This window comes from Hakea prostrata, chromosome 2 (assembly GCF_041222555.1).
Source record: "Hakea prostrata isolate BN-2017 chromosome 2, UWA_Hpros_2, whole genome shotgun sequence".
In the NCBI taxonomy this organism is placed as follows: Eukaryota; Viridiplantae; Streptophyta; class Magnoliopsida; order Proteales; family Proteaceae; genus Hakea; species Hakea prostrata.
This window is the reverse complement of record NC_142601.1, coordinates 5116942-5248906: the sequence shown is the minus strand read 5'-3', so window position 1 is coordinate 5248906 and position 131965 is coordinate 5116942. Positions and strand designations below refer to the sequence as shown.

Here is a 131965-nt window from a genome sequence, read left to right as displayed (position 1 = left end):
AATATCTAGGTTATTGATTTCTATAGAATGTGTGGGTTTTTTTAATGGAAATTGATTAAAAGCAACTTTGTTTTTCATATAATTTTCGCTTTTGTTGTAGGATGTTCAATTGTTTATTCTTGTTTTTTTTCTTACACATCATAAATTTGTTAACCCGAATCTAAACTGTCAGTTAGCCCGAACCCCAAACCGCACCAAACCAAAATCAGTCCTGAAATTGTTATTTTGCTAATGGACCGTGTTTGAACTAGGTGTTTTTCAGCTTGAAATTGTTACACTTAGCCCGAAACAGCTCAAAACCGCACCATTGACACCCCTACTCTCTCCGTACCAGCAGGCCGAATTCGCAAGGTGGTGTGCAAAACTGTCATTTCCGTAAAATTTTTAACCACGTGCGACTTGAGAGAGTCAACTAAGCCCACTGGGGCCGGCTGACGTGGCAGAAACTGAGGAAGCAAACGTTTAAAACTCTTGTAAGATAAAAGTGTCGTTACATCGAAAAGGTCTAAAACTCGAACGAGCGACTAAGGAGCAAAACGCCGGCGACACAGAAAAAAAGGAGAGAAAGAAATACAGATCAGACGATCGGAAGCCCTTCTGGCGGCGCTCCATCGTTGTATCTTCCTTGTCAGAAAGTTAATTAAGCTTCAAAAGCTTCGTCAGTCAAGAAAAGCTTCTCGTGAATCACTAAAACCCGCGCTAAACCCCTTTATCCCTTCGTTTTTTTTCCCCCATATCAACGCGCGTCCTCCGGGTTCTCTCTCCCTCCACTATTTCATCGTAACCGTATTCCTGGATCGAACTCAATCTGTTAATTCTGGAACATTGTAATCGTAAATCCATCGGTTTTCGACCTCATTTTCCATATTTCCGGTGAGTTTTCGTGCTGACCACTGGCGAGGTTCCATTGAGTCTTTTTTTCCTTCCCCCCTACCAGTTTGACTTTTTTTTTGCTAGACATTTATGTTTTTCATTGAGTTCTTGAGCAGTGCTTGTTTGGATGGTCATGGCCGAACCTCCATTACCTGTCGAGAACGAGAATAAGTTGTGGAAGGGTGTCTTTGCTGTCACTGGGATCCTGATAACCCTTGTTATCTATGGTGTCTTACAGGCAAGATTCTTCTCGTATTTCCTCATTATCGTTTTTATCACCATTTATATTATAGTGGATAATCAGGAAAAAGTTCAATGTTAATTCCCTAGATTACAGATTTTGTTTTATAAAATTTATATTCATATGCTTACGAATTCGAGGCCACTTTGTTTGAAGATCTTGAAACTGTGGTACTATAAGGGCAAATTGGATTTATTGTATCAAACGTGAGATTTTGTGACCCCGAGTATGGAACCTTCTGGCACTGCTTCATTCTTTCCTGATTATCCGTTTATCTGTTAAGTTGTTAGGTGACGGAACTAAAGTGAGTTTCAGCTTAATCTAATTTGGTGGGTGACAAAGTCCATCAGAATTTAAGCTTTGAGAAGCACTATGGCTTTATGGAGGGAATGAAACATGTACATTTGGAAGATCTTGCTTTTATGTACTTATTTATTTACCGGATAATCAATAGAACCTTATTTACATAGAGTTGATGATCCCAAAAAATTGGGGGAAGGTTTGGGGCGTTCAGAGCTGTTCACTTTATGCTTTTGGCTGAAAAACGAGTTATATTTCTGCAGGAAAAGATCATGAGAGTTCCTTATGGGGAAAACAAAGAATATTTTAAATACTCGTTGTTTCTTGTCTTCTGCAACCGCATTACGACATCTGCGGTGTCTGCAGGAGCTTTACTAGTAAGTAACTAATATCATTTAAATATTTCCAGGACTCAGAAAGTATGACATAAATTTCTGATTAGCTCGTTCTTCTACAGACAAGCAAAAAGGCTTTGAACCCTGTTGCTCCTGTTTATAAGTATTGCCTTATATCAGTATCAAACATACTAACAACAACATGCCAGTATGAGGTAATATAATCATTTTTATATCATTTAATATTTTCCCTGCCATATTATACGAACATTGCAACTAATGATAAAATAACAAGCTTCTCTATTTGCTTTAAACTTTTATTACATAATTAGCTATAGTTGGGAGTTGAGCAACAAGGGAAAGCTTCTTCAGTAATATAGTAACAGTAATTTCTTGGTTCAGGCCCTGAAGTATGTCAGCTTTCCAGTTCAGACACTTGCAAAATGTGCCAAAATGATACCTGTTATGGTAGGTTTATTCTATTTGGTTTATCTTTCTACCCCCCCCCCCCCCCCCGGAAATTTTCCATGCAAATTTATTTGGATGGTGCTATTTGAGATATGGATGCAGCATATGTCAGACTCCCTTGATATCTAAAATTTGATCAGTCAATTCTAGTTCTCCTGTATGTTAGGAGTTCATGCAAATTATTATAAGATGTGGTTAGATAAGCTGATGCACTTTATTCTTTTACAGGTTTGGGGCACGATCATTATGCAAAAAAGATACAAGGGGCAGGATTATTTTTTTGCAGTCCTAGTAACACTGGGTTGCTCCGTATTTATTCTATATCCGGTAATAATCATGAACACCTCCTTTGACCAATCTTGTTTCATAACTAATGCATGCTAGTTAGTTGATATTTAAAAGGGCTAACAATGAGTCTGATTTCTGAACATGAATCTTATTCTGTTGCTTTATAATTCTTATATGCTTGCACTGCATGAATAAACAGAAAGGACAGACTGGGTCCTGGATTTCTAAGGCCAAATTAAAAGATCAGAGGGTGGAGAAGTGGTTTAAAACTTATTAGGGTTTATTTCAGTGAGGAGTGAGGACAATAAGGAAAAATATGAAGTGGAAAAATGGATGCTGGACTTTAGACTTATAAACCAAGATTGGCAATATAAATTCTAATGACATATAGAAGCCAAATGCAGACTAGTTGGATTCTCGTGGAATACATAGCATGTACTTTGTCAGCAAATCAAAATTATTCTTGATATGCACAACGAACATTGACCCATTAAGGCACAAGTCTTGATTGAGTTGGGTTGAGAAAGCAGAAAGAAATACTATTCTGGTCTTGTCTGAGGCTCTTAAGTTTTATAACAAGCACCATACCAAAAAAAGTTTTATATCAAGCATATGGAGATACTGCATGCTGAAGATTCTACCTCTTGGTTGCCAGTGGCCAACTCTGGTAGGATTGAGCGCTGAATGTAATCAGAGCCTGGACTTCCTATATTTGAAGCTAGGGGTTCCAAGCACACAAACTTCTTGATTACTGCCAGGAAACATCATTTCACTCCTTTATGTTGCTTTGCCTTCTATTTCCTCGATGTAGATTCTTCTCTATAGAAACTTTTTTCTGGTTTACTCGGATAATTTTTCACCAATCTGAAACCTTCAAGTAAATTTTGCAATTTGAATAGGTTGGTTTTTCTCCTTTGATATTTTGGTTGGTGAAACTGATATACTAGGCCGGCAATTTCTGGTACATCCTTTTGTTTTACTAAGTGGGCCAGTATATTTTGGTCTGCGGAAATAGTCCTCCACTAGTGGTGTATGTGGATGTCAATAATGCAATGCATGCCAAATGCATGTGGGTTATCTATCAGGGCATTCTAAACAAAATAATTTCCTATATTTATTCTCTCAAGATGCTCTTCATTGGTTATAACCGTGTCACAGATAATCGGTGGTGTTTCAACTGTTTGAAATGTTTCTATATTGAAATTTATGCTTTACTATTCTGCATGCTAATATTTGTGGTGAGTGGAGGAATTAGTAAAGGTCTAAGGTGTTTTAGTCAAGTAACTAGGGCTTTTTAACTATTATCTTATGTACACATTAACAATTGATTCGTCTAACCTTGAGTGATTGATTGTCTGAGGTTTCAAACTTTCAACAGCAGCTAATGAACAGTGTCACCCCCCCCCCCCCCCCCCCGGTTTTTCTTTTCCCCACGCTTTTGAACATAGACAGCAGGTGACATTAATCCATACAACAGAGGAAGGGAGAGCACAGTTTGGGGAGTTTCCTTGATGGCTGGCTATCTCGGGTATCAATTCAAATACATTCTCCTTGAATTTGGCAGATAAAATTTTATGATTGGTCTCTGGCATGCTTTATGGTAGCAGAAGTAATTTGTTGAGGAATGAGGGGGGTTTTGGTTCTTTTGGTTGGAAGGTAGAATGAGTACTTCATGTCATCACAAGGACAATATTGTCTTCAAGGAAAACTTAATCTGCTGACACTGCTGCTTAACAGTTCTTGACTAGCAGCAGATGTCTGTATGTGTGGAATTGTTTTTCTTGATCAGGGGAACCACTGATAAGTCCCATACTTACTGTGGGTCAGGGGGTACTGAACTTGTTCACCATCGGTGCTTATGACTTTGACATTTCCATTTTTTTTGGCGCTTTCCTGAGTTTGACTTCAATAATTGAATATTACCCTGTCATAATTTACAAATAAAAATGACAAATAATTTAAATTTGTAGATGCGGTAAATCCTCCAGCCCCTCAAAACCCCCCCCCCCCCCAAAAAAAAAAAAAAAAAAAAAAAGAAGAAAAAAGAAAGAAAGAAGAAATTGCTGATTGCTGGATTTAATGAGGCCCCTTAGAGTAAGAAAAATCAAAACAAAATGAACCCTATTATAGTCAAATGAGTCAAACTAGTCCCAGATTCCATTTGTAGAAAAATAATTTGGAACCCGAGAATTTGTAAATTGCAGATGCATCCTAGAGAAAACCTTTCTGGGCATTGTCTTGTAGAATCTCACTAGGATTTCTTGGAGACCCAACAATGAATTGAGTTGACTGTTTTGTAGCCTGCAAGTCTAGACTCAAGGTTTGGGTCTTCTGCATTTCCTTATAAAGTTGCTTTTATACCACAATATTTCTTGTTTCTATATGGTCAAGATTTTGAATTTTTTTTTTGGTTTCATGATGTTGCTTCCAGTGTGTGACAATTGTGCAATGTTGCCAGCTTAATGTGAAAATCAAATGCACACACACACCCCCAAAAAAGGGGAAAAAAAGAGAAGAAAAGAAAAAAAATAACCTAAACAATTGAAGTATCTCATTTGGTTTCTTTCAACAACAACAACAACAACAACAACAACAACAACAAGCCTTGTCCCAACTAAATGGGGTTGGCTACATGGATTTTTGCTTTCCAATCAGTTCTATTTGAGGCCATGTTAGATTCAAGGCTTAAGCTATGCATGTCCTTTTTCACCACTTCTCTTAAGGTTATCTTAGGTCTATCCCTAGCTCTTCTAGTTCCTTCATTTTGGATTATATCACTTCTTTGTACATGAGCATTTATAGGTCTTCGTTGAACGTGGCAGTGCCACCTTAAACGACTTTCTCAAAGCTTATCATTTTTGGGAGCAACTCTTAGACCAACTCTAATGTGATCATTCCTTATTTTATCCTTCATAGTTTTGCCACTCATCCATCTTAGCATCCTCATTTCTGCTACACTAATTTTTTGAATATGATACTTTTTAACAGCCCAACACTCTGCACCGTATATCATAGCTGGTCGAACGATGGTCCTATAGAATTTTCCTTTAAGTTTTAATGGAATATGTCGATCATATAAGACTGCGGACGCACCTCTCCACTTCACCACCCTATTTTGATTATTTGAAAAACATCATCCTCTATATCACCTCTTTTATTTATGATTGAAGTCATTGAACCTAGATACCTAAAACAATCACTCTGAGGAATCACCTTATTGTTAAGTTTCATCACCTCATTGTCTGCCCGATCATGACTAAAGTTACAAACTAGATATTTTGTCTTCGTTCTACTTAGTTTAAAGCCTTTTGATTCCAAAGCTGCTCTCTATGATTCTAACTTGGTATTAATCCTTACTTGAGTCTCATCTATCAATATAATATTATCAACAAAAAACATACATCAGGGGATCTTGTCTTGAATGTCTTTGATTAATTCATCAATTACAAATGCAAATAAATATGGGCTTAAAGTTGATCCTTGATGTAATCCAACTGAAATTGGGAATTCATTACTTTGTCCCCCCACTGTTCTTACACTTGTCACTGAACCATCATACATATCCTTAACTATGTCACAATTTACTTACAACACTTCTTTTCTCTAGTATTTGCCAAATTAACTCTTTAGGAACTCTATCATAAGCTTTTTCTAGGTTAATAAATACCATGTGAAGGTCTTTCCTACACTCTCTATACCTTTGTATAACTCTCCTAATTAGTTAAATAGTCTCCGTTGTAGATCTTCCCGGCATAAACCCAAATTGATTATCCATAATTGTGGTTAAGTATCTTAAATAGGTTTCAATTACTCTCTCCTATAATTTTATAGTATGGCTCATCAGTTTAATGCCCCCTATAGTTACTACAACTTTGAATATCTCATTTATTTTTTTAAATTGGAACCACAATGCTTCTCCTCCATTCATTTGGCATTTTTCTTGTGCTCATAATCTTATTCGACAATTTAGTCAACCAAACTAGCCCATGGGTTTTTAAGCTCTTTCATACTTCTATTGAGATTTCATTAAGACATTGTGTCTTGCTTAATTTCATTCTCCGTAGTGCTTCTTTTATTTTGGACATTGAAATTCTCTATACATATGTTTGAAAATTGGTGCCTTGGTGAATGGTGTAATCGTCCGAATCACATGTATCGAAATTTATTTCAAAAAAAAAAAAAAAAAAAAAAAAAAAGAAGAAGATGAAGAAGAGTTTCATTTATAACTCTCTGGTTTATGACTGTTGATTTCAACATGCAGAGATTTGGAAGTGCGTTTCTCTTTTATTTATGTAGATTCATGTACTCATTTGCATGCTTAACAGGTTTGATGGTTTCACAAGCACGTTTCAGGACAAACTATTTAAGGGCTATAATATGGAAATACACAACCAAATATTCTATACAACACTATGCTCCTGTATTCTCAGTTTAAGTGGTAAGTTTTTCTAGTTACATCTCAATTTTTTTCTCTATTCCAGCATGGAAAACTATTTAAGGGCTATAATATGGAAATACACAACCAAATATTCTATACAACACTATGCTCCTGTATTCTCAGTTTAAGTGGGAAGTTTTTCTAGTTACATCTCAATTTCGTTTCTCTATTCCAGCATGGAGTAATACAGCCTACAATTCCTCCTGCATTTTGTTACCTTTTAAATCAATAGACTAATCTATTGAAATAAGAAAGGGAGTGGGAACCATGAGAGAATGACATGCACATATTAACTTCCTTCTTTACAAGGTCAAAAGTATAAGGTTAATTAGCAGATGCCAACAAGAACTCTGGACTGAATGATGCCACTTGATTAGCTTATGTTTTATAGGAGCTTCTCTGTGCAATATTAAAGAAAGTAAAAACTTTCAAGGTTCTACTTTGACATCTGGCTGTACGCGGGGCCTTCTGTGCTTTTATTGAACACTTCTGTTGCATGCTACTATCAATCTTGGTAGTAATTTCTAAGTTGGTGATTAATTGCACTTTGAGTTCCTTTTAAAAGGCTATTAAACTTCTTATAATGAAATGAAGAACCTTCAATGGTTTGCTTCCTTGGATAGGCCTTGAATAACTGTAATAAGTTATGTTGGTGGAACCTTGGATTCACGATGGCTAAGTACCTATGGTTCTCGATTGATATCTGCAATTCTCTACCAGTAGCTAAATCATCAATCAAGCAATACACAGAATAATGAAAATAACAGAAGATAATGGAATTGAAACTTTTCTTGTATTATGAAATGGAAAATTATGGATTACACTGGACACAACTCATTAACAGCAACTCCCCTACAAAGCTTGAACTCCTACATTAACACCCACCTAGAGTCAACCTCTCCCCAGCGAGCACAGCTCGTCCTTTCCCTTCTCAATTCTTCCTCCCTCTCTTGTTCCCTGTCTTTTTCCCTAATATACCCAAAACAAATCTTAACTAACTACTTTCCACGTAGGCCATTCCCTCTGCAAACATCCCAGCATGAATATGGCTGCCTTCCGCCACTTGTCCCTGCTTCCTTTAGCTCACTTTATCTCTCACATATCCTGCTGTTTTGGATCCCTCGTGTCCTTCCCTTATATGCTGCGGTATAAACCCTGGACATCAGTGTCTTATCATGTATTTCTTCAAAAATAATGATCCATCAAATTTTGAAGATAGAGGTGCCCTGTTGGAGTAGAAGTCTCAAAAGGCAAATTTAGGGGGGTTGTTTGCAATCAAGCTATAGGTTGGACAGATTGCCCCCGGGCAGGTTGTCAGTTCCATGGACGTCCTGTTGGAGCACAAAAATCTGCTTCTCTCTTCGCAGCTATTATAATTGTTTTCTGTTACAGCTACTAGTTGAGCCTCAACTGATTCCGAGGAGCGACATAGCTGTATACCAGGTATCCATCACGTCAGTATATGCAATTGAACTGGAGTGCTGTAAAGCAGCAAAGGTTGATGAATTTAAAGCCTATGCAAGAGGAATGGTTAACTAGTGATGAAGTTAGTTCTATGCCATGATCAAGAGTTTCTCATTCCAGATAAAAGCATAATTGCAGGTTGCTGGTGAAGAACGAATTGACTAAACAGTTTTCAATGGGAAAAACTGTCCTCCACTCTTATGTCTACTCACTTTTGTTTTTTAATGTAAAATGAAAGGCAGAGTTGTGAGAGTGATTTTTTCCTCCCCCACCCCCCCTTTTCCGTGAGAGGGTGTACAGGTGTTTTTTGTCTCCTATTGTGTTCTATCATGAGAGTAAGTGGATGAAAAGGAGAAGGTGCTTGTATTCCTCGTACTATGTTATGATGTAGCATTCTATCAATGAAGGAAAATTGTGTATGTGATGTATCCAGTGATGGCCCCCTACAATTGGGCCCAAAAGGTGCACATAAGGCTGGCCGAATACCCCAGGGGCATTCTGGTCATTTTCCAAGCACTTCTTTTGGGGCCCAATATGGGTCTTATTTTGCTCCCCACGATCCCAGGGTCAGGGATATAATTTTTTATTTTATTTTATTTTATTTATGATGAGGTAGTTAAGAGTTAGAGTCCATTAAAGTTTGTGTTGAGTTGTTAGGATAGCGTTCCTTAATTTTAGGGAACCTTATCTTAAAGTGGTTCTATTTTAGTTTAGTGTTTGTTGACTCACAAGTAAGTTTTTGTAAGAGATTCCAGTCTAAGGGCTGGAATCCCGTAGTAATTTGATTCCCTTTTAAGTGTTGTTAAGAGTCCTAGAGTTGTTCTAAAATTAGAAAGAGTTATTTCCCTTTTCAGAGTATTAATATGAGTTGTTTTAGTTGAGTCCTAATTTGGCAAGTATTGTTTACTTAGAGGCCAAGTTGCCAATTTGGATTTAGTTGGGTTTGCAAGGCTATAAATAGCCTAAGTCTTAATGTAATTGTCAATCTTGATTAAGGAATTGATTTGAGTTTGAGAATTTGGCTTTGGGAAAGTTGTGGGATTCCCTTTGGAACCCTGGGCTGGGATAGAGTGCTCTTGTTTCCAGTTTTGAGATTCCTTCATCATCTTCAAGCTCATCTGCAGAATTCCAGCTAGCTTACCTCAATTTAAGTAAGTTAAGACACCACAACCCATCTCCTACAGCTCTAGCCATTCCCCACCCAACCCCTAGCCACCGTAGCCTCTTCCCCCTCTCCTGCTTTCCAGCGATACCAGGTCCTAGCCACAACAGGACTCCCCAATTCCCTGTCCTAAAACCTCCATTCTGCCCTCCCTAGAATCGTCTAATCCTGTAGAACCAAGTCCTAACTCTAGAATCTTCAAAGCGCTGCCCTAAATTCTGGTTTTCAGAATTTCTTCACTTCATCTTCTTCCTTGGAAGTTGCAGAATTTCCAGAAATTCAGAATCTGAAATTTCTTGAGTCCTAACCATTAGATCTGGTTCTGGTTTAAGAAACATCAATAGGAAACGGTTGTGAATATTAGAACCAGCAACCCTATCCCTTTCCCGCTCCCAACCAAAACCCTTAATTTGCCCTAGAATTCAATTTCAGATTTGAATTTTGGAATTCAGCAAAATTCAGACCTGTTTCACCAAACCCTTAGCCAAAGCCTCTAGAAGCCCTAATTGAGTGCTGGTTCCATTCTAGAAGACCCTGATTATCTAACCCAAAACCTGGGGTAACATCAATAAGCTTAATATTTATGCCATATTGGGTGATCTTCTGGATCTATCTGTTTAGTGAATTATTTTGCAATCCAAGAGGTTACTGTTCTTGTTGTTCTGTGAGCATTGGCTTTCAAGAATTATAATCTCATTATTGATGACGGTGGAATTTTTCATTGGATTAGATCCTGTGGGTTTTCCCCTTTCACCTCTGAAGGGTTTTCTACGTCAAAATTGGTGTATTCTTTTGTGGTTGGTTTGATTTGATTTATTTGTTTTTATGTTCCACATATTTGGCCATTGTGTTTTTCCATTAAGTTGCTTACCAGTTCATTATTCCTAGCTCAATCATCATATAATTATGCAGTAGGCTCGTGGGATTGGAAATCTAGACCAGTGAAATTGTGGAATATATCTTTTGTTTCTTGTTGGCCTTTTCCATGTATATGAATCTTCCACTGCCTTCTCTTGATTAAGGAGCACATGAAAAGATAGGCATGCTTACCTGTGGTTTTTGCCACGTGTGCAAAGATTGGTGATATTCTTCCTTTGATGGCTGCCAATATGCCTAACCACCTTAAGGGAATTTGGAAGAAGTAGAAAATGTATTCTTGTTATATGCAGAACTTCAGAATTAGAAGTAGCCTTGTACTAATTTTGTACCTCACTTTCCATCCACTCTATATGTTCTTTACCACCCCTCACACTTCAAACCCCAAAAAAATAAAAATTTATTACTTATCTATGTTATTTATATGGAAGCAAAGAGAATTTATGCATAGTGTTTATCTCTATTTATTGAACCAAGGAAGATAATTTGCACTATTTATTGCAACTACACAGTCTTTCTTGGGTACACTAGTAGTACATTGTTAGTGTTGATTCTAGTCATTGACTAAATTCTTTTCGATGACTAGCTGGCCCTTTCTTTTATTGGCTATGGAGTTGGCTTAAAAAAATTTATTGGCTATGGAACTGGTTAAACTGAAAAACGACTTTCTTTCCCCTTTAGTTGCCTAATGGTAAGGTAGTTGGTTCTGCTTCATTGTTTTTCAATTTATTTTTGATCTAGTGGGGGAAAAGGCTTAGTGTGTGTGAGTGATTTGCACTCAATGACATTTTCAAGTGCCCTACTGCTATATTCTCATTTTTTATGTCATACTTTTAAACTTTTTGCCGGAATTGTATTTATTTCTATCTTGTTACGTAACTCAAAGTATTAGGTTTACTTTTATTCCATTCTAAAACCTGTCCCATTTGAAGGGTTCTAATGTTTGTTCACTGATTATGTTGGCAATGTTTATTCTGAACTAGGACTTATATTACAGGGGAATCTTCTTTTAGCAGTAGATTTTGTATACCGCCATAGGGATTGCTTGTTTGATGTCATCCTGCTTTCAACTGTAAGTGATCTTTGCTCAGCTTTTCTTGTTTCACCCTGCACAGATATGTTAGATTGTTTACTACAGTTCAAGCTCAGGACTTGCTTCTGAATTTCAGGTTGCAACAGCTAGTCAATTCTTTATTTCCTACACCATCCGCACGTTTGGTGCTCTCACATTTGCCACCATAATGACCACAAGACAGGTAATGAGAACTTAAAATATGTACATTCTGCTTCATGTACTCTGCCAGTCCTGTTTGCTTACTTGATCAAACATGATGCATGTTTCTGATTCATGGTGTCGTATTGCAATTCTTTTGAAGTTGGTGAGCATCATGCTGTCTTGCGTGTGGTTTACACATCCTCTAAGCTGGGTGCAGTGGATTGGAGCTGTAAGCCTGAACCTCAGAACTCCTTCCAATATTTATTTGGTTACTGTGAATTCATCTCTTATAAAGAATTTTAATGCATGAGCAGGCAATTGTTTTTGGCTCTCTCTATGCAAAAGGCTTTCTAAGAAGTACACCTCAAAAGCCCACACTGCCAGGAAACGTAGCGGGTTCCAGTGCTAGTTCGTTGGATGACAAGCTCTGAGACTGGACTTCCATGTTCATGTTAAACTAGGCAAGTCTCATTCTTCTCTGCAGATGTACTACCGCCATTTGAAAGAGGATATATTGATCAGTACAAGGGTCTGGCCCCAAAATCTTAAATCTCTTTCACATCTCCGGAAGGCACAGCAGGTTGAAGACGATAAACCTATGGTGCCCTGATCTTTGTCACTAGTCATTTAACATCTTACCCCTGGGACCAAATGATTTTTCCTCGACCCCACCCCTTTATACTAGCCCCATAGTTCTGAAAGGATTAACAGATGGTGCCTAATCTCAAAATGGAGAGGCATCCCTCAGTAATACTACCATGATAGTCAAAAGGAAACTTTGACGGGTGGGGTATTGGTTTCCAGGATCTTGTTTCATATGATAAAAGGATAGTGTTATTATTATATGAATCCTCCATTAAGATTTTGCAGGTTGCCCACTTTCTGATTCTTCTACCTCTGTTGCAGGTTGCCCACTTTTTGTCCGTTTTTCCTGTTATCATCTCAATTTTTTGTTTGTTTGTTTTGCATTTTTAGTTTAGCAATGGAGACTCCTTACCCTAAAGCCATTACTCCCAATCAGACCCGTGGGCTTGATTGGCACTGGAGTCATGGGTGCTGCCATGGCTTCTCGTGTCATGTCTGGTGGTTATGGCCTTACCATCAACGCCTGAACCCCAAAGAAGCTCATGGGTTGCAAAAGCGAGGTGCTAGGGAGCTCATTGACTCTCCCGCTCACCATAAAAATTGAAAAACTACTTTTGTAGAAAAATCAAAAACAAGTGGAGGATTTTGTATTTTTTCAATCCTTCTTAAATAAAAATAGGCTGTACGAATTGTATCAAACACTATCATTTATATTTATTTGCGTAAAAATCAAAAAGAAAATTGTACCAACCTCTGCCTCTGCCTTAGATGTGCTCTTCACTAAATAGTGGCATTGCAACCCAGCAAAATTGATGCTAAAAAATATAAAAATTAACTAGCAAAAATGATGTTCGAAAATGAGCCTCAACTTTGTGATTCCATTGACGAATGCAACCTTCAGTTTGAAATCTCAAATCCAATCAAAATGTACATGCAAACCCTTGAATTTTCTTTCTCTATTTTATATAACACTTTTATATTCTCACCCATGTCTAAAGACTCCTTTTGGTATTCATTTTCATTTTCACTCAATGTTAAGGAATCTCCACGAGTTCCACAAGAATTCTACTACAGTAATTCGCTGAAGCTAGATTTGAAGAGTTTCAACCCAAATGAATCACCTCAAGACAATTCAGTTATGAAGAGTTTCAACTCAAGTGAATCACCTCAAGGTATTTCGGTCATGTGTGGAGATAAACATGCAAATCAATTCAAATTTGAAACTCAAGCTAAAAGTTCGAACACATGTGAAACAACCCAGCAATTGGATTCTCTCACCATCACTCATTCTTAATAGTCTATTAAAAGAAATCTCAAGAATGAATTATGAAATGAAAAGTCATTTGGTTGGTGAATAGCTGTAAATAGTTTTATAATATTTTTTAAATGGGTGCAAACTAGTTTAGGAATATAAGAGAAAAAGGTCCCGAAGAATAAACTTTTTAGTATCTTAAAGTAAATGGTATTCTTACCCCTTGCATTTCAAGTCTATGAACTCATTGCTCAATAAAGCTACTCAAAATATAAAAAGAGTGGAAATTTTCGAATACCCATAATAAGAAAGAAAAAAAAGAAGTTTGTCATGGATTAGGAGATTTTTCCCCTTCTATTCCATTAAATAAAGTAAGTTCCATAATAAATACCAAACATATGTAAAAATGAAAAATTATAAAAAAAATGAGAATGAAAATATATACCCAAAGGGTCTAAGAAGTCAATGGATACAAAAATCCATTTTATAAGACATATACGGGTGGTTTTATCAATCATTTTTTTTCTTCTAATAATAAATAGATAAATAGGCTCATGGTTATACTTTCACCGTATGTGCAACGAAGACAATTTTCTCCAATAATTATAAGGAATTTATGAGAAAAGAAAATTTCATTCATAAAATAAACAAATTACAATTGTTCATCTCATTGATTGGAAGATAAAAATTAATATTATTCATACAATAAGACCTGTACATTGAGTTTGGCTCTGTCACACTATGGGAATGATGCTTTTATCTTTCCCATAAATCATATGTGAGGAAACACTTCACAAAATCTATTTGTCTCAACAACCCACTTACAACGTGGAGAACAAAAATTATTATTTTTATCAGATTTATTATCCCATGACCAGTCTCCATTTCTCTGAGTTCCCAAGTGTCCATCGTTTCTGCAGTTAATGTGTGGGCAAGGAGATGGTTTGCTGTGTAGAATTGTATTTAGAAACATGTGTTTGAGGACATTCTTCACTCTTTGTCTGCACAAATCAATGTTTTCCAATTTGTTCAGAAACTCTATGCCTTGGACTTCTGTTGAGTTCTCATTGAATTGAATGAGTCCAAATACATATGTTGCATCTGGGTGACCCTCTTCCATGGCTTTCTTCAGTAACTCATGACCCAATTTCACATTGCTGGTGTTAAAATACTGAACCTATAAACAATTAAATGGTACAAAGTTAATAACCCAGAAAGAAAAAAAGAAAAATATTCTAAATTTAGAAAGAAGAAATTAAAGAGGTGGACATGAGTTACGTACCAAGCCTCCAAGATAATAGGCATGGAGATTTTGAGCTCTCAAGCAAGTTTGGAGAAAATCTGAATATTCAAGAGGGAACCACCAATTACATGCTTGACTGAGGTAGATATGACGAAGGACCCACTCATCATCTGCAGCCGACCTCAACCTCTTGTTCCTGAGACATGAAACATCAATGGAGAATTCATTAAGAAAGCAGAAATCTATCATATCAGAATCATTAAGAGGAGAACGAGGAAGAAAAAACAGAAGGGTGTTTTAATTTCCTTACGTTAATTTGAACGTTGCAAGATCTTGCAAAGAGCTGGGAGATTTAGAAACCATTCGAACCAGAATTTGTAATATTAAATCATCCGAAAGATCATTGAACTTGAATCCACTACAGCTGCTACCTTCGCCGGAAACAACCCATTCACCTGTGTGGTTCGTCCGAAGACGCCTGCTAGTAGACATGATGATGATGATGATGATGTTCTTATTTGTATGAAAATTTTCAAGGTTGAGACAAAAGAAGAAAAGAGGAAACTCAAATTCTTAAAACACAAAACTCTTTAAAGTGTATGTTGTTGCGTGTATTTATAACAATGGAGAGACGAGAACCAACGAATTTATAGGCTCTAGAGAACGGACACGTACAAAATCCAACCATGACTTGGAAATCAAATTGAGTTTCCGTAAACGAGTTTCTTTCTATTTTTTAATTTTAGTTTGCTTTTTCCTATTTCTATAAGGATTCTATTCTAACTTACGACTTATCTTTCTATTTTTAATTTCAGTTTTTGCTTTTCCCTAATTAACGAATAACGACTTATGTTTATATCTTAACATGATTTTCTTTATTGAGATATTTTTGATGAATTTTAGACCATTCCATGAACGTGACCCTTAGATTGCCTTAATTGTGTTTCTGCACCTGAAAGCGAAAATACACCAAAATTTATGTCACATTTGTTTCATGTGTTCAGAGGGACATCAACTATAGATGAGACCTGTAAACATGTTTGCTTGATTTACACGGCACTCAGAACATGAACATGTTTCAAGGCTATGAAATTCTTATAGTCCTATTACATCTTTCAATTATTTAACAACCTTATTTTATGGATCCTCAGCTAAATTTATAAAACACCTGAAACATGACCACTTTCTAAGGTTATGGCTATTCAAATCCACCAAAGTTAATATGATATAACACAAGTAAAATATCTATTTGTTTAGACTAATGCTCCTTGGGTCACAGTTAATAATATGAAAATAAGTGAAAAGCCATCCTTGTACAACTCTCTGTACAAGGACCACGGCGTAATTGGGCATTAGTTGCTGTACACAGCTAGCAGAAAATGATAAATCTAAGTCCCAACAAATCTATTCCACAGGAAATCCTTCTGAAAAAAATGTTATTTCGGCAATGTGTACATTTCAGGAGAAGATTTCCTGAGTCAGAAAACACTGATTACATGTTGGCTTATCTTTGTTAATGAAGATTTTGTCATATGCTGTACATCCAGTTGAGCCACCAGAAACTAATTTGATGGAGCCCTGCAAACAGAAAGTAGAGTAGCAACCTCATAAATATCTTTTATAAACAAAAATGAAGACGAAAGGAAAATATTCCAAACAGTGAGCACATGAGGTTACTTGCAGAAACACCTAAATTCGATTTGTCAAGAATACCTAGGGTTGAACTTGTGTGGGAAGGAACATATTCTGGGCACCAAAGTCACCAAGGCTGCGTTTGTTTGCAAAGGTGGGGTGGGAAAAAAGGGGGGAAAAAAACAGGGCCCACAGGGGGGGAGGAGGAAAAGAAAGGAAGGGGAAGGCGGGGGCCCACCCCAACCCCGGGGAAGCAGGGGGGGAAGGCGCGGCCAGGCCCCCCCCCGCACCCCCTCCGGTTAAAGGAAAAGTAAGAAACACCCCCTCACCACCTTTATTCCAGCAAAAAAGCGGCCAAGAGGGGAGGGGGGGAAAAACGAACTACTTCGGTATTGGGCCTTTTTGGGTTAGTTCCATAACAAGACATTGACAATTTTAGCAAGGTTCCAGGGAAAGCAAAAGCCAAACGATTGCGTAGGAAAAAACCAGGTGGAGGACTTAAAACTTCCAGTTGGATGAATTGGAGAAACAGCAGTTCAGGCAAAATATATTTTTTATCTATGGTGAACTTCTGAACGGCCACCCGGATTCTACATACCAGGAACCAAACTATTTGCTATTTTATAACTGACAAATTAACTTGTAGGTTAGGAAGAACCTGTCAAATTTTGAGGCACAAAGCTGTCACAAGAATGGCAAACAAGATTTCAGTGCATAATATGCAAACTGAAGAAATGATCTGATCCAGTTGTTGCAGGCTTTTCCATTTGTCCTAGCAATTACTGCAAACATTTCAACAACTCAAGGAATTCGTCTGGCTCCAGTTCTTCTTTTACTACCTGTAATTTAGAATGTCCAACACCCAAAATTACACACACCAACAGAAACTACAATAATAAAATAAAGAACTAGTAGACAAACTAAATCAGGCAACAGGGGAAACTATGCATTTTCTTTTATAGATGAAAAATCCAGAAAATATGATTTCACTCTATCAATATGATGATAGTTATCAACAGTCAAGAAAGAGAAAATATAATAGAAATGGCAAGTTCTAGTCTTATAAGCCCGAAAATTCCATCCAGTGAATAAAAAGTTTTCAGAATATAATTTACTTCCAAGGAAATAAGGTGAACATAAGGAGTTGATACCACCATTCACAAAACATAAAATTAAACTGATGCAGTCAAGAATGTCAAAATGGGTCAATTTGGGTTTTGGCTACTCTATTTTGGGCTGCGAGTGGGTTCTATAGACATTAGGGTAATTATTTTTGAGTTTATTAATCTAATGAGTCTAATTTATAAGCCCATAAAGTGGGGGTAATGCTAGTACATGGAACTAGTAGTTAAGTTCAGTATTTGAGCTGCGTTTAAGTTGTATTTATCTTATTGTATCTTTTAGAGTTATTGGGATTTGGGAGTCCTTTTATAAGTCAAATTCAGGAACTTTAGAAGGTCTACAGAAATGCAACGCATCCCAGATCAGTTAGATATGAGTTGATATGACTTTTTCATATGATGAGCAATGCATATGGGATGCTATCCTAATTCTGATTTCTCCTCAATTTTTCTCTACTTTTCCAGCAATAGTATCTTCTATAATCCAAGCTGCTGTCCAAAAATATCTTCGACAACAGTAAGTTGCATTATTCGCAATGCCAATTATATCCCCAACTCCTCCATGTTCTCATGTACCCAAATCAACTACCCCAGGATTCTAAAACCTTAAACCCTAACTTTTTGAATTGAGATCCTGGACTGGTGCCTAGTTGATAATCTGTCAACCTAGGGCTACATCATAAAAGCATACTAAATGCCTCAAAACATGATGTCCAGATCACAAATGTACTGTCAAGTTGTCAACAACCACCAGCCACTAGTTTCTTTGTAAAACACAAAATAATTAAGACACTTCTTCTGCATATGCAAAAATGTACCTACTGCAGCTATATTTTCACGGTCTAATATGCTTCAGTGAGTACATAGTGTGTTAATGGTGATACAAATCTGAACTTTGTCAACTGTGATATTGTAGAATGGCTAAAAAAGCAACCTACCTCTTTCATTTTTGAGCCTATTAAGAATGCACATGCTAATCATGATGTAGTATCAACTATCCTCTTTTGCTAAAGCAATTTAAAATCTGTAGCAGTACCAATGTAGATTGGCTGTAACATTAACATACAAAGTTCAAACCCAGTCCATTTGGTCAAGAGACCAGGTTCTCTAGACTGTTAAACCTGCATCATCCAAGGAAACAAACACATTGCTACCTGTCTGCCCATCTGTTGTTGCAAGCTTCTCTGAACTCAGCAACTACCCACTACCATTTTTCTCTCTAAGGAAAAGGTTAGCCTACTAAAATAGTACATCTAAAGCATCTAGGAGATGGCACATTGGGAAACCAATAGGAGAACGAATGAAACCAGGATCAATACAATAACACAGACAAAATCTAACAACTAGAACCCCTTTTTTTCTTTTTAAATTTTATTACATATAAAAGAAGAAAAACATAAGCATAAGGAGGAGTATAGAAAGAATAAGGATAGATAGAAGAAAGGGGGTAAGGGATGGACTACCTCGGCCTTGGGTCTCTCACCCACAGCTTTCTCAATTGTTGAACATGGGTATTACTCAATAATAAAGGCCACTAGGCCACAAATACAATTTCTCCAAGTCTAATCTTCTACTGCAATGAAAGGACCTATTTACAGCTTGGCTAAAGCTTTACAAGAAATATAAACTTTCATATACTAAAAATAGAAACCATGAATGTAGTAACTAAGATCAATAGAATCTTGGGGGAAACAGAAACTAAATAAAATAGAAAATACTAGGCTCTGTAATCCTGTTACATGCATAAATAGCTAAAATAGAAACAACCAAAATAAAAACCAAACTAAGCTTCTTAGTCTTCCAAAAATAAAATCTTCACGTAACCTCATCTTCGGCCCCATAGATCTTCTAGAAGACATCTCTTGACAAGGTAAATATTGGCTTTAACACTGTTCACATATATACAAACAGCATTTTTTTGGGGGTCATTTTTTCTTCTTTAGTCATTCTCCATCGTACCCAAAAAAAACTCACTACATCATCAAACCAGGCTGGCTCTTACAGCAATGACATCCACAACTTTGCTGCGCTGATCATGGCTTGTTCCTACAGGAACATATGGGCTTTTGATCTAAATCACGTGGTGCATGTCCAGTTTCACATGGGCTTTCAAAATATGGTCTCAAAAGGGTTCTGGTTGGGTGATCTCTGTGGTTAATGATGAAAGACAAGAAAATTATATTAGATATTAGTTGCAGTTACATAGGTTGTTAACATTCATCACCTTCTTTCTACCTACGGAGGATATGCTAACAACATTTGGGCCTATCTGGTTCCTGCTTGGAGGAATTAGGTATAATTGAAAGTTTCGTCTCATTGAGATACCGAAATATTGGCAAAACATGGTACACCATTGTAACATGTCCTAACTGAATAATCCAGTGGGTTTTAGATGATTTTGCATATGATTTTTTGTGCATAACCTAATTTGAGGCCAATAAACACAATGGCAACGTTATTTTTCATTTTTTGTTTTTACTAAAACCTAACACAAACTGGTCTTTTTGATTCACACATGCCCCACTCTATGCGGATGAAATTGGGATCGTGTATTTTCACAAATCTAAACATAGATACACAAGAAAACATCGAAACTTTCATTAAAATGCAAGAACATAGAGAAGTGGTCAAATAAAATTTTACAACTTACAATTACAACCCTTTGAAATTCTTGAGATTTCACCAAAATACAGACAAAATTTCATTGAAATTCAATTGATTGACTAAATTTTGTCTCGATAGGCTTGGACAACAAAGTTTTCATGAACTCCAGTACCATGGAATTAGGATCAAGGTTAAGAGTACCGTGGGTTTCTTGAATTAAAAGAAATAGAGAAAACTTTTAGTAATGTGTTTAGCTGAAATAGGGGATTCAGAACAGGGTGAAACCTGAACCGAATGGAGGTCGTATGGTGTGGAAGATGCTCTTGAAGTTTGAGAGTATTTTGGATTGTTGATTATCAAGCAACCGTATTTCTTGGTTTCCAGTTTAGGAATCAAGATTTCAATCAAGAACAATGGAACTTAGGGTTAAGTGTCAGAACAGGCTGAAACTTGGAGGAATGTAGGCAACAAACAATATACGAATATGATTCTCCAAGTTTGGTTGGATTTGAATGGCTAAATTGGAAGATATGGAATTTATTGTTATTGGGTGAAAATTTTCAAGAAAATTATATATAAGAAAAAAGGAGATAGGTGACAGGGATTGGGTGTAAGCCTCAAGTTTGCCTGATTTTTGTTCCTTCCTTTTCTTTTTTTTTTGGGTTTGGGGAGGGGGGCGGGGGAGGTAGCATTTTGTGGAGAAGGAATGAGATTCAAAAACTGAATCTTCAGCCACAGCAGGATCAAGGCTTGACTTCAACCAGCCCCCTAATAATCTCCCCTCTTGGAGGTTTCTTACCAAGACTAAAACTAATTGGTACCTGAATTAGTAAAATATTCATAATAGCAACAGAAAAAGCTGAGAAACAATCCAAATATTCACTCTATTCATCCCAATTTATTCCTCTCTTTTTTTCTTTTTTTTGGGTGGGGGTGGGGGAGCAGTTGGGTTATATACTACATTTGAAGTCCTACTGTTTAGGACATAAATCCCCACTGCAACTGACTTCTAGTTTGGACAGGACTAAGACACCTTAATGAAACACTGATCAGCTTGCTATCAACCTTCCCTGATTGCTTACCCAACCACAGGATTGCTGTGATCTTTGGAGAGTTAAGTACTATTTCAATTGCTGATGACCAGATTGGGTCTAATCTAAGCCTTAATGTTGAGGTCGTCAAGTCCTTTATACTGCTCTACAACTGTGAGCAACAGTCCTACGCTACTGTTTAGTAAGCACAAGACCTACCATCTCCCTTATCCAGAATTCCAGATCAGAAGCTTATAATCTTTAATGCCACCAATCATTGAGAATTAAAGCCCATTTTGTTAATTTGTCGATATATCCCACGAAGTTAAAACGCTAATGTCCCTGATCCTTAGTTTTCAAAAACCAACAGTTCATTATATTTCAGTTTACTTATGTGTGAGTACCATGGCTGTCCTACATCATCAATGACAAAAACAAAGTAAACCAAAAGAAGTATAACCTCATTGAAGCAAGTTTGCTTGAGGATTTTCAATCATAGAATGTAAGTCGACATATGGATCAACAAGCCAGGCAATCAATTTTGATGTAACATTCTCAATGCTACCCTTGTTTCTCTACTATACTACCTTTTTCACCATCCACCCCCCCCCATGTTTCATGCAAAGCATGCAATAGTTAGAGAGGCAACGCGGGAAGCACTAACAAGGCCCAAAATCAACTGAGAACTAATGATGTATCATACAAGTTTTCAGGCAATGACAGATAATCTCAGATAAATCATGCATGGACCCCTACATATACTTCATGAGCTTTTACTGTTAAAAACCTCTACAATAAAGGGCCTTTGTCTAGTTACCATGAGTCCAGATTTACTCATTCCACTCAACTCAGATAACTGTTCACCCTTATGCACAACCACCCAAGTCATCATATGATGGAGAAAACCTCTTCAAGATATCAACTGGGTTCAACAGGACTAGACTGAATCTAATAAGATTCCATACTAGTTGTTACCACCAATTCCAAGAGAACAAGAAATAGAAAGAAAGAGACAGATATAAAAGAAGAAACCCCCAGTGACAAGAGTGCTGGAGATGTAGGGTTTTCTTCTTCGGGATGCTCCAACTCATGGTAATGATGATAAACACACCCCAAAGGTAGCAGTCTTTAACAGAAATAACAGAAATAATTCAAACAGAGTAGTAATTCAACTTTTCCATACCTCAATAAGGATGTCCTTTGGTAGACTCATTCTAGAAAGAAAATCACAAATGACTTGATTCCAGTCAACTGCTTCTACATCACTAACATTGCTACTGACATGAGATTGAAACTGACAATTATCATGTTTGAATGATTTTCCAATCCAGAAATATATCATCCCATCTTTGTGCTTGCTTACACAAGTACTTGGAACTAAGACAAGAAAAGCAGCTCTTGAATCCAAATTGGTAGTGCTAAATGATCCAACTCTTTCTAAAGTAGGCCAGTGGTAAACTATGGGGTCAACTGGGAAACAGAACTCAGAAACATTGGTCATAGATCCAGCAAAAACAGACACATCCAGGTCCTCTTGCAAAGGATATTTCTTGACAGAAGTACCTTCAACAGCAGCTGCTTGGTTATTTAGTGGTGGCCCCATAAACATCGGCAGCTGACATTCTTGAGTTAACTCTCTGTTTTCAATTTCATTGGCCCCAACAGAATCTGATCCTTTTTCTTTACTAAAAAGTAGTAACGAAGAGCAGGTACCATTGTCTCTCTCCACGTTGTTCTCTGGACTTGCCGAAGTCGAAGAAGTGACTGTATCCTTACTGTACGACAAAGAGATATCATCAGGCACAGTTTGCAGATTCAACAAAGGTGACAAGCTACCTCTCCGTTGGGCAAGAGAGAGAACCAATCTTTTAGATGGTGATAAGACCACTTCAGAACGAGGCTTTGAAGCATGACCAACCTTAGAAGATTCTGAAATGTGAGGGATGGGGTGAAGAGATGCCTTGGATGATAAGGATGGTGAATCAGGCACAGAAGAGGAAGCAGGAGACGCTGTAGAAGAAGACGTAGATGGGGACAGCGAAGGAGATTCCGAACTAGATTTAGAGCTATTACTTGAATCAGAAGAAAAAGAACTAGGAGAAAAATGAGGCGATGATGATGAATCTGATGACGGATGTAGCAGTTTGTTTACCCGGTTATCAGGGTTGAAAATCAACATTGAATCAGAATAGACTCTACAAAATACCTTAGGGACTGAGACGACATGTTTCACATCATCCAAGGCAAACTTGCGCCTTAGAATGCTCCAATTGCTTTCCCTTGCAGGTAGGTGCGTTTCTTGTTCAGCCCCTGACGTTGAGGAGGCAGGCACCACACCTCCAGTGATTGCTTTCTGGAAGAGTTCAAAATCTGCATCATAAAAGTCCACCTTCCTCTCACCAGGAACAACTTTTGCTGCCAATTCAATCTGGACAGTATTCCCAGACTTATCCGCTGAATCCGGAACATTTGAAAAGGCATCCCAAAACACTGATGGCTCTTTCCCTTCCTCGACTGTAATTATTGGGGCCTGCACTCTCTCGTAACGAACAACCTGAAAAGCAGCTCCTTTTGCTTCCTTCTCCATGATGGACTGACAGCCTCGACCAACCCAGATGTAGATAGCAGCAGGCACATGTACTATAAACGCTCCTCTAGAATCCAGGCAAGAGGGAGAAGGATCATTCAACATTTTGGGAACTAAATGGAGAGGATCATAAGGAGAATGTGGTGCCATACGATACATCCTCAGCACCGAACTCGGGCTCAGTGGTATGGCATGTACTCTCTTCTGACACTGCAACAACTGGCAGGCAAAGCCCATGTTGGGATCCGCAATTCCTCTAGCTTGCTTCACAAATTGAAAGGCATCATCAAAGCTCTGGCCCTCTCTCCACATTAGATAAGCAATCACCAAAGATGTCGAACGGGAAACCCCTTGACAGCAGTGGACAAGAACCCTACCGCCCTGCTCCCTAACATCTTCAAAATAGTCAAAAACATCATAAAGAATACTAGTAATATCCTCCGTAGGACTATCTTGCAACCACAAGGTCTTGTAGACTAAGTCGGATTTAAAGTATTCAGGGCAAACGAAACCCACACAGTTCAGAACATGGGTGATACCATTCTGCTTGAGAATGTCCCTGTCCTTGGCAACAGCATCTCCACCAAGATATATATGATCAGCAACCTTCGAGCATTCTTTATCAAAGAAGGCGATCCTGTCTTTCTTACCAAGAGTACCTGTAGGATCTGGGTTTTTCTGAAACGATGACAAGTCGAGCTTCAAACCTTCTCTATGCTTGTTGGGATCACTTCGACCACTTGGGGTGGGAGGCTGGGGCCATTCTCCAACATCATCTGAGCCAGCTTTGGGCCACTCCTCCAATCCGCGACGAGTGATAGACAACGGCTGCAAGGGAGGCAAACAAGAGCGCGCCTTACTCTGCTGGGACCTAGGAGTGAGAGGAAGAGGAGGAAACTTTCGGAACTGTGCTCCGCTGTTGCTCTTGTCAGTGGTGCTATTGTGAGGATCTGAGAGGTCAGTGACATGATCAAAAGGGGCAGAACTTTGAGAAGCAGACCTGGAAGACCAAGATGCCGACCTCCAAAATGCTTTGCGACCACCACCGGCGGCAGCACCAGAGATCTGACACTGTCCTCGAGAACCGGCGGCGTTCTCCTCCTCTCCTACCATATGTCCAGGCAGAAATCCTCTTCAATGTAGAACCACCAACACCACAGTCGAACCCAAAAACCTAATTTCTTCGGACATCAATCATTCCTCACATGAGGATCCGAGACGAAAAATCAAACAGATATAAGCTGAGTCACTGATACCACAAAAGCAAGCGAGAAACCAAAATCACATACTAAATAGATGCAGAGAAGAAACAATGGTAAACTCTCCGAAATGCTCACCATAACCAATTCAAGAAAATAGACCAGCAAAAATAAATAAAACCCACAGATCAATGAATAAGACAAAATTCTAATCGATGAAATCTGAAGCAACCCACAGTAGAACACAGGATGAAGAAATAAAAACAACCCTAGAAGGAAGATCAAGAGGAAGAAAAGAAAAAGAAGAGTAATTCTTGAACTGAACACAGTATGTGAGTTGGGGTACTTACCGAAGAGGACAGAGAGAGACCGAGAAGCGAAGGAGACGTGGGCTTGACGAGACGAGCCGTAAGGGATTTTTTTTTCAGTCTTGACTGGAAGACTAAGAGGCTTGACTGTGAGCATGACCAGTTTCAACTTTCACCAGATATAAACCCTCGCCAACAGATCCTCACTTTCTCCGGCTTCGTTGTTCGTAGACAGTTTATTAGTGGTTGGATTATGGATTGAACATTGAAAAAATGAACAGGGGCGTTATAGACTTTTACCAAGACTTTTTACTTGGTCCTTGCTATGGGTTTTCTTTTACATTCAACCCCTTAAAAAATCTCGATAGTCTCATGCACTCCTCGACAAATCATACCTTACATTTAGGTCCTTGAAAGTTCACACTATTAATTATCACCCCACCTTCGTCTAGAGCTTCCCATCTTGTTAAAACAATCTTTTGAGTTTCAAGATGCTTTTTTTTTTTTTGCTGTTGATGGTGGTAATAGTCTATAAAAGATCTTCTTGCTATAAATATTGCATCTTCTTTAGATTTGAGCTGTGGATTTGGGTTCATTTTTCATTATTTGGATTATAAGTATAGACCTCGTCTTTTGTTTGACTTGAAAATATATTTTCCATCACTTATTATTCAAAATTGAGGATGATCGATGGTTTGAAAAAAAAAAAAAGGAAAGAGAAAAATCTATTTGAATAGAATTTCATTTAATCTCCAACCATTGCTATTGTCACCATCTCCTTTTTCATATGGGAGAAACCATATACACTTGTGGTAGGTCCCCCTCTGTTTTTCCATCTATTGGTGAAACCCTATACAATGTGACTAATGACCGTCCCCTTTTCCATCTCTTGGTGAAACATTGGACAATCGTGGTTGCTAATTGTTGTAAATATGTTTAAAACTTTATATAAATATTTATTTTTGTATCTTTTATCCATGGTTTTATTTAGTTCCACATCAGGTTGAGAGGATCTGATTATATGGTTTATATATAGTAAGGGCCCATGTGTTATTAATTTGCCTGAACCCTATAGTGACCCTACCATGATTATATATATATTAATAGTAATATTAATATATCTATATGACTTGGGACTTGGGTCGTGGGCTTTGATCCAGAAGGCCCATTTTGTCATGGGCCCTATTCGGAAAGCCCACTCACTGGGTGAATACGTGGAGATGCCAATTGAGTGGCACTCTCTTGTAGGGAGGTTAGCTGGAGGTACCTTGCTGAAGAGAGTTGAGCTGAAAGGTACCCTCACAGCCTTATCCTTTCACCCACAGCCTTTGGGGCTCTATATAAACTCAATTTCGTGCTCTGTCTTGACGCACAGAATTCCTCCTCCTCTCTCTCTCTCTCTCTCTCTCTCTCTCTCTCTCTCTCTCTCTCTCTCTCTCTCTCTCTCTCTCTCTCTCTCTCTCTCTCTCTCTCTCTCTCTCTCTCTCTCTCTCTCTCTCTCTCTCTCTCTCTCTCTCTCTCTCTCTCTCTCTCTCTCTCTCTCTCTCTCCCTGTTATTCTGTTAAGCAGTGAACATAACCTAATTATACCTTGAGTAAACCTTTCTGGGGTGCAACCTTAAAGGTTTGGACTGACTGATCTTGGGGTGAAGACACTTTTAGAATTGGGATTGCATAAATCGGGGTGTCTAAATACCTTAAAGAAAGTACTTCATGTACGTTTCAGCTATAAAGGAGTATTGTGATTACAACAACAGTTCTAGTGTGTGTGCAGATTCCTCAATCGTTTACAACACTAATGACTAAAGAAATAAAAGAAGAAAAGTAAGATATGAAAACCCATTTAGACAGAATCACACCAAAGCTCTATCCCCTCTCCATATCCCGGTAAAACCTTGTCCAATGGGGGCTGTTGGTGATCAAAGTAAGAGAAGAAAGGAGACAAGAAGAAAAAGTGGAAAATTAGGGTTTTTTCCAAAAATTTTGAAAGACAAAATCATAAATTTGAGGACCTCAATGTAATGTATGATTTTCTAAGGGGGTGCCTTGGGTTTAGCGTGCTTTTTTGAGAAGCTGCATGTAAAAATTTGAACTCCTAACTTTAATTATATTCATAACAATAAAGGGTATATAGGTCAGAATTGAAACTTCAACTATATGAGTTTTTGAGAATCTAAATGTAAGATACAATTTTTTGAAGGGTTGTCTTGTGTTTAGCATGTTATCCAAGGGGGTGCATATAAAAAGCATAATTGAATGACGAACCATCGCATGACAGTAAGGCCACTCTACATCAGACGAAAAAAAGATCACTCTACTATGACTTGGTGGTTGTTAGTTCAAGTTCGAAAATACTCTCACAACATGTTTGACATAATAATTAATAGTTGATCCTTTTTTCTTTGGGGGTCAAGGTTAATAATTGATCTACAAGACTACAACGACTTAGTGGTTAGTTTTAGGTTTAGAAATATCCTCTTCGCAAACTTGGACTTAGTCACTTAGTAGTTGCAAGTTCAAAGTTAAGAAACAACCTTTCCACAAAGCAAGGGATAAGGAATTTTCATTTATGGCCGCAACTGAAGCTATCGCATGGCTCCAGGGTTTGAGCCACGTTTGCGAATGGATAAAGGATTATAATCATGGTTTGAAATCTTTCGGAATCTATAAGATTTTTTTTTTTGGGGGGGGGGTCAAATACAACTTTCTGAATGGGTGCCTTAATGTTTAGTGTGTTTTCAAGCAGGGTGCACCTAAAAAACTCTTATAAAAAACATAATTGAAGGATAAACCATGGCATCACTGTAAAGTCACTCTACTATGACTTAGTAATTGTTAGTTCAAGCTCAGAAACAACCTCACAACAAGTTTGACGTAATAGTTAATAGTTGATCTTTTATCCTTTGGGGGTCAAAGTTAATAGTTGATCTACTACGACTCAGTGGTTAGTTTAGGTTTAAAAACATTCTCTTTGCAAATTTGGACTTAAGAGTTGCAAGTTCTAAGTTAAGAAACAACCTCTCCACCAAACAAAAAATTGGGGACTTTTATTTATGGCCGCAACATAAGTTGTCACACGGCTCCAAGGTTTGCGCCACGTTTGTGAATAGATAGTCTTGTGGAATTTTCGAGATTTTAGTAGACTTTGTCAATTTCGACTCCAACAAAACAAAATTGGGGGGGGGGGGGGTCAAATATAATTTTTAAAATGGGTTCTCAAAAAAACATAATTGAAGGACGAACCATGTCATGACAGTAAGATAACTTTAAACAAAAAAGGATCACTCCACTATGACTTAGTGACTGTCAGTTTAAGTTCGGAAACAGTCTCACAACAAGTTTGACATAATAGTTAATAGTTGATCTTCTTCTTTTTTTGGTAAAACTTAATAGTTGATCTACTATAACTTAGTGGTTAGTTTAGGTTTAGAAACATCCTACTTCGCAAACTTGGACTTAGTAGATGCAAGTTCAAAGTTAAGAATTAACATCTCCATAAAGTAAGGGATAGACAATTTTTATTTATGGCTTCACCATAAGCTCCAGCACGGCCCCAAGATTCGTACAATGTATGTGAATGGATAGAGTCATAGAGGATTATCATCATGGTTTGAAATCTTGCGGAATCTTTGAGTTTAATAGATTTTGACAATTTTGACCCCATCAAAACAACATTGGGGTCAAAATGTTTTTGTATCAAATTTCGATGGAGATATTTTTGTCCCTCTTTAAGATACCAATAAAAAAAGAGCTTAAGTTTATTGATTAACAAAAAAAAATACAAATTCTCACCAAAGCCTTCATATCCTATAGTTTCGATAAGGTACTTTGTGTGTGTGTGTGTGTGGGGGGGGGGGGTTTGAGTACGTTAAACACACTCTAGCTCAAATCAAAGAGATTTCTCGACAAACATACATGTGGAAACAATATATAAAGCTCATGCCCCCCCCCCCGGCTACAGAATGTTTTGACTTTTGAAATTGACCCATTCAAGCATTAGCCCTATGAACTAACCCCGCCAGCGTAGCCCCACCCGGATGCCTAGTATAGTTTACATAAGCCGGTAGCATTCCTATGCCCAGGACAAAGAGCACAAAACTGCTCAATATGAGAAATAGAGGAGCAGAGTGGATTGTACATGAAAATTACCAAACTGCATGAAAGTGAGCTTAAGACCATTGGACCACCACTCGATGGTAATTTGAAGTAACTTACTTTTTTGAAACTGGTTTGATTAATACTTGTTTAATTGTTTTGGAATTAATATTTGTTGAATAAGCTAAACTGAGCAACAAACTAATAGGGTCAAAACTTTTCTCCTGATGTTTATTATTGTTTTTTTAAATTTGCCTAACTAAATCTGAAACTTGTATGATTAATTGTTTAATTGTTTTGGAATTAATATCTGTTGAATAAGGTAAAGTGATCAACAAACTAACAGAGTCAAAAGTTTTCTCCTGATGTCTATTATTTCTTAAAAAAAAATTCTAATTAAAAAAACTACATTTTCTTACATGAAAAATGTATAAGAAGTGTATGATGTAGGTAATGAAATAAATTACATTGAACCCAATGTGCCAATGTACAACCTCGTGGTATCAAAATATTTATCCACTTTCATAATTCTTCATTTCAAGTTTAACATAGAAATATAGAAATAACTTTCTAAATGCTTTTCAAGTACTTCCCATATTATTTCATAGTCAGATTCATTAACGTTTAGGGTTTATAAGGTAAATGTTTTGTTTAATAATCAATTGAAGTTTCTTATCATTTATATGAATTCACACTTCAAAAATGTTTAGATTTGTCAAAATATTCAGATTTAATCACAAACATGCAAGTTGAATATGAACAAAATACAACCGGTCTTCATTATTTTCTAATCAAACTATTGTTATGTTTATAGGCATTAAATTAGATTATACAAGAAAAATCAGACCTAAAAAATGCCTCAAACCCATGGATGCTACTGAAATTTGGCAACTTTTATATTAAACTTCGACTTTTTGATACAAGAAGATGGTGAACCTTGATTATTACAGTAAGGGAATGTACCCAAAGTACCTTAGCAACAAAATACTTGATTAAGGAATATATGGTTATAGGCATTAAAATCGTTTTTCTTTTTGCAGTAAAGAACATCTACAGTTTTAAAGATACATGAGTTTTTTTTTTGTTGGTAAGATTAAAGATACATAGCTAAATAAGAACAAATAGATGAAGTACATGCAAAAGTATAGAAACCAAATCAAACAGGGGAAACACTTTATTTTTTTCAATACAAATAATTAAATAAGAGGCTCAGGTCTACAGGTACCAAGCTAACTCTGGGTTTTCTGACTTCTGAGACACAAACTCAGCAGTTATTCAAAAACAAAACACAACACAATTAATATGCAGTTGTCGTAAATGCAGAAATGAATATAAAGCGCAGAACATTTTTCACAATTTATAGACTTGTAATTTCTATATGTATAAGCTCCAAAGGGCACAGGGTTTGCTGAAGAAATCTTCTGAAAACTGAAATACCAGCCATTGAACTTTCTGTTTTGCAGCCCAGTTGGCTGGGTAGACCTTTAGAAGTCTAGTGCCACAACTTTGGTGTAAGAGATATGACATTTGGGTAGGAGATTTAAAGAACTCTTTCATGACTAGTTGAAGAGAATGAAGTTAGCCCTCCGTCTCATTCGATTCTTCAGCAACAATGGTTGCAGTACTTGTATCCTTTTTGGAGGTGTAACGTTCTGGTGGGCCAATCTCTGCTTCAAGCTCCCTGACAATGGAGGTTAAGGATTTGGCATCCCGAGCTTGCAAAAGCCGATCACAATATGATGACTGTAACAAAAATAAAGTACTTATGTTGTACATTACAAATGAAATCATAATACATATAAAATTCAACACTCAATAGATAAGGATCATATTGTTGTTACTTGTTAGTGGTTACCAGCATTATTATCCCCAACTTTTAGTCTTTCCACATTATTTACTTTCCCTCTGGTGAAAATCATTTATGTACGTCCTAGGCTCTCGCAAATCTTTATTTATAATGAAAGATGAAAACCACAAAGCAACATAACTCTAAAATCCTTGCAGCCAAAATATACACAGCTGAGATTACAATATATATAGTCAAGGATCATTAGTTTGCTCAAACATTTGAACAATTAGAAAATTTCTAACATTTCCACTACAGGATTCTGAAATTGGAGAGGGGGTGCAACTCTTCCCCTCTTCCCACCCCAAAAAAAAAATCCCTTCTCTCTCTTTGCTTCGCAATTTCCCTCTTCTCTTCTTCGCTCTCTCGCTTTCTCTTTTCTTCACCGGGTTGAACAGTCAATCAAAGTTTCAGGAGGGAAAAAGGGAGCGGTGGGGTCCTGGATTTACCAGGAGTTGAACATAGGTGAACTTTTTGTTTTTTCTTATCTGTTTTCTGATTCTGGGTGTGGCAGGAAAAAAAAAAAGTAAAGGAGTGTGGGTTGAAGTTGCAGAGGTGGGTGCCATCTCTGGGGGTCAATGGTATTTTTTTGGCTTCTAGTGGAACCAAGAAGGAAGGATTGATGGCTGCAAAGGGAACCAAAAGGAGTTTGGCCCTTTATTATAGTTCGCTACTACAGCCAAAAAGAAAAGTAAAGAAGGGAAAAGGTAAGGTGGGCTGGGTTGCTGGGGGCAGGGATTTTGACGTAGCCTCAATTGGTATGAGGGCCAGCAACCATCTTCTTCAAAATATACTACTTGAATTTATTTATTTATTTTTGGGGGAAGGGGGGGGGGTTGAATAGACGATTCTTAAAATTTTGGTTAGGGTATGTAGGGCTGAAAATTGCATATCCCAAATTACGGTCGTCAAAGGTTGGTTTGATTAAGGATTTCAGGGTAACATCAGGGAAGGGTTAAGGAGATGGTGATACAAATTTGGAACCAATAAGTTCCTCGAAACACAAAGGGTTTCAAGGTTTAGAGGTGTGTTTGTCCAAATATTAGGTGTTCAATTTTCAGAGAGCAATGGTTGAACTCTCTTGAAACTGGAAACACAACTAGGATAGGGATATAGGAATGATGTCTATGGTTGGGAAGGGATTCAATGGACGGGATGTAGATATGAATTCTTGATTTAGGGTGTCTTGAAAAGTCGACCTCACAAATGCTTGTTGGTTTGGGGTTTTTTATTTGGAATGGACTGTAACTGGAGTGGGGGCTTATGTGAGACGGCTATGAGTGAAATTTGAACAGAGACTAAGGGTTTAATTCAAAAAAACTGAAGTTGCAGGCCTTGGATATATGGTGATATGCAGTTTGGCAGCCTAAAAATGGCCTTAAGTGTAGAGAATGCTCCCTATACCAGGACAAATAGCCAAAGCTTAGGTGTAGGGAAACTCCCACCAGGACAATAAAATTATAGGCACTAATCTTACTTTGGAGTTCTGATTCCAATAGAAATTCTACTAAGTTTATTGTTCACGTGAAAAGTAATCCTAGTTCCAATTTGAGTCCTAGGATCATTCTAATTCTTATGTCAGCCAACATGGCTTTATAGATTGATGTAATTCCTCGGTTGAGCAGCTTGAGAACAAAATTTGATTAGTGAAAGGTTTATTCTGAGGATTACTACTTTGTGAGTAAACATTACTAATTCCCAATCCCCCTCCATCAATTTCTTCAAGTCCTTTAAGCTGCATAATTCTATCTCCTTTGAAATAATCACCTCAAATGTGCAGAAAAATCCTGCAAATTCAAGGATCAGGTCAAGCATTCTATGGGCTGTTCTGCAACAAAAGTACACTCTAATCTGATTTCCACATTCAATTCTTTTAATTCTACTTTCCAAACCCTATTTCCCCCTTTTTCTGATTTTTCATTTTCCCTAAACCCTATCCATTAAAACATCTCGCAGTTCAAAACTAACCACTACAATCCATCTGATAACCCATCCACCACCTTATACATCATCCCCTTTAACAAGAGTACACATCAAATTTACCATCCAAGATCCAGGGTTTTATCTCTTTTCTTGAACCTCTGGATTCCCCAAGAAAACCTGATTCCTAACCCAAATTCTGTCAATCTAAGCCCCCCCCCCCCCAAAGAATAAAAACAAGATTGGCATCACCCATGCCCTACACCTACCCCCCTTACTCAATTGAAGTTACATACCCCATCCAACCACTACAAGCTATGTTCTTGGCTTGCCCAACAAACTACCAAGAACCCAAACTGATGTGGAAACAACATAGGGTCTAGGGTACTTTCCCCAAGCCCTACGGCCCCTAGTCATACCAGGGGTATTTTGGTCATTTTGACCTTTTTTGTGGAGTCCAAGGTTCAGGTGCTATTGGGTCCAGCTTGTTATTAGGACCCTACATCTACTTTTGTTTTCTGATTTGAGTCATTAATTTGTATTATTGAAGAGTCCTTGTCTAGGTATGATTCATAAGAAGGAATCCCCTACTTTTAGTCTATGTCTTGTTAGAATTCCATAGCTACTCTTAGAATCCAAATTGGATCCTTCTAGAGTGAGATATGATAGAATCCTTGTTTGAGTTTAAAGTCTTCAGTCAAGTAAGAGTCTTACATAGGATTGGTTTGCAAACTAGAGTCCAAGTTTGTTTCATTTTAGAAGTTGAGTCCTTTTATGTTTTCCTTCATGTAGGCTATAAATAACCACTCAGGGTTGTAACAAATCAGATTTGGATTATTGAATAAAGCTAAGAATTGAAGGAAAAACACTTGAGTCTGGCTTCCTTGGTGGGTAGCCTGCGGAGGGTTTGTGAGACTAAGTTTGTTGAAGATCTTCTACTTCCCTTCCTCGACAAGTACGTATTACATCCCCAACCCATTCCTAGCCTTCCCTCTTCTTCCCCCATCCATCGCACCCTTCTTTTTTAGTTTCTTGAATTTTCAAACTTCTCAAGGGACCCAGACTTCAAGGTCAGATCTACACGAATCTAACCGTTAAATTTGTCCCAAACTTTAGGAACCTCATCCCCCAACCCTAGTGACCTTAGATCCCAATTTGACCCCATTCTGACCATCCGATTTCAAGATATAATTATTTTCTTGAATTTTCATACTTCCCAAGACCCTAAAAACAAGAACATTAATATCTTTTACTTTAGCCCAAACCCCACAAAACCTGAGGTACATATCCCTACATGATTAACTACGTTACCTCCAAGTTTTAGCCCATACCTATAGACCCAAGCCTCTATCTCTAGGAATTTATCCCATATCACCCATAGGATGAGTTTCGTATCTTTGAGATACATAAAACATATTTAACTATACGAAACATTAACCTAACCTTTCTGATGTGAACAAAGGTCACCCTCCCTGGCCAAACCCTGGTTTAGGCCCAAGGCCCCACTAAAGTGGTGCACCTAGAGCTAGCCGAACCCTCCAAGAGTGGTATTTTCAGCAATTTCAGCCCTAATTATCTGCTGGAATAAATTTTTCGGAATTTATTTCTTAATTTTCAGATTCTTTGTTTTGTTTAGAAGTCTTGGTTTGATTTGTGAGTTGAGTCCTTAGTAGTCTTTCTTTAAAGGAATCTTATGAGTCTTTTATTTCAACAAGTCTTTCCTTCCTATATGTTTGAGTTTTAGTGTCTTAGGGAACCTATTTTCAAGAACATTCCATTAGTTGTTTAGTTTAAGTCTTTTAATTCTGTGGCTGAGATTAAATGTAAGAGATCCTAAAAATATAAAGGATTCCCAAGTAGATCATAAGTCTTTTAGTATAGGCTATAAGTAGCGTAGTCTTTTCATTAATCTTCAAGTTTGGATTAATAAAATTATTGAAGAATTTCAGGCAAGAAAGTGCGGTGGGTCCTTTTGAGGTGGACTTGCGGTTATCAAGAGTTCTCTTATCTTCATCAATTCTGTCCTGCGATTCCAGCAAGAAATTCAGCAACCAATCTCTTCAAGATTTTGCAAACAAGTAATTTGAACCCCTCCCCAACCCCAGCCCTAATCTCTCCCCTTTCGCTTCTTCTCCCCATGCCCTGCGGCTCCTACTGCTTGCTGTTTCAGACCAAGAAATATCAACAAACACCAAGAAACCCTCCCCCCACCCCTGCAGCAACACCTAGACCCCTCCCCTACCCCAATGACAGCATATACACTCCCCCTTGACCCTGCAACAACATCTTTCCCCCTTCTATTTGTTTTTTTATTTTCTGGTTCTTGCGGCAGAATTACAAGAAAAGAAAAGAAAGAAGACAGCAAGACCCCCTCCCTCCCCTAACCACAAGCTTCCCTTCCCTTTTCTACCCTACTGCAGGCTTCCTACCCCTACCCAGATAATTTTATGTTACACACTTAACACCATAACACCCCCCCAATCTCTTCCCTCTAACTCCAAATTGTTTATCCCTTATTCCAAACCCTTCGCATACCCAATTGCAGGCTTCGCTTCCTTTCCCAATTAATTTTTGGTATAGACTGATCACCCAACCACTTCCGAAATAACTTTATTAAAACCTGAACTTTCCCCTATCAACCTATAGGACCCCAATTTTATCTCCTTGTCCTCCCTACAATTCCCATCTAGATCAGAACAGCCCATATCACTCCTAAAAGCTTCGGACAACTTTCTTAAAAATCCATAGACATTCCATAATATTTTTGACTTATTTGCTGGAAGATTCTAGGAAAAACCATAGTTATATGGAAAACAACCTAGCAACCCTAACCCTAAAATTGGGTTTCCATCATTTTCCCCTTGGAAATTATCCCTTTACAACCCATATCAAAAACAAACCCCGTATCCCCTGAATTCCCAAAATCCTGGAAACCTTAATTCCTGTCAAACCCTAAAATTTCAAACCATAAATGATAAAATTTACCCATAACCAACCCATTCCCTTCAACCGTAGAATATTCTAAGCCCTAATTGTCTGCTGGTTCTATCGAAGAGGATCCTGGAGTGAGCCTAAAATCTAGGGCATTACCTCAATCAATCAAACCTTAGGTCCTGGTTCACATCACTAACTTTTTTCAAGAAACATACTTCTTCTCACAAGAATGAACAATCCCATGTACAAGCTCCAACTCTTGACCAAAACAGACCATTCACAACCCTAATTGAGACAGTCCATCTCATCACCCTAAACGTCTGAGCTGACCAACTTCATGAAGATCATCAGTCCTAGCAATACACATCCTAATCATTCCATCCCAAAACTTTTAACCTTTCATTCTTACTGTTTAACATGGAAACCAAATCTAACTGTAAGCATCTGAATTCGTTATTGTGAGATCCTGTTATTGGCCCTCAGTTGAACCTCTTCAATTGAAGGCTACATCTCAGTGGCTTCTTGTAAGGAAAACAAAAAAGAAAAGGGGGAAAATGGTAGGGATGACTGTTGATCTGATCTTCAATGTAGGAGTTCTAGGGTGAATAGAGACTGATTCTGATAGGACCCCAGTCTCGCGGGTGTACACGCTTGAAAGCGTAGGAAGAGATACGGGTAATCCCAAGCACAAGCACATGAGGATACTAACAGCAAAAGGACAACAGCGGGGACTTGGTCATTGGGGCGCAACTTCACCCATGCATAATAGGTCAGCTCTGATTTGGACAAAGAATGTAGGGACAGGTGAAAAAAAGGTACTGGGGGGAAAAAGCTGCTGCTAGCCTACACTCTATTCACCTTCTCATATCACCCTCTTCTATTTTTCTTGAACTTTTTTTTGACATTCCAGACTTTTCAAGAGACCAAAATTCAATCTCAAATCTACACCAGTCCAACCGTTAGATCAGTCCCACGCTTTAGGCACATCTTCCTTCCAATACTAATGACCTTAGATTGCAATTCGACCATCCAATCTTAGAAGATAGATATTTTCTTGAATTGTGATACTCCCTAAACCACCACCCCCACCCCCCCCCCCCCCCCCCCCCCCCCCCCAAAAAAAAAAAAAAAAAAAAACATGAACCCTTATATTTCCCAATTTAGCCATCCAAACCCAATCATATCCTTATATCACTATCCACACCCCACTCCCATAACTTTTAATCCCAAATCTCAAGAACCAGCCCTATCCCACAATACATCCCACCTTTCTAAATCTTTCCAAAATTAATACCCCTTAATTACCGTAAACAAGGAATCTGAAGTCCACTAGTCCAACCCCAGCTGACGTCATTCCCTTAAATCCAGCCTATAGCCCATAAACAAAATTTCAAGAAACCCTTTCTTGGTCCATATGAGTTGTTTTGTTAAATACCTCGGAAGAAGTAGCCCTCATTCAATTCGTACTACATCAGATGGGCCTAAAATATGGATGAAAAATATGAAAACGGGATTTATTTCAGTAGTTTAGTTAGACTCCTATTTTGAGTCTATTTCCTTTATTACTTCACCTTCCTAGTCAGTCCAGGTTACTCAACAGGTTAAGGATTGGATAAAGCTTTCATATTTTAGAGCAAATTGCACTAGCACCCCAAAATGAAGGCCTTAAAGCACTGACACCCCCACTTCATGTTTAAAAAGCACAAAGACCCCAAAATTGGATTTTTATTGGATATATTTGTCAAATTTATCACTGAAAACAGTTCAATCACTATTTATTTTCAAAAATATCCCTATAATAAACAATGTCTAAAAGGTTTTCAGTGACAAATTGGACAAATATATCCAATGAGAATCCAATTTTGGGATCTTTGTGCTTTTTAAACATAAAGTGGGGTGTCAGTGCTTTAAGGCCTCCATTTTGGGCTGCCAGTGCAATTTGCTCTTTTTAGTATAAGAGTCTATATTCAAGTTAGATTCTAATTTTGTGTCCTAATTTGAGTTCGAAACCATGTCAGCCAATGTGGCTACAAATATAGATGTAATTGCTCCAACGAGCCATGAATTGATGAATCGAATTTTGAGTTTTGTTCCTTCTTCTTCCTCCCTATCTCTCGGATTTTTGTTCGTGCCTGTGCAAGCTCAAGGTTTTGACACGTGTCATACTTTCTATACAATGACTAAAAATGAAGGGTAGTTCTGTAATTAACTCATCTAGGTAACATAACTCTTCAAACTTAAAAAATCATCCCTTTTAACAATTAAATTCACTTAAAGAGGTCCTAATAACCCTACGAGCCAGAAACATGATTTTGTGAATCCAAACCGTAGCCCAAAATACACCCATCATGGTACCACCTACTTGATTTTGGGCTAGAAGTAGAAAAAATAGCAGTTGCAGAAGGATACTACAGTGAGCAGACAATTTGAAACAAGAAGGAATCTCCAATGCTAAACTGACCCCTCCAAAAGCTTTGCAGAACAGAATGAATAATAAAACAACACCGATTTGAAAATGATGGAACCTACATACCCGACTGAAGAAATCAAACAAAATAGGAAAAGAAAGAGGGCTTAGATATCGATTCTCCCACCATTTCTCTCTCCTCAGAAAGAGGGAGTGTAGCAGATAAGAGAAGTGAGAGAGACAAATAGGAGAGGCGAGCGAAAGAGGGATCTTCAAAAAGCTGAAACAATGAAAAAAATCCAAGAGTGGAAATGAAAATGACAAATCAGGAGATGCGTTAAAAGCAGGTCGAAACCCTAAAAATTATTCATCAATTCTTTTGTTTAATATATATATTTTTTTAACAACTTTGCCCTGTTTATCTTAGGATGCAGATGACATGATACAGGGACTGATTTGGAGTCCAATCTGCCCTACTATGGCATATGTTCAGTAGAACTGCATTTCACCAAGCATTGTACTCTCCTCTTCCCTCTTCTGTATATTTTAGTCCCCTCTTCTTCTGATTGCTCTCTACAGTGAACTCAAAAAAATGAATTGTCTAAATCTGCTCTCATCTTTGTGTGTTCATTTTTAGATTTTGTCTTAGCCACCAATGGATTGTTTTCCTTTCACAGGTAATAATACTCAAAAGAAGATTCAGAGATCTCTAGCAGATTCTAGGGTTTTTCTTATGCTCCAGTTGTGATGGTGGTCTATTTTGGGTTAGGGTTTAGATTTCTCGTTTTTGGCTCTGTTAGGTTATTTGGGCTTCATTAGAAGAATTTGAAATAGAAAGTGTAACACGTGTCAAAACCCTGAGTCTCTCTCTCTCAGTTTTTACTTGAATTTCTGACAAGATCAAATCTTCTTATTAGCAATTTAACTTGCTGTTCTCTTCTAAAACTATAAGTTGAATCATCCCCATCTCTAATTGTCCTTTCGGCCTTCTAACTCCCCAACCCTAAGTTCCTTTTTTGTTCTCCCCCTTATTTCTGTGCTCCCCTAGAAAACCCAGAATTTCAGGTTAGATATACACCAATCTAACCATTCGAATGGTCCAAACTTTCGGGATCGTCCCTGAATTTCATTAGCTAACTTCTTTCCAAGTTTCATCTCCCTATAGCCTCCGCTCTTGTGTACCCCAATCAACTAACCAAAATCCTAAGACCCTAAATTCTGAAAATACTAACTTTTGAATAGAGATACTGGAAGATTGGCCCCTAGTTGATCCAATTCAATCTACTAAATCATGATAAGGGAAAAAAACAAGATTTCTCGTTAGACTTTGAGGCTGTAAGTAACAACTTACAACTCAAACCCTAACCCTGACTCCTACTTAGGGTAACCCAAAACAAGGAAAAAAAGTGAAATTAATATTAATAAACTAAATCTTGTTGGAGCGAAAAACATTGGACTCGTTCTTTTTGGGTTTAGATCTCTAGTGCCTAGCATTCCAGTCCAACCAGCCAAGTGATAATATACCAAGCTCATAAAAAACCAGGAAAGAAAAATTCTAAAGAATACCATGTCATCAATATGTACTCTTCTGCTGCGAGAGAAGGCAGAAATGATGCAATACCAAAATAATCAAAAGGTGGGTTAAGAAATGAAAACCTTTTCCAGGAGTTCCACGCGATGGTTAAGATCCTCCCAATGTGCTTCTCTATGAAGTGCTTCAAGAACATAGAGCAGATGAGAGTGTAGAAATTCTGTACAGTGTTCATCAAGGCCACAAAGAGGAATAGAATATTTACAGCCCACAAGATAGAAAGCGCAATTCACAAGTTTCATTGGGCAAACAGTTATGCAATGCCTATCCATCTCACGTCTAACAATACTCTCTGAGCACTTCTGTTCACATGGAAGGACCTTGTACAGACAAACTGCATCATGCTTTTCCAAGTGCACTGCACAAAAATTATAACTGCAACCCTCATTTGTACAAGTTATGGACCTAAATATGCACTCACAGCTATGCTGAGCAAGTTCTTCTGCAGTATGAAATTTCATTTGACAGTGGAATAAATTTTTGAAGTCAACATTCTTCAGTAGAATCTTAGCAATAGCTTCCCTTCTATCCATCGACCAAAATCCATTAATTTCCATCTCTTGTACAAAATCATCTATTCTATCCTCCCTCCTTTCACTTAGTAGCCATCCTGAAACCCGACTAAAAAGGTTCCTCTTTGAAATTGCGAAGTCATCAATAAAATCTGAAATAATATCAGTGGGATGGTCAGAAGTTTCAATACCTAGATCATCATCCTTTTGGATCACAGTTTCTGCAATATATGCTTCACTTCTTAAGTTAAGATAGTCAACCATTTCCTTCCTTATATCAACAGCCACCGCACCTGGGTTCCCAAAGGGATTACCAGTTGTGTTATCAACACATGCTGTCGCTAATCCTGGTAGAATGACTTGTGCTATTTTGTGGACAACTTCAGAATCAACAAGATCACAATGGACCAAGGGACCTTCGTCTTTCAACTCTTCATCAATATTCTTGTTCGGTCCTAAATCTGTTACTGGAGGATCCATTCTTCAAGAAAACCTATGATACAAAAAACAGTAAAGTAGGTAAGGTTGCTGATACAAAAATGCATACAACAATGTAACAGATACAGAAAAAACAAATGCAAATTCTGAATCAACTTGCTAGAATCAATTAAGGTAGGCACATACAGCATCATATTCCAAGGTAGAAACTAGAATCATTCAATAATATAAGCCACTGATAAAAGGAACCCCCGGTGGTCATCTAAATTTAGTTAACTACTAAGAAAACTTTGCTGGTTGTCATTCGTATCTTAACAAATGGCTCTGATAAATTCACACTGCTGTATTCACAACTAGATGGTAAATTCACCAAATTCTGTCATCCTTGGCACATTGGTCAAGTGAAATACTTTCTCATTGGTTCAAGCCCTAGAAATACCCTCTCTGTAAACAGAAGTATGGCTGTCTACACCTGAACCTCCCTAGACCATGCTAAGCTGCAGTAGGTACTACAGGAAAATTGTAAGTTCTCATTCATTTCCTAATAAATTATAGAGATAAAGAAAAAGAATTATTTTCCACCGGTTCCATGCGTTAAGAGAGATCACAGTCTTACAATAAACGACAGGTCCTTTGTTCCATAGGAATCTTCCTGATTTAGAAGTTGTCCACAACATAGCACAATTCATGCATCAGTTACTGATGACTAAATATGTGTCTGTTGAATAAGTACGCATTTGGTAATGGTCTTTCCAGGGAATGGTGTTTTTTTCCATAATCAATTTCTCGGGTTCTCAACAAGGAATGGTGGTCTGAGCATACTGTTGACCATTTGGTAAAACCTGTGCTCCAAATGTGTAAGAACAATTGCAAAACAAATTGGCATTTGATAACTTTTGATCTTGAGAACGATTTTTTTATGACAAAAAGTGACATTGGTACATATATGAAATAACCCAAAACAAAAGCTTTTTGAAGTCTAATGCACCAAATCATACTTTAATTTTTAAAATACAAACATCCAAAGATTGTTTGGTAATACTTAAATGTACAACTGATCCATCATTTTTAGTCAAATCCAAATTCTTCACCGCTTCCATTATTTCTGTCAACATCCTTGACTGATTTTCGTTATCAGGGTTTATGGGTTGAACAGAGGCGGTGAGAAGGCAATAGGCACCGGACTTCTGGCAATAGGAATCCAAGGAGGTATGGATTTCTGGGTTAAACAGAGGCGGTGAGATGGCATGAATGCTGAAAGAATGAGAGAGAGTGAGAGAGACGAAAAACATTCTGAGAAAACCCATAAAATTGATTCAAATTATAAGAAGATTTACAGAACATGTAAAAAGACATGCAAACTAAAAGAAATGAAAAGAACAACTATGCATTATTTGGAATCTGCTCCAGAATTCCTCTGGTACAAATCCAAAAGAGAAAAAAAATAATTTGGAATCATCCCATCTACAGCAATGCAAGATAGGAGAACGAAAACGCATCTTCCAAGTCTTCTGAACAGGGAAGAGAATAGAAGACAGGGACGGCAACAACGGGATACGAATGCATCACAATAGGGCAACCTTTATTGCTTCCATGATTATGAGCTTGACCTTTATGTTATGATGGTGTCCAAAATCAAGTATTCAATCTTTGCAGGGAAGATCAAATACCCAATTCAGGAAAGTAAAATTGAATATAAAAGATAGAACAGAATACAAGCTAAAATTCAGATCTCAATACCTGAATAAGAATGGCACCGTTTTCTAAATCGTCTCTCGGCTCAAAATCCGAGGCAAAAACTAATGAAAAACTACTTGACTTTGGAGCAAATCGAGGAAACGCCCAATTTTCTGGAATTGAATTTTCGTAGGGAATGTAAACTTGCTTTCAAATGATTAAAGGAGTATAAGAGCTTAAGTATAACAATGGCGTGCAGATAACGTATGGTTGAGAGAGAGACGAGAGATACCTGATTCCTCGTCTCAAACGCTGTGATTGCAGAGTCGTTGTTCGAGATGAACTGAGAGAGAAGGAAATAAGGGATTGTACTGAGGCGGTGACGCACGCAGAGTCGTGAGATGATACATTGTGGAAAGAGTTGGAGACAAAGATACAATAGAGAGGGATAGAGAGGGTGTGCGGAGAGAGAGAGAAAGAAACTGAAAAGAGCCGGAGATATGAGAGATCAAGCAGAGAGAGATACATACCTCGACCAAGTTGCAGAGTGGGACCGGCTTTGCCAGCTGGAGGCTTATTAGTCGAGCTCTCCCATTTCTATTTTTTATTACACATGAGTTCTGTTTCCAAGGTTTAAAGTATCCCACGATATCGATACTAGCCGATACGTATCCATATTTGACCAAACCGATACGATACATCTCGATACGTCTCTCCATTGAATTACACTAAAATATATTAGCTAGAGCGATATAATACTCAATACAAGACGATACGTCTCTTAAAATCACCTGACCGATACGATACTCGATACCGATACTTTAAACCTTGACCGTTTCCATTTGAAATAAAAAAAACTTATTACTAATGTGTCTAAATACTCTAAACAAGTAGTTCATTCTGGCAACAAGAAAGTGAAGTGGGTAAGAGATTTGGTGACTCCAATCGTCTCCCCTATGATTGTTGACCACAAATTACAGGACGGCCTACAGGATTAGGGTGATGGGATTGTAGGGACTTGATTTCATATATATGAACAAGAATATAATAAATGCTGCCGTTATTTTTATTAATTAACTGATTATTTTGAAACTAAAAAATATATAATAACTAATTAGTTAATTAATTTTGAAATAAAAAGATTAAGGGTAAATATCACTTACTTCTCCTTTTGGTGGACCAAATAATATTTGGATCCCGTTTTAGTTAAATAATATCACTTACCTCCCCTCTTAAGCTGTTAAATTTATCAAACACCTCTCTTCCGTAAATTTTTTTCAGTACTAAATACTTTTCTAAAACTCAAAATTATCCTCAAATGAAAATATATTTAATTTATTTTACTCTCAGATAATATTATTGTTAAAATCTAAATACCCTCAATTATTTTTAATAGTTAAACTCTAAGTTACCTTCAGTTAATTTTATTATCAAAATTTCAAAAGGCTCCTATATTCTTTGTCTATATGCTTTTTTTTTTCTAAAAAATAAAATCAATAAAAAAAAATTGAAACGTTTTTCTATGTTCATGCTAATGAAGTACTTTTCCCAATGTTTATAAACAAAATGCTTTTTTTAATATTCAATCACAGAATGAAAAAAAAAAATTTATCCAGACAACAATAATTATTGTAACTGGATATCAGATTTGCACCAGGAATTTTTTTAGTGAGCATCAATTTTGAAACAATATACTAGAGTTGTAATGACCCATTTTTTTGGTGAAACAGGTTGTAAATTGTAATGACTCTAGAATGGACTTATTTAATAATTCCGTTCTCTGGACATTTCTCTTGTGCAATGAAGACTGAAGAAGGTTCTCTTGCTTTGAAAACGAAAAAGGGAATAACTAGACATGATTATTTCTTTATAATAAATATTAAACAAATTGAAAGAGAATAATAGAAAACGAAGCTAACCGAGATTGATCTTGGTGGAGGGAAGCATGCATTTACATCCGTGGATTAGGATTTCATGGATCTGTGCGCTAAGGTTTCCTTCTTCTTGTCATCTTGTTTGAAATTGGAAAGTGGTTTCCTCTTTCTTCTTCTCCTGGTTTTCTTCTATGCTTTCGTTCTTTTTCTCAGCTCCTCTCTGTTTTCTATATTTTTTTTTATCTCAATTTCTCCCTGCTTCTCTCCCATGTCTTTCCCACCTCTCTCACAATTCAACCAACTTTCTATCAAAGGGAGCTCTAAAAAAAGATTTTCCTTGTGTTTTCACTTTTCTTAATTGAAGAACGTGCCCTAGAATTTTGGTCCCACCCTTATGTGGTTAGATCTTATTCATAGTGAAGATCTTTTCCAACCAAGCATTCAACTTCAATCCGGAGCTCAATTGATAAAAAACTAACACCTTCAAGTAGGAGATCATAATTCGAATCTCCCTGTTATCGAGGGGCAAAGCATTGCCTTATATTATGTAATATTTTCATTATCAATATATAAGATTGCCAAACTCCATGACAGAAGCTATTATATTCTTATGACTTTTATTATTCTTCAATTTTTCCCCCTCCCATTCTTCTAAATTAGAATCTCAACTAACTTTTTTGTAAGGGAGGGAGAAAAAATGTGAATTAACTCCCTTTTATGGTAGGAAGAAAAAATTTATTCAATTGAGGAATTCTTTTACATGCACCTCCTAAAAAAAACAAATGGATAGGGTAAAGCAATGCAAAATAATTGTCCTATAGACTTTACATGTGTAATGTGTAGAAGCCTTCCAGCTTGCCTCTTTTAAGCTACAGATAGAGTGGTGGGGGATTTACAAGTAAAAACAATATTGGATGAACTTGGCCCTTTTTATGGAGTTTTGAGGATCCTTACATGCTTTCATCACCATGAAACCCTTGTATTTTCTCTATTTGATGATGAAATAAACAAGTTATTGGGCCAATTGAAATCTTTATCTTGTGCTATATCAATGGAAATTAATATTGTCATTGTCATTGAAACCCATAAACCCTCTAGTCAATGTGGTACTTATCCGTATTTTTCCAGCAAAGGCAACCTTCTATTCTTGCTTGGAGTACACAGGATTGTGGTTGTTTTTGCGTTTATGAACTCAAATAGAACTAGAGAGAGAATGAATGATCAAAAAAGAGGATCACAACAAGGGAAATAAGATAAGGGTTGAGGCCGATGAGAGTATTCATTTATGCAATGGATAGGGACACTAAAAGAAAAGTATAAAAGGATTAGAAATAGGAAGGGGTGAGAAGTCAAGGGTAGGAGTTGACATAAAATTTTATCATTTGAAAGGGATGGGGATAATAAGGAGTAAGAATGGCTGACTCATTGGCAAGATCACAGTAAAAAAAAGGTTCATTAGTTGGCGTAACTTTTGCTTTTTCACTTTGGCGATGGTGGTGGTTTAAGCTCTTAGTGTGACTTGTCAAACACATTAGGTCACCTTATTGTCCTCTAGATCTTCAGGCTTATACTCTTTTACTTAACAATATGCTTTTTAGTTATTGACAAAAAACACATTAGGTCACTAGTTATGCTATATGTGCAATTGCCCGATAAAGGTTAATAGGCAATGCTAAATGTGCAACTGCACGTGGGGCCTAATTTGATTTGCAAATTATAAAAGTTAAAATTGAATTCAAACTTAAGGATTTATAGATAAAGTATAATAAAATTCAAATATCACCATGTGTCATAGTGTCAACTTCTTTTTGACCCCCAACTTGTTGCAATGGCTCCAGTAGTGACAAAAACAATGGCAACATTGCTTTCAGTTTCGCTTGACATTAATGCGATCATATGTTTTTTCTTGTAAAGTATCTAATCAAAAGGCACTGTTCACTATCAGAGTGCCCGAGTTGTTGCTATCATCTCCATTGCTGAAGGAGTCGTACTCCTCCTTGGCTCAGTGTCTCCGGTTTGGCGTTAATGAGTAGACGAAGAGCGAGTCAAAATAGTCTTCTATGAAAAAGAGACAGAGAGAGTCAAGGTAAAAGGACACACTTGCCCTCCTTAGAGGGGTTTGGAGTCAAGCATTAGTTGGAAGTTGATGACATGGCAAGCATCTGTTTGGTTTGAGGGTTGTTAAGCCTTACTGCCTTAGTTACCTAACAGGGTTAGGTAAGGTTGGGCTTAAGCTGACCAGATCCAACTCTGCCCATTTAACCCTTACTTGGGAAACCACCATACATGCTGGTGTATCCTAGCGCGTAGCCAAGCTTGAGAAAGTTGGTGAGGTTTAGCCGTTCAGGGCACAAAGCTTGACCATGGTTCGTCTCACCCGGGTTAGATAATAGTTAATGCTTGTGTGGTCCTCACCTTAAAAAACTCTTCTTCTTAGAACTCTCAAGATCCAGTATACGATTTGGATTTTCAACTTTCGATTTGTTTTCTGCAACAATTTTGTTCCATCTGTAACTTAATTTCTGTAATTTATCTATGCGATTGAATTCCTACGTTTCCTGCGAATTGAAGTTTGATGGAGACTCAATGGATCATAGAGCTTCCTCATTCGAACATAAGTAAACGCCCAAGGAAACGCCCCAGGTTAACATGGGATATGCCCCCTTCTATTCCAGCTCCCAAGGTACGATCGCCTTCGAAATATTGATCAACACTGATATTTTGATAATTTGTTCTAGTTAGATTTTCGTTCTGATTTCTTGAAATCTGTTGAAGTTTTTTTTTTTTTTTTTTGGGGGGGGGGGGTTCATTTTGTATATATGAATTTTAGGTTTCTTGATTCTTTTTGCCCTAGGTGATTCCCTTGTTCGTGATTTTATTCATTTATGGCTTCCTTTCTTCCCTTGGGCCTTGTATTCCTATCATTTACAGTCAGTATTCCTATCTGGATGTCTAACCTCTATGATCGTTCTTCGGCTATTACATTCTATTTTCAGCTCGAAATTGCTTCGGGAAAAAGGTGAATTTTTCGTGCTTCGATTGATTTAGGATATTGACTTCCTTTTGGTGTTGGGGTCGGGTGCTGGTTTAATGTTTCTGTGGAGTTATCGACATCTGATCTTTTCTTCTTAATTCTAACACTTTTCCCCCCAATGTCGTCTCGAAGTCTTATACTTTCCCCCTTTGATTCCCCCCATACATCCAGCAATGTTAGTCTGCTGTGATATTCTAACTTGCTAGATTTTTGAACTTTATTGGGATTACCTTGTACCCCTTGTTTATTTTTTGTCTTGGTGTGGGAAAATCATATCTCCCGTTTTATTATGTTCTCATTTTTGTTTGTTTTATACTGCAAGGCTATGTGAAGTACTTGCCATGACGAATGGTTTGATTAATCAACTGATATGAATAACTGAACATTATTCTCCTTGCAGGTTCTTCCACGAATGTTCTGTGGGCAAGAGTTTGTGCATGCAACAGTCTCCAACTATGCATACCCTTCTTTGTATAAGGGACTCCCTCGCAATGAATCTCCACCTTTGCGAAATGATGATAAAGATGGCCATTATGTTTTTGTTATTGGAGAAAATTTGACTCATCGATGTAATTGCCCTCTTATTTCCCCAGCATACACCCAACCCTCACTCTCCTCCTCCCCATCCCCCCTCCTGAAAAAACAAATTAAGTAGGGTATCATGGTCACATTAGTAGCTGTGAGATCCTTTAGTTTATTATTATTATTTTTTCTTTGTTTTGGTATAATACAGTGTGTAAAATGATGATGCTTTGGCTTCAGTTGTTCTCTGGGATGACAGGATCCTGGTATGGATTGTCTGCAGTGTCAGCTATGTCCTTTCTAGTACACATGTTCTAGACTAAACAAGTTGGGTTTTTTTTTTTTGGGGGGGGGGGGGGTGTGGGGGTTTAATTTAGGGAGTTGCGTTTCCCTTTGTTTTTCTTAAGCTGATTATTCGGCAGTTGGTATCCATGCAACTACTTATTTCGTTTATGTTTTAGATGATTTATTTTTCCCTTGTTTCATTCAGACTTTCCATTGGAAAAGAGATTTTTTGATAACTCATTTACCTCCATATCCCTCTAATTCTATTTGCCCTTCCATGCTGTTCTTTTATCACAAATTTTATTCTCATGTATGGTTATTGTTTTGTGCAGATCGGATTCTGAGTAAAATGGGTGAAGGTTAGTTTTTTTCCCCCTTTCTAAATTTAAAATGTTTCCATGTCATGTGACTTATCCTTCATCTATTCAACCTATCTATCTCATCAAATTCTCCACTCTTGGAATGGGTTACGCTTGTGCATGACTCTCAGCAACATAAGATTTAGAAATTGGGGTGGATGTCTTATCCATGCTCTTTGATCAGTTTCCCCCCCTTCCTTAATCTCTCTGTGATGCAAAAATTGCAGGCACATTTGGGCAAGTGTTGGAATGTTTGGATAATGAAACTCAAGAACTTGTAGCAATTAAAATTGTGCGTTCCATTCTCAAGTATCGTGAAGCTGCTATGATTGAAATAGATGTTCTGCAAAAGCTTGCAGAACATGACATTGGTGGGAATCGGTAGGACTTTTTGAAACCTTGGTCTTGTCTTCCTTTTCTAGCAGTAGCAGATGTTGGTATAAGCGGTTTTATTCTTTGCAGTTGTGTGCAAATACGGAATTGGTTTGACTATCGTAATCATATTTGTATTGTAAGTATTTATTAATGTTTTTTGTTAATTTGGGAGGCCAATGCATTTCCCTTTGTGACTTCATAATTTGTGAGTTGAAATGTGCGGATGGATTTAAATGATTTTAACAGGTATTTGAGAAGCTTGGACCAAGCTTATACGATTTTCTCCGCAAAAACAGCTATCGTTCTTTTCCCATTGATCTTGTTCGAGAGTTTGGCAGACAACTTTTGGAGTCTGTAGCATGTGTGGACAATACTTGCCTATTTCTTTCAGTCTTATCTTGATGCTTGAGTTCTTCCTAATTAGAATCTGAAACTCAGACATCAAGGCTACTGCTATTTTCCATGTTTATTCTTTTGACATGAGATGCCATGCTACTGGAAGTAGCTACCAGTAAGCATGGCAGAAGTCTGAGTAAATCAATTACCTGCTTCATTGATTTCTCATTCCTGCCTGTTTTTTACCTGCAGTTATGCATGATCTGAGATTAATTCACACAGATCTGAAGCCAGAAAATATTCTACTCGTTTCTTCAGAGTTTGTCAGGGTGCCTGATTATAAGGTATTGGACCACTGGATATCCTGCCCCTTATTTTTTGGTCCTTGTTGTGTGGGCTTCACATGTTATATGTTTCCCAGTTAATCAGGATCAATGTTTGTTTCTCATGACTTCATATTTTTGTTGCAATTAAGTTTCTGGCACGGTCAACCAAGGAGGGCTCCTACTTCAAGAATCTTCCAAAGTCTAGTGCCATTAAACTGATTGATTTTGGGAGTACAACATTTGAACATCAAGATCACAGTTATGTGGTATCGACACGGCATTATCGTGCGCCAGAAGTTATCTTGGGTAATATATTTGTCTATCTTTTGGAAAAAAATTGTGAGATGTTTCCATTTTTCATTTGTACGCTTGTGGCCTAACATTGTTTTATTTTATCTTCTTTAGGGCTTGGATGGAACTATCCTTGTGACTTATGGAGTGTGGGTTGCATACTTCTAGAACTTTGCTCGGTAAATTCAGTTAATCTGGTTTCGCTTTTGAATTCATAGTATGGTTGTTCTTTCTTAATATAAACAGTTTACTGGTTGCTTAGGAATAGTTTTGCTTAATACCGGGGGGGGGGGGTGTTATACTGAACATAAGAGAGGAACTTTTCGTATGCACATTAGCAGTTTAGTTGCTGATCAACCTTGAATATCATTCCAAGTGGCATGGCATGTAATGCTTTCTGGTTGGTTATTTAATAAATTTCTTTTTTTATCTTACCTATACTCTCTGATGTTTAGGGTGAGGCCCTCTTTCAAACCCATGAAAACTTGGAACATCTTGCCATGATGGAGAGAGTTTTAGGTCCTTTGCCACACCATATGGTGGTTAGAGCTGAGTAAGAAACATTAGCTTCTTCTTCTTCTTCATTCCCTTTATTTATTTATTTTTCAAAAAATAATTAGAAGTTCTTTGGAACTTCTCTTCGTTTGGGTTTCCTATTTTGTGATTTTTTTCCTTCTTTCTAGCCGCCGTGCTGAGAAATATTTCAGGAGGGGTGCACGATTGGACTGGCCAGAAGGTGCAGCTTCAAAGGAAAGCATGAGGGCTGTTTGGAAGTTGCCTCGGTTACAGGTAAGATTTACACTTCATTTTGGCCTGTTGACGTTGATGCAGTCTGATATCTTGATGCCTGTGTAACATGGTTTATTGATCTTTGAAATTGTTTCAGTTTATCAATCATGAAAATTGTCTGCTGTTCTAATCATGCTAATGAATTTGGTAAACAGTAAATATGGTGCATGGATGATGCAGTTAAATCACCTAAATGGCTTATTTTGATGGGTTATATATGTGTTTTTATTTTCATGTGCCATTTTAATATGTGCTAGGGGCTATTCAAGATGATGCAGTTAATTGTCTCAAAGTTTTTCTTTTATAAATTTAAATAGCTATTCAGTGTTTTAGTTAGGTTGAATTAAGATTTTGATGCAGACCCAACATCTGTTTGGGCTTCTAATTAGTAGAGTAAGCCTATGATTGGTCATATAGAGGATGGGGCCTTTGTTCCTAGGGTTTACTTGGTAATGGGCCCTTCCCGAGGAACCTAGAAGATGTATACCAAGATAGTACACGAATTTAGGTTTATTTAGTGGGTACTTTCTGTTTTGGAGGTCATTTGACCACTTAAAAGTCACATTAGTTGATTGGTTCTCTGGTTTAATCCACCACTTCAATTGAAGGTCAAGTAGGTGCTATATTATTAAAGTCACTGGTTTTCTTAAAGGAGCCTCTCAGAGGACTGCAGTCTTTTTGTTTTGGGACTAGTTCCCTATTTTCAGGAGATTTTAGACTCCCCATTTTTGTAAGAGTTGAATCCTAATTCAGTTTTGATTTAGGACAAGAGTTGTAGTTTTAGTTGCTTTTTTCTTCTGGTGCAATACAAACTTAAGTTCGGTCTTATCCCAGTTAAATGACGTGTAGCATGTATGCGTAGTCTATCTTTGCTCTCTTCTTCCAAAACCCAGCGCATTTTGGGTTGTTCTCTTTTTGTTCCTTGAATATGAATTGTGCAACTCCTAGTAGTATTCAGAATTTTTTGTTTGGATATGTGTGTGCGCCTTCTCAAACTAATTTTTTCAAACTATCATTTAGTGGAGCTATTTTAAATCACTGTTCTATTGTGTCTTTTATCGTTTAACCCTTTATCCATCAAAACATTCTCATCAGTGAACTTTCTAGTCTTCTGGTGCAACAATCTTTCAATAAAGATGATGTTGACTTTTGGCTCCCTATTGATTTTGTTCAGCATCGGTTATATGCCTATCTTCTGCAACAAATTTGGCTTCCCCCCCCCCCCCCCTAAGCATCTCTGGAGAAACTGTTGAGCAGTTATCACAATTGATTAAATTCGTTACTGGTTTAATGGATAGTTTGGTTATTTAGTCACATTATGAATACCTTGGTTGGAAATTTATTGTTTTGCTTACCATCAATATGGATTGTTAGGTGATCTGAAATCACTTGAAGGGGGTGTAACTTCACTGTAAAATAAAAAATTGAAATTATTTCATTCTTTGAGAAATGTTGCTACCATTCCTTTTACACCGTTTCTTCCTTTCTAGGGTGCATGATAGTTTTGACCTGGAAGTGTACTTTGTGTTGTAGAACATGGTAATGCTGCATGTAGATCACTCTGCTGGTGATCTAATTGATCTCTTGCAAGGACTCCTCCGATATGAACCGGCAGAGCGGCTCAAGGCAAGGGAAGCACTGAGACATCCCTTCTTCACAAGAGATTCTAGAAGGTGTGGCTATTCATTGTAGATTTAAGGGCTTATACCCTGGATGACTCCGATCCAAGTTTGCAGTGAGCATGAAGTCCTGTAAACGGGAAAAAGGAAGACGAACGGATAAGGTACAATCTGCTGGCCCCAGATTAGTTGTAAGAATTATTACTACATGTATAGGCAATCAATCCCCCCCTTGCCCGGTGTTCCTGTCTTCTTGTTTGAATCAATTGAAAGGAATCCCTATGTATCTTCTAATGTTGTTTGACTGGATCATCCGGGGGGGGGGGGGTAAAAAGGTTGAATTTTCTTCTTATTTCTTTTGGGTGGTTTGCTAGACATTGTGCTCTAGAACTAAAGAATTACAACGTTTGTAATTTACCTTGTTGATCTGATGGTCTTTGAAGTACAACAGGATTTACCTGTTTGTAATCCAAGACACACAGATCTGGTGGATTCAAAATGTTGATAACGTCGTACCTTTACTGTTTTTTTCCTGATAAAAAAAATAAGAACAGCGAGAAGGAGTTGAAAGGTTAATTATTAGAAGGGTAACTTGGGTTTTGTAAAGCATAAGAGAGAAGAAAAGGTAAAAGAAATTAATATTTTAGGGGGACCGGGGGATAAGATTCATGGTAGAAGTGTTTTGAGTAAATGAAGTACAAACATGGGGGAGTTGGAGAAAACTTTCTGTTTGTTTGATGAAATCGCCCAGAGAGGTTTTTAACTTGACTTTGTCATGACTGGTCAAAGTAACTGCTGTCCTCTCACCAACCTTCAGTTTTGACATTTTTGCAATTTCTGTTTGAGATGGGCGTGGATAAAGGTTGAAATTGGTCTGAAGTATTTTCCTGTTTTGGTAAAGAAATAGGTTAGAAGTTTGTTGTTTTGAATTACCAAAAAAATAGAATTACTGTATTGGATTTCAGTCTCTCTTTCATCTTCTAATGCTCCTGATAATTAGTTGGTTGCCTCATTCAATCTGCAGGTTACTTGAGGTGGGTTTTACCACTGAGTGGATCTGGGATAGTTTTAGTTTTAAAACAATGTGGTAGAGTCAAAAAGGAGCACAATCCTCTATTGGTGAAGGTGAAAAAAGATCCCAAATCATGATTTCATACCTAGGGTTTTGGCCGTTTCAATAAGGTTCTTGCCCATTACTTCATAATTTGTATTGTAAATTGTAATACATATGAGATCTATTATGTGCAATAGTTATCTAGGATAATAAATAATCATCAATAAATAAAGGACTCATAAATGTGAAAATTGTAAACCCACTAATATTGACTGCATAGGCAGTTGATTGAGTACGTGTCAATTATTATATCCAATATTCATAGTTTATTTTATTTTATTTTTTAAAATTTAAATATTTTTGGAAATTAGTCTCACAAGGTTGGTTCAGTTGACAATGACTAACTTGACAAAAAAAAAAAAAAAAGTTGACAAAATCTTTTCCCGATACTTTATATTAATTATTTGTTATTAAATTTTTAAAAAATTATTTTGTCATTCATATTTTAGGGTAATAGGGACAGGATAATCTTACCAAAAGGGAGAGGATATTTCTTGTTTTGGATATAATGGACAATTCACCCTGTATTAACCTGTTACATGCATTTCTTTGTGTAACATAGATGTTCCTTTTGACTTTACTACACCATGAACCTCACTTAAAAAAGGAAAAAAAACTTTAAGAGTATAAGTTATCTATTTACTGAACAACTGGTTGAGATTAGACTTGAAAAAACAATGTCTTAGTTTTGAGGTATTTCGAATGATGAGCCTTAAATAAATATATTTAAAAAAAACCGTGAAATGGGAAGTTATAATCTTTTTAAGATTTTTCGTTACAATAATGTTAAAAGGTATATACTTTTTTAATTACTAATACAAGTAGAGAGGGTTTCAAGAATCCGGATCATTTCCTTGTCGGGGGAGCACAGAGGGCTTCCTGACCACAAAAACCAGTGGGTCCCACTGGTGAATTTTTTTCTTCCAAAAAATGTTTTTCACCGTGGGTCCCACTGTTTTTGTGGTCAAGAAACGTCGGGGAGCACAAAGTGCTACTTGTCGGGGTCGCTGATCCGGACTCGATTTCCAATGGGACATCCATTATCCATGAGGGTTATGGATGAATGCATGTGCGGGCAGACTTATATACAAAACATTTATTTTATTGTGGATGAATAAAATGTATTCAAACATCACATCAAAGCGTTGAATTCTATTTAAAGTAACATTATTTTTTGTTAATAAATTTAATAGACTTCAACCCTTTGATGTGATGTTAAAACATACTTCAAAGAAATGAATTAGATAAAATTCTTATATATGACATATTTGATAAATTTCTGAACCATCTAAGCATGCTAATATTTGAAAACACGGTAATAGTTGAGTTGAACAGTAACAATTTGATCTTGAGCAAAGTGCTTGCTTACTCCAGGGGCTAGGGAGGAGTGAGGGGTTTGTTGGACTTTGCTTGAATCCTGCACATTTAATGCACAGCACTGTCAAGTGAGTCATTTTCGTCCATTGGATCATAATTTCAGTAGAGATTTCAATCCAATGGACCAAAATCTCCACAATCAATTTTGGGGTTTGTTAAAAATGTTTATGGTTTCTAAGTCTAAGCACCAAGCACTACTCCATTCTTGGGATGACGTTAGGGCCTGTTTGGTTACATGAGTCTGAAGATTTCAAATCTATGGAGTCATAATTTATAAAATTAAATGTTTGGTTGTGGAATGAAATCTATGGATTCATCCTAAATTTTTTTTGATCGACGTGATTTTTGTGAATGTGCAAATGTATAGCTTTTTTGAAATCTCTGGATTTCACCCCTTACCCATAAATCTACAGATCTATGTTTTTAGTGTAAAAAGATGAATTCTAGATTTCATAAATCTAGAGATTTTTACAACCAAACGGATATAATTCTCAGATTCATGAATCCAGAAATTTCAAATCTCTGGATTCATGTAATCAAACAGGTCCTTAATGAATGTGGGATGTCAAGGAGGTAAGTTCCTGTATGTCCTCTGCTTCAGATCTCTGTCTGCATCACTTTTTTGCTAAAGATTCCTGTACACATTAACAATTGTCAATGGATGGCTCGGCAAGAGAAATAACCATATATATATATTTTTTAAATAAGTATATGAAATAATAGAATTTGTTTAAATTAAAATAAATGAATTACTATAAAGGGTAAGGGAGAGAATGTTTGACTTTTTCCCAACCTTGCTCATATTAAAATTAAGGGATAATTACAATTACTGTTGCCCATTGTAATTTGATTTTATTAATAATAAAATTATGTTCTTTACGAAATTACTATTGCCCCCTTCCTTATAACGGTGTTAAGTGGCCGTTAAGTTTGAATATGTAATGTCTAATTTGCCCTTCATTAAAATTAAAAAAATCAAAAGATACTACCCCATTTATAAAAACCAGATTAAATGTCAATTTTATTCTAAACTTCATTTATTTTAAATTAATGAAATGAGAAAAATCCAAATCTGATTTGGTTTCCCACCTTCACTAAACTTCATTTATTTTGAATTAAATAAAATGGGTAAAATCCATATCCGATTTGGTTTCCCGCCTTCACTAAGCTTCATTTATTTTGAATTAAATAAATGGGCAAAATCCAAATTCAATTTGGTTCCCCACCTTCACTAAACTACATTTATTTTGAAAATTTTTAGGTGATATTCAGTTTCCAATTTGAGTTGAATTCAATTTTCCTTCCTCTTCGGTTTCTATTGAGTTTTATTCAATCATTCTTTTTATATTTGGTGGTTTTTTTTAGAATAAAATGGATTATACTTATTTTTTGTCCACAGTTAATTAAGGGTACTACTGTAACTTGACAAAAGGATAAATAAATAAAGAAATAAATATAAAGGTATTTTGAGATTTTTGAGAAAATATAAAGATGCCACATCTTAGTAAACTAACGGAACTTAACGGTACGGGGCAATAGTAATTATAGACAAAGTTGAAAATTGGATCAGTAATTTTGAAAAGTACAGGGGATACAATAGTAATAAAATCAAAGTATAGGAGGCTAATAGTAATTATCCCTAAAATTAATGTAATTTCTCATAAAGAAGGAAAACATGCTTTTATCCATGAGTCTTAATGTTTATTATTTCTTTTCAATTGGGTGGGGTTGATTTATCGATTGCTGATCAAAACAATTTAATATGGATTCATACATTGTTTTTCCTTTTACGGATAATTATTTTTAAGTAACTTTTATTTAAATGCATGTGGGGTCCTGAAAAGACTCATCCAACCATAAAACAATAATATTATGTTAAGTTGCCATATATGGCACACCAACAACTTTCATATAGTGAGGTGGAGGCAATTTTTACAGCAATTCAGATGAGATTGGATAAGGGCCTGTTTGGTTACATGAATTCAGAGATTTTAAATCTCTGGATTCATGAATATGAGAATTATACCTGTTTGTTTGTAAAAATCTCTAGACTCATGAAATCTAGAGATTTTTACAAACCAAACAGGCCAATGTTAGGGCATAATTTTGTATTTTTTTCATAATTATTTGCCTTGTATTAGGAGGAAAATCTTTTTATAGTGAAGACCCAGTAAAGGTCCCACTTATAATTTGAAAGAAAAAAAAAGCAGAAAAAGAAAAAGAGTGAAGAAGAAGAAACTCTACCTCGTTTGAATTGGGAATCCAAGGATTTTGCGTCGATTGAATCGTTAAGCATTAGTTTCAGCCGTCGGATTGCAATCTCAGTCTAGGTTTTGTCGAGAGATTTTGATCCAATGGCCCATGTTGTGTCACTTAATGGTTCAATGCATTTATGGTGCTGAAGCGAAGCAAAACCCTAACTCAATTGGTTGTGTGATCTTTAATTTTTGGGTAACTTTCATCTGGACCCCTGAGGTTTGATTTTTGTGATTTTTAGTCAAAAAAATTTGAGAATTTGCATCTGTCCCCTTTATACTATAGAAAAAGTCAACTTAAGGACAAAATATCGTTTATATGACCTATTTGTCCTTATTCCTTTTTTTTGGTAATTTTCATCTGGACCCTGAGATTTGGTTTATGTAATTTTTAGTCTAGAAAAACTGAGACTTTGCATTTGCCTCCCGCTGTAGAAAAAGTCAATCTAATGACAAATTATCACTTTTATGACCTATTTGCCTTTATTGTTTTTTAATTTAATTTCTTTACCCACCTGCCATGAAAGTCAACTCCCATCTTAGTCCAAAAATTATAGAATTCAAATAAATTTTAAAACATTACCAAAATACCCTTATATGTTAAATTTATTCAATTACCCTTAAGCTTAAACCCTATTTACAAAGTAGAATTTTAGCCGATGGTTGAAAAGATTCCCCTATAATTTTAGGACTTTTCTATAAATTTTAAACTAAAAGAAGAGTCACAAGTTTTTATGGCAGATGGGAATATGTATGTAAAAATTTTTAATTTAAAAAAAAACAAGTAAATTTATCTTAAAAAATGATAATTTGTCTTTAAATTGACTTTTTCTATAGCACTGAATAGGCAAATGCAAATTTACCAAAAAAAAAGAATAGGCAAATGCAAAGCCTCAAGGTACAAATGAAATTTTTTTTACACTTTCTCTTCATTGAGATTCACTCACGTGTCAAAAATGGATATAAGCCAATAAAATGAGAATCCGGATCACTCCCCGTCGGAATCACAAAAACCAGTGGGTCCCACTGGTGAACAAAAATTTTTTTTTTTTCATTTTTTCTAAAAAGTGTTTTTACCGTGGCCCCCTGATCTTTGTAGTCAAGAAGGTCAGGGTCGCTGATCCGGACTCATAATAACCGCAGACATATAATGTGCTGGGACCTACTGGGCCCTTACAAAACCACCACTCTCCTTTTCCTTACCGACTACACCCTCTCTCTCTAGAGTATAAACTACCCACCCACGTGTCCTAACCCTAACGGTCAGTCAAATGGTCTCAAACAAGGTGTGAGTAGTGTGTACTGTGTGACGTGTATAATGCAAATTACCAGAGTACCCTTTGGTGGGGTTCATTATCTGTTTTTGGTCAAATGCTCACCCTTTAAACTTGCCACTTTCACGTCTCCTTGATTCCCTCATCAAAATGTGCAAAGAAAGGCAAACAACAAATAAGATAGCCAAGAAAAAGCAGCAACCGAAGATTCAACTTAAGAGAATTGTAAAATGCTGATTCAGATTTCAGTTTTGGAACAATTTACTTTCAGTACCCTTTACCAGAGCCGCCTTGAATGGGAATTTAAGAGAGCAGAGGGAAGGAGAGAAGGAGAGACAGAGTGAAACCTGTACGTCGCCTTCCTTCTGTCTCTTTCTTACATGGGTTTGTGGGTCCGTTTCTGAGGGCCTATGGCTATGGATTTGTTGCTTCACAAAAATATTCCTTCTCTGCTATCCACAACATTTATTTTGTCAAGATTGAATTCCTTGAGTTTCAGACATTACTGCTAGTATTAGCACTGAGAATTTTTAGGGTTTTCTTGAGTACAATGATGGTACCGGAGACCTCCTGCGATGGTTCCGAAGATGAGCTGCTTCTTCAAGAATCCGGTAATGGTGGTGGTGACCACTCATGGCGCTTGAACTTTGACGGTTTCCAGCTCTCTGAACCTAACAAAGATAAGCCGGCTAGGGGTCTTCATAACTGTCTTGGAGTCTTAGGTCATCACCTCCACTACCTTACTATTTTATTTCTGGTTTTTGTTCTTCTCTGTTTCTTTTGATTATTATTATTATTGTTTTTTTCCCGGATTGTAGGAGGGGAGGGGTTTACCATTTTATTGTGATTATTCTCTGTTTGTCTGTCTCTGAATTGCCTTCTTGCATTTTGACTCGGTTTCTTTAATACTTCATCGTTATAGGTCTGCTTGTATTAGTCTTTCCTTTTCTTTTCCCCCTTTCTGTTAATTTTTGTTCTCATGATCACCATCTTAATTTTCGCCATCAAATGGAATTTTCTTTTCTTTATTACGAAGAGGCAGAAGACTTTTCTGAGTTTTAATACTCTAGTCTATTCGGATTTGTTTGACCTTAAAATTTGATGAGTTCACAGTTTAAGTCTTGCCTCCCTTTCTTGTTTGGGAAGAGACATGCAAAAGTTGTATTCTTATTTGCATCTGAAAATTAGAATATTCTCCCCTTTATGAGCAGACAGAAACCTCTAGGTGGTAAAAATTATTATTCTCTCTATTTGATCTAGGATATACAACCGGAAAGTTAGCTTCCCTTAATGAAATATTACCTTTGGTTTCAGTCAACTTAGTCCACTAACTGCGAAGCTTTGAGAACTCGAGTATCGGAATGTTGAAAATAACCGTGTTAAGAATCGATTCTCTTCAGTTTTTGAAGTCTGAAGTAACGGCCATGTCTTCACCATGACATGATGAATAAACAAGAAATTTGAGAACTAAGTTTAATTTTATTATCAATGACCTTCTTCCCCTAAAAAGATATGAGTAGTAGGCTTGTAGTTTTTTTAAATTATTACCAGTTACCACCCCTTTATTGTAAAGGTTTTTTGCAGTTTCTTAAATTGTTCTGTGACAGAGAACAAGTTAAAGTTTTACTTCTATTTGGTTGGGTTAGTTTGAATCTCTCTTATTTGTAATATACAAAGCCCTCAATGAGATGCTTAATCCAAAACATGTGCTAGTCTTGTTATAATTTATACATGGCGCATATTAGTGTACAGGGTACATATGGAGATGAATTTTTGCAGATAGCGACCTAGAAAATCTTTTATGCCCATACTTTTATTTGGGAATGTTGGATTGGTTGGTGCTGCAAACTGTAGCTCATGCTTCCAGCCACTATGGATAAAGGTATAAGGGAATATAATGTGAGATAAAGGTTTATTGCAATTGATGCTTGTAGAATTATGTGGGTTCTCTGTTTTATGATATACTTTTTTCCCTTGTTGATTGCAGGTCCGGAAGAAGATGTTGTGGCTGAATACTACCAACAACAGGTGGAAATGTTGGAGGGCTTCAATGAAATGGATGCCTTAACAGAGCGTGGTTTTCTTCCTGCAATGTCGAAAGTACGTGTATTGATCCATTCATTTTTTCTTTCCTCTGTGAGACTGTTTTCCTTAATAATTCAGCAGCAAATATTTTGTATTGACATTGTGATTGTGAGTTTCAGGAAGAGCGAGAAAATTTGGCTAGAAGTGAGACGATGGCCATCAGATTGTCAAATATTGCAAACATGGTTCTTTTTGTTGCCAAAGTTTATGCATCCATTAGAAGTGGCTCCTTGGCAATTATAGCATCAACGTTGGACTCGCTTCTTGATCTTCTATCAGGTTTTATCCTATGGTTCACTGCATTCTCTATGCAGACACCAAACCCATACCAGTATCCTATCGGAAAGAAACGGATGCAGCCATTGGTCAGTGCCTTTAGACAATAGTAATTATTGATAGCTAACTGCTTATATTATAATGTTTGTGCATATGAATGTGGAGTCCAGTTGATCTTCACTTCTTGAGGTGAGAGTTTGCTTCAGTTACACCCCTTATGGAACGTGTGGATTCCTCTCATTCTCTCTCCCATTTCATTAACCGGTTACTTCTTCCTTTCTCTATCTTTCTATTATCGTTTATAAGTGTGTGGCTTTTTCCCTTTTAATTTTGATCTGGCACAATAAATTTAGATATTAAGGACAAGCCTTGGTGCAGCAGTCAGGGTTTTGCATTGTGCCCAAGTACTCATGGGTTGAGTTTAGAGTTAGCCTATTTGTGAAATCAAGAGTAAGGTTGTATTACATTATAAGCCTCCCCAGAATCCCACATGTTGGCAACAGCCTTATGCACTGGGTATGCACACTTTACAATGGTTCTAGCAGCAGTCTTCTCTAGTATCCAGTGACAAAATATTTTGTAAAAATAGTATCATAACTAGATAATGCCTTGATGATGGGCTGTGAATACTATCTCATTTGTACATGGTGCCACCCTAATCAATTTGTAGCCATGTATCAAAATATTATTGCTATTCTTCATATCATTCAATTCCCAAATAGTTATATCGGCAAATCACCATCATGGTGCCATATTGCTGAATTTACAAATTGCTGGCATATTGCCATGGTGGATATTTGGTGATATAGTGTTCATCTTATTGTGATATGGCGTCATGAAGACAGTTTGGAAATATGGCAGCAATATGGCATCCTGGTGGTTATAGTGCCATGGCTCATTCTAGTGATTATAACAATCCAAAACTGGTTTCTTTTTAAATTTGTTGTTTTTTAATCTTTATTAGCATCAGACCAGTACCTTAAATTATTGTGGTTTTCAATAAAAAATAAACGTTGAATAAACAGTTAAAAAGAAGATAAATGTAACAGAGAGACCAAGAGGGGGGGGGGAATTCCATGTGCTGGCCTAAGGAGTGTAAGTGAAGTGGAATGTCACCCCATGTGAGTGAAGATTCACTGGACTCGTGACTTTGTAGCTATTGGTGCAAATTTTCCTTTCTACATTTTGGGCATTCACGTCTCTTTCTAGACATTCTGTGTGCACATGAGGGAAACTGTGTACTAGCTATAAGGCTAGTAATAGAGCTTGTGCATGTATTGCACATTGTATTCTACCCCTTTTTGCTGTAATAATGTCTTAACGCCATTATAAACTAAGCAATGATATGATTGATGTCTTGATGAATGGTGATGATCATGTAGTTAATCTTTCTGTCACATGTTTCCATTGGCAACGATCTTAACATCTATTCCCAGTTGAGGGTTGGTTTCCAATGCGATGAGTGGAGAGTTTGGTGTTATTTTATTTTGGTAATAGACCTTGTATTTTCATAGTGGGTTGTATTTCTACACATTTTAGGGTGTTTGTCATCTAATTATTGAGGACTGCTTTCCAATGCAATGAGTGGAGAGTTTGAACAGCCTCAGGGTGTTTGTCAGCTAATTATATTTATTGTAGGTTCTTTCAAAATATTGAGGGATGGTTACTTCTGAATTGCTGTTTTATACTGCAGAGCATTTGCAAGAACTATTGCATGTCAAGTTTTTTTCTTTTTTAATTTTTTGGCGTGGGTGGGGGGGGGGGGGGTTGATGGGTTTTTTTTTTTTTTTGGGGGGGGGGGTGATAACAAGTTCAGAAGAAAACACAGGCTGCTGATCACATTTTAATTTTTGTGGCACTTGGAATTCTTGATGTGATCTGGCAAAGGGTCCCCAGATGGCATTTTATTAGCTATTACAGGTAAGGAGACTTAGGTAACCTCCTTTGGTGAAGAAGATTTTTTATTAATTTTATTTTGTAAGTGAGAATGTGAGATGGGATCACAGCTGCACCTTTCATCAGCTCTGCATGAGATATAACAATTTGATCAAGGTGGGTCAGTTTGGCATGAGTGACATGTTTGCCATAATAAGCACTTGTCTGTTTTGCACACTATAATCTGAGAACTAAGCGATACTTGATGCTTGGTTTCAGAGAAACATGTTTACCACTTAAAGATATTGTTCATTACAGTATTTGGTCCTGAACTAGAAAAAAAAAATTGTGCAGGGAATCCTTGTTTTTGCATCTGTCATGGCTACACTTGGTCTGCAGATAATCTTGGAGTCAATTCGCACACTATTTTCTGATGTAAGTGCCATTCATTTTCTGAGTTTCACCTTACTAGGTGCTGTTTTCTTTGATCAATTGTTCTCTGTGGATTCTCTTGGGACACTTTTTTGCCAGTTCCGACTGTGCTACTCAACTTATCTGTTGTGTTAATTGATCCTTCTAGGAGAACGTATTCAGTTTGACCAAGGTGCAAGAGCAATGGGTGATTGGCATCATGCTATCAGTGACACTGGTTAAGCTTCTTCTAGTTGTTTACTGTCGTTCTTTCACCAATGAGATTGTCAAAACTTATGCCCAGGATCACTTTTTTGACGTAATCACCAACGTCATTGGGCTCATTGCTGCTCTCCTCGCCAATTATGTCAATGATTTTCTGGATCCTCTTGGAGCCATAATTGTAAGTTCCTGTTTATTTTCTTTGTTTGTCATTTCATTTGTTTGTAAATTTTAGTTATTTTGTGATTAGACTTGGTGTTACTAACTATGCTGTAACCAGTAAACAACACTCTTGGTGAAGGGAAATTGAATTAAACAAAGATAAAATTTAAACTTTTCTAAATCGTAGAGAAAAATGCTTGCTCAACAAGGTTTAAAGACTTAATATAGTAACTGAATCTGATACAACTTTTATACTGAATTACATGTGCCATAATAGGTCCAATGAATCTATTGGAAAAATCTCTGTTTCCATGTGCAGGAAGATTTTATAAGTTGATTTTGTATGTTTTTGATTTCGAGCTGAATTTTGAATTGATTTTATGAATTAGTAATTATATTTATACTTGAAACAAAATTGAAATTGAAATTGTTTTGGTTGTATGAATCTGAAGTCTTTCAACAATAAGAAATTCATCTGGGCCTACACACTTTGGAAGAAGGATACCGTCAAGACCTCTCAAGAATAGACGAAGGGCAACGGAAGTTGATGATGGGCTGGATCTCGTAAGGCGAGAGGCTTTCATAAAGACAAATGAGAAAGGGGATCGATCCCCATTCTTCCATTTGGGGTAAAGCGGTTCTGTAATTGAAAGAGTATCGAGTTTGGAAGAGTAGTTGAAGCATTGATGAAGGGTGGAAGGTATCACACTGTGGTAGTTCATTTTTCTCAGAATTGATTCTCTATATTCCTTCAGGAGATGGGGGTGATGGTGGGGGTGGGGAAGGGGTGTTGGTGGCAAATTAGGGTGATTTCCTTTCCTTTCTATTTAAACAAGTCAAATGATGCATACACTTGCTCTAAAGTGGAGCACAAATTATGAAAAGAAATTTCATTATTTTAGATGAAGTTGATTTTAGTGTTGGAGGGGCTTGAATGCAAGGGACCACCAACAAGGAACTGATTCAACCAATCCATTACCAAAAGGCCTTCTTAACTGACCGGGCAACACTGGTTCTTAAGATGTGTAGATGCTAAGGTGGTTTACCTAAGTGACGCCCAGACAGTTTAGATTTTTAACCTTGTAAAGTTGAAGTAGTAATCATACGAAAACAGCTGTTGAAGCAAATCGCTGAAGCAGAAAAGCATAAAATTGCAGAGGAAAGAACCAGATGCAGAGCAAGAACACAAGAGGTATCAGGCCTAGAATAGGCCTGATACCATGTAGAAGAACGAAATGTGAAACTGTATTCTTGAATAATTAATTCTGTATGCTACACCTATGCTTTTAAAAATATACCCTTACAGTTATGTCCTCGTGATTATGAACTTTTTTCCATTTTTTTCAATATTAGTTGTATTTACCTTCATTTTCCTTTACTTCTGTTCATAGATTAGATAAATGTTGACTCTAATCAATAGGAGTAGCCATATGATGCAAGAACAATTCTTCACCTACGGTGTCTTTGCTCAAACCAAATTCTTGTGGTTGATCTTCAATACAATCCAATCCTCCTTTATATCCACCATAAGTTAGGGTACATGCTGTGGGCAGAGTTTGGTCTCTACTATTTCTAATAATTAATCAGTGGTTGAACGTGTGCTAATATTTGCTGCAGCTTGCTATATATACCATCCGTACATGGTCGATGACAGTGCTAGAAAATGTGAATTCCCTAGTTGGCAGGTCAGCTGCACCAGAATTCCTGCAGAAGTTGACATATCTTTGCTGGAATCATCACCAGGCCATAAGGCACATTGACACAGTGCGTGCTTACACCTTCGGTTCACTTTACTTTGTTGAGGTTGACATTGTTTTGCCATCTGAAATGCCGTTGCAGGAGGCACATGACATCGGCGAGGCCTTGCAGGAAAAGCTTGAGCTCCTGCCTGAGATTGAGCGTGCCTTTGTGCACCTTGATTATGAGTTCTCTCACAAGCCTGAGCATGCACAAGCTCACTAGTTGAGCAGTGTTTTGGGTGTTAATATAATCATTTGTCATTTCACAGCAAACCAGAGTTTTATGCACGAGAAGGTGGATGATCATCTGGTCATCTTTGTTAATACCATGATGAGTAGCTACGAATTGGATGATGAAAAAAGGAAAGAAAAGAAAAGAGGAGCAGAAGTATAAACTATCCAAAAGTTCTATTCTCACGTACGAACTCCTTTAAAAAATCTTGGCCAGACTTGAATCTCCTTCTAACATGACGAGGGTATCAGTCTCTGTAAGGGGCTTTTTGTTATCAATTCTCATTCTCAATAGTCTATTTAAAAGAAAATGTGTACAAGAATTCATTTTTTGTCAAAAATGAAAAATGAACTGGTTACTTTTGTCCAGAATAAATTTGGTATATCAAAATAAAAAATAAAGAAAAATGGTTAAGAAAATTGAGAACAAATCCTTAGGCTTTGGGAGTGAAAAAAAGCAGCGGATTTTGTGTAAATGATTGTATGTTTATCTTCTACCAAAAAAAGATTGTATGTTTATCATTATACCTTCAATTTGTATTTAGATTTTAAGTGGCTTATACAAATTCATGATGGACAAAAGGTCTATCATGAACTTGGATGTTTTCCTATTCTTTTAAATAAAAATAAGATTTAAAATGGATACTAAATGCATAAAAAAATGTTAAAAAATGAGAATGAGATTGAGTATGAGAATAGATATTAAAAAAAAAAAAAACCATAAACTTGCAAAAAAATAACAGATGGGGTGATTTTTCTGGGAGAATTTCTTTCATCTAACGTATTTAAAAAGAATTTAGTCGATTGGTTTAATTCTAAAAAGAAAAAGAAGTTTTACATTAATAGATTTTGATTTGAAAAAATTTAGGGATAATTACTGTTGTCCCCTTGTACTCTGATTTTATTACTACTATATCTCATCTACTTCTTAAAATCGTTAATTCAACCTTTAACTTTGTCTAAAATTACTAATGCCTCCTTCCGTTAAGCTCGTTTACAACTGATGATGTGGCATCTATATATTTTTTCAAAAACCCAAAAATAGCCCTACAATTATCTCTTTACTTATTTTCTCTTTTGCAAGTTATAACTTATAATACTATCCTTAATTAACTATGGAGAAAAATTAACTTTAAATTAATTTTTCTTTTCTAAAAAAAAACTACCGAATAAAGAAAAGACTTGATTTTTCTTCTCTAAATAGAATTTGCTGAATAAGGGAAATATGTAATTAAATAAAACTTAAGATAGAAACTAAAATATTAGGAAATATCAAATGTAATTAAAAGTTAAAAATTGAAAATCTCTTAATATATGATAACCATTGTACAAAGTGTGTGGTCCCATCAAAGTCAAAATTTATTGTAAAATATAAGATTTTAATGATATAATTGACATTCAATATAGTTTCTAAAAATGAGGGTGATGTCATATTTTTTAGGGATAATTACTGTTGCCCCCCTGTACTTTGATTTTATTACTAATAAAACCCTGTTTTTTACAAAATTACTGTTGCCCCCCTTCCTTATAACGGTGTTAAGTAGCCGTTAAGTTTGAATATGTAATGTCCACTTTGTCCTTCATTAAAATTAAGAAATCAAAAGACGATACTACCCCCATTTATAAAAACCAAATTAAATGTCAATTTTACCCTAACTTCATTTATTTTGAATTAAAAAAATATTGGTTTTCCACCTTTACTAAACTTATTTATTTTGAATTAAAGAAATTGACAAAATTCAAATTCGATTTGGTTTCCCACCTTCTCCTCTAGCATACGTAGGGAAGGAAACCACAAATTTTTTTTTTTTTTTTTTTTTGGGGACTGGTGCTTTTTTAATATTGGAAACGAAACGTAACACCTCCCCATGGGAGTTTAGACTTTTAACCGCTTTACTAACCCACCATTGACGAAACCACAAAATATTGCCAGAGAAGGAATTAACGAAGTAGGTGATATTCAGTTTCCAAATTTGAGTTGAATTATATCTTCCCTCCTCTTCGGTTTCTATTTTAATTTTATTCAATTATTATTTCTTTATTTTTGTGAATTTTTTTTAGAGTAAAACAGATTATGATTATTTTTTTCTCTACAATTAATTAAGGGTATTACTGTAACTTGACAAAAGGGTAAATAAGTAAAGAGATAAGTAAAAGGGTATTTTGGGATTTTTAAAAAATATGGAGATGCCACATCATCAGTAAACTAACGGAACTTAACAGTAGGGGGGCATTAGTAATTATAGACAAAGTTAAAGGTTGGATTAGTAATTTTGTAAAATACAGGGGATACATTAGTAATAAAATCAAAGTACAGGGAGGCAATAGTAATTATCCCTATTTTTTAACTTCTTAATTTTAATGAAGGGCAAAATAGATATTACATATTTGATGTTAACAGCCACTTAACACCATTAGAAGTGAGGGGGGGCAACATTAATTTCATAAAGAAAGAGGTTTGATTAGTAATAAAAGGGTAATTTTCATCTGGACCCCCTAAGGTTTGGTCCATGTCACTTTTAGTCCAAAAAAGGTTCCCCTTTGTATATGGCTCCCTTGAGGTTTATAAAAATAACTAATTAATGACAAATCATAATTTTGATGACCAAAATACCTTTATAGTGCATGGTCAAGATTGTAGCATGTATGCTATTTTGATCTGATGGTTTATGTTAAAAAGATAAATTATAATTACAATTTTAATATTTTTATTTTATATTTAAGGGTCTTAAGATTTCAAATTTACAAATTTATACCCTCGATTGAAACTGAATGAAATCCCATAAGCTAAGCACGCTTCATCATGATCAATTTACAGCTGCATTGAGCTTCAAAAGAGACGGGGCCATCTTCTATACGTATTTACTCTCTCCTCCTAAATGTAAGGTTGAATCTCGCTGGAAATTTTCTACATTTTTGGGTTTTTCGAAGATCCATAGGATGTTTCTGCCTTTTTTGGGTTTTTCAAAGATCCATAGGATTCGATTTGTTTTTATAGTTTTCGCTGGCAAATTTTGATTTGATCTATATTAATCATTTGAGGCTGCAACAACAGACCGAGTATTGAATCTGAGTCTTGAACCCTGTGAGATATTTGGACTCTCTAGGGTTTAGTTTCACTATCTTTCTTTCTTCTTTTTTTTTTTTTTTTTTGGCTGAAAATTCTCCCTTTCTACCTGATATCTAAATCTTTGGGGGAAGAAGGTAATGGTGGTTAAGATGATGAAATGGCGGCTGTGGCCGCCTGTATTGTCGAGGAAATTCGAGGTTAAGCTGTTTTTGCAAAGGATTGAAGGTCTTCTGCCTTTGGCTATGATGGATGGAGAGAAGTCGGTGGCAGAGGTACCGAGATTGGTGGTGGAGATCAGATGGAAGGTCCCAAGAACGCTTTGAGTTCTGCGGACGGTGAACTAGCTTGTAATGCTAGCATAATTAACCAACTGCTCGGCGGGAAACCCTAGTCACTTTTTATTACTTCATCGTGCGGGAAACCACAAATTTGAACTTGGGTTTTGTTTTTCCTCTTTATCTGGGTTTCATTTCTTATAAGAATAACCTGGATTTGGATGTTATGGTGGTTGAATGAGGGCTGGAACCCAGTAGTTTATGGTTGTTAACAATTAAAATGGTGTCTGCTGTAACTGTTAAGCCTGACCATTTGGGGAGCACATGGAAGAAAGAGATTCAGAGGAATATCAGGGAAGAGGACCTGCGAAGGGATGGAGTTGTTCATTGGAATGAGATTTTATCAATCAAGGGGTATCAGTTTGTAAATTTGAAATCTTAAGATCCTTGAATATAAAATAAAAAGATTAAAATTGTAATTATAAGTTGTATTTTTACTATAAACCGTTAGATCGAAATGACATACATGCTACAATTTGACCATTGCACCATAAGGGTATTTTGGTCATCAAAATTATGATTTGTCCTTAACTAATCATTTTTAGAAACCTCAAGGGAGCCATAAGCAAAGGGGAACCTTTTTTGGAGTAAAAGTGACATGGACCAAACCTTAGGGGGTTCAGATGAAAATTACCTGAAATGTTTTACAAAAAAAAAACCCATAATAAAACCAAAGTACAAGGGGGCAATAGTAATTATCCCAAAGATTTATCTAATCCTTATTTTTAATAGGTTTGGTTCGAATTATATACTTTTTGATTGGATTTAAATTGACGTGAATTTTGCTTTTTGGTGGAGAAATTGAGTTAGTTCATACCTTTCGTTTGTTGTTGGGTGGAAAGTGGAATTGAGTTAGTTAAAAGTTCATTTGGGCAAAAAAAAAAAAATGTTGATACCTAACGCAATACCTGAACTAGTTATTTGATTGTTATTAAGGATTTTGGAGATGCATGAAAAATAACTTGGTTTCGTGGTGTAGTTGGTTATCACGTCAGTCTAACACACTGAAGGTCTCCGGTTCAAGTCCGGGCGAAGCCATTAGTTTTATTATTAATTTTCTTTTTCCTATAATTGGAACCATATCTATGTAAATTTTTTCTTTTTGGTGGACCATATCTTTTTGGAACCACATTTCTATAAGTTAAATATGGTTTTACTTTTGTATATACAACTTGGATACTATATGGTTCAGTAAATCCATCTTCCTTAATTCTAAATGTCAATATTTATTGATTTTACAAACTAATTATGGAAACAAAAAGAATAATAAATCCATCACAAGTTTCATATAGAAAAAATTTGTTAGAACATGCATCAAGAAATCATGAATAAGACCATCAACAAATTGAATGAACATAGATTTAACATGATTCACACACTAACATGGTGTGATACATTCATAGGTGAAGATTAAGAATTTCAACTATGTAGATTGAAGGTTACAATGGAGATCTCAAACCCAATTGCTAGAATAGCATTACATAACCCTCACCTAATACTCATAGAGATTATATGGTGCATATTTATAGCCTTTATAATGAGGTGAATCGGTTGACCCATATGATGGGTCGTATCATACATTCCCCCATCAAACCCGAGATCAATGATGAGTGGCTCAGGCGCTGTATCTCACAAATCATGCCATTTAAGTTGTTCACAAACATATATATGTCGGTTGGGTCTACAAGAATTCAAGTCACACATAACAATATCCTCGAGCCATTCTTAAGTAGAATCTCAGTTAAAAGTTACATAATGACTAGAGTTAAATTTTTTTTAAGTAGAAGATAAAGAGATGAATGAAAGTGGTGAAATTATAGTAGCATGCATGCTTCTAAAATTAAAAGATAAAGACCAATATGAGGTGGTTCCGATTATTCGAGACATCCAAGATTTGTTGATAAGGTTCCTCTCATGCACATTTCGAGCATGTTACTTAGAAGAGAGCAAATAATTTTCATGCATGTATTTCATGCATGTGTTCTCCTTCAACAATTAATTTTCATGCTCTTTTGAATAAAGCAGTTTTCTACCCAATAAAAGGAAATAATTAAGAAATGCATTAGATTTGAATGTAGAAGTCTATGTTTTTATGTTTTGGCCATTGATTGTTTGCCAACTAAACAATTCAAAGAAGCTTCTTTTTTTTTGGGTACAAAAATGGGGCTAAACAACCTAAAGGAAAAAAAACAGAAAACTTAACTTAGACAAGACTCTCTATCTACCATGAGAATTCCTTTTAACCCAAGCTGAAGGATTTGGGAAGAATGTCCATGGGTCCAAGGAACAAAGTTGCACCATAGACATCCAATCAGCGGTTTTGTTTGCTTCTCTACCAATATAAACAAACATCACATTTCCATTAACGCCTGAAAATGTTTTTATTTCCTCAATGAGGCGAACAATACTCCTTTATGTATGCCTGCAAAGGTCGAGAAGAGCAACAACTTCCTTAGAATTAGATTCAACTTGAATCTGACAAAACCCTAAACTCCAAGCCAACCTAAGGTCTTCTATGTCCACTATTAATTATGCTTCAAGGACTGAACACTAATGAAACTTCCTTGCAAAACCTCCCTTGAACTGCCCCTCTTGATCCCGCAAAACATCCCTACTCGCATAAAGTTCTCATTTCTTTCAAGAAAAGCATCCACATTGCACTTTATCTAGTCACCTATAGGGGCTTTCCACACGTCCAAAACCTTTGAATTCTTGTTGTTTGGCAGCATCGATGAGCACGTTGACCAAGCAACAACCACCATTCTCACGTAGTCCTCGATCAACTTCAACCCATCACTTGGTCAAACAAACTCCTCTTCATGTATATCTCTATTCCTCCAATTCCAAAGAGAATATGTAGCACAAGCGAACCAAGCTGTCCAACTCCCCATCGATTTGGACATGGAACCACAGAGATTAATGGAAAATCATTCTTCGAGCCCACACTCGAAGAATATAGTATGCTTTTCCTTAGCCACCAAACGCATCCATACCCCTTTAGCAAATGTGCAATCTCACAGTACATGAAGACAATCTTCAGGTCTACTCATACAAAAGCTACATTAATCATGCTCAATTAGTTTCATTCTCATCTTGTAATGGTTATTCAATAATCTATTATTCATTGCCAACCAAATGAATAAGTGAATATGATAGGGGACCCTCAAGCCCCATACCATCTTCCAAAAATGCTCATCAAGGAAAAGGCTTTGATTCAACCTACCACCATCCACCAAGATGTCATTCCCACATTCTGCCTCCAAAGAAAGACATCTCTACTTCCCCCAAAAATGGGAGGTCTACAATCATCAAAATTTTTCAAAACAGTGCATGGGAGGAGATTCATGATGTGATTTCTTCTCCACTCACCATTTTCATCAACATATTGACTCACTGTCTCTTTTCTCAAGCTTGGGTTAAGATTACCATTTACAAGAGAATCTAACGTAGCTCCTGGAATCAATCAAGCATCCTGACAAAACTGAATAATCTGTCCATCACTCAAAATAATGTGGCAATTCTATAAAACTCTAGGAGCAACCCTGCATAATGCCTTCCAAAGAGGGGAATCGAGGAATGAAACCGAGAAATTAGCCTTTTATAAAATGATAAAATTAAAGAATTTAAACATTAACTAATTTTATTATTCAGTTGGTTTCGATTACAACCACATCTAAGACCCTAATTAGATTTCAATTGGTTGATCCAAATCCATTCCGATTTATTTTAATTTGGTCCGATTCACCTTAAATTTGGCATTGGGTTTTGATTACAAATCGACACTTGTCTAACTGTTTATTAATTATGTTGACAAGACTGACAAAAGTATAGTTCAAGGTCTAGGTGAAGCTAGTAACCAAATTACTCTAAGGTGTTTTCATACTTTTGAGAAAAAGATGGTCGAGATCTCGACTGTTGGGCGGTGCTGTGAATTAATTGCATAGCACTGAAGTCGAGCCCAATCGGACAAGACAAAGTGGCTATTAACCCTAAAAAGATTTATTGGTCAAACTACCTAAAACCTAAAAGTAAATACTTCCCCAAATGTGACTGGTCCGGAATTACGTCTGCATTCATTTTATTTACAGACGTAAGGTTTTGGACTTTTCAGATCTCATGATAAGTACTAAAATTCCTTGTTGGAATTGGCTTTCCTCGTTGCTACCTTGGCCGCTTTGAACCTAACCCCATTTACAACCCCGATTCATTCTAATTAATCATCGCCGTAAGAACTTAACGAACTTCCAGAAATTATAAATTATCCTCCTCTGCCAATAGAAGCCAAAAAAAAAAATATCAAATCAACATTGATAGACTATTTTGTCTGTAACTATTTGAAAAGATATGAAAACGAAATGAAATTGTCGTAGGTTTCTTTTGATGCAAACTCATTGGGTGGTTACATCATCTCCTCATTTCGCCAATTCTGCTTTTCTGTATTCTGGGCATCTGTTGATGTTTAGATTATATATATTCTTTTGAGGCTACCTCCATGATTCGAGGAAACCTAAGAAAAGCAAAGGAAATGATTTAGTGATTGAAGAACAACTCCAACTTTTCATCTCGGGGTTGATCATGGAGATAACGTATGCATCAACCAGTTCGCGAGATCTCGCTGGTGCTGATAGTAGTGGTAATGTTTCGGCACTAGCTCATACGTCGAGTGGTCGACAGGTGAAGGTCATTCCTTTCCAACACCCAACCCCTCCGTCTTCGTCGCCCTCGCCTTTGCGTCCTTTGATTTCCGGATGGGCTTCTAAACTCAGTTCCATGTCGCCGATGGACTGGATTCAGCTCTTCCTTCCTTGTTCTAAATGGATTCGCACTTACAAATGGAGGGAGTATCTACAACCCGACCTCTTGGCCGGATCCACCGTCGGCGTCATGCTCGTTCCCCAGGTCTCTCTTTCTCTCTAAAGTTTCCATTAAATTCAGGTTTCATTCCAGATTAAATGAATCTCATTCTTTGCAGAATTGTATTTTAGTTTGACATGTTCTTCGTTGATTCAGGCAATGTCGTATGCAAAATTAGCTGGGCTGCATCCAATTTACGGACTTTGTAAGTTCATAATTAAAATCCTCATCACCGTTTTGTTCTGTTGTCCTATTCTTAAGGTGAGGGATTGTCTGCTCGTTGTGGGCATGTTGCAGTCATGCCATATTGGTATTTTATTAGTCCTATGTTTAATCTGTTGTACTTGTAAAAGTGTAAGTTGGCCTGTATAATTTCTTTGGGGTTCTGATTTTGAGTTTTGCTGAACAGACACAGGTTTTATACCAGTATTTGTGTATGCTATATTTGGGTCTTCTCGCCAGCTTGCAGTTGGTCCAGTGGCATTGGTTTCTCTCTTGGTGTCTAATGTGTTGAGTGATGTCGTTGATTCTACTGATGAGTTGTACACCGAACTTGCAATATTGTTGGCACTTATGGTTGGAATATTGCAATGTGTGATGGGTCTTTTAAGGTATTGTTTCCTACAACCTCAATCCTGGATATATTCAAGTTAGATCACATGGTGACACGAAATTCCTCACAAATCCAAAGGCTTAGTTTTCCTGTTTGCTGAGTGAATCTTGCTCAATAACATTTGGGCTTTACACAAAGAAGGATCCTTTTATCTTTAGTGAAAACAGAGGAAAGCCTTATTATATGTTGGAAACTACCTGTGTTGGACATATGCTTATTGGTCTAAGATAGATGGCAGAAAATAAACTAAAATAATAGGTAAATGGAGAATATGCTATTATGTCAGCATTATGCCTGGCTTCTACTACTCACAGAAAATCTTAGAACAGTATCCACTAAATGGTTGATATGGAAATCATATTATTGGGCAATATTATGTTAGTTGTTCTCTTCCAAATGAATCCATTAATTTCTGCATTCATACTTCTCTATAGGTTAGGATGGCTTATTCGTTTCATAAGTCATGCGGTGATTTCTGGCTTTACAACCGCTTCGGCTGTAGTAATCGCCTTATCACAAGTGAAATACTTCTTGGGATATGATATAGCACGAAGCAGCAAAATTGTGCCACTTATCAAAAGTATAATTTCTGGAATTGATGAGGTATGCTGCGATGCCAAGTACAAACCCTCTCTCCAGCTATTTCTATGCTATTCTTCCTTTTTTTTTTTTTGTTCGTTCTCAAGTGAAACTTTATTTGCATGCAGTGTATATCAGAATTTGTTATTTCATGTACTTCTCTATCTGTCGGTGTCTATCACACACCTTTTCTGAATGAGGGTAAATCTTGTGATTTTAACATTACACAATTTCTTCTCTTCATGCTTTGATCTAAACCATCTGAGGCTGCATTGGGTCCCCATGAGAAAACAAATACTTCATGGTTCTAATGATGAAAGACATATTACCTTCCACATTTAATTGCTGCAAGTGATACCTTTTAATTCTTAGGCTTCTGATAGGAGGAGTTGGTACTTCCTTTATCACAACTGAACAATGATTTGTATTCTGAGTGGAATCGAATTAAGCAAAGTCAAACATGGTGTCATACTTCAAACCTATGATTATTATTATTAGTACACTACTAACTACCAAGTACAACATCATCATCATCATCAACAACAAGCCTTATCTCAGCTAGATGGGGTTGGCTACATGGATCTTTGCCTTCCAATCAGCTCTATTTAAGCTACCAATTACATACAATAGACTATGTGATGCTCGTCTAGAATGGAATAAGAGCTTCATGTAGCTCCATACAAATGAAACACCTGATTTCTCTTTCTGTACTGGAATTATGACAGTGAGAACATATTTGGCTTATATATATATCTACTAACAGCGTTAAAGGGTGCTGAACATGATAGACATGGTAAATCAGAATTTCATAGATTTGGGAGTTCAATTAATGTAAGGAAGACAACTAATTTTATACCACTATTGTCTTGAATTATTGAATATTGGTATATTGGTGGTATATCAGACCTGTAGGCATGAACATGGTGGTGTTACATGTGCCACAACAATATCTCTTCTGGGAAAAGTGTGACATATAATCAACAATAGATGTTAATGTATGTTGCCCCAATAAGAAAGCAATGTGAAAGGAAATCCAGTACTTGTTACAGAAGAAAATGATGGTATATCCTTGTGCAGAGAGGTGTCTCAGAAAGTTGTATTGTTACCATTCAATATATAATTTTTTTAACCGTTAGAAATAGTTTCTCTCGCACAACATAATATATTCCTCTCCTGATCTTGGTTTTACTTTTCTTTTGGCAGTTTTCATGGCCCCCCTTTTTGATGGGAACATCCATTCTTGTGCTTCTTCTAGTCATGAAGCATTTGGTAGGTGCTTGCTACTGGCTTTTTGTGAATTTGTTGTCTCATTTCCAATATAACTTAGGAAAGCTTCTTTTATGACTTTCATGGTTTGCATATTTTAGGGAAAATCATATAAATTATTGCGGTTCCTACGAGCAGCAGGTCCACTTACTGCAGTTATTGTGGGCACAACTGTTGTAAAAGTTTTTCAACCATCATCCATTTCTGTGGTGAGAATGCTTCACATTTGGCTCATGAATTATCAGTCTGGTTTGGGCTTTATTTATTTTATATGATCATGGGCTGGGATATTGTTTCAACTGTGTGGGAATTTTATAATTAAGTTACGGGCTGGAGGTTATTTAGTGAAGTTGACCTATAACTTCACTTTTTGTACGTTTTTCCTACTAAAAATAAAACATCCTTGTGCAGCATCGACACCACTTGAAGTTACCGAACCCATAAAGTTCAGATCAGGAACAAAACTTGGAAGCCTGTGACTGAGGATATAAGTTTTCCAGATACAGCAATTAGTGACCTACCCCTGCCAGGCCAAAACAACATGGGCGGGGTCAGACTTTAGACCCAGAGATAAGCAGGATTTGATTTTTCAAAGAGTGGTTTTGTTGGTTCAGTATCACCTTGTCATTGCTAGTCATTCCTCCTCCACTGTTTCCTGGATTTTAGCAACTGGAGCTGTCCGTATTTCACTTTTTCTTTCCTCTTGGTAGTTTAGACCATCTCAGCAGCTTCACCTGTTTATTGGGAGGGTTTGAATCCACTAAGCTTTCCAACTGGTGACCCGACAAATAGTTCTTGTAAGTATAAACGGAGCTCAGATTATCTTGTCTAAGTCAAACGGTTCGATGGTCCAAGACTCTGACTGTCCCCTTTCAATGGCCTGACAATAGAAAAACAAATAAGCAGAGAAAGAAGTGGTCTGCATATTTTTACAGTTATACCTAAGTGAAAAACTGGGTTGTGGGCCATTAGTGAGGTCTTTTGACCACATTTAGATGGCTTCAACTGGCTTCCACATGTTTCAGTTGTCAGGGTTGTGCTTGATTGGTAAAACCCATTTCACTGCCAGGTTGATGAGTTTGAAATTCTCTAGTTTCTATACCTCTCTGGCCTGATCCACTGTCTGAGAGTGTGGCCATTTGTTCTAATAGTCAAATTCAGTAATTCAGTTAGACAGATCTAGGTTCAATACATACAACTAGAAGCAGAACTGGTTTCGACAGTTTTAGCAGTATGAACATCTAGTTTCATCCAATTCTGAAAGAACTGCTTTGTGGCTGCGGCTGGAGTTTCTGTGTGCGAGTGGCTTTAACTGAGTGTGACAGACTACCTGACACAAGGGAAGTAGGATGCCCTTCATGACTTGGGATGTAGTTGGATATTATTAGCTTTGAGAACTTGGTGTATCCAACCATTGACATACTGCAGTCGTGAAGGATGGCAGCATGTATGGAAATGCCCAGACTATACTGCCTATAAATTATAATACCTTTCAGATTAGACTTATAGTCATTGGTTAATGTCTAGGGAATTGGACTGCAAATCAAATGACTCTTTCCAAAGCTTGCTGCTTCCAGTCACCAAACTGGTCAAGGGATAGGCTTGATTTCAGAATGCTGGGCAGTGGTCCTAGATGATGGCAATGGCTTCTTAAACATGTAGCTTCAATACCTTTGGGAGCAATATTTTCTTTGCTTGATCAATATTGCAAATCTAGTAGCACACTGCCTCATCAAATTAAATATGGATAAGTTGTTTTTTTCTTCCCCTTTGTGACCTTCATGTACATTCAAATTTTATTTAGAAGGGATAATCTCACTTTCTCCCAGGAAGATGAAAATAATTAGAGATTGCAGCCAATCGTGTTTTTTTTTTTTGCAATAGGGAGAAATATGGGTGTTAAGTTCAATAAACAATAACTTCTTCTCAAGAATATCATCCCTTTCATTGGTTATTTAAGGTTCAGAATTGTATTAACATTTTCTTAAGATGGCTTAGATGGATTCTTTTGGAGATTAAAAATATTGTTATGATTATCAAAATTTTAAACAGCTCCAGAGCTTACAATGGAATTGATGAAACTTTTGAGTTCTTCCCCCCCCCCCCTTTTAGGTAGGAGATATACCTCAGGGCCTTCCAAAGTTTTCTGTTCCTAAAAATTTTGGGTATGTAAAGTCTCTTCTTCCAACGACTGTTCTCATCACTGGTGTGGCTATACTGGTAAGAGTAGTAATTTTGTTTATTCCACTCCTTTTGTCTATTATAAGTCTATTAATTGAACTCTTAATTGCATATTTTGAGATATTTTAAATTCCAGGAATCTGTGGGGATTGCTAAAGCATTAGCTGCAAAAAATGGATATGATTTAGATCCAAATATGGAGGTAAGGATTACAAGAATGTTTAACGCTCCCTTTTGATTGTGTATATCCTAGTATTTCAGTTGCTCATCTTAAAATAGGGTACAAAAGATATATGTAGCCAACTCTATGTAGGTGGAATAATGATGTGCTGCTGTTGATGTTGTTGTGCCTTTCCCTTTACTTTTGAATCTGTGGGTAAGGCTCTTTGTTTTTTGTAGTTACTGTTCCCACTTTTCATAAACTGTGTGATCTGAATAAGAGTAATATGTTGATCATGCCTTTGACAACTTTATTTACAAACCCAGTGCCAAAGGTGCTTCTGCACAAGCAGATTCCGCGGGGGCGGGGGGGGGGGTGGGGAGCAGGGCAATTTTCTTATGCAGCCTTAACACAACATTTTTTGCTGAGAGACTGTTCTGAAGTTCTGATAACTAGACCTCAGGCTACAACCATGGTCCACCAACCATCACGCCAAGGCCCACCCCTCAACTTTATTAGAATGAGGTTAGAGAAAAGCACAGGCAGATTCAGACAGAAACTAGATTGCTTCATGTGATGCTTTTTTGGGTGAATAAGAAAATATATCACCAAAACTGGAAGGGGAAAGGGCGGTGGGAATACATAGGCAGGAGAGTGGGGTGGGGGTTGTGAAGAAAAAGGAGAAACCGTAAGGTCTAAGAGCCAGATTGAAAAAACACCCCCCCCCCCCCCAAAAAAAAAAAAAAAGAAAAAAAAGGAACAAAAAATGAAAAAAAAGAAAAAAGAAAAAAGAAAAAAGGAAAATGCTTAGGATCTTGACCCCAGGTAACAAAAATATGCCTGGATCTTTAGGAAGTCTAAAAAGGCTTTAAGGGGAGAAAAAAAAAGTTTGGAGCCCACATGATTGATGTTGGTCTTCCATATCAGATCAAAAGACTGATGTTTTGGATCCATCTCCTAAGGTTTCTCTTCCACCACGAATGGGAGATAGCAGAATCTGGGGAGGGGCAGGGACAATTTTCCTATGCAGCCTTACTCCAGCAATTTTTGCTGGGAGGCTTCGATTCCTTGATTCAGGCTACAACTGTGGTCTGCCTAGCATCTAGTCAAAAAGAAAAGAAATAATATAAGATTTGATTCTACGCATTTATGTGTGTCATTCATCCTTTAGTCAGTGGATATCTTTATATAGCAGTGCAATGAATGCATTTCACCGTATGGAGAAATTTTTGATTGTTTTTTCCATCCTTATGCTTTTACAGTTATTTGGTCTTGGTGTGGCAAATATGTGTGGATCCTTCTTTCAATCATATCCCTCCACAGGTGAGGTGCCCATGATGTCCTCGTGTTGCATTGGTTCATAATTCACTATAACTAATGGAAACACCTGCTGGCAATTTATATTTTTCTAAACTTCTTTGTATCAGAAATTTTTTCCAATATGTATGTCACCTAAACAATATTTTGACTATGCAGGCTCCTTTTCTAGGTCAGCTGTAAACCACGAAAGTGGAGCAAAAACTGGCTTATCTGGAATTACTATGGGAATCATTATCGGATGTGCTCTTTTGTTCATGACATCATTATTTAGGGAAATTCCTCAGGTCTGGCTTCTATGATATAAACACCTCTGGTTATGCTTGAAACCTTAGATATGACTTCAGTTTTTTCACTTGAGGCCTGCTTAAATAAACCATGTGTTACCAAATTGAGTAGTCCTTTCGGTTACTATGGCCAACCCTAGCTATAGCAAGATATAGCCACTTTTATCATATGCAGTTAACATTAATATTTGTTAATGGACTTAGAACTCCAAATTTACTTGCAAATTGGACAAATTCCTTGTCAATGAAGCTTGTTTGACCACCTTCCCATCTTCCATGCCTCTTTCAGCACCTCAACCATTGCCCTACATCTCTCTTTGTTTGACCTTATATATCTGTCCCAAAACTTTTCAAGTACTTCGGCATGTGGTCCTCACTGTTCCCACCCGTACTTCTCCATTTTCCGAACTTCAAGGGAGAAACCTGGTTATGTCTTCCTCTCCCTCTCCATTTCCTTTGCCAGGAAACTCCAGAATGTCAAGAGTGCCTTCAAGCTCTGAACACCGAATCCCTCGAAAGTATCTCCTCCTTGCTGATTGTAGAGTCAAGCTTTTAGATATTCAGAACTACTGCATCCCTAACAAAGTGAAGCTGGCCTTCTCCCCGCTTCATCAAGGATTGTAGCAGCTTTGGACCTCTCTTTTTTGGTGGCTTAAGAGGAGAGCTTTTTAACACAAAAAGCTAGAGTAAACAGTTGCAACTGGGTGATACCAATTCAGCCTTTTTCCACAGACCTTGAGAGCTAGAAACTACTTCAGTTCCATCTCCTAATCTTCCTTGCTTATTGCACTTGATGGTTCCCCTTTTACCTCAGTTGATGGCATCAAGGCTGAAGCTGCTGGTTACTTCAAACCGCTGTTCAGTCCCTCTCCCTTACCACTTTAGCTCCCTCTCTTGATGGCCTTGTAAACAACATCCACTTCTTCTGCTTCAACTCCCTTCGGGCTATCCTAAATGAAAAATGAGATCCTTAAGGCAGTTGACTTTCTCAAGCCCGTTGGAGCTCTTTGCCTGGATAGTCTCAGTATGGGTTTCCCCATGTCACCCTCTCTCCTCCCCAGCCACACTCTCGTTTGCCGTTTTTCCTTCTCTTACATGTTGAGTCCCGCCCGGGGGGGGGGGGGGGCGGGACTTTCAAAATTGTTAGTTGACCATATCAAGGCCATATGAAGCTTCTTCTTCAACCTGGTCAGATCAAAGGTTTAGATCAAACTTAGAAGTCTTATTCCTAAGAAGAAAGGCGCCTCTTCTATGACAGGCTTCAGACCTCCTTCTTCCTAAACACTTTATACAATTTTGGTGCCAAATTTCTTACCAACATAATCAAGCTGGTTGTCAATGGTAACAAATCAACCTTCATTGCCCGCAATAACATATCAGACAACATTCTCCTTTGCAAATGGTTTGGTTTGAGATTGTGATAGAAAAAGCCATACTCCCTCTCCCCTCATGAAGTTGACATCATAAGGCTTTTGGCTCCCAAAAATGATATTATGGGGCTACATCATTTATGTTTTGAACAGAATGGGATTCTCTCCGTGTTTGTAAATTGAACCTATCATTGCATCTAGACCACTTGGCTCCCACTGTTGGAATATGGTAGTCCCGTATTATGATTGCCATTAGACAAGGCTGCAAAGAACCAAAAAGGTAACTTCGGCCGGGATTTCAAATTGATCTGGAAGATTGCTGCCAGGAAAATAATATTTGGATTGCAAATTCCTACCTGGCCAGATGCTTCATGTATATGGAGAAAAGTCTCTGCGTTGGATCTTTAACTCTTTGGGATTCTGATCTGCAAGATTGATGATGTTTCTTCTTCCAAACTCTGCTTAAATCATTGGCACCCTATGGAATCCTTCTACCCTTGGTTTAGAGGTCCACAGAGTAGGCCTCCACATGCACTGTCTGATAACCATGTGCCAGGATCACTGGATCAACATCCCCCCCCCCCCCCCGGCTGTAATTTTGAGTTGCCTGCCTTCTATTCTTAGAAGACCTTCAGGTTCTGCTTCTACAAGCATCTTCAGTTCCAAATCCTCTTGGGATCTTGTCAGGTCTTGGGGCCACATATGCCTTTGGAGAAACCCTTGTTTGGTTTAAACTTCAAAGGTCATATACCTGTCACAGTTTTTGTGTCTGGAGATCTCTCACTTATTACCTGTCAACTCAATTATTTCTTCTTCAGCAGCATATTCCTGTGTTTGCTTTATGCTGTTTTTTGGGGAATGCCACCGAAGATGTTGATCACTTCTACTTTGTATTCCCTTTCTCCTCTTTGATTTGGGTGGGTGTCCTACAAAGATGCTGGAATAGGAGAAGAAGAATCTCTTCCATTTCTGCATGGAATGGTTATGGTGGACAAGTCTTTTGTTGGAAACACAGTTGGGATATGATTGGGAAGCTTGCTTTTGGGAGCAGCCATATATACCATATATACCATCTGGATGCCACAACCTTGGTAGATAGATCTTCAGATCTGGATCTACTAGACAGATTTGGAATCTGTTGTTTTTGAAGTCAACGGCCAAATTCCTAGACCCTTTTCTGTTTGTATCTCCCCAAGGAGCAGGCGTGTTGTTGCTTTCATGGGTCTTCTCTTTACTTCTCTCTCCCCATCCTTTTTGAGGGGTGCTCCATTTGTGTGTAGCATTATATTCTCTTTGGCCCCCTAGGGATCCTCTTTTTCTCCTGATCCTTCTTTGGTAATGAACATGAACATATAGCATCACCTAATTTTTTTTATCTTTTTTTAATTGTGTTAAACATTGTATGCTTTCCTTTTGTTATTTGCATGCCCACTTAGTTTTACTCCATAAAGACCATAACAATCTTCTGCTGAATTTGTATCTGTTTCAGTGTGCTCTGGCTGCTATTGTGATTTCTGCTGTAATGGGTCTGGTATGTATCTTATAGCCCCTGATAATGAGTCTGTCTTGATATTGTTACCTCTTTAGCTTACCATATATGTCAATTTCTTTCCTTCTATACGAGATAGCCTCATATGTTTCTAGGAAGAAAAATCTCTGAATTTGTTCTTACATTTATTAGTTTGCCTCAAACAATTGACATCTTTGTACATGTATACTCAAGTTTTAACTGTTTCAAATGAATCGAATGATTGTATCCAAGATATGGCATCTTTTCCCAATGTAGATCATTGATAGTTGCAAGCAGTCAAGCTCTTTAACATTGATAAGCCCCTGTTCCCACTCACAGAAATTGATAGGAAATTGAAAGAAATGCAGCAACAAAGAAAGAAAGTAAAGTCTGTATTACCTAGAGTCCAGGGCTCCCCAGCAGTAACCTGCTACCTCTTCTCAACATTAGTCTTTTTCCTTGATCCTTTTCTGTTCCTCTCTCCACCCCAAATCAGCCCTCCCCAACCATCTATAACCGAATTGCATAAGTGCCCCTGTTAATCAGCCCTCCACATGTCCCTTCATTCCCTTTATTCTGCTGTGTTTATAACACTTATTCTTATTCAGTGGTTTGCTGGTATTCTACCCAGCAGGCCTCCCACTATTATAGACTCGTGTTACAAGAGGCCTATCAAACATGGACTATGTCATGTAAAATATTTCATGATTCTACTAAAATGCTCTTTTAATAATTTAACAATAAACATGTCTGCTTAGAACTCAACTAGAATGAGGTTAAAGAATTGAGGCTCAGAATCTCTGAAGATACTGAGTTCATACTATATAACCACACTTATTTCCCCTTGTGTAAATGCTGTAGCTATTGTCTGTGGGGGACTTTTATCCAGTTGTAGTATTTAAGAAATATGTATGAGTAACAGTGAGGAGCATTTAAGTACCTCAGAAGGTGGACATCATATGGTGTAACCAGGCCCAGCCCCCCCCCCCCAAGGCCAGGGGGGGGGGGGGGGGGGGGGGCCCAAGGGGGGGCCAAAACCGCCGGGGGGGGGGGGGGGGGGGGGGGGGGGGGGGGGGGGGGGGGGGGGTGGTGGTGGGGCTGCCGGGGGGGGGGGGGGGGGGGGGGGGGGGGGTAATTTATTTTTTTTTGTTTGTGGGGGGGGGGGGGGGGGGGGGGGGGGGGGGGGGGGGGGGGGGGGGGGGGGGGGGGGGGGGGGGGGGGGGGGGGAAAAGGTTGGGTTTAGTTAAATTTTATATTTTAATATTATTTGGGGGGGGAGGGGGGGGGGGGTGGGGGGGGGAGAGAAAAAAAAAGGGGGAATGGCTTATTGATCCATGATCTCAAGCCCTTTATTTATAATAAAGTGGAAAGTAGACTATTACAAGGAATAGAAGTTTACATGAATGCAAACTCTAATTTAACTCCTATACAAACTCTTATTAGACTCCTAATAGAATCCAACACTCCCCCTCAAGTTGAGGCATGGATATCACACATGTCCAACTTGACCAAAAAAGTATAAAACATCTGTCCAGGTAAACATCTGCAATTTGATCTTCAAACTTATAGATTACGTCTGCCTTATAGACTTCCATTTGATTTGTCCTCATCTTTACTGCAACTTTATGTCTCCAAGGAAGAACGCCCAAGTAAAAAAGTAGAATCTTCAAATGTTGAGAAGACTAAATTTCTGCACAAATCTGAGGGAAAATATATTTTTGGGGTAACAATAGCTAGGGTAAAACAGCCAAAGTGAAAGTTTTGATTTGTAGCAATGTTAGATCTTTAAAGGGAAAGTTTGCCAAGGGACAATCTCCAAAGGTAGGGGAAAATTTGTCAAGATAAGTGACAATCTCCAAAGGTAATAGAGATCAAGTTCTGCAAAGGTCAAACGACAAGTCTTTTGCAAGGTTAGATCTCCGAAGGGAAGATGTCAAGTTAAGGGGCAAATCTCTAGGGTTAACAGAGATCAAGTTCTGCACAGTCAAAAAGATAGCTCTATAGCAATGTTAGATCTCCAAAGTGGAAGATTGCGAAGGTAAGGGACAAACTTTCAAAGGTAACAAAGATCAAATTCTACATAAGGAAGTCTACATGAAAGGCTTTGAATTGTAGACATCTTCAATCTCCCCCTCACGTGTAGCGTTACACGTGGGAAGATAATAACAAAGGAAATTCCAATGGGGAAACTTGGAAAGGAAGAAATTGTAATGGTAAGATAAAAGTATCAGGAAAACAAATCTAGAGAAAATGACAAAATTTGAAAGGGGGTTGACCGAGCCTACGGTGCCACTAATGAAGGTCTAATATTACCGAATGGACCGGATTAGAAGATGTAGTCAAAGCAGAAGTAGATCCTCCAATCGGCTCGAGCAAATAAAGTCCATTTACCACGACCAATCTCCTTCCCCAGATCCTGAAGTAGCTAGGTAGGAGGGTAGGTAGAGGAAGCGATGGTCGAGGCTGTACCGGCAGAGAAGGCGCATAATACGTCGCAGAGTAGCGAACTCCTCCTGCGAAAAACCAACGTCTGCGAGAGGGTGTGGTGGAAAGCTGTCTCGAAAGATTAGCCTTTTGTTTTCCCTGTCTTTGTGCTCGTTTTTGCTCAAAATCAGCAGGCTTCCCATGCAGTTTCCAACAATTTTCCTTGGTATGATATGGTTTGTGACAGTGCTCACACTTGACAATCTCCTTAGCCGGATCAGATTTAGTGCGAACAAACTGTAAAGCTGATTTCTCCATAATAGGAGTATGAAGCATGACTAATCGACGACTTTCCTCACCTTGAACAAGAGCATAAGATTGTTCTAGTGTAGGAAAGGGAGAACGACTTAAGACTTGCACTCTGATCTGATTGTACTCTACGTTCAAACCTGCCAAGAAGTCATATACTCGAATCTTATCAATGTACTTCTTATATGTCGCCACATCATCTGGATTAGTGGGGTGATAATCCCCATAATGATCCAACTCTTGCCAAAGAGATCGCAACTCAGCATAATAGTGGGCCACAGTTAGTTCCTTTTGGGTAGTCTCATGAAGCTTCTTTCGTAGCTCATAAACCTGTGCATCATTCCCCAATGGTCCATATGTTTCGGTAGTAGCCTTCAGATTTGGGCTGCGATATCAAGTAATAGGTAACCCGGGCAATATTTGGATGCATGGAATTCAAAAGGAATGATATAATAAGAGAGTCGTTTGATATCCATTTATCTGTAAAACACCTGCGGTAGTGGGTTTGATAGTAGTGCCGTAATGTATCCAACTAGTCCTCTTCCAGCAATAGTCAGGTAAGCAGATCGAGACCAGATCAAGTAATTTGTGCCGTCAAATCTTACCGAAAGAGAATGAAAAGTGGAAAAATATTCGGATCCAGTGGGAGCAATAGTATCATCAATAGTTGTCATGTTGACAAAATTTTCTGCAGTTCTTCAGTCTTCACCCTTTCGAAGTAACAGAAACGTCGCAGAATGCAATAGCCAAACAACTCAAGACTTTTTTTTTTTTTTTTTTTTTTTTTTTTTTTGTAAAGCAGAATAGTAGATTAGAAGAAAGAGAGAAAAAAAAATATCGGCCAAATATGCAATGGTCAGGTTTGGTCTAAATGTAAAGAGATTGGTCCAAATTTGGTTTGGTCCAAATATGATGTGGTTTGGTTTAAATATAAAGACTTTTAGACAAATGGTGTAATGTTTGGTTTGGTTTAAAGGGTGTAAAGGGAACAGAGGGGTTTTGTTTCAGACGAAAGGTACCTGGTTTCTTGGAGATGGCGATGGTTACGAATTGCAGATTCTGTTCGGCTTCTCCTGAAGTAGCAGAAAAACAGCAGCAACAAGCAGCGGAAGTGGTGATTCTGTTCGGCTTCTCCTGAAGTAGTAGAAAACAGCAGCAACAGGCAGCGGAAGTGGTCTCGTCCTCTCTCTCCTTTCCGTCTGGTTTGGTGGTAGAAAAACTGAAGAATGATAGATACCAGTTTGAGGCGCAGGAAACAGTGGCTTTTCTTCTGCTTTTTTTCTCCTCTTTTTTCTCTTGATGGCGCAAGAAGCAGCAGTTGAAGCAGTAATGACAGTAGAAGCAGCAGATTCCAGAACTGAAGAACTTCTGCTTTCTCTCCCCCTTTTTTTTTCTTCTCGATAGCGCAAGAAGCAGCGATGTTTGGAAAGAATCAGAAATTGCTACCGGTTTGAAGAACTGCGATGTTTTTGAAGAAAATCAGAGAATTGAAGTGGTTTGCGATGGGTTTGAAAAAAATTCAGAAGAAGGAGGTAGGTCTTCGTTTTGTTTTCCTAATCGCACTTAGGCTCTGATGCCATGTTGAGAAATATGAAATTGGTAGAATGGCTTATTGATCCATGATCTCAAGCCCTTTATTTATAATAAAGTGGAAAGTAGACTATTACAAGGAATAGAAGTTTACATGAATGCAAACTCTAATTTAACTCCTATACAAACTTTTATTAGACTCCTAATAGAATCCAACACAAGTAATTAGAGTTTTACAAGTATTTTATTGTTATTATTATTATTTTATTTTATTGGGTTTTTGTTTGTTGAGTCCCATTAGGTTTTCAAGTTTTAGTCCAAGTCCAAGTTCTTTCATGTAAGGCTATATACAACCCCTATATCTCCTTGTAAAATTGAGTTGAAGTTGAATAAAATTGAGCTTGGAGTTGTGGAAGCATCTTACGGCCTGGGCTGAAGGTTTGAGCCAAGCAATCTGAAATTCCAGCAAGTTCTTCAACTCACAGCAACATCCCTTAACGTGTAAGTTCAACCAGCCCCCTCCCCCATCATCCCAACACTTCCGCTACCCTTTGGCGGACCTAGGAAGCCTTGCAAGCTCTCTCCAGCCCTCCTCTGCCATCACGACCTCTCCCAGCCCTCCCCTCTCCCCTCCTGGTTCTTGTGACAGCATCCCCCCTCTCCCTTCTTTCTTTTCTTGCGGCAGGCCTTCCACCCCACCCTCTCTTTTTTTCTTTCCCCTTTTCTTGACTCTTGCAGCAGATCTGAAACAGAAAAAAAGAAAAGAAAAGAAAGACGAAAGTAAAAGAAAGAAAAAAGAGAGAAAAGAAAAATGAAGGGTTAAGAATCTTGAAGAATTCCAAGATCCATTCAAGAATTCTTCAAGATCCAATCAGGAAATTGGGTTTGTATGAATATGAAAAAGACCAATTAATTCATTACACAAAAGAAAAGGATTTTACGGTGGAGTCATTATGGAATCAAAAAGATCCCTTTGCCGCAAGATACCCTACCCCTTCCCTAACCGTAGGCCTTCCAAACCTTTTTCCATCCTCATTCCACTGATCCTTGCTTATTCCTGAAGTTCTTCCGTCCCATTTGGGGTTTGTTTAACCCATAATATCTCTCAAACCCTGACTATATTAATCCTAATTCATTGCATTCCTTTTCCTATCGGCCCTGCTTCATCTCATAGCATCTTTGGGTAACCCAACCCTAGTAATTTCAAAACCACCAGCCCATTCTCATTTTGTTAAAACCCTAACCTTTTCCTTAAATCTCTCAAAACCACGATACACAATATATTACCCATTTTCTTCACCAAAACCATCCCATAGGATACCCTTAAGTTTCCTATCCTCTTAAAACAAATCCATCAACAAAACCTTAACTTTTTATTAGCCCATTTATTCGCTAGTTCTAGTTAAAGAGGGTTTTGGAAGGATAACCCAGACGCTGGGTTACATCATCATAGCAAGGTTGTCAAGGCAACAAGACGATCAAAGCGGTTGGGGCACCGTTGAGGCGCTTCGGCAACAATAGAGTGACCAATGCGGTTGGGCACTTTTTTTTTAATACAACTATATTATGTGGCACAAATAGTATACCAACACTGATATACTTTTACGATAACCTAAACAAGTATTACAGAATCATAATTATGAAAGTTTATCATAAAAAACAAGCATAAGCTCATCTCATAATAATACAAATATACAATAGCAATTACTAACATAATTTAATGACACTATAACATATGATTATGAACCTTTTAAAATTATAAATATGAAAATGAGAGTATGAGGAAAATATTTTTTATTCTATGGAAAAAAATATGCATGATGTGTTCTACAACATATAGAATTGTCAGCTTGTTGCTTAACTTAAGCATCTAATTTTATTTACCTGACCTTTTTTAAGTAAACAAATAATTCTTGAATCCAAGTGGGAATTTAATTTGTTCGCATTTTTTTACTACTTCTCCAACCAAACCGATAAATTAATAGATCACATTATTCGAGTAATTCTCCATCTAATGATTCTATCCGAAAATGAATAACTATTATATTTGTATATGGTTTTGTAGGATAAAATTTTATGCTTTCAAAAGAAGTAGTAAAAAAAAAAGAAAAAAGAAAGTTTAGGTACAAAATGTAAAAAAACTGACTGCTTTAGTGCCTAGGTGGCAATATGGCATACGAGGTGACAAAGTGGCAGCACCTAAGCAATTAAGCGGCTGTAATCTTGCATGTTAAAAAAGTAGCTTAGTGCCTAGGCATGCCTATGCATACGCCTTGATAATAGTGCATCATAGTACCCATTAGATTTCTTCCTAACTAGAAGGCATGATATGTTATCATGTAAGGACTGCAAAGTGATACTAGAGGAGAGCCTAACCACACAACATAAAGCAATGTTATTAGATGTGTACCTCACTCACTCAGCAGTTGCCGCAGGCCTCCCTTAGGAAACCCACGACTTCCTCTCTTGCCTTCAAACTCAATCAATTCAACTTGTAAGTATAGAGGTTGGAGGCTTTATTTATACCTTCAAAAGAAAACAAACTAGGACTGGAACTAGGAAGTCAACTTGGTTTTGAACTAACATTTTAATCCTAAGTATGGCTCTGACTTGACTAAAGACTCTAATTTAAACAAGGACTCTATCATATTCATATCTTAAGGTAAAAAGATCCAGTTTGGAATCTAAGAGTAGATATGGAACCCTAATAAGAAGTAGACTGAAACTAGGGGATACCAACACAACCAAGGAAGCACACCCTAACAAGGGCTTTTTAATAAATCACAAAATAATGACTCAAATAAGAAAATAGAAGTCTTAATAACAATATAGACCGTTTTGCAATTGAAATCCCTCTCTGGCCTTTGTGTCAATATTGACAATTCCACTCTCTTTCTCTCTGATGTCCCCGATCAGCTTCTAGCTTCCCTTCTTTAGCTCTCGAGCTTTAAGCCTGGTTCCTTTCCCGTGGTCTACCTTGGTCTCTGCTCACTCTTGGTAGGCTTACCCACCACCAGCCTTCCAATGCTCGATCATATCCGTAAGAAGCTTCAGCTCTGAAAAGGCAAGCTTTTGTCTTTTGCTGGCAGAGTGGTCCTCATCTGTTCTGTGCTTCAATCTTCATATCTCTACTTGTGCAGAATCTTCTCCATTCCCAAATCGACCATCCATGCTATGGGATCCTTGTTTTGTGCTTTCCTTTGGAAAGGGTAGGAAGCCTCGTGCTTCATCCATCTAGTCAGTTGATCGTCCATCTGTTGTCCTACCACTAAAGGAGGCCTGGGAATTTGCTGGATCTCTGATGTTAACCTAGCATGCCTTCTCAAGCTCATCTGGAAAATTGTCTCGTAGCATGATTCCATCTGGGCTAATTGTTAAGTGGGTCTATTCTTACCTTCTCCAATTCGATTCCTTTTGGACTGTTTCAATGCCCTCCAACCCTTCATGGGTTTGGAGGAAAATCCTCTTGTTGTGTCCCCGCACCATCTCTGCTATATCTACCCCGGTTTCCTCCGGCTCCTCCACATCCTTTTGGCTAGACCCATGGCATCCATAGTTGTCAAAGCGGCAAAGCGATTGGGGCTCCGTATAAGCGACAATAAAGCGACTAAAGTGGTTGGGTTAATTTTTTTAATACAACTACTTTTAAACTACTTTTTATAATAAGCTAAACAAACATTCAACAATCTTATTCATATATTGTTTAGTGAAATTATTTTTAACTTCTTTTTTTCTTAAATATACATGAATAATATTTGAATTGGAATCAAAATTGATGTATCCATTTTTTTTTTAACCAAACAGTGCCTACATGATAAATTAATAGATCTCATTATTCTGATTTCCAAGTCATTGTTTATTTAATGATACATTGATTATCAATGTTGAGTATGGCTCATGCTTCACATTCTGTTGCCGACAGACACTTTGGGCCTCAGAGTTCATTTGCAAATTGGGCCTTGATTCTGAAATGACTCACCTCTATAAATTTATATATGGCTTTGTAGAATAAATTATGATTAAAAGAAAGTAAGAAAAAATAATTTGTACAAATTACAAAATGTAAAAAAAGCGGCTGCTTTAGCGTCTAGGCGGTAATAAGGCGCACAAGGCAGTAGTGCCTAGGCAAAAAAGAAGCAAAAAATCAGTATGAAATTAAGCGGCTTAAAAACCGCTTTGCCGCCTAGGCGGACGCTTTGACAACTACGGTGGCATCCGATGGGTATTCTCTTTATCCACTTTGGTCCCTGCACTATCTATGATACCTGTATCCTCAAAACCACCCCCATGTCCGTTTTCATCTCAAATGGCACTTGGATCCCAGCTCCCCTCCCCATTCTCACACAGGTTTGAGAATCTCTCCCCCCTCTTTCTCGTTCCACTTGTGACCTTACTGTTTAGCTCCCTTCCCCCACCAAAACCTTCTCCACGACCTTAGCTTGGAATCTCCTCCAAGCCCACAACCCTAAATCTCTTGGCCCCCCTTGGTCTGGTTCAAAGGCTACATCCCCTGTCCTTCCCTAACCCTTTGGAGGGCCTTTAATCATGCTCTCCCCACCCAATCCTTCCTTATTGGGCCGCCACATCCCTGCTAACCCCAATTACGCCCTCTGTTGGAACGGTTTAGAGGATCTTGAACACCTCTTCTTTTCTTGCCCTTTCTCCAAATCTATCTGGGGAAAAAACTTAGCTTCCATTTGGCTCCGTTCTAAGCATTCCTTCAGGTTTACCAATGATTGGTCATGGATTTTGAGAAACTCTTCAGGTACTTCCATTTGCGATTGGATTGGTAAGCTAGTGTATTGTGCCTCTATCCATCCTTATGGTGGGAGCACAATCTTCGAGGATGGACCTCTAAATCCCGCTCTATAGACAGGATTTGGAATGCCATCTATTTTGATATATCTTCTAAACTGTTAGCTATCCCCCATCCCCTGGTTGATGATACCCCAAGGAACAAGCTTATTGTTGTCTCTTGGGGTGTTAGTTATTCTTTTCGATCTTTTGCTTAAAGACCTTGTTCTCTTGCTTTCTCATTGTTTAATATAATTATTTATTCATCCAAAAAAGAAAAAAGGACCCTGAACTTGGACTCCACGGAATTTATTGAAATGACCAAAATACCCCTAGTTCAATAGGGGCCATAGGGTATTGGGCTAGTAACCCTAGGCCCTATGCAACCCCAAGAAACAGTTTACATCAAAAGAACTATTATCCCAAAATCTAGCATAGATTAAGAACTCGCTAGATATCTAGTTGAGATGTTGTGACATATCTTGCTATTTTGAAAAGGTGAGATGAATTCAATGACGAATTTAAAAACTTTTCCTACTTGCAAGGTATCTTGTAAATAACTTGAGATCTCAATTCGTCATCTAGGTTTGACTAAATTTCAAACAAACTTGACACACAAGAGAACTTAGAATCTGATCAAGACAAGAACTCATGCTAGCTTGATCAAGTTCCTATATTTTGCTACTGAAAGCTCAGTTCTTCAAGATATTGATTGATGTCTGCTGGAAAATTCGTTGGAGTTGCCCTTGCAGTTTATTGCTGCTATATCTAGCCTGCATCTACCACCAATCTAGCCTACTTTCAAGCACATCCAAGAGAATATAATTTGAATATTTCTAATGTTTATTCAAGTTGTTTTATATGAAATAGATGATTGATTAATCTTTATGACTGATTTACGAGTTCATAGATTTTTAGTTCATCGTAGTGGTTACAACCTAGTGACTGTAATTGAACTCTAATTTATATTATATACTTATTTTACATAAATCTAATTTTGCTGAGCTCGTCCCAACTTGGATTTTAGGGTAGCGCATTGGGCCTCAAGTTTGATTTCTTGAACCATATTCTCTAAACATGCCCTAGCTTGCTTTTACAATGAAAGATCAATACTATCAAATCCCTTTCCTTACGAGTATGATCTTTACTCTCTTTTTTCCCTCCTTCCCCGGATAATCACAAAACTTTGAACAAATAAAATAGGAATTTATGAGTTTGGATTCTTTAACCTCAACTTTAGTTACTTTTTATGACATTGTGGTTCAAAGAATTCTGTATTTGCCGATAACAGGAATAACTCATTGTTACTATTTTCTCTTATTGATTGTTATTTCAGCTGGATTATGATGAAGCTATTTTCTTATGGCGTGTTGACAAAAAAGATTTCCTTCTTTGGACCATTACTTGCATTGCGACATTGTTTCTCGGTATTGAGATTGGTGTCCTTTTGGGGGTAAGATTGGACAAATTTTGCTACATCAAGTATGAAATAGCATGAATTGTTATCAATTTACTTAAAACTCCTGAGGACTTTTTCATATATGTCTTCTTTACCATTTTGATAGGGCCTTCACGGGTTCCTAACACATTTCCTTGTTATTTGTTCAGTTCCTTTTTATATCTTTTCATTTGTTATGGCTAAAGAGTTGGTATATATACATATATTACTTTTTGCCCCTGCCATATTTCTCTGCTTGTTAATGCAATGTACAAGAGGTCTTCTTAAGTTGCTGTGGCCATGGAATTCTTGGTGGGATGTTGCTATTTTATAGTGCTTAAGTCCCTATTTCAGTACATCTAAAGTTGCACATGCAACCAATGAGCCAACAATTTTCCAGATAGATAATAAACCAATAGCAAAATTTTACTTTTTAGATATATCCAATTTTCTGGATCACTATACTGTTCAGAGAATAAATTAATTTGTTTCAATTACTTCATATTGAACTTGTCATGTTAGATATAGTCATATTACCTCAACTCCTCAAGACATGCTCATGAAATGCCAAAAATTATTTGGTTCTGTTACAACTGTTAATCCTAAAATCTTGAGTGGTTTGGAAGAAACTGCAACAATGTGCAGTCCGTATCTAGAAGGCTCTTCATGTGACAGCATCACGTGGCATGGGAGGGTATAACAGTGTACAACACAAAACACCTGACCTCTTATCTCTGAAATGGTGTTATTCCACTTGTCTCAAAAGCTTGAGCACTTAAGAAAGGGCTACAACAATGGATATCAACGGAGCAACTTCCGAGAAGTCACTTCTTATACTTACAGGAGACTGAAAATGAAACTGGAATAAGTCAAGAGTAATCTGGCTTAAAACCATACTGAAAATTTTCTCTAAAATGTTGTCTATGTGTTGCCATATTACCAATGTGGCTGAGAGAGCTGGTCAACGCGATTAGCTTGTTGTTAGGCTTGGTTGGTTGGGTGCAGTTTTTGTTTTTCCCATTGTAAAAAAATAATTTCTTTTCTGGCCTTTTATCTTTGTCATTGAGCCTGAGGAGAAGTGGTGAGAAAGGATATGTATAGCTTAGGCCTTGTATCTAGCATGGCCTCGAATAGAACTGATTGGAGGGCAAGAATCCATGTAGCCGACCCCATTTAGTTGGGACAAGGCTTATTGTTGTTGTTGTTGTATTGAGCCTGAGGAGAAATTCTATTTATTTTAGTTATGAGAATTTTCTGAGAGGCGTTCTGGTGTTAGATATGTAAAATGAAAATTAGGCCTTTTTAAGTTTTTGTGTTGCCTGGTCAAAATTTTTATTGGTTTATTTGTATCTTCAATATCGAGAAAAAAATTTGAGATTTCTTATTCTAAATTCTAGTCTTATGCAGTGGGCATCAATAATAATTTTTTCCCTTCTAGTTTGATTATTCATATAGATCCCGTGTGTTTGCAATCAATTACATCTACTGCCCCTGAAAAAATATCAATTACAAATGCCCCCTTATTGCTTTAGGAGAACTGTCCATTTATGGCTTTCGATTCTTAACAGGAGGGGGCATCTATAATTGATTTTTTCTTTAGGGGTAGTAGATGTAATTGATTACAACCACAGGGGGTTTATATGTAATTTTCCCTTTTTGTTATTTGGCTTTCTTTTGATTCTACTTTTTCCTCCAAGAGTCTGGAAATCTAAAGATGCCTTCAAGGGTGGCTCTTCTATGGATTGAGTTCAGAAAGACTTTGGTATCCTGGTCTGTTTGAGTTGTCATATCTCACTGAAATCTCTTCATGCTCTCTTTTACAGATTTCCAAGGTCCATTCTTGGACATTAGTTTGAGAAACTGAAGCTAAATGTTGAAATAGAAAAAAATATGGTTGTCAAAGTGTCTGCCTAGGCGCCTAGGCCCTTTTTTTGGGTCAAGACGACCTGGTGTTGCTTTGTCACCTTGACAACCATGGAAAAAAAATTTTGTGCACTCATTGCATAAAGCTACTGCCATTGTGGGGTCTTGGGAAGGTCATGATGCATGTACCTTACCCCCAATTTGTGGAGAGGCTGTTTCCTCACAATCCTGTGACCATTTGGTCAAGTTGGAAAAAAATTAGCTCCATTGAATGAACTAAATGTCAACATGGCTGAAAAATGAGCCAGCTAATTATTGAAATATGTACAGGGAGAAAAGAAAAGTGAAACAGGGTAATCGACATGGCCAGCACCACTCCATTCTGAATCTTGTAATTTTATTCAAATCATGTGCCTCTTAATCAACTTTTTCCAGGTTATGAACTTCCAATTATGTTTTCAAAACAAAATATCAACTTTCTGACAGTCCTTTGTGATCCCAATACAATTCAAAGTGTATTTATGCTCTCTCAAGATTTCTCTTTGAGCAAAATACAGAGAGGGTGTATTGCTAATTTATGAATGGTATCTGAAGTCATTAACTCAAATGATATTTGGCATAAATAAGTGCCAAAAACTGCTTTGATATTGTTTAAACCATTGCGAGGCACCCTGAAATAAGACTGCAGCTGCTGCCCACTACAAATTGCCTAGATACCAAGACAACTATGTTCCTAATCACTTAGACTGCCTTTTGCTGAATGGCCTTATTTTAGTGCAACTAAAAAGAATGAAAGAGAACAAGAAAGGAAAACACGTAAACTTTTAAATTGAAATGTTGTTCAAGTTTAAGCTGTAGCTTCTGCATTGAGAAAAATATTAGAAAAATACTAAAGGATTTGGTTCTACATTTGGATGTATATGTTTGAGAAAAGAAATGTTGAAGATGACAGTTGGGAGTTTGGTGTTGTTTGGTTCTCAGTAATGGGCCTTGGTGATTTAAGGGTGAGGTAAAAGGGTATTTTTCTTCAGGTCAATATAATTTTTTTCTTCTTTTTTTATGGGTGAACTATATAGTTATTGAATATTGATACTGCCTGCCACTTTCTGGTTTGCTACTTATTAGTAACCTATGCTTTAGAGATGATAATATAAAGTCCACCTGCCATGAAGAATTGATGATTACAAGCCAAACCGATACCCACTAGAATGATCTGAAGGAAATCTGAAAATTATCATACTCGTGAAGTTTGTTTTTTATTTCCTGAAAGAGCCTTCTGAAACTCATCAGTTTTAATTGTGAGAGATAACGTGGCCTCTAGTGTGATTGGTTTCAAAAAATCAAAATCTTTACATGTTTTGAAGAAATTTTCCTCATCGATTTAAATTGTAGGAAATGAAGTGGCCTGTAGTGAGCTGGGTCTCGGTTCTTGTGACTTGAGGCTCACCTACTCTGTATACTTAAACAAGAAAAGAGTGTGCTACTGGTTAACTTTTATTAATCTAAGGTGCAGGAATTTTGTATTGTAGGTTGGCTTCTCTCTTGCATTTGTCATCCACGAATCAGCAAACCCACATATTGGTGAGTAGACTTCTTGAATCATGAGGTTAAGACTCAATAGTGAAATCCAAAAGCTGAACCATTCTCACTGTGCTGTATATTGATGTTCCCAATTGTTTGTTTCCCTCTCAGTGTGTCCATTGTAATGGTCCTTGTCTATATGTTGTCCATATGAGAAACTTCAGAATATGTTATTGATCATTCAAATTTTAGCATTCACTAATTATGCTATATTCATATTTTTACAAGCTCTTTATGGTTTTTACTGCAGCTATTTTGGGCCGTCTTCCTGGGACCACTGTCTATAGAAACATCCAGCAGTTTCCTGAAGCATACACTTACAATGGGATAGTGATTGTTCGGATTGATGCACCAATATATTTTGCAAATACAAGCTACATAAAAGATAGGTGAAGATTGATGCTTCTCTAAACTGAATAAATTATCAACCTGAGATCCTCAGTATTCTGCAGAGATTTCTCGTTTCTCTTTCCCTTTTTCTGTGGTGAAAAATTGAACCTAATTTTCCTTTCTCAGGCTGCGAGAATATGAGCACAATACCGATGGATCAAGTAGACGTGGACCAGAAGTTGAAAGAGTTCATTTTGTGATTATAGAGATGTCACGTAAGTCCTCACTGTATAGAACTTACTTGTAGACAACCATAATTGTCACCATGTCTAGGTGACCCATGGTGTTGAAAGAGGCATGGATTTAAGGTAACATCAACAAGGTGACTGCCTAGGCGACTAAGGTGACATTAGTTTTCAAGTGTTTGCATGCGAAGACCACAAATTTTACAATACAAATCTAGAAACATCAGATTCATTAATTGGCAGGCTTTTAGTGAAAACAAATCTTGGGTCACAGTCCATGCCCATTGGCCTAAGCTGTTAAATACTCCTCGTTCAAGCATGAGTTCATTTGATTTAGCTTATGATGGTAATGCAAATACTCTGCCCTAGGACCAACCCAAACCCAATTGGGCTTCCAAAACAAGGTTAAAGGGGTATAGTTTGGTGCATAGGTCTCGAAAAATTTAGGAATTTATGTTATTTTGGAAATGATGTCTTGCTTATTTTATTTTATTTATTTGATGAATTAGATGCATAGGATATTTGGTTTATAATTTATTAATTCCCTTTTTAGAATTATTATCCTAGTTACTAGTTTTATCTAGGAGTCTTTGAATTTTCTTTATACATGATTTAATCCCCCATCGTATATAAAGAAGATAAGAGAACTCCCAGAATAAGTCTGTCCTTCATTTAAAGCTTTCAGTGATTGTCTAGAAGATAGCAACCTTGATGACCTCAGACAGACTGGCTCCTCTCCAATGTAGCATAAAATTAGAATTGGCGTTGGTTTGGTTGCCTATAAAATTGATGATTCCTTAGCAGTGGAGCTTGGTTTTCAGCTCTCCCTGACTCCTATGCCAATTTTCTTCCATTCAAGCCTTTTTTATCGTAGTCCTGCCACCTTCATATTCAACCTTACACCTTTGTTGTCCCCATGGAACAAAAATCGATCGATATGGTCGAAATATCGATCGATATGTCTGCATTTTTTGAATTCGAAACGAAATGTAGTAGTAGGAACAAAAAGTATCTATATCGTTTCGTATAGACCGATATATATCGGTCGATACGAGTCGAAATATCGGCCCGATACCATATCAGGCCAAAATGTTACCTGCGCAACTTATAAAGTGTCCAAACCGAACCACTTTTTGACCTATTGACGCTATTTCGACCTACCGAGCAATATCGCCCTCTGCATTTCGACCTCCTTTGGAAATTTTTGCTGATTTCTCTTGCTTTCATCCCCTTCTACACCTAATTTCTAGTATTTCATTTCCTTCAAACCTTGATTTGCTCCTCCATTTGTGCATTTTCTCAAATCTTGCAAGGTGAGTAACCAACTTCCTCATATTGGTTCTACCAAGTCGACTTATGGTTATGGACCATATGGTGTCCCTCCTGGCTATCAAATTCAAGGTCAGGCCAGTCAGCCACTAGTGGAGCCTTATGGTTATGGAGCAGCCTATGGAGCTTATGGTGTCCCTCCCACTGTCGATTATCGGAGTCAGCCACTGGGACCTTATCAGTATCCTTATCCTTCTCCTAGTCCTGAGAGCCAGGGTGCTCTTTCATTTGTTAAGCAGATCTTCCACACTATTCCACAGCCACAAGGCCCACCACCACCAGTTCCTTTGGAGATTCACAACTTCCCACCGTCAGGAAATTTTTTGCATGTGGATGAGGCCACGTACAGAGATGCAGTTGTTGACTATGTCCAAAACTATATGGGGCAAACATCATGGGAGTTGTATTGTCATTTGTATGGGGTGCAGACGGAAGAGGGAGACCTTGAGGCTTGAATAGAATAGACTTGTAACTCACTAACTTGTAAGTAATAACATTCCCGCTTCTTCTCTGATTCATGTACTATATACTTGGAATGTTGGATACTTGGATGTTACATTTTCAGTAGTTTTTTAGTAAACTACTAGTTCTATAGTGTTTATTATGCTTGAAATAGGAAGTATGCAAAAATCCAAATCAATTTGAGTGCATTTGAGGCTTGAAATTGACTTTTCAAGAGTCAGATAAAAAGTATCCAGTTTCGGTCGAAATTTTGACCGAAACATGGAAATTTCAACCTTTTTCAAGGTCGAAATTACCATATGGATCGAAATTTTTTCCTTGGTTGTCCCCGAGTCTTTAAATTCTTTGAAACGTAGACCTCCCACCCAATTCTCCTCCACTGTCTAGTAAGCTTGGGACAAACATGTACATTACTTCTCCCTTCCTCTTCTTGCTTTTGCAAAAAAGTTCATAATTCTATGGCTTCCCTCGAAGCCTGAGATTCTTCCTCCTTCGGTAACATCTTCTTGCCATGTTGATATCTATTTGATTCAAGGCCAACTCCAATCAGATCTACTCAATCATCTCCTTACTGAGGACGAAAAGAGAATTTCTTTGAACTTTGCTCTCTTGCCCAAAAGTAACTTTCTCTGTCAAGAATCCTGCATTAAATGGCTTGACTTCAGAGACTCCCACATGGCTTATTTCCATGATTCCTTGGAAGCTTTTTTAAACTCTAATTCCATCACCTTACTTCTGGCTCATGATGGCACCCACATCTCTTCTGTCATAGGTATAATAAAGGAAGCCATCTTCCATTTCAACTCTCTCTTCAATCCTTCCCCTTCTCCTATTCCCTCTCCCTGATAATCTCATCTATGAGTTTGTCTTCTCCTCTTTTGGCCATCCTTCTTCAATATAGCCCCTTTCATATTAAATCTTCGAGGTTGTTCTTTCTCGGAAAGTCACAGGTCCAATCGTGCTGGTGGCCTCAATGGTTTCAATATGAATTTTCATCTAAACTAATTGAGATGTCATCAAGGGTGACTTGTCAAATCTATTCATAGCTTCTTCCTTAACAAGTTAACATCAACCAACTTCACTACATATCCCCCAAACCTTTCTTTCCCTCATCCCGAAATTGATGTATGCCTCTGCCCTCTGTGATTTTAGGCCCATCTCCCTCTACACGACCTTCTCTACAAATTCATTGCTAAATCCCGGTTAATAGGCTTCAACTGATTGTTCCTTTGCTTGTTTGCCCCAATCAATTTGCCTTCATCCCAGGTAGAAATACTATCAACAATAGCTTTCTTTGTGCAGAAAATCACCCCTTGTGGCTCTCTTGAAAATAGCATTTACAAAGCTTTCAACTCCTTAGATGGGGCTTTATTTGTGACATCCTGAACCAAAAACCCTTTCACCCCTCCCTCCCCTTTGTCCATTGAATTCAAATTTGTCTCTCTTCCCTTTCCTTTTGGTCATTGTTAATGGCTCTCCATATGGGTTTTTCTCCTCTAATGTTGGTATCCATCAAAGTTGCTGCCTCTCCCCCTTCCTCTTATCTCTTACCTTAGAGGTCCTGTCTAGAGGCATCCGAGCAGGACAAACCAACACCTGGTTTTCGCCCTCCCTAAATGTGAGCCTATAAACCTCCAAACTTGTCTTTGCAGTTGACCATATTATCATTTTGCAAAGCCTAGCACTCTTCCCTAGCCACCTTTGTGTCCTCTGAGCCTTTTAAATCCCTTTTAGGTCTTGGATCAATCTCCTAAAATCTAAAATGTTCCTCTCTGGGGTATCTAAAGTCTATCACTGCCTCCCTCCTCCCTCTTACTGGTTTCTCTCTTGGGTCCTTTCTTGTTAAGTATCTTGCTTTCCCCCTAGGGATATGGGGCCATCATACTTAATAAGAAGCCCAAGATACTTAATTGGAGGGTTTGTAGATTAGTGTTAATCATCTCTTCTTTATTTATTTATTTATTATTATTATTTTTTTTGGGGGGGGGGGAGGGGGTGAATAGTGTTGATCAAATTTGTCCTTCAATCTTGCATTTATGGGTGTGGTGTCTATGCTCATTCAAATCCACAATCAAAGCTGTGGATCTCTTTTCTTTGGTTCCCTTTAGAATAGAAAGGAAACCTCCAAATCATTACATCCAATTAATTGGGTTTCTATTTGCTCGCCTAAATCTAAAGGAGGCCTAGGTATTCACAGAATACTTGACTATAGTATTGCAGTCCTCCTTAAGCTAATTTGGAGATCTCTTCCATGTAGGACTTCATTTGATTTAATTGGGTCTATATATATCCTCTAAAATCTGATTCCATTTGATCTGCCACCATTTTGTTCAATCCTTCATGGTTCTCTAGCAAAATCCTAATCCTTCACCCTTTAGCCCCCGATGCCACCTCTTTGGTGATTGCTAAAGGTAATGTGAGATCCTGCTGGCTTGACCCAGAACACATTCTAAGTATTCTTAAGAATCTGGTTGGTGCCTGCTCAATCTATTTGATTTAGTCCCAGATTGAAAAGGATCAACAAGAATCCAGTTAACCAGGACCTTGTATATGCCAGCCAAACTTGAATAGTTCAGAATAAGGTGCATGCTAACTTGAGGGCTACGTTAGGGTTGATGGTGGGGCTATGTCAAGTTGATGCATGGTAGAATATATGTTGGAAGTAAGAACAAAATTAGGTTGTCGAGTCTGGACTCTGGAGATATGGAGGATTCACATTAGAAATAGGATTGAAGAGTAAAAGGGTAACTTTCAGGCATTCAGTTGGGTGGGTGGGTATGAAACTTGGATCCAGTTTTTCTTAGGTTAGGAGAACATTCATTCAAACTTTCAGCAGCATTTAACAGCTAGATTTGGCCGGCAGAATTCTCACAATAAACATTATGATCTTCTAAGAGATAAATGCAGGTTTTTAAACTTACATCTTCTTTGAACTTGAAACTTGACTAAAATTGGATTTGTGAATGTGACCTTTAATGGATTTCAAGTCTGGAGGATATGGACGCTGTGGGTTGATTGAAATATAGAAGGATAGGAGCAGAATTTGGGATTGGGGTAATGCAGTTAACTCACAGTAGGGCTGAATTAGCTTGAAAGCAGCTTGTTAATGGCTGAAATTGGTGAAGACTTAAATCTGAACTTTGAACCTTGAAGGTTTTCTTCATTTTAGTTGAAGCTCTGCCTCACATGGTTGAGGGGTTGATTTGTCCAACCAATCACACCAATGAATGCCCTGGGCACTTTACCACCACAAGGATAAAAAACTAATCCCTTTTTTAACTTAGATATTAGACGCTAAACTGAAACTCTCACACAATGAAGGAGGCAGTGCAGTTTGCAGAGCAATTTGATTAATCCAATCCGTGTTCGGTGATAGTACATATTACAAGTTTAAAACCTAAAGTAAAAGGCTAAGAAATCACTCTTATACTAAAAAGAACGGCTTAACTCAATCCTTAACCTATTAGGTAACTTAAATGTCAAGGAAACTAAAATATACTCAAAATAAAGTCTTAATTACATTCTATTAATTAGTCATGTGCTAGTCGCATCTAACTTAAGTTGAACCATATTGTTTTCTTTTTTGGGTAAAGAAAACCATAATGTGTTGAAGTTATTTTAATGCTCAACCTAATTAGTCCATATAGTGCCCTACAAAAAGCAAAGCCATGGGACTAAAGGCCAATACATATGTAACCCAACCCTGGACTTTTTCTTAAGAAACAAAGCCTAGTCTGGTGGTGAATCTGTATTACCATTCCTCTTCAATCCCTAATACTGCTACTATCTCCTCCTCCTCTTGTAGCTGTGGGTCCCTCCCCCCCCCCCCCCCCCCAACACCCCAAAAAAAAAAAAAAAAAATCCTCCAGGATAAGTTATTGTTAACTCCCTTCCCACAGTGGAACTTTTTCCTCGTCCTCAACTTCGCACTCTGTTACGCCTCACTTACCCACAGTCCTTTGGCACAACTTTTGGTTTAAATATCATATCCCTCATCATTCCATCACTGCCTGGAGTACTCTTAACCTTCGCCTCCCAAGCCAATCTTTCCTTCTCCACCACCATATCCAGGTCACTCCTTATTGTACCCTCTGTTTGAATGTTGTAGAGGATGTTGCACACTTTTTTCCCCTCTTGCCTATTAAGCTGTTCTAATTGGATTAAAGCGCTTTCATTCATTTGGTCCTCTAGTAGACACCCCCCCCCTTTGACAGGGAAGGGCTTTGGCTGGTTCCATCTTTCTCTGGCTATTCAGTCTCTGGTACCGTTGATAAGCTAGTATTGTGGGTCACTGTTTTCCGTACTGGGATGGAGAGGAATGTTCAGAAATGGACATCCAACTCTCGATGCATTGATTTGATTTCAACCGGCATCGTCAAAAATATCAGCTCTAGGCTACATATGCTCCCCCTGTGAGCCTTCTTTAGACTCCTCAAGGAAAAGACACATCAATGTTTCCTGGATATAGGTACCTTCCTTTTTCTGCCTTCGAGGTCAAACTCTTAGAGACTGGGATCTTTCTGTATTATTTTCCCTTCCCCCCCCCCCCCCCCCTACGAAGAATGTATTCCCTTCCCCTTTCTCACCTTCAGGGCTTTGGAAATGGATTATTTATTCACCTAAAAAAAAGAAAGTCCAAAGTGTTCCCCATCATTCTGACCATCATACTTTATAGACGTATCCCTAACACAGATGGCATAGAACATCCATCAGTGCAGGTATTATAGCTTGCACCATCTTTACAGTTTTTCCCAGTATGTCTTACCATGTGATTTTCTTCAGTCTACATTCTTTCAGCTGTACATATGGACAAGCTAAATTTTGAAATCATGACTGAATGTTTGTTAACCAGGCTCTGTGGATACTTCTCTAGCAATAATGTTCAATTTACTGCTCTAGTCTCGATAGGGGCTTCTGCATACAAGTCTGTAGCTGCAGGCAGTACAGGCCCTACATAATGAGGGCCCATGAATAAACTATATTTTCATGTTTATGTAGCATTCTTGAAGGGGCAGCCTTGGCGCAATGGTCGGTGGACCACAGGTGTAGCCTAGGTCAAGGCATCAAAAGAGCCTCTAAGCAAAAATTGCTGGGTAAGTCTGTAAAAAAATGGGCCCCTCCACCACCTGGACTATGTTTGTGCAGAGCATTTGGAATTGAGTTCCCTTTTATGTAGCATTCTTGATTGGCCTATATTTTAGATGATTCATACACTGGAATAACAAGTCATTGCCTGTCTTGTACAGACAACATCACTACAGTAGCAATAAGCTGATGGTCTGGTTTCTTTGGGTTTCTTATTAATGTGTCTGTTCATTAATCTACTAGTTGCCAGTTCCTTTTTATTTCTTTATAATTCACATTTGCAATCATGATTGTAAATTCTTCTTGTTTTTAATTTTTTGGCAAGCACAATTGTAGATGAGTAAATTATGACCGTCACCAGACCCCTACTGTGTGTGTCCTTTAGTTGCAAATCAGTTGAGATGAATCAAGATTCTAATCCCCAATTCTAAGTAATCGAGAGAGGATAGGGGAACCAGCTTTCTTGTTGGTTATTATAGCTTAAAGCTCTTCAATATCTTGTTTGGGCACCTTGTTAACTAGCTTGTTGTACTCCATATGAATTATGATGTTTGTTGGCGCCAATGTCTGATAATCCAAATTGTTGTTCTTACCATCTTGCAGCTGTTACATATATAGACTCCAGTGCTGCACAAGCTTTAAAAGAGTTGCATCAGGAATACAAATCTCGGAACATACAGGTCAAAAATCTTTCTTGATACGTAGTAGGATGACCATTAACCAACTATCTGAACATGAGGTCAGAAAAGTAAAGTTGTTACTCAAACTTTTGGGTTCTTCTGCAGATAGCAATTGCCAACCCCAACCATGAAGTTTTACTTACATTTGCCAGATCTGGTGTAATTGAGCTTATAGGAAAGGACTGGTTCTTTGTGAGATTGCATGATGCTATTCAAGTTTGTCTTCAGCAAGTGCGGAGCTCACAAGAAACACCGAAGATGGTGGACTCACCATCTGAAGGAAAGCTAAGTTTGTTTCAACGATTACGGAAACAATCAGGGGAGGACATCTCAAACCTTGATGTTGAGTCGGGAGACCCGGATGCAAGATTGTTAACAGACAATACAGTAGGGGTCGTACGATCACCACCTGTAATGCAACCAAGTGTATTTCAGAGGATATGGAGACAAAGTGAGGATGAGTCAGACCCTCAATCAGAGCCACTATTGTCGAAGAAACCTTGAGTATTGTAGGAATACTTGATTTGTCCAAGCAGGGCTCGTGTCATATGCATTGTTTGTTCTTTACCAGGACATGGTGATTTGACTGTAATCTTGTAGGCTGGGTCGTTGCAGTGAAATTGCAATGCTCTACATTTCCTTAAACTGTAAAGCGTTTGTTGTTAAACATTGTATAATAATTCGTTGATTGTAAATATTACAGCTATGGCTAGGCCCGAATTTTGCAATGGAGCTTCTAAGAAATTTGTTCCTGAGTCAATCTCCTTGGTCCTTATTGACCCGAGGCTCTTTATTTATTTTTTATTTTTTTGTATGAACTAGATTCATCTAATTATGGTTGTGGACGAATCAGTATTGAATTGATGCTTTATTACACTGCTTTTTATGAGATGATTCATGGACCAGACATCTATATTGGACTTTTAATTTGGCCTTGGCATCTCAATTTGGTTATCATGCGAAGGTAATTTACTCCAACTCATCATGAAGGGTACTACAAATGTAAATAGCCATGAGCATCATCATGTAAGAGACAGAATGGTACATGACTTTTTCTATCTTCATCGACCAATTGAGAAAAACATCAGTATTGTGCTCAATTTGAGGGGAACTGAACTCGAACTCTCCCGTAAAGTTGCTTGAAGTGATGTTTCAATATACTGTGACTATATATCATCCATTTGATTATTAGATGGATAACTACAGAGTAGTTACATGACTGGTTAGAACTTTATCCCAAGTATATATTAACCAGAGAAAGTCTCTAATGGACCAGAGACTTTTGACCACTTGGTGTGTGTCTTGTTCTTGGTTTCTACGGTTCTGTTTTCTTCTACATCCTCAAAGTTAATGAGATATCAGACATCCCTGCACACAAGCCTTCCTTGGGTCGTCGGGACCCTTGTGTACCCCTGTGAAACTCCTTTGCTAAATTGTTGCCAGATCATGTTATCCATTAGAACAAAATTTTCATAAGGAGGCTAATGACATGCAGTTTTCATCGTTGAAGATCTCCTTGTGTAGTACAAGCTACTACCTTCCCATCACCCTGAACATTAGACGTAGGTGAGAGTGGGAGTTCTCTTCACCTGTGATGATAAAGGGTTCAAGGAAAATTCAATTCTTTCTCGATTATGTCCTCCCTTGATACTTTTCTTTTTTTTTTTTTGGTCAATCTCCCTTGATACTTCTTCACTACAATAGGGGTGAGACCCACTTCTAAATATTAACAAAATGAATTAAAGGTGGGATCTCCATGGGAATCCCATATAGACACCAACCTCCCCTAAGAACTCAAATTAAATTACCATAAGATCAGATCTTTTTGGCAAGAGATGACCAGACTTCAAATTTTCAAATATGCGATGTGAGAGGCAGCAACCAATTGTGCAGAGCGGAGGCCAATTGGTCATCTGATTGATTCTGGAATATGGGTAAACTGTAGGTGAAGTTTGAATCACAAATCCCACATCGGGGAGGAAACCTAACACTCGTGGATCAGCGGCATATATAAACAAGGGGCGTGGAAAATTAAAACTTGCCTTAAACTAATGAGTAAGGAAAACAAAGCGAGTGGCGGGAGCTGCTCGCCGCGCTAACCTTCTGGTGCGCAAGAATTTATGGAGGGGTTATAGGCTGGCCGAGTGCTGACGCTGCTTACTCTGCAGAACTCGCTCGAGCGGGCCTCCCAATAACCACTAAATCAGTCTAAATAGTTAGCACACTGAAATCAAGTTTAGACCGATTAAAAGACTACAGCAAAAATTGAAGCAGAGAGGGATATGTCTTCTCTGAGATTGCCGTAATCGGTTCTTGCCAGGTAAAGCTATAAGGTACACGATACTTTCACCGTTTACACATATCATTCGTAAAAATTCTACCTTACAATAAGTTTTGGCACTTATGCTTCTTCCCCTAGTAGCAGTTTGGTACTTTGTTTGGATCTATAGGAAATTTCACGGTTTGATGTATTCTCTACGGGTCGACAAAGAAGGTTGAAAATGCAGGAGCAACACTACTTCGAGAAATTATCCAAAATAATTCTGAACCGTGCAATTAATCCATATCGGTGTCGGTTTAAATTAAGTGAAAAAAAAAAAAAAAACAGAAAAATGTAAGGCAATAAAGTTATTTCCATATATTTGTAAAATCTTGAACTTTTTTTCCCCACCGGCCAAGTGCCTTCATAAAATGCTGAAAAAGAAAAAACAGCTTTCATCTGTTTTAAAGACGGTACAATAAAATTGTTTCCATATATTTGTAAGGCGACAATTCAACCGTTTGTTTTTATTCAGAAACTGAGAAGTTCTCAAATAATTGGGAGGTGCTTTGATTTATAATTGATTTTTTTATTTGTTGCAAGTATATTCATGTGGCATCAAGGAATCTTTTTCTTATATAAAGGTACCTTTTATATATAAGTGACGGGAATGTTATATATGCCATCAGCAAGGATCGTATTCACAACCTCTTCACTAAGAAGTATGAATGGTACCAATCAAGCAACTCTGCATAGACAAGTATTAAGAATTTAAATCCAAGAACAACAATGTAAGTTAAGATCATCCTTTGAATATTTTAGGGTATTATCTTTTCTTTTAAGATTTGAAGAAGATGTATTTTCATTATTCTTTTTATGCAAGTTTAACCGATTTTAGTCATGGGGCATGGCCTACATGGATGTTCAGGTTCGTCATAGTAAGTAATTGGGTCCATTGGGGTCAATCAGTTAATCAAAGTAGAGAGAAAAATTAGGTCATCTTCCCAAACTATCTTGAGTTATGAAGGGTGAGTGCCTATTGGTGGCACGGTGTCCCTCAATCAATCAAAAAAATCATGAGGAAATTTATTCAGGAAAGGAAACAAAGTTGAAATCTGGAACATGCCCTTGCCCTACTATATCCATGTTTGAAACGTTTGGCTTTTCATTTTATCATTTCCGGTTCTAGTGGCCCAGTCACCCTCTTTTTTCTTCGTACTTTGCACTCTTCATTCATGCTCCAAACCACATCAACCTCAGAGAGCGAGGGTGAGAGAAAGAGATATGTAGAGCTGTTGCTGAGTGGTCACTAGGAGGGGGGGAGAGAGGAGGGTAGCTGCGTTGGCTTTTCTTTTCATCCGGCCGGGGGCCCGCCCCCCCCCCTTTCTTCGCTGCCTCTTCTTCGCGAGCCTAGAGCGTTCTGAGTGGTCACTAGAGAGAGAGGGTAGTGTTGTATAGTCTTAGTTCCACATCTAGTAGAAGTAGGAGTTGTTATCCCACATCATAAAGAATTGGGAGTTTGTTGAGAGTTTTAGTCCCAGTTTAGGTAGACGGGGGAGAAGGTAGGATGGGGAGATGCTATAAAAGGATGCATCCCCTCCATATGTAATTCATCCCAAAATCTTCCCTCTTGTATATTTCTTTATCTATAGTGGAGTTTTCTCTCTTGCCCGTGGTTTTTTTCCTTTAAAGGTTTTCCACGTAAATTCTTGTGTTCTTCTTTTCTCTTATTTGTTGATTATTCTATTCGGTAGGTTTTTCATAACCCAACAGGTAGCTGGATCACTGGCCAGAATGCAAACAAGAGTGAATGAGCAGCATCGGATTTTACTAGGCTAGTGTTGCTCACATGGTGGTGTGGTGAAAAATGTACCGGAGTCTCCTTGGTTCGCTCTTGATCCGGATCTAGTTCCTTAGACTAAAACAATGGTGAGAATGGGCCGTCTCTGGGGACGGAAAGCCATTTCCAAGGATTAAGTCAGTTCAGGTAAGAAAACCAGAGACTTTTTTTGAGGAATAAATACTCAAAGAGATGAAGAAGATAATGTTCTTTAGAAGGAAAATGCAGGAGAGTAATGGCTGTAGTATTCCTATCTTACCATTGTTCAGGCATAGTGATGGGTTATATAGCTGATATATCCATACCTAAAGAGATAGTGGACGCTTTCACACCCTTAGATACTTATCTAATGAGATGGAGGGTAGAGACGACTTTTTAGAGAGGCTTGTGCAATAAGCTAGATAGTATGATCTTCACGTCAGTTGGAGACTTTGTTGCTTAATCAAGAGGTTAGCGTCAGATTGATCTTGATGTGACACCTAACCATAGTTGCAGGGATAAATAAGATAGATGCAATACTCGAGTCAAGTTTGGATCGAGTGAGAAGTTTCTTTGTCACCAAAGAGCATTTAATGTTTTTGGGGTATTTAATGCTGAATTAAATACTGTGATTGATGTCTGAATAAAGATATGCTGAATATTTTATCCGTGCTACTCTTGCCGAGAAGTCATATGAGGATAACTATGTATCCGAGAAGTAATATCTCTTCTTTGTAACTTCTCAGTTGGTACCTATTCCGAGAATTGTCAGACGAATCATCTTGGACTAGATTTTAGCCCTCAGCCAAATGATCTGCTCCGATTCATTGGCTTGAACCATAATGACCATAACACGTGGTTGGATTTATCTTAAAGAAAACCAGTTTTTATTTACACTTAAATGGCTAATATATGCAAAGGTGTTTTGAAGTGTCTAATGAAGTCTAGATGATGTCCAATTCAATCTTAGTCACCACAAACGTTAGAAGCACTAACCTACCAAGAAGGGTCATTTTTTTCGTACTGACACGGTGACACGCTCTCTCTCTCTCTCTCTCTCTCTCTCTCTCTCTACTGTAGCAGTGTTTTTGGAGGCCCTACGTTCCACGTGAAGATTGGGTGCATGGTGCTCGACGTAAATCCTCTAATCCCTTCTGCACCAATTATCTTTTATCTCCCACGTGGGACTTCTGACCCCACCTAGTTCCTTCATTATCTCTCTCTCTCTCGATTAATAGCTAATGCTAATGTAAAACCCACTCTGCTCACCTAATATATAAACCGGCTAACTGTGGGTAGAATGTTTCTATAGGTCCTAACTGGGTAACTAGTCAGATCTTCCTTCCCAACTTCTCTTTGCTTGCATTTTCTTCCTTCTTCTTTCTTTCTCAGATCCATATATTGATTCCTCTGCTACAGTTTTCTCTGAACAAGTTTCCCTTCAATTCAATTCGCTGCCAAGATCATGGGTGACTCCTCAGCATCGTATATCCACATGGTAACAGCTAGCCCAGCTTCATAATAACAATAAGATCGATCGTTTATACATATACATATGATGAGTAAATTAATTCTGGGGATTGATCCTCCAAGCTAGCTAGCTAGATATCATGCATATATATAATATTTGTTGCAGGTGCACCACCTTATAGAGAAGTGTCTTCTCTTCCACATGACCAAAGAAGAGTGCATGGATGCTCTCTCTAAGCATGCAAACATACTACCAGTCATTACCTCCACTGGTCAGCACACCCTTTCTCTCTCTCTCTCTCGTTCTCTCTAGCTTGAATATTTTAACAGGAAACAATTATCTGTAGTCTATATTTTATCTTATCTCCTTCTTCTTATCTCATTGAGAACAGTATGGAAGGAGTTAGAGAAAGAGAACAAGGAATTCTTTGAAGAGTACACCAGAAAAAGAGGAGATCGCATGTCAGAAGAGGAGACAACCCAGATGATCCAGAGCATATTATCCAATCCATCTGCAACCGAAAAAGATTCCGACGACTAAGTCATGCATATTTCTTCCAATATTCCAATTTCCAAGAATAAAAATGGATATGAACAAGTGATCGAAGATCGATCGATCGACTGCTTAGTTTTACTAGTTCTAGTACTTAATTTGTAAGGTTTGTAAGAGCTAGCGAGCTAAAATCTTAAACATGCCGGCTCTGAAACTAGTCTAATATATACGAACAACTTAGTGTTCCAAGTAATAAATGCATACCTGCGGGAAGAAGGGATGATCAAATGAGTGTCTCGATCTGTGTCTCTCTGTGTGTGTGTGTGATTGATGTGGGCTCGCCGGCAAAGGGCCAAACTCTTTCATCCTCTAGCGCTGTCACAATCTCAACCTTTTTCCCAGGCTCCATCTTTGTATTCTGATTATTTCTTCTGATTTTAAACGTAACTTGAGGATAAGACAGTACAGTTTTGTAAGGATCATGATGATTTTGTAATTCAAAATGATCTCTCTTCTTCTTCGTTGTTTTCTCGAAATAAATAGTGTCATGACCCACTAACTACCAATTGGCATTCATCCCCAAAGTCGAGCAATTATATGAAGTTCCACAATCTGTGAACACATCGAAGCCTCCTCTTCTTTGTTGTTTACAGACATTGATTTTTGGGTGTGTGTGTGTTGACCAAACCTATGGTTATATTTCTTGCATCTTTTTCTTCCCTTCCCTGCATTTCTATTTTTGGGAAAAGGTATGGAGGATGAATTGATTGCCGAAGATAAAGTCTTTCATTTGGAGAGCTTCATATGAAGCTATTGCCACAAATTAAGGCCTTGTTTGATAGGAATGCTTGTCCATCTCCCTTCTGTTCTTTTTATGTTCTTGAGATGTGAAATCTGTTTTACACATTTTGTTTCATTGGGAACATGCCAAAGCTTGCTGGAAGCCTTCTCTTCTTTGCTGTTTGCACACATTGATTTTTGGGTGTGTGTGTTGACCAAACCTATGGTTATATCTCTTGCATATTTTTCTTCCCTTTTTCTTCCCTTCATTTCAATTTTTCTGTTTGGTGAGAGTTCTTTGGCATCTTCATTTATATTCGAATGTTAAAAAATATCTTCTGGGCAGATTTTGAATGCAGTAATCCATTCAGGCCTAATTGATTGGCCCAGAATGAAATGGAATAGACCTCTAATTAATTCACTCTTTCCCCTGGTTTATCCATCCAGACCTTGCCTTGACTTTCCAATACTACCCAAGATGAGTGGGTGCAGAAAGGGGTCTTAGTGTAAAATCTGCCTATTATATTGTTATATGTAGTGATCAGGTTCAGGGCACATCTTCCTCATCCACATCTCGCTTCCACATCATCTTCATCATCCTGGAAAAAGGTTTGGAGAATGAATTGCTTGCCCAAGAGAAAGTCTTTCATTTGGAGAGCTTCATATGAAGCTATTCTACAAATAAGGCCTTGTTTGATAGGAATGCTTGTCTATCTCCCTCGTGTTCTTTTTATGTTTCTCAGATGTGGAATCAGTTGTACATACTTTGTTTCATTTAGAACATGCCAAAGCTTGCTGGAAGGCTTCTCCCTTGAGGTAGGAAACAAGGGAGTTTAGAGGCACTTCAATGAAAGATTGGTTGGAATTTTCTGAGGACAAATATAGAGCCTCTGATCAACTAGATGTGGTACATTCAATGTATTCTTTGATGTGTTGGATTATTTGGTTAACCAGGATTCAGTTTCTGTTCAAGGGCGTTGCACCAAATCTGACATCCTCTATGCTATTGCTTACAAAATTGATTAATGAAATCATATAATTTCCAGGTATCTCACAGCAGGATGCTGTTGAAAAGCACACTTGCCCCCTCTGCCCACCCTGAACAGCCTCCCAATTTTTTTGATGACAAGGGATCCTCGATCTTCTACCATCACCGGCCACGACAATTTGGCCATGGACGCTAAATCTCTGAGTTTGTTCATCTTGAAAGCCTTCAATGAAGCATGATTTCTAACCCTCAAATATGGGGCTCAGGTCTTGCTTTCGGCATGATTACTATCCAAACTCTGTATTCCCAATGACACTTTTGCTGCTCCCATCAAGGATACTACAACAGTTCCAGGTCACCCAGATGCCCTGGGTATAGGAATAACCGTTGCCCAGGTATCTCTTACAATTCAAATACAAAGGAGATATCAATTTGGTGAACAAATGCAAAGGTGACATGACCGTAGAAAAATCAAATAAGAACCTGTCATGTAACCACATAACGAGCATATATTCTCCAGGAGACTAGAGATGCAACTAAGGATAAGCAGATAATTATTTCTACTAATAGCAGGAGTCATAGCGAATAAATCTGGGTACACTATGAGAAGAAAAGTTAAAACACTTCTCATCTCTTCTGAAACTATCAGTTATGCCACCAATGACAACCTTCATGCATTAACCTTGGGCGCCCATCCTGCAATTACATGTTCCTTTGCAGCCTTGGTTTTCTGAAATGACTCCCGGGAGAAAAGCAACTGCAAATGATCATAAATATCATTGTCAACAAACAAATCAAGGCAGGCTTTCATACATTTTTTCCTTAAAACTTCATCATATAGAGGATAAATAAGTCGGAGCTATTTAAGCGGAAAGAGAATACATCATAGGCAGTGAGGAAGTCATATGAGACGGCACTCAGATGTACAGAAAAGGCCTCTAAATGTTGCAATACATATGAGTCATTTATTTCAGTTTGATAGAACCAAGGAAATAAGATGTAAACCTTAAATGGTATGGGAGGAGGGAGAGACGAGACATTTCAGCCTTGTTATAAGTATGGATTTGAATAGAGCTGATCAGATGAACCCATTTAATTGGGATAAACTGAATGAGCTGAGGAATTAATAGGAATAAATAAAGGGAATTCAGAAATTTGAGATGATACTCATGTTATCAAAAGTCAACCAGGAAATCAAATATGTCTGCATATCACAAGCCCTCACCAACATCTCACACTTCAGATAACTATTTACCAGGGTGTACCCTAATTGTGTCTCTCTATATAAGTATTTACCAGATAATATCCTAATTTTAACCATCCTGCCTACGTCCAAAATTGAATGTCAGCTGTCATATGACTGAGCTGCACATGGTGATCCTGACATCATATACTTCAATCTATTCCTCAACTATAAATTGTATTGTTTTTTTTAAATACTGCCAAAGAATTTCATTAAATTGTCATGTCAACAAAAATACATAAAAGATGTTGTAAAAACAATTATGTTTTTTATTGTCAACCATCCTACTAAAGAATCAATCAATCATACCAATGAATGTGGCCCATAAAGATTCTAATTAGATGGGGAAAGACAAGACTACTAAAAAATAGCTTTGCTCAAGAAAATCAAAGACTAAGGTTGGTTCTCATATCTTGCAATGGCTACCGATATCAGTATGATGAACAGAAAGAAAGTATTATTCCTGCTAAGGAGACCACATGCCAACTGTACAACAGCATTGCTGCTTCAGTAAGGTGGAAATCCAAGATTCAATAATAGTAGTCTTACAGCCATCAATGAGTTCCATTTCAAGTATTTTGCATTTAATACACTCCATGGCATACTCTTAGCTCCAAAAAACTGTTCAGTCACGGCAATTTACCTGTTTGTTTAAATGCTGAGTGATCCATCACCCATTTATATGACCAAAATGCAGAAGTCACAAAACCCTAAGTGTCAATACAAATCCAAGATGGGTGAATGGATGGTAGGTAGAGCTCTTTACTGTATGAGGCATAGAGAATGAAAGAAGGAAAAGAAACATACCCTAGCAAATAGAAGAGAGTAACATATAGTTGACAAGATGAATCAAGTCTAAGGGAAGACACAGGCTTCCAGTGCTATGCGCCCCAGCTATGTGATCAATCACTAGCATTAATTCAACATACCTTTAGTAAGATACGCTTTTGCGCTAACTGATTGTAATCTAAATTACTGGGGCAAGGAATCATTGAGACACAGGTAAAGCTAAGTACAGATATAGACTAACCCAGGGGATTCAGAGAAAGGTGGAAATCCAATGATTACACATTAACCAACCAACCGAAGAGCTGCAGTTAAAGCATCAAAATTCCAGGAAGTGACACCACAAAAAACATGCCACACTTTCCATTATAAAGATGTAGCACTCAAAGCTGATGGGATATAGAGGTAGTCAACGACGGACAAGTTCTTTTTCAAAGCCAGATGAAAAAACTCAACATTGACCGATCAAATCTGTTATCCTTATTTAAGTTCTCCGGGTTTCAATTTCACCCGTAGCAGCTGACAAGTGACGCAAACTTGGTAAAACAGTTCCTCCATCTCACAAGTATTGTCTGGGCTGAGTGTACGCCACTAGCATGAGAAAACATGCCCACTTTGATGGAGTGAGCACATTATCAAGACTAAATCAAGCAGCCGTTTCAGGTCAACGGCCTTCCCTGCCACAGAAAGAAACCGTGCCTTCACAGCTGGTACTACTTCAATGGATAATGGCTAAATTTTCATTACTGTCTCTCAAAAAGGAAGATTCTAGGATTGAAGGGGAAGTACCCGTTCTAGCTATGCCATACATTCAGAAACTGTTGGAAACCAACTCAAGACTGATGCTTGGACTCATGCATTTGGAGTAATTTTATGGCCAGGATCAACAAATCATATATGTTCATGTTTCCATTACACCACAACCACGCACTCATCCCTCATATAAGCAATTGGGCATAATTTTAAAAAAGGCAGTGGTAACTTACATAGATTTATGTAGCTGTAAATCTATCATCCAATCCAGATAATAAAAAAAGTCACAGTAATCAAATTATGTTGAATTAACTTAAACCTCAGTACAACATAGTCTTTCTAAAGACAACAGGAGGGTTCACATTGACTTTCTGGGAGACTTCCAAGTTCCTCCGAGAGAGAGAGAGAATAAACTCTGCCCAGAATCCAATCTCCAGAATCTGGTAAGATGCTTTAATATTTTATTCCCTTCTCATTTTATAACTAGAAATGCATGAGTATTTTCACAGGATTGGATGGCAGTTGGGTTTGCTAACTGTCTAAGTCAACTACATCAAAAGCAAGTCCTTTGCATGAACTTTCAATTTGCTGAACAGTCTACCAAGGATACTCTTACCATTTCCAATTAACAAACCATACAGGAAAGCAGCAAAAACATAAGGTTTTCATGATTTGCCATCAGAACAGCCTTAGTTCCATCCTAGACAGTATCATTAGCCACAATTCTACAAAAGCCAAGATAAGTTAAGAAGCAATAATAAATGCAAATTTCTGCATACCTTCATATAGTTTCTAACATGAGTGAAGTGTTCAGGGATACTCCACCCTTTGAAATGACCAAGAGCAATCTCCATATGGTAGAGTTTGGGTGCCAAGCTTACATCAACAGCAGTAACTTTTTCCCCATGAACATACGGCCCCTACAATAGTTAGATCTCTTAAGACAAAAATCCAGAGAACCAGAGACAGATGCTCGAAAACCAAAAGGCAGAAACATGGAAGAAATAGCGTGAAGAATTACATGGGCTTTGAGATGCTCCTCCAACTCAGTCAGCGCGTTCAGCAAATCCTGTTCGGTGCCATCACTGGGATCCTTGCTCTTCAAAAACTTGACAAAACAAGGGAAGATTTTCGAACCCCTGCAAACCCAAATGACGAAAGAGTAATTACCACCATGCTATGCGGTTGTGCCAATAAAACACTGAAAATTGAAACAGAACCAAACGAGGGCTTTATGGATTGCCCTGAAGAGCTTTTGGTCGCATTTCTGCTAGACCTCGACTCTGACACTTGAAGTTCACCAAATTCTTGAAATCTAAATAATGGGAACAGGGTAGTTCACTCACACCCACCAGAAGAGTACTGCTCAGCTTCGGGAAACTAAAAGTCCGAATAAACATAGTCTAAAATAATATCCCGGTGGAACGAGAGAGAGAGAGAGAGAGAGAGAGAGAGAGAGAGAGAGAGAGAGAGAGAGAGAGAAATTTACACAGAGGCGACTTCCGGTGGAGGAGCGAGAGGTGTATCGGGGAATTTTTCCTCCAAAAGCTGGGTGATGACATCGGAGTCGGGGATCCATTTATCTTCAAATTTGACCACCGGCACTTTTCCTTCTGGGTTAGCCTCCAAGAACCTAATCAATCGAAAATATTAAGAAAAAGGCAACAACACCAACACCGTATACAAATGTCTTCAGAACTGGGAAAAATGTGTTTCCCTGTGCATGCGAAAAGTAGCAGACGAGAACAATGGATCACGTACCACTGAGGCTTGTTGCTAACATCGATCAAACGCATCTCATACGGAATTTTCTTCTCCTCCAGAGACAGAAGAACCCTTTGGGTAAAAGGGCCTGTCTTTCATCACCACCACCACCACCACCACCAACGGTAAGTAACATGATTAATCGAAGAAACATTCCACAAGAATATACATTGAGAAGAACAAGGAGATCAAGCTCATAAGAGAAGGAAGAAGAAAGCTTACAGTCTCCAAGAACATCGGGAGCACCAACAGCAGCCTTACAACAGATTTCCAAGGCCATTTCGCAGACGAATTCGCCGGAGAGAGAGTGTTTGTGTGTTAGAGAGAGACAGCAATGCAATTATGCAAGCGTTCCCCTTTTGAAGTGTTAATTATTCGAGGAGCTCTGGAATCTTCGGCCCCTCCCTGTTAGAAAGCAATATAGTCTCCATGACCAGATTAAGAGTTTGCACTTGGATTGGAATCTTTTTCCTGATTTGGTATTTGAAAATCGTTTAATATAATTAATTAATTAATTAATCACCCGTTCGTTATCAACTTATTCGTAGATGTCATGGCACAGCGAACGCAGGCTCTTCTAGTGGTAAAATTAACACCACTTAATGTCACTTAAGGTATGAAAGAAAGAATCATAGTTTACATGGTCATCTTATTTTTTGTAAATAATAAAATTAGTTATTAGGTTTCCTTAATACCTCCCAATAAATTCTTCAGAGATAATCTTTCCGGATCTATTTAATCAAATGTAAAACAACCAAAGTGAATGGCAAAAAATGACAGTTGGGATTGTCTCTATTGACTGGGAGTACTTTGTGCTCTCTCAACGGTTATTGACCACGAATTACAAGAGCCCAACGAATTAAGTAGAAGTTTTTTTTATATATTTTATTATTTTTTAGTCGTGGACCCCCACATAATGTGTGGTTATAAGGTTGTTGGGAGAGCACAGAGTGTCCCAGAGGAGATGATCCTACACTAAAAAAAAATGAAACTTTCTCTTTGTTGGTTAGGACGGTGTTGATGAAAATGAATGTTTATAATTTTACTTTTTTTTGCTGTTGATGATATTTTCTATAGAATTTTTCTTATCTTTCCATCTATGTACTATCTATTTATTTCTATTCTCTTCTTCAAATTTCTACTTCTGAATTCTTCCATCTTTCTTTCTATCATATATATCTTAATAAAATGTTCAAATAAAAAACTAAAAACCAAGAAAGATTTTTTTTTGGTGCAATAAACCAAGAAAGATCCATTCACTCTTTTTCTTACACCTTTTAGCTTTTGCAAAAGAAAAAGCTGAGCAATACAAATGGGGGACATTGATGTTCAAAGTTGATCCGGATGTGAAGTTGGTATTCCACCACACAAAATGGAGTTCAATGACCCCAATTATTCTGATAATTCTTGTGACATTCATATGTTCTACTTGTGGTTAATGATTGCATAGATAAATTTTAATAGTTAATATATCACCAAATGTTTGCTCAGTTGGCAATGATCGATATTTTTTAGTGAATAGGTTACAAGATCCACTCTCCCTAATAATATAATGTAATAGCTCTATTATGTTTTGACCCAAATTATTGTACCCGGTTTGAAAGATGGACCGACATCGACATATTTTGGAGGACAATCTGAATGACTTGTTTGTAGAAATGTATGGAATGGGTGTGGAGGCGAAGCCCTGTGGCACCGTATGACCTAACCCCATGGGTTGACCCATTTACCATACTATAATCTATATATATATGTATATTATGTTTACCTACCACATTATTCAAAGATTTGAGCTTTTTTATTAGGGTTTTGGGTGAGAGTTTTTGTAACGTCTATTAAAACAACTTAGAAGGGAGTGAATAGGTTGCAACTAGTGGATTTATCTAATTTTTCAATTTAATTGCAAATACAAGATAAATTATAAATTTCAATGATGATAAAGTAATGCAATCAATCCATAAGATAAGTATTTTATAGTGGTTTAACTTTGCAAGTCTACATCTATTCTTCTCTTGGCTTCAAGAAAATATTCCATTAGTGATTCTCTTTTAATACAATGGATAGAGATTAAACCTTTTACAATCTATGTTCAATAGGGCAAGAACACCCTTTACAATATTTGTTCTAAGTAGGACAATAACACCCTTTACTAATTTTAATAACCTAGACTAGAATTGAACAACAATACAATTTGAATAATTGAAAAATATTACCTAACAAGGAGTATGACACTTTACCCCTAGTGTGATTATGATGCAATGATGAATGAAGCTCAGGAAAAGATTCACCACTGATGAAGTGTCAATAACCTTCAATCACTCCAAGCTTTACTCCAATGAGCTTGTTTAACAACTTTGAAATGTCATTTAAAGTTGAGTGAAGTTGTAAGGCAAGTAATCAATGTTTGTTTACCAATTTGACAGTTTGAGAATAGTGAGGTAGTAAATATTCAATAGGCATGATAGAGACTCTCAAATGGGCCAACGCAGAGTTGTTCTAGTGGTTGAAACCAATACTTCTTAGTGAAGAGGTTGTGGGTTCAACCTCCCAATGGATAGAAAGTTTGTAAAATTTCAGTCCAAACTGAGGTCTGTCTGAATCAATTGAAGATCCGTATAAAAAATATAGCTGTTGGGGTTAAGTTGTACCAAACAAAAAATTCGCCCGGGCTTCTGTGACCAAACAAACAGCCGCTGGTTCCAAACTAACGTCCATCTGCAGCGCAAAAGCAAAGTGGCAAAGTGGGAATTCAGGGACTTAAGAGGTTTTTAGGGATTTCTATCCAACTCTAAGCCTCATACACCTTCCTAATATGTCCTAAGTCAATCTAATGACATGATATGTGTATAATTAAATACAATTTTGTATAAGTGCATGTGGAGGTGTCCTATATTCTGAATTCTATAAGTCTTGAACTTGACTTGATTTTCACATCTTTTTGTGTTTTGATCTTGATGCTCATCTTGACTTTGGTTCCTTGTCTAAATTTACTTGACTTGGGCTTAAGCATCCGGTGAGTTTGATCCAATGAGTTGGATTTTGTCCACTTGCTTTTGTAATGAACTGAATAATCACAACTTTAATGTGGGCATTGGAATTCATGTTTGTTATCATCAAAACTAATAGAGGCTGATGTGGTAATGCTGACATGGCATTTTCCAATAACGTCATTCTTAGCAATTAATTGTGTGATCTTCTTCTGTCTTTTTTCTACATAGTAGAAAAATTCTTCTTATTTGCAATTGTCATATGTGAGCCAAGTTATTTCATAGTGTTTATTTTAACAATCTGTGTTTTTTTTACACTATGAAATAGTTAAGCTTATCCCCTTTCTTTTAATATAAAGCTATCATTTCCAACCAAGAAAAAGAAAATTTTCTTAGGGCTGTTTGGTTACATGAATCCAGAGATTTCAAATCTCTGGATTCACGAATCTGAGAATTATACCCGTTTGGTTGTAAAAATCTATAAATTCATGAAATTTAGAGATTCACCTTTTTACACTAAAAACGTGAATCTGTAGATTTATGGGTAAGGGGTGAAATCCAGAGATATCAATAAAGCTATACATTTGCACATTCACAAAAATCACGTCGATCAAATAGTGTTTTAGGATGAATCCACAAATTTCATTCCACAACCAAACATCTAATTTTATAAATTATAACTCCATAGATTTGAAATCTATAGATTTGAAATTTCTAGATATTTGAAATCTCCAGACTCATGTAACCAAACAGGCCCTTACAAATAATACTCAAAAAAATTCCATAAAGGAATTATGCTAAGCTTATATCTTCATCTTCTTGCACTTATCTTTACTAAGCTTATGTTAGCATCTTCTAGGATTTATCCCCCTCCTCTTTTTTTTTGGGTGGGGGGGGTGATGAGTGGTGGTAGAACTCTCCTTCTCTTCTATAAAATAACCATTTTTACATCTTTCAGAATATTTATCTTTTCATTTTAGCATCTTCTTCAAACTCCTATGATAGTTCAACCCTCATCAATTTTACAAAGAAATTAAGGGGTAAAAGACTGATCTGTTCTCGCTTAAAAGACTTGCCTAGGGTGGTGATTACCTAGCCTATTTGAGTTTGGAGGAAGTTTTAAGTAGAGTTGATACTACCTTGCACTCACTATTGAATCTATAAATCTTGTCTTTGTTCAAATGCTTTCACTCACTTCTTTACCTAAATGGCTAGAGAGTGGCTTTGTCTTTGGTAAGTAGACAATATGGCCAACATTTCAATCTATTGGCATCATAATCTTTACATTTTGAAAACTTTAAGCTTCTCTAGCTTCTTTTCCTGATAAATTCTTCTTTAACACCAAAAAAAGAGGGGGGTCGAAGGGGAGAACACTGTGATGCCCTTCATCTTTTTATATTATTATTTTATTATTGTGTTAGAATGTTTTAATCCTCAAGATTATTGAAGGATTATGGTGGTTAGACCATGTGTTAAGATGGTTTGTTTGACAATTTAATCAAATGGTTTGAGTGTATTAAATGATAGCTTAATTAGAATTGGTTTCCAATCAGTATTTTGAGTCGAGATTCGACATCGTTTGTAGTTCCCACAAATATGGAATTAGACTAAACTAAAAGCAAATATATGATCAGCATAATTTTATAAACCCGAAGGTATTAATATTTATAATCTAGATTGGACCCTATGCAATAATAACATAATATATATAATATTTTATTTGTCACCTCCTGCTCTCCCTCTCCGAAATTGCTTTAGTCATGCGTATTAAATGCGCATGACGATCAAGCAAAATTTTGGACCATTGAATCCAAAATTTTGGTCGAGATTTTTTATCTAACTGACCTTGATGTACCATATGATAGTTATGTACATTAAATGTGGATGACTAAAGCAATGTCCCTTCCTCCCACCTAACTTAAATGTGCATGATTGAAGCTAGGTCTCTCCTTCCCACCTACCGTGAATATTAAAGGAAAGTGATGTGTCACTTTAATAAAGAGAAGAGAAAGAAAAGGAGAAAGTGAGGTGTTAAAAGAGAGAATAAACGGAGGTGTTTCTCTTTGAGTGGAAAGAGAAACAAAAGAGGAGAGAGAATAGAGAGAAAATAGAGAAGAGAGGACAGAGATCGTAAAAAAAAAAAAGTTAAGGAGGAGAGAGAAGAGAAAGAGAAAACACATAACGTACAAAAGAATGGTAAGGACAAGAGAAAAGGAGAATTTATAAAGAGAGAGAGGAGGAGAGAGAAAATAAAAAAGTGGTGTTCCTTTGTGTGTTGAAGCTGAGAGAGAAGAAGAGAAAGAAAACGGAACAGAAAGAGGAGAGAGAACGTAGAGAGGACAAAGACAGAGAGAGTAAAGAAAGAAAAGAGAGGAGAAGCCTGCTTGGTTCCTATGCATTCGAAAATAATTGATAATTATTCTTTTTTTTGGTAATCTAAAATAATTGATAATCATTCATAATACAGGAGAGAGGGGCGAGCTTTATTTAATTCAAGATCAAGAGGTGCATTTGGAATAGGAACATGTAAGAAATATTGACTAACCTATCCTATGCAGGGCCGGACCCAAGATATAATATTGAGGGGGGCAAAAAAATAAAAGCCAGATAACTTTTCCATTAAAAAACACTAATAATTTTTTGTCACACATATTATATGGGCCCTTATAAGACTCATTTGAGGTCCCACCTCTAAATTATTTTATTATATTAAAGAACAGATCCATACATATTTTGTGGGGTCCACACATATTTGAAAAAAATAAGGTAAATTATTGATAATGAAAATTTTTCGACAAAATATAGGTAAAATTAAAGCAATAATATAGAAAATATATATATACGTGATTTCAACCATAAAAAGTTAGATGCAAGTAAAATTTTCTTTGGTAGGAAATGTAAACCAATAGTTTTTTTTTTTTTTTTTTTTTGAGGTAAGATATGCAAACCAATGGCAATTAGTTATTTACTAACTATAGACATTTTATTCACAATACAAAATCAAATAACAAAAATTGTAGAAATAAAGAAAGATATAACATAAAATTAAATAAAAAGAATAACAAAAAAAAAAAAAAAAAAAAGAAACTATAAATAAATTAAGAAAGAGAAAGAGTACCAAATTGTGGAGTAGATTTTTTTCTCCAAATTTTCTTAATCCACACTTATAGAAAGGAGAGAAAATAAATAGAAAAAAAGAGGAGAGAGGAGATAGGAGATAGAAAAGAATAAATAGGAATTGAAGAATTAGTTTCTAATTATAAATGACATTTTGATTTTTAAATACCTAATAAGATGTTTTTTCAAAAATTTCTTTTAACCACGTTTATAGAAACATAAGAGAATAAATGGGAAGAAAAGATGAGAAAGAAGAGTGGGGAGAATAAATAGGAATTGAGGAATTAGTTTTTAATTAGAAATGACATTTGTACCCATTATTTTACCTTTAAAAATTATTCTCAATACTGGGGGGCCAAATAGGGACATTTCACTCATGGGAAGAGAAAAAAGTGGAAAAATCAAGGGAATTATGGGCATTTGGATAAAAAATTTAAAAATCCAAGGGGGGCCATGGCCCCCCTCGGCTCCTCCATAGGTCCACCCCTGAACCTATGTATGTTATAAGTGGGTGGTCCTACTTAGTAAACATATATCATTCACATGTTAATATAAAATCTATGTTATAAGTGGGTGGTCTTACTTAGTAAACGTATATCATTCACATGTTAATATAAAATCTATCTTATTCATTCACTTATGCAATTTATGGAAATGCATGATATACTGTTTTGAGAATAGAACAGAAGTGCATGGGATATAATGATAGCTTAAGAACTTAATTGAAATGTTTGAATTGAAATGTTGATAGTATTCTTGAACTTTTAAATTAGGAATTTGAAATGATGATATGTTTGTTAAATTGAGAATTATCATCTTTTCTTATTTAAATGATAAGGATTGTATGGATAATTTTATGAATTGTGTCAAGTCTTATTCAAATAAGGTTAAGTGATAATTGAAATGCAAGAGGTACACTGAAATAACCAGGGTATAGTAATGTAAGGTTGAAATTGAATGTAAAAAGAGAAAAGAAAAGGGAGGAATAATAAGAATAAAGAAAGAAATAAAATATTAGTGGCTTCTGTAAGTCCTGGTACCTTGTGTACCCAAATGGAAATGCATGAAGTGATACTGAAAAGTAAAAAGATAGATTAGACCGATGATGACCTCTTGTGGAGAACACCTGGCCTTGTGCCAAAGAGACTAAAAAGAGAATCTTTTAATGAAAACCTCTAAGACTGAGACTAAGACTGATGTCACTTGTGTGGTTTTGACTGAAGGTATCCTCTCTACAAGTAGCGCTTAGATCTGGATTAATACAAAAAAAATAAAAGGAAAAATAAAAAGAAAGCTGAAATGCATAATGTCATAAGACTTTGATGTGATAATGGATACATGATGATTTACTTGGTTTGCTTACATGGTTGGCTATATTGTTTACTGGGCCCGCAAAGCTCATTATTGTAAATGTTGACAAGTCCCCAGATACATGACAAGGGCAAAGGTACTGGCATCCAAGAGTACAATTTAAAATAAAGGATGAGAATTTCTTTTGCAACTAATGTTTTGTTAAACTGGATTGTGGAATGTATATATCTCTTTTGAGATTGTATGTATTTAACTAAGTACTGGGTGAAACTCAATGTCAATAAGATAGGACTTTGGACCGTAAACATATGTATATGAGTCAAATTGTCTAACAGGTTATTTGCTTTCAAACTTGAAAATGTTTAGTTCAACACTGTTTTTAGTGGCTATAAACATGTTGATACTGAGAGGAACTGTCATGTGCCCCCGTTGAATGTTTGTAATGTATGCCCCACCAAGCCTGTAAAAATTGGGATCGTGACAAACACAATTGAACTTACATGCATTTATGGCAAGCAAATATCAAACCATGAAATATCTTGATAAAGTAAGGATTCAATCCATTGGATGAACACCATGTTTAAATCTGATAGTGTGGATCCATAAATCTTAAGTTGTCACATATGCCAATGTTAGTTGGATTCTCAACACAATTCAAAGTCAATTTAGGGATACTTTAGTTGGGGCAATTGATTCTCCTACAAACTGATCTCGAAAGTTTTTTTTTTTCTCCTCTTTTTTTCCTCTCCTCTTTCTCCTGTGTCCATCTTTTCTTCATGTGATCTCTTAAATCTTTTGAGATCCACCCCTGATATGCAATATTGCCTGCTACTGTACTGAGATCTATAGTCCAACATCTCTTCTTTCTGCTACATCTTTTTCCCTTAAATTCTCCCTAAATAAACTCGTCCTATCTCCTCCCAACCCACACCCTCATCATGATCTGTTTTGGTAAACCTTTATGCTGGACTTTTATTACTGAGGGAATTTATGTAGCTTAGATCCCTGCTAGGGGGCTAGGCCTTGGCTCTTTGGGCAAAAACTCTAAGATATACAAGTTTATAGTAAATTCTCTTTATTTCTATGTTTATTACATGACTCACACTCAAGTATTGTGTAGATGAAATGTTGAAGCACCTCTTTTCCTACTGAATGTAACCATCCCATCACAACCAATGCCCTATGAAATCTCAAGCCAAAACTTGAAATTGCAATTGTGAAATCGAAAACTTACTTTCGATAGGGTGTTTTCAAACCAGGATCTGATATTCTTTAAAACATGTACGAACACCAACTACCATTCTCCTATTAATTGAAGGATGTCTCACCTTTTTTTTTACCATCTATACCATTTATTTCTGCTAGCAAGCTGCAACCCTCCTTGCCTTTTCTCCTAATTTTTGTTGTAGAAGAATGGTAAGGCCGTCATCCTGGGCAAGCTCACCTCTCCCTTCACAACAGCCCCCTCCCCCTGTGGCTGGTTCTAGACGTCCCTTGTTTCACAATGAAAAGAAAAAAGGAAGGTCCCTCTCTTGGAAGAAAGTAAACCGCCAAGGATCTTGGGCAACAAGCAATGACATACCTATTCATCCAGTGATTGAGGACAACAGAATCTTATATGGGTATGCTATTGGCCTCCAAGCTTAGTCCATCTTGGCTATAGGCAAAAAACTTACTACCTTGTGGGCTCGCTTAAGAGCTCTACAAGTGTTTTATGCTGGAATTGACTCTTTCAAGGCTACTTTTGTCTCAAAAGAGAGGAGGAACCAAGTCTTCTCTCTTTCTCCTTGGTGGCTGGGATCTTCCTAGCTACATTTATCTTTCAAGCCTATACTTGAATTAAGAAAAAACGAGACTCTTCCTCCTATTGCAATGTGGATTCAACATAAGGGAATAAGCCCTGAGCACCTCTCTTATCCTCTCGTCCACAAAGCTGTTGTTGTTATTGGCAAAGTGGTAGAAATACATCTAAATCTCATGGATATTGGCCTCCTTAGCAACTCTACTAGGGTCAAGATCATGCTGGATATCAATAGCAGAGTTGGCTTCAAGGCTACAATCTATAGCCCTGATGGAGTATGGATACATGTGCAATTGCTATATGAGGTAAGAACTCTTTGCTTCAAATGTGGTAAGATATGCCACCTCACAAGAAATTGCAAAGAGGAATATGGGTTTAATCGTGCCACTGGTGGCCAAGCTCTAAAAGGAAACTTGGGGATTAATGAATTCTTCAAGGGCCTACAAACTGAACCCATTCAAGGGGGCTCTCTCTTCCTCTTTGATGTTAGTGGATGAGACTATTTGTCCTATTGTAGGCATAGATATTTGGGGGGGGGGGTGTTGAGGGCATTGACCTCTTAAATATGAAGTTCAATACCTCACCTCCAATGAACTTGGAAGATGTGTTCCCCTTTCCTTGCTCAGGATCTGATATTTCTTTTGGCTGTGCAAATCAAAAGCTGTTGAAAATTGATAATCTCTCAATGCAACACTTCTTCCAATGACAAGGGTTTCAACGATTGTTTGAACCTATATCTTGATACTCAAGCTATCATTAGCAATGAAAGTTTCTCAGTTGGAGCTTTGGAAATTCCCTTCAATCAACAACATTGTCTTCAAGTGCAAAGACATCCATCTTCCCCTGTTAAGTCTTGCCTTGTGCAACCTGATATGAGCACAAGTAGGCTCCAAAAACAAGGGGGAGGTTTTGATGCAACATCCCCCTTCCCTCTTTGGCCTAGTGACATGGCCAGCCCTTGAAGGTGGGATTGGTGGTGTTAATACCACAAGAACAAAAGCTTGTTTCACAAATTCTTGTGAAATCGTAGATGTTGATGCTACAAAGGGATCTAAAATAAGAAGATCCGAAGAGAAAGAAGCATTGTTAGGAGCACAAGAATCTGCACATGAAGAGAAGGCAGAGAAAGGAAAAATACTCAACAAAAATTCTAGAGAAGTAGAACAAGAAACTAAAGATAGAAAAATCCTAATAAGTCATGCTCACAGCAAGGACAAATCTGTGGAAGCTGCAGAAATTGAAGTAATTGGAAAAGCTTGATCTAAGGAAGTTCTTTCCTACTTCACATAGCAGCTAGAACAACAACTACTGAAGGAAATAGGAAAGGAACAGTAGAACATGAAGAAAAAACAGAGAGAAATAAGGAAAAAGAAAAAGAAAAAGAAAAGGGAAAAGGAAAAACAATAGAAAAAGAAAAAGAGATTGAAAAAGAGGCAGCAAAGTTTGAGGAAGAAAAAGAAGCAGAAGAAAAAGCAAGCTTAGAAGAGGAAGAACACTCAGACATTGATACAGAGGCTGAGTTAAGAAAGAAAAAAGAACAACGAAGAACAACTTTAGTTAAAAGAAGAGGAAATATTCAAGAGAAAGAAGCAAAGAAGATTTAACAATAAAACTTGAACCATGTTACAAAAATACCTAAAGAAATTACAAAGGAAAATCTAGAAGGGAACAACTCTGGAAGACAACAAGATAAGTAGAAGAAGAAAAGGGGAACTCCATCAAAGCAACAATAGTAAACAAAAGCAACAAATCTGATCCAAAAAGAAGCACAAGCCAGGGAGTTACATCTTAGATTTTTTTGAGAAAATTTGAGAAGAATGGAGGGATCTTCGACAATTCTGTTATTGTACACAGTGTCAATTTTTACTGCTCATGCATGGATTCTACCAAATCTCATCTACAAAAACTTTTGCCCTCACCCGGGGGGGGGGGGACCAACTTCCTAATAAAAACACTACCAACCTTCAGAATTGAAAGAGAAGAAGAGTGTCTGAATCTCTATCTAAACCAAATCTGGTTGACATCCTCAACAATCAACAACAATCTTGACTATGTGTTAGCCACCTACTCACAACCTTGGGACAGCTTTCAACATTATAGGCTGGGAATTGAGGCCTGTTTCAACAATTTCATTGTGCAGAATAACTTGACGCAGTCAATGATGTACAACAATAAAACACACAAGTATCACAATCTCAAAATGAAAGCCAGGACCAAGTAGCCAAAGCCCCTTAGGTCTTTATTTATCACCTCTACAATGAGTTCTTTGATAGTTGTATTACCCATTTTATCTGTTTTTAATATTCTCTTTTGTTGGTTTAACAACATCAATTTCATTAGATGGAATAGATATCATGCTTAATCTTGATGAATATGCATCTTACTCTACAGTGATTTCATTTAATAATGCCAAGAGCTCAATATGATTCTATACATTGGCTTTTGCTTTTCCCCTGTTCGAAAGACTCTAGTTTTTTCAATGATAAAGATGCCACAACATATAATGCCAATACCCGATGTTCTTACACCATCATTCACAGCAAAGTCAAATGTTACAATTTGTTTCTATGCCATTACATCCATTGCAGAATCTATTTTATTTTGAAGGGTTCATTAAAGGATGAATTTTTTTCATTTTATTTAGATTACAGACGACCTGGGTATTCAATGTTTTCAGTCTTTACGTCTGAACACCTCCTCTCCATTTCCCAGATCTTAAATTTAGTCTAGTAGGCGTCTCTACTACTGACTAGCTTGTTCTGAATTTTACCATTTGTTTGAAGAGGGGAGCAGAAGTCACTAATATGAATTGTAAACTTTTTCATTCTTGCTATTAGTTCTTCAAAGTTTGTGCTGCCTGCATCACCCATTTAATTAAGGTTGCGTTTGTTTGCAAAGGGGGGGGTGGGAAAAAAAATAACATGTGGGCCCCATGTGTAATAAATGGGTCAACCCATGGGGTTGGGTCGTACCGTACCACGGTCCTCTGCCTCCACACCCTTTCCATAGATCTCTACAAACAAGTGGACCTTGTAACCTATTCACTAAAAAATATTAGTCATTGCCAAGTGAGCAATCGTTTTGACACTAAAAAAAGGAAAGGGTTTTGTGGAAAAGTGATAGTGGTGGGTCCCACATTTTACTTTTTCTAACTTTTTCACAAAGTCCTACCAAATATGTAGGGTTTTAAAATGGCTTAGGGTGGGAAAGTTGGGCTGCCACATCAGCAGACAAGTTCACTTTCCCACTCCAAGCAACCAAACAATCAACTATTTTGAGATTTAAGGAAAAAGTAAGAAATCTACACTCTATTCAAGAATTTTCCCACCCCACTTTTATTCCAGCAAACAAACGCAGACTTAGTTCATGTGTAAATGGACAGTGTTTCTTCTAGACCTTGTTCATGTGTAAACGGAAATTGTGCACCCATGAGTGGAAAACAGAGACGGGAAAAGGTTACTAACAAATATGGCCTAGAATAGAACTGCTGGAGAAAATAAAGGTCTAGCCAACCTCATTTTGTAAGAATAAGGTTGAGTTGTGTTTGTTTGAAAGAGAGAGAGTGATCACTGAGAATTTGAGAGATTTTGAAGTTGGTGTCTAATACTTTTCTTGCTTTTAATTATTCATTATTGTATGATTACCAAAAAAAAAAATTATTCATTATTGTATGGTTGTCCATTGTTCATGTGCATTCAGCATAGGTTTTAGAGAGTATTTATGAGTCTTTGACCTTTCATATTCTAGAGTTAGAAAAAATTCTGCCAGCTTTGCTCCTTATCATGAATTGGTTAATTTGGAACCATTTGCTTGCAAGGGATGGTTATGCCATCCGTCATTGCCACTTGGTATCTGAGGGTTGATTTGCAATTGTTATACACAATGCAAAATAACTAGAATGTAAGAAATGTTCTTTTTTTTTGGGTAATTTTCATCTGGACCCCCTGAGGTTTGGTCCATGTCATTTTTAGTCCAAAAAAATGACCAAAATAACCTCACATCTATTCTACCGTAAGATTTGCATATTTTCTTCATATTAAATCTAACGGTGAAAGTTAAAAGAGTGGAGGTATTTAGACACGTGGATCATTTCAATTGGATGAATATAAATCCATCTGAAAACATATACATTTCTTTTATGTCTCTCTCTTCCGGATTTCTAAGCTCTAAAGTTCACAGTGGAGCAAAACTTAACAAGCAAAGGCCAAAAAAAAAAAAAAAACTTAAAATGAAAGACGAAGGTAAAACGAGAAAACAAGCTTGAGCTGATCCAGAAAACTAAATCGTCAAGGAATGGAATCTTTCAGCATCATGTCCTGATAAATCAAATCCATATCCGTTGATGTATTGGTTTTCACTTTGGTTTCTAGGGTTTTTTTTTCCCTTCTTAATCTTTTTCGGTTGGATTTGAACGTCTATTATTGATTCTGCTGGGTTGTGAATCTCTATCTCGTATCAAGATTTTTTTCCTTCCTCCTTTCCTTTCCTCTCTTGTGGTTTATCGGATTTTTCCATTCCGTTGTTTCATCGAGCATCGAAGTTAAGTGTATAAATGGTAGACCGAGCTTGTGAGTTAACTACGGAAGGAAAATGAAAGCGATAGATGCGTCCGCGGGGGGGGCGGGTAAGGCGCGAACGAAATGGGTCATGGTGGCTGAAGATCATTTCATCCGAGAAGTCACTCTCCCGCATTTCCGTTTCTTCCATTCCGTAACCCTAAACTTATTTTTTGTTTTGTTTCTTCTCTGTTTTGGTCGAGGAACTTCATGAGCAATTCCTTACCTCTCACAATCTCCTACCTTATCCAATTACGATTACAATTGGAATCCACTTGATCCTCTCTAGCCCGACTTATTTTAGATTTTAGTTCTTTGTTGCGAATTTAGGGAGGGGTTTCATTAGATTTGCGAGGGCGAGAGAAATGTTGAATTTGTATGGGGATTTCAATCGGAAAATTGATTATGTGTTCAAGGTATTCTTGATCGGAGATTCAGAGGTTGGGAAATCCAACTCTTGTGCGGAGTGAGGAGGAAAGTAGGCGCGATGGCGGCACGCCGGATGAAGATGGAGACGATGAAGGGGATGAGAGAGAATTGGGGACTGAGAGTGTGTATTTTTTCAGATGGATTTGCGATTGGAATGATCCAGGAGTCTAAAATCTAACGGCCAATTGGAGGTATGGGAGTCTGTCAGTATAGGAGTGGATCCAGGAAACACCCCACTCTTTTAATTTTCACCGTTAGATTTAGTTGTGAAGAAAATATGCAAATCTAACGGTAGAATAGATGTGAGGTTATTTTGGTCATAA

At 37.4% G+C, this 131965-nt stretch overlaps 9 protein-coding genes and 2 non-coding genes across 18 annotated transcripts; 7 read left to right on the top strand and 4 right to left on the bottom strand.

The window, feature by feature from the left end:
• Positions 1-511: 511 nt before the first annotated feature.
• LOC149023431 (UDP-galactose/UDP-glucose transporter 5B-like) lies at positions 512-13186 on the top strand. Its single transcript, XM_089143970.1, has 12 exons — positions 512-873; positions 990-1111; positions 1678-1791; positions 1872-1964; positions 2152-2217; positions 2446-2544; positions 3954-4033; positions 6831-6943; positions 11429-11517; positions 11615-11701; positions 11822-11890; positions 11976-13186. The coding sequence occupies exons 2-12, from the start codon at positions 1001-1003 to the stop codon at positions 12090-12092; spliced, it is 1038 nt and encodes a 345-aa protein (XP_089000096.1). The 5' UTR covers positions 512-873; positions 990-1000; the 3' UTR covers positions 12093-13186.
• A 1045-nt stretch (positions 13187-14231) lies between these two features.
• LOC149023430 (F-box protein At2g35280-like) lies at positions 14232-15335 on the bottom strand. The gene is made up of 3 exons (XM_089143969.1): positions 15052-15335; positions 14781-14937; positions 14232-14675 (listed from the first exon to the last, which is right to left on the bottom strand). Exons 1-3 carry the CDS (start codon positions 15231-15233, stop codon positions 14271-14273), a joined length of 744 nt encoding a protein of 247 aa, XP_089000095.1. The 5' UTR covers positions 15234-15335; the 3' UTR covers positions 14232-14270.
• Positions 15336-15445: 110 nt separating this feature from the next.
• LOC149023429 (protein-tyrosine-phosphatase MKP1-like) lies at positions 15446-25441 on the bottom strand. Of its 3 annotated transcripts, none has more exons than XM_089143968.1 (4): positions 25266-25441; positions 22313-24897; positions 17032-17212; positions 15446-16319 (listed from the first exon to the last, which is right to left on the bottom strand). In XM_089143968.1, exons 2-3 carry the CDS (start codon positions 24827-24829, stop codon positions 17153-17155), a joined length of 2577 nt encoding a protein of 858 aa, XP_089000094.1. In that variant the 5' UTR covers positions 24830-24897; positions 25266-25441; the 3' UTR covers positions 15446-16319; positions 17032-17152. The 3 variants fall into 3 exon arrangements, with proteins under 3 accessions (XP_089000094.1, XP_089000092.1, XP_089000093.1); XM_089143966.1 differs by having other exon boundaries at positions 15447-16319; positions 22313-24965; XM_089143967.1 differs by having other exon boundaries at positions 15447-16319; positions 22313-25441.
• A 4722-nt stretch (positions 25442-30163) lies between these two features.
• LOC149023428 (TRAF-like superfamily protein) lies at positions 30164-43229 on the bottom strand. Of its 3 annotated transcripts, XM_089143964.1 has the most exons (4): positions 42935-43123; positions 42706-42815; positions 40081-41020; positions 30165-31060 (listed from the first exon to the last, which is right to left on the bottom strand). In XM_089143964.1, the coding sequence occupies exons 3-4, from the start codon at positions 41005-41007 to the stop codon at positions 30896-30898; spliced, it is 1092 nt and encodes a 363-aa protein (XP_089000090.1). In that variant the 5' UTR covers positions 41008-41020; positions 42706-42815; positions 42935-43123; the 3' UTR covers positions 30165-30895. The 3 variants fall into 3 exon arrangements, with proteins under 3 accessions (XP_089000091.1, XP_089000090.1, XP_089000089.1); XM_089143965.1 differs by lacking the exons at positions 42706-42815; positions 42935-43123 and adding an exon at positions 43173-43229 and having other exon boundaries at positions 30164-31060; XM_089143963.1 differs by lacking the exon at positions 42706-42815.
• Positions 43230-46871: 3642 nt separating this feature from the next.
• Positions 46872-54429, top strand: LOC149023427 (serine/threonine-protein kinase AFC1-like). Of its 2 annotated transcripts, XR_016171525.1 has the most exons (13): positions 46872-47199; positions 47951-48119; positions 48690-48716; positions 48944-49097; positions 49179-49227; positions 49338-49452; positions 49680-49771; positions 49903-50059; positions 50159-50223; positions 50500-50597; positions 50728-50833; positions 52367-52616; positions 53477-54429. XR_016171525.1 is itself a non-coding variant. In XM_089143962.1 (12 exons), exons 1-12 carry the CDS (start codon positions 47092-47094, stop codon positions 52523-52525), a joined length of 1299 nt encoding a protein of 432 aa, XP_089000088.1. In that variant the 5' UTR covers positions 46872-47091; the 3' UTR covers positions 52526-53466. The 2 variants fall into 2 exon arrangements, 1 of the variants encoding a protein (XP_089000088.1); XM_089143962.1 differs by lacking the exon at positions 53477-54429 and having other exon boundaries at positions 52367-53466.
• Positions 54430-58605: 4176 nt separating this feature from the next.
• LOC149023426 (metal tolerance protein 5-like) lies at positions 58606-65939 on the top strand. 2 transcript variants are annotated; one of them, XM_089143960.1, is made up of 6 exons: positions 58606-59194; positions 60460-60572; positions 60677-60922; positions 63063-63143; positions 63289-63522; positions 65121-65937. In XM_089143960.1, the coding sequence occupies exons 1-6, from the start codon at positions 59023-59025 to the stop codon at positions 65463-65465; spliced, it is 1191 nt and encodes a 396-aa protein (XP_089000086.1). In that variant the 5' UTR covers positions 58606-59022; the 3' UTR covers positions 65466-65937. The 2 variants fall into 2 exon arrangements, with proteins under 2 accessions (XP_089000086.1, XP_089000087.1); XM_089143961.1 differs by lacking the exon at positions 58606-59194 and adding an exon at positions 59212-60354 and having other exon boundaries at positions 65121-65939.
• A 3903-nt stretch (positions 65940-69842) lies between these two features.
• Positions 69843-69916, top strand: TRNAV-AAC (transfer RNA valine (anticodon AAC)). Its single transcript has one exon. It is a non-coding gene; the product is annotated as a tRNA-Val (tRNA).
• A 3230-nt stretch (positions 69917-73146) lies between these two features.
• On the top strand, positions 73147-106217 carry LOC149023424 (sulfate transporter 4.1, chloroplastic-like). 2 transcript variants are annotated; one of them, XM_089143959.1, is made up of 17 exons: positions 73147-73777; positions 73889-73937; positions 74142-74343; positions 74780-74948; positions 76128-76193; positions 76292-76399; positions 78303-78410; positions 78508-78573; positions 79794-79854; positions 80008-80135; positions 82995-83036; positions 93409-93525; positions 96903-96954; positions 97205-97343; positions 97471-97559; positions 104319-104413; positions 105009-105083. In XM_089143959.1, the coding sequence occupies exons 1-16, from the start codon at positions 73454-73456 to the stop codon at positions 104372-104374; spliced, it is 1776 nt and encodes a 591-aa protein (XP_089000085.1). In that variant the 5' UTR covers positions 73147-73453; the 3' UTR covers positions 104375-104413; positions 105009-105083. The 2 variants fall into 2 exon arrangements, with proteins under 2 accessions (XP_089000085.1, XP_089000084.1); XM_089143958.1 differs by lacking the exon at positions 104319-104413 and adding an exon at positions 105191-106217 and having other exon boundaries at positions 73150-73777; positions 105009-105085.
• Positions 106218-107123: 906 nt separating this feature from the next.
• Positions 107124-107275, top strand: LOC149023423 (U12 minor spliceosomal RNA). Its single transcript, XR_016171853.1, has one exon. It is a non-coding gene; the product is annotated as a U12 minor spliceosomal RNA (small nuclear RNA).
• Positions 107276-110492: 3217 nt separating this feature from the next.
• Positions 110493-111542, top strand: LOC149023422 (uncharacterized). The gene is made up of 3 exons (XM_089142793.1): positions 110493-110662; positions 110801-110906; positions 111027-111542. The coding sequence occupies exons 1-3, from the start codon at positions 110630-110632 to the stop codon at positions 111173-111175; spliced, it is 288 nt and encodes a 95-aa protein (XP_088998919.1). The 5' UTR covers positions 110493-110629; the 3' UTR covers positions 111176-111542.
• A 1890-nt stretch (positions 111543-113432) lies between these two features.
• LOC149023421 (putative glutathione S-transferase DHAR1, cytosolic) lies at positions 113433-117828 on the bottom strand. The gene is made up of 6 exons (XM_089143957.1): positions 117664-117828; positions 117439-117529; positions 117167-117310; positions 116699-116816; positions 116457-116597; positions 113433-113652 (listed from the first exon to the last, which is right to left on the bottom strand). Exons 1-6 carry the CDS (start codon positions 117719-117721, stop codon positions 113566-113568), a joined length of 639 nt encoding a protein of 212 aa, XP_089000083.1. The 5' UTR covers positions 117722-117828; the 3' UTR covers positions 113433-113565.
• Positions 117829-131965: the final 14137 nt, after the last annotated feature.

What these genes read in the sequence shown, in the direction of transcription:
- LOC149023428 (XM_089143965.1), bottom strand. Translation starts at nt 41,007, where the DNA reads ATGGATCCTCCAGTAACAGATTTAGGACCGAACAAGAATATTGATGAA. An exon ending in GCGTGGAACTCCTGGAAAAG is followed by an intron (nt 31,061 to 40,080) that starts GTTTTCATTTCT and finishes TTTTTGTTACAG; the next exon opens with TCATCATATTGTGATCGGCT.
- LOC149023422 (XM_089142793.1), top strand. Translation starts at nt 110,630, where the DNA reads ATGGGTGACTCCTCAGCATCGTATATCCACATG. An exon ending in CAGCATCGTATATCCACATG is followed by an intron (nt 110,663 to 110,800) that starts GTAACAGCTAGC and finishes TATTTGTTGCAG; the next exon opens with GTGCACCACCTTATAGAGAA. An exon ending in ACCAGTCATTACCTCCACTG is followed by an intron (nt 110,907 to 111,026) that starts GTCAGCACACCC and finishes CATTGAGAACAG; the next exon opens with TATGGAAGGAGTTAGAGAAA.
- LOC149023427 (XM_089143962.1), top strand. Translation starts at nt 47,092, where the DNA reads ATGGAGACTCAATGGATCATAGAGCTTCCTCATTCGAACATAAGTAAA. An exon ending in AGAAAATTTGACTCATCGAT is followed by an intron (nt 48,120 to 48,689) that starts GTAATTGCCCTC and finishes TGTTTTGTGCAG; the next exon opens with ATCGGATTCTGAGTAAAATG. An exon ending in TACTTCTAGAACTTTGCTCG is followed by an intron (nt 50,224 to 50,499) that starts GTAAATTCAGTT and finishes TCTGATGTTTAG; the next exon opens with GGTGAGGCCCTCTTTCAAAC.
- LOC149023431 (XM_089143970.1), top strand. Translation starts at nt 1,001, where the DNA reads ATGGTCATGGCCGAACCTCCATTACCTGTCGAGAACGAGAATAAGTTG. An exon ending in TTGATGGCTGGCTATCTCGG is followed by an intron (nt 4,034 to 6,830) that starts GTATCAATTCAA and finishes CATGCTTAACAG; the next exon opens with GTTTGATGGTTTCACAAGCA. An exon ending in GGGTGCAGTGGATTGGAGCT is followed by an intron (nt 11,891 to 11,975) that starts GTAAGCCTGAAC and finishes ATGCATGAGCAG; the next exon opens with GCAATTGTTTTTGGCTCTCT.
- LOC149023430 (XM_089143969.1), bottom strand. Translation starts at nt 15,233, where the DNA reads ATGTCTACTAGCAGGCGTCTTCGGACGAACCACACAGGTGAATGGGTT. An exon ending in CTTGCAACGTTCAAATTAAC is followed by an intron (nt 14,938 to 15,051) that starts GTAAGGAAATTA and finishes TTCATGTCTCAG; the next exon opens with GAACAAGAGGTTGAGGTCGG. An exon ending in CCTATTATCTTGGAGGCTTG is followed by an intron (nt 14,676 to 14,780) that starts GTACGTAACTCA and finishes AATTGTTTATAG; the next exon opens with GTTCAGTATTTTAACACCAG.
- LOC149023429 (XM_089143968.1), bottom strand. Translation starts at nt 24,829, where the DNA reads ATGGTAGGAGAGGAGGAGAACGCCGCCGGTTCTCGAGGACAGTGTCAG. An exon ending in CAAAGGACATCCTTATTGAG is followed by an intron (nt 17,213 to 22,312) that starts GTATGGAAAAGT and finishes TCTAAATTACAG; the next exon opens with GTAGTAAAAGAAGAACTGGA.
- LOC149023426 (XM_089143960.1), top strand. Translation starts at nt 59,023, where the DNA reads ATGATGGTACCGGAGACCTCCTGCGATGGTTCCGAAGATGAGCTGCTT. An exon ending in TAACTGTCTTGGAGTCTTAG is followed by an intron (nt 59,195 to 60,459) that starts GTCATCACCTCC and finishes TGTTGATTGCAG; the next exon opens with GTCCGGAAGAAGATGTTGTG. An exon ending in AGAAACGGATGCAGCCATTG is followed by an intron (nt 60,923 to 63,062) that starts GTCAGTGCCTTT and finishes AAAATTGTGCAG; the next exon opens with GGAATCCTTGTTTTTGCATC.
- LOC149023424 (XM_089143958.1), top strand. Translation starts at nt 73,454, where the DNA reads ATGGAGATAACGTATGCATCAACCAGTTCGCGAGATCTCGCTGGTGCT. An exon ending in GCGTCATGCTCGTTCCCCAG is followed by an intron (nt 73,778 to 73,888) that starts GTCTCTCTTTCT and finishes TCGTTGATTCAG; the next exon opens with GCAATGTCGTATGCAAAATT. An exon ending in AACCATCATCCATTTCTGTG is followed by an intron (nt 76,400 to 78,302) that starts GTGAGAATGCTT and finishes CCCCCCTTTTAG; the next exon opens with GTAGGAGATATACCTCAGGG.
- LOC149023421 (XM_089143957.1), bottom strand. Translation starts at nt 117,721, where the DNA reads ATGGCCTTGGAAATCTGTTGTAAGGCTGCTGTTGGTGCTCCCGATGTT. An exon ending in CCACCGGAAGTCGCCTCTGT is followed by an intron (nt 116,817 to 117,166) that starts GTAAATTTCTCT and finishes TTGGGTTTGCAG; the next exon opens with GGGTTCGAAAATCTTCCCTT. An exon ending in AGGAGCATCTCAAAGCCCAT is followed by an intron (nt 116,598 to 116,698) that starts GTAATTCTTCAC and finishes TAACTATTGTAG; the next exon opens with GGGCCGTATGTTCATGGGGA.